At 47.3% G+C, this 142,919-nt stretch overlaps 3 protein-coding genes across 8 annotated transcripts in view; 2 read left to right on the top strand and 1 right to left on the bottom strand.

Annotated features, from left to right (window-relative positions):
* NATD1 (N-acetyltransferase domain containing 1) overlaps positions 1-2,647 on the top strand; it is a 15,417-nt gene extending 12,770 nt beyond the window's left edge. The window contains exon 3 of the mRNA XM_033221972.1: positions 1-2,647. This exon is cut by the window's left edge and continues 1,897 nt beyond it. The gene's annotated coding sequence lies outside the window, so the exon portion shown is untranslated.
* A 25,178-nt stretch (positions 2,648-27,825) lies between these two features.
* On the top strand, positions 27,826-44,531 carry TMEM11 (transmembrane protein 11). 2 transcript variants are annotated; one of them, XM_033222177.1, is made up of 3 exons: positions 27,826-28,397; positions 31,235-31,526; positions 43,632-44,531. In XM_033222177.1, coding segments are annotated over exons 2-3 (519 nt in total). In that variant the 5' UTR covers positions 27,826-28,397; positions 31,235-31,524; the 3' UTR covers positions 44,149-44,531. The 2 variants fall into 2 exon arrangements, with proteins under 2 accessions (XP_033078068.1, XP_033077981.1); XM_033222090.1 differs by lacking the exon at positions 31,235-31,526.
* A 6,415-nt stretch (positions 44,532-50,946) lies between these two features.
* Positions 50,947-103,179, bottom strand: DHRS7B (dehydrogenase/reductase 7B). Of its 5 annotated transcripts, none has more exons than XM_033222301.1 (8): positions 102,472-102,520; positions 70,832-70,969; positions 67,547-67,725; positions 62,314-62,423; positions 57,926-58,142; positions 57,273-57,365; positions 53,492-53,644; positions 50,947-51,422 (listed from the first exon to the last, which is right to left on the bottom strand). In XM_033222301.1, the coding sequence occupies exons 1-8, from the start codon at positions 102,489-102,491 to the stop codon at positions 51,217-51,219; spliced, it is 1,116 nt and encodes a 371-aa protein (XP_033078192.1). In that variant the 5' UTR covers positions 102,492-102,520; the 3' UTR covers positions 50,947-51,216. The 5 variants fall into 5 exon arrangements, with proteins under 5 accessions (XP_033078192.1, XP_033078422.1, XP_033078339.1 ...); XM_033222531.1 differs by lacking the exon at positions 70,832-70,969 and adding an exon at positions 94,781-94,869 and having other exon boundaries at positions 102,472-102,503; XM_033222448.1 differs by lacking the exon at positions 70,832-70,969 and having other exon boundaries at positions 102,472-103,179.
* Between the last annotated feature and the right edge of the window lie 39,740 nt (positions 103,180-142,919).

The raw sequence follows: 142,919 nt of genomic DNA on the forward strand, positions 1-142,919 counted from the left end.
GGCCGAGCTGCTCCGGGTCCCCTCCAGGGCTAGGGGTGGCCCATTGCTGGCAGAATTTAAGAAAAGAGGAGGTTGTAGGCACAGAGGATGGGCAGCCAGGCCTGGGCCTTCCCGTTACTGTCCTGGGGCAGCAGGGCTAGGGGCCTCCTTTCCCCTCCCTAAGGTCACCCCCTTCCCATGCACACGTCCCTCCCTACGTTCGAGCACATAGTCCATCATGACCACCCAGGAGCTCAGTGAGCTGAGGCTGTGTCCCTGTGGCCTCCAGCCCACCCGCAGGAGGGTCCCTTGCAGTGGCAGTACAAGGAGCCCCCCACAGGAAGCCCTTGAGAACCAGGAGGGAATGGGCCTGGCCCCACCCTGTTCCCACTCTCACCTAAGATTCCTCCCCCTGTGTTCTAGCCGGTGACTCTCCATCCGACCAGCCCACAACCAATACTGGAACCAGGAGGCTTGGGGTGGTGGAGGCCTGCAGAGACCCTGGGCCCAGGAACCGAGACTAGGGCTTTCTCAGGAGGCCTGATCCAAGCTCCCGCTGGTATGACCTGGCCTCGCCTCGGGCTGCCTTACATCACCACTAACCCACGCCAGGGGGCTAGGCAGGGCTTCATGGGACCTGGCCCAAGGTCTCCAGCAGAGCAATAACCACATCTCCCCAGGTCGGGTCGCCACAGACACCCTGCCCTGGAGTCCCCAGCCCATCCCGTCTGGTGCTACCCTGTCTGCCTGGCAGCCTAACCTCACCCCTCCCATCGGGTCACCTGGGAGTCCTTGGTAAGGATGCCACCACATGGGGACGGTTTATGCATCTGGGTGAGAGCCAGAGTGGGGTAGGGGATGCTCGGGGGCCTGCAGGTCTCCCACAGAGCTGCTTTCCTGCCCGCCTCACCCTGTGGGTTTGTATTTCTTGCCCGGTCAAAATAGGCAGTGACTCGTGCCTTCCCTCCTCAGGGCCCGTGGCAGGGTGTGGACCCAGCTGGCCCTGGGACCGCCCCCTTCCTCATTCTCCAAGCTCCTCAACAGGTCTCAGAGGAACGTTTCCATAAAAGGTGTGGCCTGACTTGCAGTGCTGTCCCCACACGGTCGCCTCCCCAATAGCAACCTGCTGGTCAGCCCTGTCCTTAACTGGTGGGGAGGTTGAGGTGGGAAGGGGGAGGCGGGCTTCCCTCCCTGGTGTCTGGCCACTCTTCTCAGTCCTCAGCCCAGCCTTCAGTGTGGAGAGCGAGACCCTGAGTGGTACTGGGGCTTGGCTGAGGTCTCCCCGCAGGATAACAGTGACTTCAGGACCCCAGACCCCAGTCTGGGCAGCTCTGCCTTTCCAGCTGGCCCAGCCCCCACATCACAGTTCCCTGCCATCTCCAGGTGCAAAAGCCCCCGAGGCCACAGCCCAGCTATGAAGCAGAGTGACTTTGTGGGGTTTCCTAGGAAGGGGCAGCGATGCCATGTATGAGATCCGCTGTGCCATGAGAAGTTGCTCCTTTGGGATTTCTGGTCCACTGCAGGGAGGTGAGGCCCAGCCTCATGTCAACACATGCCCATCAAGGAAAGCTGTGGCTAATGCTTACAAAACAAGTGAAAATATTGCACCAGGCCCAGGGCCACATCTCATTCCATGCCAGCTACTGAGGGAGGGAACAGACTGCAGGACAATTTCTCCTAGTTCCCACTCAGAATGAAAGAGAAAGTGTCAGGCCCGTTGCAACCTTTTTTTTTTTTTTTTTTTTTTGGAGATGGAGTCTCGCTCTGTCGCCCAGGCTGGAGTGCAGTGGTGTCATCTCGGCTCACTGCAACCTCCACCTCCCAGGTTCAAGTGATTCTCCTGCCTCAGCTTCCCAGTAGATGGGATTACAGGTGCGTGCCATCACGCCCGGCTAATTTTTGTATATTTAGTAGAGACAGGGTTCCACCATGTTGGCCAGGCTGGTCTCGAACCCCTGACCTCAAATGATCCACCCGCCTTGGCCTCCCAAAGTGTTGGGATTACAGGTATGAGCCACCTCACACGGTCCCGTTGCAATCTTATTCCACTTTGTTTTCACAGCAGTCCCGTGACATGCCCATTATTAGGCCTATTTGATAGATGAGACTGAGACTCAGTAAGGGGTCACAAGCCAAAGCCCATGCTACTTGAAGGGCTTAGGATCCAGCCCAGCTCCCGTCCTCTTGGTGGCACCCAGCTTGTGTGATACGAGGTCTTATGTCTGCTTGTGGTGACAGATGGCCTTGAAAGCAATAAACATAAAACTTCCAGCAACTTCCCACTCAGCTGCAAGCCTGCTGTGGGTCCTGCCTCGAGCCGTAAGGTGAGCAGCTAACCAGTGCTGGGCTGGTATGGAGAAGGCTGAATGGCCTGTGAGGCTGGGGTTGTAGGCAGGAATATTCATGGAGCCCCTGACCATACACTCACACTGCTCTTCCTCAGTTCAGGGTTCTTGGATTTGCTCAAGTCCACCCAAATATCCCTTTATGATTCTCAGGGTCCCACTCCTTCCAGATCCAATGCCCTAAGTTTTACATAAGAGTTCCGGCGAGGCTGTGAATTCAACTTGTGTTGTAACTGCAACCTGCAGGATCAAATTTAGGGGTATGTTTTTCAGTTGTATCAGTCTTATGGCTACAAGATATTAAAGAGATTCTTTTCTGGTTATCAAAGATGCTGTTTTTCTATCCAAGTCTTGAGCTGGGTTTATCACTTCTGCTGACTCCAGTGTAGTCAGAAGCCAACAGTCTCTCCAGCTGTCCCCGTGACATGAAGGGCTTCAGCCATTTGGTCTCTCAAGCTTTGCCTTCAAGAGACACTTCACTCTAGGCACTTAAAATAGGTGATGTTGTAAGGACTAGTTTTGTCACTGAATGCTGTGACTTTCTAGGGTACCACATCCCCTCTGACAGTTAGGTCATTACTGTGTTCCAGCCCAATCCAGGCAGATAACCAATCCCCGATTTCCAGCATTAAGGGTCTATTTCTAGGAAGTCATTTCTGCTACCAAGGACATTATCAGTCAGTGAAGAGTCGGGAAAATGGAAATTGCCCAGGCGCTTCAGAGTGGATTTAATGCAGGGGACTGGTTATGAAAACTGTTGGAAAGATGAAAGGAGTGAGAGTGAAAAGGTGAGATTGCCCAAATATTGGTAAGTGCAGGAAAAGTGCAGGAAGCTGCTTTTACATGGAGGCTGGAGGAACAGGTGTCACCCAGAAGTGCCTGGGGATCACAGGGCTGCTGAGGGTGCTCCTGGTAGAACCTTGCTGACTGAACAAGACCGAGGTGTGCATGCCTGCTGATGACTGCTGCTGTTGCCAGCACTAAAAACACCCCCAGATCCAGGAAGTTTACTGCCTTCTGATTGATCAGTGCTTCCTACCAGTGGGAACAAATTGGAAGCCCACTGGTAAGAGCTCTAGCAAATGTAGTTTGCAGGCTTCCAGCCTCTCTGTGATCAGAGGAGGGAAGGGATCTGGCAACCAACAGACAATCAGGGCAAGCAGAAATATTCTTGCCTGCAGGGGGTGTGGCATATGACATAATGCCAGTCCATTGGTACCAAGGCTGAGACAAAGCATCTAGAGGATGACAGGCCCCAGAGCCAGGCAGACCAAGAATGGATGGATAGTGAGTAGATGGTTGGGTGATAGATGGAAAGGTAGATGAGTGGGTGGGTGGGTAAGTGGGTGGATGGATGTGTGGATGGGTGAGAGAATGGTTATTAGCAATACCAGCTCATCTGCCATCACTAATATCAGCACATCATGCTAAAATTAAAAGCTCCTTTGTCTTGGAAAGAGCTTGTCTGAGGGTCGAGGGAGATACTTGTAGACCATTACACATGGAGTCAGGTGGGAGATCTGGCTGGGTGAGATTCTATCATTTTCTGAATTAGGGAGAAGGTGGAACCCAGGAGTTGAAAGAGGGGACCCCTTGAGAGGTTTGTTCCTGAAAGTTGTCCTGATTCAGGAGGAAACTTGATGATGGGGTCGCACATTGGGTGTGGAGACGCTGAGACTGCAGGAATAAGCCTCTGCATGGCCACTCTGGAATCTAGGAAAGGAGAGCCAGGGCATACAAATGTATTGGTGTTTCATCTGCCAACTAAGATAAAAAGTCCAACTAGGTGCCCTGGACTAGGTCATCTCATTTAAACTTCCCAGCAAGCCATGAGGAGAGAACTGCATCCTGTTCACATGGAGCCACTGCCCTTTGGAGATACGATGTCATCCACACCGTCCTTAGTGAGGGTGACCCAGGCAGACGGGCCACTATCTTCACAGGACCCGAGTTCAGAGGAGGGGATGAGAAAGTGCACACGTAACAAGAAACTCTGTGGCCAGACTATTGGTGCACACACAGGCGACGCACCCAGCCCCAATGCGGAGAACCTGCAAGGCTCTCTTGAAGAAGGAGATGTGGACTGGGGCCTGAAAGATGAGGAGCTTTGCAAGGGGCACAGCCTGCAGGCCCCAAGGGATCGGGGCCTCATGGTCTCTGACCTCAGCTCCCACTACTCCTCCCCTTTCTCACTCCACTCCAGCCACATGGGCCTCCTGCTGGTCCTTGTATCTGCAAAGCTGCCCCCACCTCAGAGGCTATGCCCTCTGCCTAGAACACTTTTCCCCCAGATATGCTCATGGCTCCCTCCCTCACGTCCTTCAGGTCCGTGCCCAGTGATCACCTTCTGAATGAGGCCTTCCTTCCCAGTTCTCCCCTGCCCAACATTTAAATTATTACCTCCTCCACTTCTGGTCCCCTTACCTGCCCTATTTTTTCCAGCCATTGATTTCTTCTTACACGATGTATGATTTATTTATTTTATCTGGTTTATTATTAATTGTCTTTCCCAGCTAGAATACAAGCTGCATGAGGGCATGGGTTTATTTTGTTCATTGCAGAATCCCAGCATGTGTATCAGTGCCTGGCACACATTTAGTGCTCAAAACATTTGTTGGATGGGTGGGTGGATTAGTGGATGGGTGTGTGGATGGGTGGGTGGATGGATGGATAGGTAAATGGATGAATGAATGGATGAGTGAATTAGTGGATAGGTGGGTGGATGGATGGATGGATGGATGGGTGGGTGAATGGCTGGGTGGATGACTGGGTGGATGGGTGGGTGGATAGATGATTGAGTGGATAGATGGATGGGTAGATGAGTGGGTGGATGGGTGAGTGGGTGGATGGATGGGTGGGTGGATGGATGGGTGGATAGGTGAGTGGGTGGATGAGTGGGTGGATGGATGGATGGATGTGGTTGGATGAGTGAGTGGGTGGATGAGTGGGTGGATGGATGAATGGGTGGATGGATGGATTGGTGGACAGATGAGTGGGTGGATGGATGGATGGGTGGATGGATAGATGAATTGGTGGATGGATGAGTGGGTGGATGAATGGATGGGCAGATGAGTGGGTGAATCAGTGGATGGGTGTTGGTGGATGGATGGCTGGGTGGATGAGTGGGTGGATGGATGAATGAGAGGATGTGTGGGTGGATGGGTGAGTGGGTGGGTGAGTGAATGGGTGGATGGATGGGTAGGTGGGTGAGTGGGTGGATGGATGGATGGGTAGATGTGTGGGTGGATGGGTGGATGGGTGGATGGATGGATGGATGGATGGGTGTGGGTGGATGAATGGCTGGGTGGATGAGTGGGTGGATGGATGGATGAGTGGGTGGATGGATGAGTGGGTGGATGGGTAGATGAGTGGGTGGATGGATGGATGGGTGGGTGGATGAATGGGTGAATGGATGGCTGGGTGGATGATTGGATGAGTAGGTGGGTGGGTGGGTGGTTTGGTGGGTGAGTGGATGGCTGGCTGGCTGAGTGAACCGCTAGAGCAATGAGAGGGAGAGGGCTCCAGGTAGGCTAACCAGCATGAGCAAAAGCCTAGAGATGAGAGAGTCATGCCATCCTTGAGGAATCGAATGAAGATGAGTGAGGCTGGCAGGGGGAAGGTCAAGGGATGAGACTGGAGAGGTGGAATGGCTGGATGATGGAGGGCCCTGAAGTGTGGTAGAGATTGTTAGCAGTTCAATGGGTTTTCACTCATGGGCACACAGCTGCACCTCCTGCCACCCACACAGCAGGTGGGGCCTGAGGTCTGCATTCTGCAAGGACCAAGGATATGGGCTCTCTCCAGGCTCTCTCTTTCCCATTCCACTGTTGAATACCGTTGGTTACTAGGCCTTGGGAAGGGTGAATCTACTAACCGTAAAGAATACAGGTTTCCAAATTACTGCATTCAGCTTTTCAGGAGAAAAGCCTCATGCCACTAATGAGCTCTCACTCTGGCTTGTTATGTGAGAAATACATCTCTGTGGTTTTTTAATCATTCTGCATTTTGGGGTCTATTTGTTACAGCAGATAGTGTGCACTAATGAACACCTCAAAATAAAGTGCTGCCATAACTGGAAACCTCAAATATGTACCATTGGCTTAGTGGCCAGGCAGCAGGGAACATGGAAATAGATGTTGCAGAATGGAAAGTGGGAGACTCATGTCATGCAGAGGTAAAATGTTTGTTAGAGCTGTAGCCTACAATAGCTTGAAGGGCAGACTGGGAGAAGTAACCCTGTAGCTCCAGAGAAAGGAGGCCGAGTACAATAAAAATACATGTTAGGCTGGGCACGGTGGCTCATGTCTGTAATCCCAGTACTTTGGGAGGCTGAGGCAGGTAGGTGATGAGGTCAAGAGATCGAAACCATCCTGGCCAACATGGTGAAACCCCGTCTCTACCAAAAATACAAAAATTAGCTGGGCATGGTGGCGCATGCCTGTAGTCCCAGATACTCAGGAGGCTGAGGCAGGAGAATCGCTTGAAACCGGGAGGCGGAGGTTGCAGTGAGCCGAGATTGTGCCACTACACTCCAGCCTGAAGACAGAGCGAGACTCCGTCTCAAAAAAAAAGAAAAATGTGTTAGTCATTCCTTTGATGTACAGTAAGGTATTGTGAGATAGAGACGCACTCAAGCAAGATGTAAACAGTGTGGAAATAGAAGAAAAGGAAATACGAAGAGTTTGAGGCCTTGCGGTGTTGGAAAAGTGAACTGCGAACAGATCTGAAATAGCAGGAAATAAAAATGAAAAGGTTTTAAGTAGCAACGGCTTATTAAAACTCTCAGGTCTACACAGACGAAGGCCTTAATCCTGCAGCAAGAACCAAATGAAGTGGGTGGTCTTGCCCCACTAATTGTTGAGATGTTCTCAAGGTCAGTGTCAGTAAATAGAGAGACAGACAGCAGAGACAGAGACATGGGAGATGAGGAAGCTAAGAAATAAAGCTGCTGGAAGATGATAGTAGAAAAGTATCTCGGGTGTGGTCACATGGAACTTATTGGAAGGAAAACTCCCTAAAATCTGGAGGGAATTGTATTGCCAAAGCCACCACAAGCCTGTCATTGTAGAACAAGCCTTGGGCCTCCACCCTTGTACAGGCAGGAAAAGAGCTGCAAAAACCATGTGGTCCCCACCTCAGATGTCGCCATGGAGAAAACTGGATGAGGAGAGGCCTCCCAGAAAGCAGAGTTGGGAAATCCCTCCATGAGTAGGACAGCGAGCTTCACAACGTCGCCAGTCAGATTCTGCAATTAATTGTGGGGTGGGGGCTGCTGTGTGTCCCTGTTCCCGCTTCCCTAATGAGAGCTTTAACTGCCCCCAGCCAGTTCAGAGGGAGCAGGAACTGGATTTTACTTGGAGATCCCAGGATGGTCATAGCAGAGAGCATGGCATGTTCCAGGAGGTGCAGGGCCACAGGCAGAGACAGATGGGGTTTGGGTCATCCCTCTGGGGGAGGGTGTGATAGAAGAAAGAGCACACTGCTATCTCATTGCCAGAAAGACAGACTGTTGCTGAGACTCATAGTGAATCATTAAAAATCAATTTTCTAACCTCCCTGGATACACAGACTATTTTATAGTCTCCCCTTGCAGTCAGTTGTTAGCAGAGGTGGACTGAGGCTTCTAAGAGTGGGAGGGCCCCTCCCTGACCTCTGCTTCCCCTTAACTGGCTGGATACAGAAGGGGAACAAGACAGTTGGAGCCTGGGTCCCTGAGTCACTGCATGGAGGACAGCTGTCCACTGGCAAGAGACACCTACTTCCCACCACAGTGAGGAAGAACCAGACTGAACTGCATCTCAACTATGAAGCATTTCTCAGCCCGTTTGTTCCAGCAGCTGACAATGCCCTGACAAACACACAGGCCATGGCCAGGGATCTAGAGTTGATGCTGAGGCTCCACTAGAAGATTCTAAGCAGAGAAGCAGTATGGTTATATTTATTGTTTTAAAAGAATTATCGTGGCTGGGCCAGGCACAGTGGCTCACGCCTGTAATGCCAACACTTTGGGAGGCTGAGTTGGGAGGATTACTTGAGCCCAGGGATTGGAGACCAGCCTGGGTGACACAGTGAACCTCTCTCTGAAAAAAAGAAAAGAAAAAATTTATAACTGTGGCTGGGATGTGGAGAAAGGATGGGAGGGATGAAGGCTAGAGGTAGAAAGGCAGATTAGGAGGCCGTGGCAGATGCTAGGTGAGAGAGGATGACTCTCTCTTGCACTACAGTTGGGGCAGTAAGGAGAGAGAAAATGGGTAGGTTTGAGAGCTGACAAGTGGCAGGGTCAGGACTCGAACCTGGGTCTGCCTGGGCAGAAGGGAGTGTGTTGAGTTGTGTGTGGTGTATTATATGCATGGCCCCCAGACTCCATCTCTGCTGTGGCTGAGTCAGGCCAGAGTCCAGCACTCCTCACTTGACCTTTTGGCCTGACTGCTATCTTGCCCCCTGTAGGCTCCATGCAGCAGCCAGAAAGATCTTTCTAAAACCTCAATCACATCATGTCTCTCTCCTGCTCAAAAGTCCCCAATGCCCTCTTATTTACTACATGAAGGATAAAACCCAAGGGCCCCAATGCTGCTTCTGCTTACCCAAGTCCCTTCATCACACTTCAGCTGCACTGACTTTGTTTACGTTCATCAACTCTTTCAAGCTTATTCCTGCCTCAGGGCCTTTGCACATGTGTTCCCTCTACCTGAAATGTTCTTCTTCTACATATTCCCCTAGTTTGACCTTCCTTATCATTTATGTCTGTTTTAGTTAAAGACATGTTTAGCTGCTAGAAAAACCTAACTCACAAGGCATTTCATTTACCTCATGTATCATGAAGCCTGGAGGATGAAGGTCCAGAGTTTGTACAGTGGTGCAATGATGTCACCAAAGGCCTAGGCTCTTCTCATCTTTCCTCTGCAGCATCCTTGCTGTGTTGTTTTTTGTCCTCATGCTTCTTGCCTCATGGTCACAAAATGGCTGCTATGCCTCTAGGCATCACATCCATATTCCAGACACTGCCTTCCCTGGCCTCCCCATCTAAGGCTGGCTCCCTAGGCACTCTATCCCATTACCCCATTTTATTTTGATCCCATATGACTACTTGGAAGTTTCTTACTTGTTTCCTTGCTTGCTGACAACCTCCTATCACTTCAATAAAAGCCCCCCTAGGGCAGGGGCTTTGATTTCCATCTTGTTTTCCATCTTGTTCATTGCCAAATTGCCAGATTGCCAAATTGCCATAGCAATTTCATTTCCATCTTGTTTACTGCCAAAGCCCAGCCCTGGCACAGTATCTGGCACATAAGAAATGCTCAATAAATATTTGTAGACTGCATGAATAATAAAGTCCCCCAGCTGGCGTGGTGCCAGAAGCAGGACTCAAACCCCAGCCTCCCACCTCATGGGCCTGGGCATTTCCTAGTGTATCCTGGCGCCTCCTTGCCAACTCTCTGTGAGGAATCCAGGCAGTCCTGAGCAGCAGCCAAACCCTCGGCAGTCTCCAGCCACACGAACACGGAGCTTGTGTTTTGAGGTCCGGTGGAGAGAGGGAGAATCCCACCACCAGGGTTTAGGGAGTGCTTCCTGCTTACAGGTGAGCATGTCCTCAGAGGCACGCCGGCTGGCAGGCCTTCCTGTGTAGTGCAAAGCCCCAGGTTTAATGGCAGCCCTTGCCTGCTGGGAAAGACCCTCCCTCTTCAAGGATCTTCCAGTCACCTGTGTAGGTGAAGTAGGGCTCAGCTCCAGGCCAGCACGCCCCTAACTCCAACAAATGCAGAGCCCAGGCGCCGAGATGTAGGACGGCAGCCAAGTCTATCTAGAATTTTATTATCTGTTTTGGTTTTGGTCTTCATTGTATTTACTTTTGCAGTTACCTGCACATGATACAGGTGTTCCATTCAGGTGGCTGCATAGAACTTCCTTTTTAAAATTAACTATTTATTTTTTGAGATGGAGTTTCACTCTGTCTCCCAGGCTGGAGTACAGTGGCACAATCACAGCTCACTGCTGCCTCAACCTTTAGGGCTCCCGCAATCCTCCTGCCTCAGCCTCCTGAGTAGCTGGAACTACAGGCACGCACCACCACTCCCGGCTAATTTTTTGGTATTTTGTAGAGACAGGGTCTCCCTATGGTGCCTGGGTTTGTCTTCAACTCCTGGGCTCAAGCAATCCACCTGCCTCAGCCTCCCCAAGTGCTGGAATTACAGGCGTGAGCCACCACGCCCGGCCAGTTTCCCTTTTAAATAATATGTTTCAGTGTTCAAAGAGTGAACCCACTTAAGAACAATACTAGGAGTAGATGAAGGGTCCAGCATGATGGCAGGGCTCATTTCTAAGCAGAGAGAGGAGGTGCACAAGCAGGGGCGGCTATTCAGGACCACTGCAACCTCACGATGTCACTGGGGCCAGAGCCCAAACCACTTACACCTCGTCCAGTGCCTGTCAGCCCTAAGATCAGAGATGCCTGGGTCAGTCTTGGGCCAGATGACCTATGCAGCTGACCACCATCACGCCATCCATGGCAACATGTTACACGTGGACAGGCTGCCTTCCAGAAATGGCCTGTCCTGCTGAGGTCGTGTTAGTTTCCAGGGGTAGGGAGGAGGGTGGTGCTGCAACAAGTTCCACACCTGCCCCGCTGGGTGCCCTGGCACAAGCATACAAGTGACAAGGGGCAGCACTCATAGCCCTGGAAACAGGACCCTCTGCACTTTCCACAGGAGCTTCACCTGCACTGGAGAGTAAGGACAGCCAGGCCCCACAGCTGCACAGCCAGGAGGGAACCAGGCGCTGCTCACAAAATGCCTGCATTTCTGTATGAGGATTGCTTTTAGAATTTACTGCACAACGGCCGGGCGCAGTGGCTCACACCTGTAATCCCAGCACTTTGGGAGGCCGAGGTGGGTGGATCATGAGGTCAGGAGATCGAGACCATCCTGGCTAACACAGTGAAACCCCGTCTCTACTTAAAAAAAAAAAAAAATACAAAAAATTAGCCAGGCGCGGTGGCGGGCGCCTGTACTTGGGAGGTACAGCTACTTGGGAGGCTGAGGCAGGAGAACGGCATGAACCTGGGAGGCAGAGCTTACAGTGAGCCGAGATCGCACCACTGCACTCCAGCCTGGGCCACAGAGCAAGACTCCATCTCAAAAAAAAGAAAAAAAAAAAAAAGAGATAATCTGGAGTCTCGCCATAGCATGATCAACATATTGAGGTCCCCTGCCACTTTTTCCTAAGATGATGACGCTTTTTATTTTTCTTGAGATTTATGATGGGATCAAATGGAGATGGAAGGAAGGGTCATGACTGGGCCTTGGCCAGGGGTGACCAGTAAGACTAACAGTGCTCCTTTCTGCTGGGATTCCCCAGGATGGTATTCTGCTAATCCCAAAAGCAATGTGGTGAGGTCTCCAGATTGACAGTTCACTGAAGATTACATATTAGGGCTTCCTCACTCCAGCCTGGTTGACAGAACAAGACTCCATCAAAAAAAAAAAAAAAAAGAATTTACTGCACAAGTAAGCCTAGCACAAAGCAGTGCTCATAAGTATTAGCTGAAAGAAAGACTTCTGAATGAAAAAAATGGAGAAAATTACACTTTTTTTTTTCATTAAAAAATGGTTAGCTGGGTGTCGTGGGGCACACCTGTAGTCCAGCCACTCGGGAGGCTGAGGCAGGAGGATCGCTTGAGCCCAGGAGTTCTGGACTGTAGTGTGCTATGCCAATCAGGTGTTCACACTAAGTTCAGCATCAACATGGTGGCCTCCTGGGAGCAGGGGACCACCAGGTTGACTAAGGAGGGGTGAACCGGCCTCTGCTGGAAACGGAGGTCAAAACTCCCATGCTGATTAGTAGTATGATCGTGCCTGTAAAGAGCCACTGAATTCTAGCCTGAGCAACACAACGAGACCCCATCTCTAAAAAAAAGAGGGGGAAAAAAAAGAAAAATGAAAAATGAAAATTAAAAATAAAAATAATAAATGTATCACATCACATCCCTCCTAAACTCATTTTGGTCCCTGTAGCTGAAGGATGTCAGAGGACAGCTCAGTGCTTCTCCCTACAACACATACTACCCTGTCTCAGCTGACTCCAGGATGGGCAGAAACCCAATCTGAGCTTATACCTAGGAGAGCAATTCCACCAGACACCACCGAGAACATTCCAGAACAGATAAGGATGGGAGTTTGCTGGGAGGATACACTGACCTGACAGGCACTGGCCCACTCTATAGATAGCAGTCTCTGACTGGGCCTCCCCTGCTCTCTCTGGGGAACCCTGGGCTCCCCTCACAGTCTCTCAGGAAACCCCTACCCGCCATCACCTTCCTTTTTCTTTTCTTTTCTTTTTTCTTTTTTTTTTTTTGAGACAGAGTATGAAAAAGTCAGGCTGGAGTACAGTGGTACAATCTCAGCCCACTGCGAATCTCTGCCTCCTGGGTTCAAGCCATTCCCATGTCTCAGCCTCCTGAGTAGCTGGGATTACGGGCGCATGTCACCACGTCTGGCTAATTTTTGTATTTCTAGTAGAGTTTCACCATATTGGCTGGCTGGTCTCGAACTCCTGACCTCAAGTGATCTGCCCGCCTTGGCCTCAGAAAGTGTTGGGATTACAGGTGTGAGTCACTACACCCAGCCACCTTCCTCCTTAACTCTCACCCACCACCAGTGCCTGGCACAATCCCCTGTATAGAGGACCAAGCTGGAGGAAACCTTCATAATTCAACTTTTTTTTTTTTTTTTTGAGATGGAGTCTTGCTCTGTCGCCCAGGCTAGAGTGCAGTGGCACAATCTTGGCTCACTGCAAGCTCCGCCTCCCAGGTTATGCCATTCTCCTGCCTCAGCCTCCCGAGTAGCTGGGACTACAGGCTCCTGCCACCATGCCTGGCTAATTTATTATAATTATAATATTATTATTATTAATACTATTTTAGTAGAGACGGGGTTTCACCGTGTTAGCCAGGATAGTCTCCATCTCCTGACCTCATGATCTGCTGGCCTCGGCCTCCCAAAGTGCTGGGATTACAGGCGTGAGCCACCATGCCTGGCAATTCAACTCCTTTTTAAAGGAGAGAAACCGAGGCCCCAAGGTGGGGTGACAGGTTAGTTAGGGGGAGGTGGGACAGAGACCCAGGTGTTCTGAGCCTCAGTGCAGGACTCCTGGCTGCAATGAATGCATGTGTGCTAGACCTGGGAGGCCTCTAGCAGCAGGAAGGAAGCAGGAAGAGCCAGCAGCCTGGCAGGGCAGTACAGAGGCAGCCGCCCTGGCCTCACTGATGCACAGGCCCAAGGGGGTGCCTGACAGCAACTCCAGGTTGTGCCCAATCCAGGCTGCTGTAGACCGGTTCAAAAATGTGCAATGTCAACACAGCTCCGACTCCCACCACTCTGAGCTGCCAGGGAAAGTTCCAGAGTGATCTGGCTGGGAGCCTGTGTCTGGGTGAGGAGAAAGTGACTCCAGGCAGGAGCTGACAGAGGTGATGAATCTACTCCCTTCTACTGAACTTTCAGACAATAGAGACACAGGTGTGAGTGTGACAGGGTCCCACTGCTCCCCTCAAGATGGGGGTGCTGAGGTCTGGAAGACTCTTGGGGCCTGTTAGGAGGGCCTTTGTAACCTCCTAATCTCATCCACTCCCAAGCCAGGCATGCAGGCCCTGGACCCAAGGGCTCGCTACACTGAAACTCCCTGCTCCAAGTCACCTGCCTGAATGTCTCCACAGGATACACCGCCTCTGATGGCCACGGGGTTTCTCCTTACTTTTGGGCTGATGTTCTCACTCTGTCACTTTGCAGTGGGTTGAATGGTGACCGTCAAAGTGACATGCCCAAATCCTAATTCCTAGAACCCATGAGTGCCACTATATTTGGAAAAATATCTTTGTAAATATACTTGGGCTAAGAATCTTTCATTACGATGATGATTACTTTGAGACGGGATCTCACTCTGTTGCCCAGGCTGGAGTGCAGTGGTGTGATCTCAGCTCACCGCAGCCTCGACCTCCTGGGCTCGAGATCCTCCCACCTCAGCCTCCCAAAGCGCTGGGATTGCAGGTGTGAACCAGCACACCCGGTCAGGTTAAGGATCTTGAGATGAGGAGATCATTCTGGATTATCCGCATGGCCCCTAAATCCAACAAGTGTCTTTATACGAGGGAGGCAGAGGGAGAGTTGAGACCAAGAAGGCTGACGTGCGACCATGAGGCAGAGCTTGGTGTGCCGAGGCCACAGATCCAGGCAGGCCGCAACCAGAAGTGGGAAAGGGAGGGAACATCTCCCCAGAACCTCTTGGGGAACATGGCCAGCCCAGCACCCTGATTTCATTCTTCTGAACACATGCTTGCTGTCTGAAGTCACCCCATTTGTGGTCATTTGCGACAGTGGTCACAGAAGCTAAGACCTGTCGGCCCCCAATCCATGGAAGCAAATCCCCAGTCATTCCCATGCCCCAAGCTCTTCTCCCTCCCTGACATCTTTCTTGCCTCTCTCTTCCCGCATACCATCCTACTTCTTCTGACTCTGTCTTCTCAGGCCACATAAGTCCAGGAGGCCTGGGGACCTGTGTCCCCTCATCTCCACCAATTCCTATCTTCTCAGGCATTTTCTTTTCTGTTTTTTTTTTTTTTCTTTTCCCGAGATGGAGTCTTGCTCTGTCACCCAGGCTGGAGTGCAGTGGCATGATCTTGGCTCACTGCAACCTCGGCCTCCCGGGTTCAAGCGATTCTTCTGCCTCAGCCTCCCGAGTAGCTGGGACTACAGGCGCCTGCCACCACGCCCGGCTATTTTTTGTATTTTTAGTAGAGACGGAGTTTCACCATGTTGGCCATGCTGGTCTCGAACTCCTGACCTCATGATCTGCCCGCCTCGGCCTCCCAAAGTGCTGGGATTACAGGCGTGAGCCACAACACCCGACCTCTTCTTAAGCATTTTCTCCCAACTCCAACCCCAAACCACGAGATGAGATGCAGCCTCAAAAGGCAGCTTCTTACTCCATCCAGAAGAGCAGAGACGCCTTGTACACTGGCAGGGAGGCAAGGGCTGGTGGGACAGGCATTTGGTCCTGGCTCTGCTGCGAGCTTGCAGTGGGGCCCCGGGGTCATTTTAGGACCTCCCTGGGCTTCGCTGGGTTTCCTCTGTGGAAATGGGAAGCGTCGCACCAGATCCCCCTGAGGCCCCGCTGAGCTGCAGTGTTCTCTCTAAAGAATTGGAAGAAGTTTCTAGGAGTCCATGGGTTTCAGGATCTGTGAGATATGCTCCAAGTGCAAAACCCCACAGATAATTTGAAAGAGATAGTATGAAGAAAAAGAATGTTGGCTGGGCGCAGTGGCTCACGCCTGTAATCCTGGCACTTCGGGAGGCCAAGGCGGGCGGATCACGAGGTCAGGAGATTGAGACCATCCTGGTCAACACGGTGAAACCCCGTCTCTACTAAAATACAAAAAATTAGCCAGGCATGGTGGCGCGTGCTTGTAGTCCCAGCTACTCAGGAGGCTGAGGCAGGGGAATCGCTTGAAACCGGGAGGCAAAGGTTGCAGTGAGCTGAGATCGCACCACTGCACTCCAGCCTGGGGGACAGAGCAAGAGTCTGTCTCAAAAAGGAGAAGAGAAGGGGGAAGGGAGGAGAGGGGAGGGGAGGGGAGGGAAAGGGGAGGGGAGAGAAGGGAAGGGGCAGCAGAGGGGAGGGGAGGGGGAGCTGAGGTGAGGGGAGGGATGTTGGCTGGGTGCGGTGGCTCACGCCTATAATCCCAGCACTTTGGTAGGCCAAGGCAGGTGGATTACCTGAGGTCAGGAGTTTGACACCAGCCTGACCAATATGGTGAAACCCTGCCTCTACTAAAATCACAAAAACTAGCCAGGTGTGGTGGCGTGCACCTGTAGTCCCAGGTATTCAGGAGGCTGAGGCAATAGAATCACTTGAACCCGGGAGGCGGAGGTTGCAGTGAGCTGAGATCGCACTGCTGCATTCTAGCCTGGGTGACAGAGCAAGACTCCGTCTCACAGAAAAAAAAAAAAAAAAAAAGAATGTTAAAATATCTCACTCAAATTCCTTTTTTCATTATTATTATACTCTAAGTTCTAGGGTACATGTACACAACATGCAGGTTTGTGACATAGGTATACATGTGCCATGTTGGTTTGCTGCACCCTTCAACTCATCATTTACATTAGGTATTTCTTCTAATGCTATCCCTCCCCCAGCCTCCCACACTCCGACCAGCCCTGGGGTGTCATGCTCCCCGTCCTGTGTCCCTGTGTTCTCATTGTTCAACTCCCACCTATGTCTCACTCATAAATTCTAATTGACTACATGAAATGACACTTTTTGGATATATATTGGACTAAGTAAAATATATTATTAAAATTAACTTCAGACCAGGCGTGGTGGCTTATGCCTGTAATCCCAGAATTTTGGGAGGCTGAGGCAGGTGGATCACTTGAGGTCAGGAGTTTGAGACAAGCCTGGCAAACATGGCAAAACCCCATCTTTACTAAAAATACAAAAATTAGCCAGGTTTGGTGGCGCATGCTTGTAATCCCAGCTACCTGCAAGGCTGAGGCCCAAGAATCGCTTAAACCCGGGAGGCGGGGGTTGCAGTGAGCTGAGATTGCGCCACTGCACTCCAGCCTGGGCGACAGAGCAAGACTGTCTCAAAAAGAAAAAATAATAATTTCACCTCCTTTTAAAGTGTTGCTACTGGAAAACTGTGTTTGTTTGTTTTGAAGACAGAGTCTTGCTTTGTCGCCCAGGCTGGAGTGCAGTGGCACTATCTCAGCTTACTGCAACCTCTGCCTCCTGGGTTCAAGTGATTTTCCTGCCTCAGCCTCCCAAGTAGCTGGGATTACAGGCACACGCTGCCACTCCCGGCTAATTTTTTTGTGTTTTAGTAGAGACGGGGTTTCACCGTGTTGCCCAGGATGGTCTCGAACTCCTGACCTAAAGTGATCCACCTGCCTCAGCCTCCCAATGTGCTGGGATTACAGGTGTAAGCCACCATGCCCAGCCACTACTGGAAAATTTTAAAGGACCTTTGTGAGTGGCACAGGATCTATCCTGTGGCTCTCTGCGGCGGTCTCCCTCATCTCTGTCCTAGTCATGCCGGGGCCCCTGGCATGTGCTCTATGGAATGATGTGTGGATGCTGCCCAGATATCTCCAGGACCTGCTATTTGTCAGTCCGGGCTGGGGAGGGAGACCAGCAAGGGGCCAGAGAGTTCGGCTTAAGTGATACCCAGGTGAGCCTGGGGGTTCCCATGGTTGGGATGGATTTTGCTCTCATGGTCACTTTTTTCTTTAAATTTAGGTGAAATTCACACAATGCACAATTAACCATTTTAGACTACAATTCAGTGGCATTTGGTGCCTCCACAATGTTGCACAGCCATTGCCTCTATCTACTTCCAAAACATTCTCATCCTCCAAAAGAAACCTCATTCCCCCCAGAACCCATCCCCATTTTCCCTCCCACCCTCAGCCCCTGGCAGTCACACATCTGGTTTCTGTCTCTGTGGATGTGCTTGTTCTGGACATTTCTACATAGTTACACTCATACAATATTTTCTTTTGTGTCTGGCTTCTTTCACTTGGAACAATGCTCTCAAGGTGCCTCCGCAAGGTCCATGGACCAGAGCTCCACTCCCCTTTAGCTGAATCACACTGCATCATGTGGCTTCACCTCCTTGTGTATATCCATGTATTCACGGACGCCTGGGTGGATGCCCCTCCTGGCAATGGTGAGTGGGGTGCACAACCTCTGAGCAAAACCTACAAGACCGCCTGGGTGCTCTCAGTGATGGCTGGCCCTGCCCATTCCTTTTGCAACCTCTAGGAATCCATCATCCTACTGGGGTTCCCTTGTCCCTCCAGCCATCATCTAGGGCAGGACAGGATTGAACATAGCGTCAGACCTTCATTTCCATCGCCTTCCACTCAGAGTCAGCAATGTATCTGGCCCCAGCTCGGATCTGTGTGTCCTGCCCTCTGGGTCTTGGGCAAGACCTGCCTCAGGTTGCCAGGCAAGCTGCTCCCCTTCAGAACCCGTGAGCGTGGTCCTCCACCAGCCTGCTGCTCCCCAACCTGGGGACACAGAGCCATGTCCTCGCCCTGCACTGTCCTTGTCCCAAATCAACCTATTATCTCCAGCTCCCTCTCAGTCTTGCAGCTTCTCAGAAGAGGCACAGGTGAAGTGAGACAAGCCTGTCTTCATTTTGAGGCCTTGATCCAACTGGGAACAGGGGTGCTAGGGGCCGAATTGTGTCCCCTTAGAATTCCTATGTTAAGGACCTAACTCCCAGGACCTCAGAATGGGACTATATTTGGAAATGGGGCTTTTAGGAGGCAACGAAGGTGCAATGAGGCCATAGGATGGCATCTTAATCTGACAGAAAGGGTACGCTTATAAGGAGAGAACTCTCTGTGTCTGTCTGTCTCGGCCATATGGGGACACAAGAAGGCAGACATCCCTTCAGCAGGAACGGGATCTGCCAGCACCTTGATTTTGCACTTCAGCCTGCAGAACGGAGCAGGAATTGTGCTGTTTCAATCACCCAGTCTGTGGTATTTGGCTAGGGCAGACTCACACACCTCCTCCCAGGTAGACCACTTTCCCCACTCACTCCTAAGTATGTTCAGTGGTATCACCTGCCTAGGACTAACCTGAAAATATCTCATTCGTGACTGCCTGTCTCCCCAGACACGGGTTCCTTGTGGATGGGGCTGGCCCATGAGGCTGCCCTGGCTCCCAGCCTGGAGCACACATGCCGTAACTAGGAGTGAGCAGAAGGATGGACAGAAGGAGAGATGAAAAAGTGTCATGGGATGCATGGGCGCCTTCTAGAATCTGTTTTACACAACACATAAATGTTAACTACCAGATCAACTGCTGTCATCTGGCCAAGGGTTCCCTGGAAGTGTCTGGTGTGAGCAGGGGCCTTGCTGTGGAAATGCTGGACAAGAACACGGCACTGTTTGAGCAACAGGAGCCACAGCCTCTTGTGGCCACCATGAGACACTGGGCAGCGTGGGGAGGTGCCTTCACCCATGCATGTTTCCCAGTTCATGAAGTCAAAATGCTGCCAGATGTCTCACGTTCTGCATCGTTGTTGTCAGGATGACATAGGCTCTGCAGTGAGCTATAGGAAGTGAGGGGCTGCAATCATCAAACCATCTTTGCCTTGCTTGCCACACCCTCACGTGACCACCTTGGCCCAGTTTGCCCAAAACTCTCCCAATATTAAAACTAAAAATCCCATGCCCTGGGATTCCCCTCAGGCCTGGGCAAGCCAGGACGGCTGGTCACCCTTACACACGCCTGCTCTGTTTTGGCCCCTGCCTTAGATGAGGGGCTGGCCACATGAGCTATGGAAAGGAGAGGCCTTGTCCATTCATCCCTCCAACACCAGGTTTGCACAAGCACCCTCTACGGTTCTAGTGACAAACGCATCTCCAAGTCTGCACCACAAGCTCAGCACCCTTGCTGTTTCCATTCTCCACCAAGGTGGACACTAACATAAAATAGGGCCCAGACTCACATTGTAAAACTATGGGACCAGTGAGGAGTTCCATTTGCATCTTGGGGCAGTGGGCTGTACTTGGGGTTCCCTAGGAGTACTGCCTATGCTTGCACCTTGGTGCCTTTCCCAGGTCTGAGGTGGAGATGTTGATGTGGTGGGATAGATCAAGGCTCCCCAAGGACATCCTGGCTGCACGGTAGCCAGTGGCATTTTTGGCCAACAGCTGGGCTTCTCTGCTGCTGAGCCCTGTTAGGCTAGCTTTGGTCTCGCCAAGGGGAGAATGTCTGCAGAGAGTCCTTTAGAAGAGGGTTGTTTCAGCAATCTACTGTTGCATAACAAGTCACTTGGAAACCAGGGGCATCAAACCACAGCCACTTCATTCTGCCTGTGGAGTCTGTGTGGGGAATCTAGAGAGGGCACACAAAAAGCAGAGGGCCCCGTCTCTGCTCAGCTGTGATGCTCACTAGAGCCTCGACACCTGGCCTCTCCACGTGGCTTGGGCTTCTCCAGCACAAGACTTCAGACCTCCATCAGAGCACAGGGAGCTCCAGTGACAGAGCCTCTGTGGCCTTTTAGGAGCCAACTTTAAAAGTCATTCAGCATCACTTTCTCTATACCCTGCTGACTGAAGCAGTCATAGGCCCACTCAGATTCCCTGGGAGGGGACTTAGGCACCATCCTGAAGGAAGGAATGCTGAAGAGTTTGCTGCCGTGCTTTTAAACCACCAGAGGAGTGCTGGGGGAGAAAAGAGTCTTCGTGTGTGAAAAAGGTGGGACACAGGAGGCTGAGAGAGAGAGCAGAAGAAAGTGAACAGGTGAGAAACAGAGGGTGGCCACCGTGGTAAGTCCTGGGATTTTGGAGAAAAAGCCGTGCTGTGATGTCACCATCCTCATCCATCTCCCTGGGCAACTTCCACCAAGTCCACACCATTTGTCGCTGCTTCCAGCCTTGGATTTCTTTTTATCTCAATGATGGACCTATATATCTCAATGTATAGGACCAGCCTCCAAGATGCCTGCCAGGTAAAGACTACCTCCATGAGGGTGGGGCAGGGCCAGCCCAGAGAGGCCTGGGGATGCCCAGATGGCAATGTGGAGCCCTGAAATGAAGGAATAACGATTGGAACTTCGATTCACTGCACACACTGCCTCACTGTATGCTGAGGCTGAGGCTTCACTTGATTTTTTGAGACAGGGTGTCACTCTGCCACCCAGGCTGCAGTGGTGCAGTCATAGCTCACTGCATCCTCCAGTTCCTGGGCTCAAGTGATCCTCTCACCTTGGTCTCCCAAAGTGCTGGGATTATAGGTGTGAGCCACCTCCCCGGGCCCGAAGAATTTTTTAAATCCTACATGTTATGGGCTGAGTTGTGTGCCCCTACCCCTTACCCTCACCCCAATTCAAATGTCACTATCTTAACCTCCCAGTACCTCAAAATGAGACTACATTTGGACTTTGATTAAAGAGGAAATTAAGTTAAAATGAGGCCATGAGAGTGGGTCCTAACCCGATTTGACAAGTATCCATGTAAGAAGAACAGATCAGGGCTGGGCATGTTAGCTCATGTCTATAATCCCAGCACCGTGGGGGGCCAAGGCAGATGGATCACCTGAAGTCAGTTGTTCAAAACCAGCTTGGCATTTAGAATGAGGAAACATTTTAGAATGAGGAAAGGTAGCATCAACCTTTCAATATTGTAATGATCAACCTTTCAATATTGTAAGGATCACAGCAGTGCAGGGTGGCTTGTGGAATTATTAACTCTTATGACATGTCACTGAAGAACAAGATCCCGTAGAGTGAAACTGCTTATCTGGGGAGAAACATTTAAGTTGCACATTAATGGATGGGATGAGAACTACAGTCTCCAGTACAGAAATTTTAAATGCACTGTCAATGAATTTTTTATAAGTAAATAAACTGTGACTTTTTTCCTTAGTAAATACACGTTATCAAGGACACCTTTTAAAAAGAGCATCATATTCAAAATGTTCCATTTCACTCATGAGAAATTCAAATTTTGCATAAAACAAGATGTCATTTTTTTTTTTTTTTTTGAGACAGAGTCTCGCTCTGTCGCCCAGGCTGGAGTGCAGTGGCCGGATCTCGGCTCACTGCAAGCTCCGCCTCCTGGGTTTACGCCATTCTCCTGCCTCAGCCTCCCGAGTAGCTGGGACTACAGGCGCCCGCCACCTCGCCCGGCTAGTTTTTTTTTTTTTTGTATTTTTTAGTAGAGACGGGGTTTCACTGTGTTAGCCAGGATGGTCTTGATCTCCTGACCTAGTGATCCGCCCGTCTCGGCCTCCCAAAGTGCTGGGATTACAGGCTTGAGCCACTGTGCCCGGCCAAGATGTCATTTTTTAAAGAAACCTTGCCAAGGATAATTTTAGATGTACAGGAAACTTGCAAAAATAATACAGTTCTGTATAGCTTTCACCCTGGTTCCCTTGACATTAACATCTCACATAGTCATAGTACATGTCAAAACTAAGAACCAACATTGGCAGTTACTATTAACTGAACTCAAGACCCCATTCAGATTTCACCTTTTTTTTTTTCTTTTTTTTATGTGTGTGGTTTTTTTTCTTTTCTTTTTTCTTTTTTTTTTTTTTTTTTCTTTTTTTTATGTGTGTGGTTTTTTTTCTTTTCTTTTTTCTTTTTTTTTTTCTTTTTTGAGACAGAGTTTCATTCCATCACTCAGGCTGGAGTGTAGTGGCACGATCTTGGCTCACTGCAAACTCCACCTCCCATGTCCAGGCGATTCTCCTGCCTCAGCTTCCTAAGCAGCTGAGATTACAGGTGTGCACCTCCACGCCCAGCTAACTTTTTTCGGTATTTTTAGTAGAGATGGGGGTTTCACCATATTGGCCAAGCTGGTCTCGAACTTGAGACCTTGTGATCCACCCGCCTCGGCCTCCCAAAATGCTGGGATTACAGGCATGAGCCACCGCACCCGGCCCAGATTTCACCTGTTTTTCCACAAATGTCCTCTGCTAGCATATATTGCACTTAGCGAGATACCACTTTTAAATTTATCAGATTTACAAAAAGAAAACATTTGCTAACAGACCATGCTGGCACAGCTGTGGGAATATAGGCGGTGTCATGTACTACTGGAGGGAGTGGAGAGCAGTCTGGCAACATTTATCAAAATAACAAGTGCCTACACTCTTTGACCCAGCAAGTTCTCGTCAGGAAATTATCCCAGTTTTATTTGCAATGGGTACCAGGAAATGGCGCAAACATGTTTATTGCAGCACTCTTTGAAAGAGTAAAACACTGTCCAGAGACTGGCTGATACAACTATGGCATATCCAAACAATGCATTATCATGTACTGCTAAAACAAATCAGATATGCACTGATGCAGTCATCTTCAAGATACAATAAAGTGCAAAAACAAACAAACGAACAAGAAGTGGAGCAATGTGTATAATATGCATCCTCTAGGCCAAAGAAAACATTTGTTAATATATGTCTACTTTATATCTGCAGAGGATCCATAACAAAGGTACCAGAGATAGCCTGCAGAGGGTTTTGGACAGAGATGGAAAGAGCTAGGTCACAAGATGGGCAAAAAATCCCCTTATTTTTCACTGTATATTGTTTTGTAATTTGAATTTTATACCATGTGAATATACTGCCCATTCAGACTTAAAATTCTACTTTTAAAATGCTCATTTTGATGCTTTTAATGGTAAATTCAAACCTTTACGTAGAACTATTATACCTAAGACATTGTTTTGGAAGATTTGCCTTTCCCTGAATGCTACTACATGCTATAAGGAATAAAAATAGGCTGAGTTTTTACTCCTCAAAACAGCCCTGCAAGACACGTGCTGTGTGAACGGCATCTGTTTTCTCCCCTACACCTGCCTTTCTATATGCTCCATGGTCAGGGCTGGAAGCCAGAGAACTACATTTCCCAGACTCCCTTGTCATCTGACTCAGCCAGTGGGAGGCACTGCTGGGAGTTTGGAAGATATGAGATGGGGAAAGCAATTCCAATCTCTGGCTTCTGGTTGCACCCCAGGCCACATTGGTGGTTCCAGTTGTGTGTCAGTAGCACCAGGCAGCAAGTGCAGCTCCAGCCTCCTGCTCAGCAGCTGAGGAATCAGTTTCGGGAAACGAATTTTCCTTTTGCTCCTCCAGCCTTGCAGGAGTCATAGTAGCTACCTCCAGTTACTAGGCTTTGGGTGCCCTTGTCCTCCCCTTGGTTCTCATGCCCTTTCAACACCTTTATAAACAATGCTCTGTATTAAATGGTTTTTCCTCTAATTACACACTGGCTAATATAGATAAAATTATTCATATTTTACAGGTGAGAAACTGAAATTCAAATAGAGAAAGTGACTTAACCAAAGGCAAGCTAAGTATCACCCTTGTCTCATCATGCTCCAGCCACCTTGGTCCTAACTTTATTGGAACACCCCAAGCCCATCTGCACTGCAAAGCCATTGCATTAATTCACTCTGCACAGAACATTCTGTCTACATTTTTTTTTTTTTTTTTTGAGAGAGAGATTCTTGCTCTGTCGCCTAGGCTAGAGACTAGTACCACGATCTCGGCTCACTGCAACTCTGCCTCCCGAGTTCACACCATTCTCCTGCCTCAGCCTCCCGAGTAGCTGGGACTACAGGTGCCCGCCACCACACCTGGCTAATTTTTTGTATTTTTAGTGGAGACGGGGTTTCACTGTGTTAGCCAGGATGGTCTCAATCTCCTGACCTCGTGATCCACCCACCTTGGCCTCCTAAAGTGCTGGGATTACAGGCGTGAGCCACCGAGCCCAGCCAGAACATTCTGTGTTCAGTCCTTCACATGTATCCCACTCAAATGTTACCTTTCGATGCAGTCTTTTTTTTTTTTTTTTTTTTAAGAGAGGGTCTCACTCTGTCTCTCAGGCTGCAGTGTAGTAATACAATCATAGCTCCCTGCAATCTCAAACTCCTGGGCTCAAGAGATCCTCTCACCTCAGCCTCTCCAGTAGCTAAGACTATAGACACGTGCCACCATACTTAATGTTTACATTTTTTGTAGAGTCAAGGTCTCCCTATGTTGCCCAGGCTGGCCTCAAACTCCTGGCCTCAAGCTGTCCTCCTTCCTCAGCCTCCTAAAGTGCTGTGGTTACAGGTGTGAACCATTGTGCTCAGCCTTCAAATGTTATCTTTTTAGCGTGACCTTCTCTTACCACCTGAGATCTCCAAGCCACTGCATTTGATCATCCTGTTCCTTTTCTTCTTGGTACTCTGAGAATATTTACTTAGTTGCTTATCCCATTGGAACGTAAAGCCCATAAGACCCAGGAACAGGGTTTGTCTTACTAACACTGTATCTCTGTGCCCAAAAGAGTACCTGCAGGGTATGCCTTCAACAACGATTTAAGAATCAATGAATGAAAAGTGTAGTAAGAGAAGTGGCAGATTACTTTGAGCACCAGCGAGGACACGCCCTTCCACTGGCTGCCTTCCTACAGGACAGAGGGCTCACAGGAGTCTCCACTGCATGACAGCCCACAGGATCTAATTCCCAACACTCAGGCTGTGCCCTCCGTAGGTGCTCAGCTAATATATACTGAGTCAATCGGCCTGCCTATGAACCTTCTAGACAACCTCCGTGCATTAACAGTAATCCAGAGGCAACGTTGTGAGGATCTTAGCCCAAGTTGGCAGATTGGAAGCAGACGGCCATTCAGAAGTTAAGGGGAGAGTAAAAGCCAGAGAAACAGGAAGGTCATTAGGGCCACAGTTGTTTTGAGCATTTACATTTACTCTGTGTACTAGACCTACCTCCAGTGCTTCTGGAGAGGCACAATGGCAGGGTGTAATCTCTGGACAGTCTGGGCTCAGACCCTAGCACTTTCCTGCCTGGCAGTGTGAGCAAGTCACTCAGGTCCTCTGTAAGTTGATTTCCTCATTTGCAAAATGAGATTGTTGATAATATCACTTTTTTTTTTTTTTTTAAGGCAGAGTCTTGCTCTGTGGTCTGGTCTGGAGTACAGTGGCATAATCTCAGATCACTGTAACCTCCACCTCCTGGTTCAAGTGATTCTCCTGCCTCAGCCTCCTGAGTAGCTTGGATTAACCATGCCTGGTTAATTTTTGTATTTTTAGTAGAGACGGGGTTTCACCATGCTGGCCAGGCTGGTCTTGAACTCCTGACCTCAGGTGATCCACCCGCCTCAGCCTCCCAAAGTGCTGGGATTACAGGCATGAACTACTGCGCCTGGCCAACAGTATCACTTTTATAGGGTTGCTGTGAAGATCAAGATGTAGATCACTTAAAATACGGAACAGCACTTGGCATTACATAATAATCACTTGTTACTGTTACCTTGTGCTGTTTTTCTAAGTTCCATACATGTATCACCTCATGAAACACAGCAATCCTCTGAGGGGAAGTACTATCATCCATGATACAAACCAGGCAGCTGAGAAAGAGAAGTTACACAAGCAGCCCCTGAGCCAGAAGTGTGTTCTAGAATCCCTAGTATACCCTCTGAACCACCACACTGATCCAAAGAAAAGACAGCCATATCCGCAGACAGTGTCATGCCACGGAATTGTTCAGAGGTCTCCAGCATGGGCTACGCTGTCACTTGGAGGCAGGGCCGTATGACCCAACTGAAAGACCGGGTACTTTTTAGAGACCAGACAGGTACAAGGTCTTGAAGGATAAAAGTTGGCTGGGAGGGCTGGGCACGGTGGCTTACACCTGTAAATCCCAGCACTTTGGGAGGCCGAGGCGGACTGATTAAGACTCAGGAGTTAGAAAGCAGCCTGACTAACATGGTGAAACCCCGTCTCTACTAAAAACACAAAAATTAGCCAGGTGTGGTGGCGTGCGCCTGTAATCTCAGCTACTCAGGAGGCTGAGGCAGAATTGCTTGAACCTGGGAGGCGGAGGTTGCAGTGACGTTGCAGTGAGCCAAGATCGCGCCACTGCATTCAAGCCTGGGAGACAGAACGAGACTCTGTCTCGAAAAAACAAAGTTAGCTGGGTGGCAAAAGCATTTAAGCAAAGCATAGAACATCTGCGTACCTACAAACCCTCTGAATTTACTAGCTTGTTAAGTTCCAGACGGGAAAGGTAGGCAGTTGAATTTGGAGAGCTAGGCAACTTTCAAACTACGGGGGTGCTTCTCGACTGTGCTAAGGAGTTTGAATCACACACTATAAGTGATGAGGGACGGTGAGAGGATTGTAAGCAGCTAAAACTGTGGTAGAATGTGAGCTGGAAGGAAACCGAAAGGAATCCTCAACAATGAGAGGGTCGTCTTTCCTTCTGCTGGCCTTCCTGCTGTGGCCTGCGGTGGGTGGGGACGGGGGGTTCCACTACACGGAAGTGTGACGCGCCGGGCTGGACTTCTTCTAGGCTGAATTTGGGGCAGATTTTCGCATTTCTTTTGCTCAAGTATTTATGCGGCCAACTAATATGTTTAGCAACGTTGTGTGTGGGAGCAGTAGAGGAACTGAGAAGTTTACAAACTGTAAGAGATCCCCCAAAGAGTCCACAGGTCTGAGGCAGCAGCACCTGGGAATCTCTGGGTTCCAGTTAGTCCTTCCTGACTGACTCGTTACAGCAGTCCAGACAAGGAGATGTCAGGTCCTGGGGCAGGGTTCCCGTCAGGTGGGATGGTTTAGCCCCGCATCTGCCTTCAAAGATCCCGAGATTATGCCGTCTCAGCGGACAGAACAAGAGTGGGTGCGTGGCAGGGACTGAGTCTAAGAGGCCTGAAACAGGGTCTGAAAGAGGTCTGAAACAGGGCTGTCGCTGTCGCAGGGCCCTCTCTCCTTCAAGCAGTTATCATACAGCTATTCCCCTTCCTGGCGTTCAGACCCTCTCCTCTAACAGCCTGCACCTGCAAGCAGGGATCTCCGTGGCAGCCGGGTCAGCGTGTCTGTCTCCGCCTCCAAAGTACCCCGGAGTCTGAATTGGGCGGGGGATGGTGCGGGAGCAGCGCCTGACTCCGAGGAGGGCCCGGGCGGCATCTCCCGCCCCTCGGTGACCTTATGTGCCAAGGCTGTGAAGGGCAGGCGGGGCGACGCGGGGGGCCGGGCGCTAGAGGCCCGCAAACAGCGCGGCGGCCCCCGGCAGGAGACGCGGCCTGGCGGGCCGGGACGGCGGGGCCGGGCGCCTACGCGCGGTGCTCTGGGAGTTGTAGGCACTTTCCTCTTCTCTCTCCTTCAGCTGCTGGGTCTCGAAACCCAAGGACCTACCGGTGGGTGGGCGCCTGTGACTCCCAGGCTGCGAACGCCGGGAACTCAATTTCTTCAAAAATGTCTGAACCACGACTGCTCCTAGGGGTCCTCGCGCCCTCGCAGGAGGACTACGGGCCCCGGCGACCCCGGGGGCGGGGCTTCCGGCGCGCTGCCTTGTGGGCGCGGTAGTTCCGCCAGGCCCGGCTTCCACCTGCCGAGCGTCCCGGGACAGCGGGCCGGACTACACTTCCCGTCGGCCCGCCTGCTCTCCCGATGCCGCCTTGGCGCGAGACGTTGGCAAGCGGAGTGTCTCCAAGATGGCCGCTTGGGGAAGGAGGCGTCTTGGCCCGGGCAGCAGTGGCGGCAGCGCCCGAGAGAGGTAAGCTCCAAGGGCTTGTTGCCCACGGTGCAGGCCGCTCAGGGGCCGGAGAGCCCAGCGCGGCCTCCGGGGGCTGCAGCAGCTTTCCTGCCCTGGTATCCCCGGGCTCCCCCGACCCCCGCCTGGCATACGGGGTTCCAGTTCCGGAGGATCCGGGATCTGGGTAGGAGCGAGGTCGAAGGCTTCGGCGGAGAGCTTAGGGGAAGGGGCGTTAGCCGGGCTGGGTAAGGTGGGCAGCGGCCATGCGGGGCTGGGCTCGAGGCCGGGCCGTGCGGAGAGGAACTGGCGCCCAGCGCAGGCCTCAGGGACCCGCCTAGCCGCGGGCTGATCGGCGGCCGAAGCACCCTTCCCGCTTGGCCGCGCGCGTGGCCATCTCGGCCGCGGCCCCCGACGTGGCGAGGAAGGCAGGGCCCCCAGAGAGAGGAAGAAGGTGAAGCCTTCACAGAGCAGGCCGGCCGCGGCAGGGGTAGTTTGATCTGCACGTTTACTAGGGAGCTTTAGCTCTCGCCACATGTGTCTCTTCCGGGCCCAGAGCGGCCACTTCCTCGAGGGGCGATTCTGGAGACTTTTGGATGGTTCTGTGCAAGCTCTCCTGCCGTGGAAGTCAATTAAAGTGACCTTTCCTAATGAATGGTGTGTGGGTAGGGAGCTAGGAGCGTTTCTTCCAACAGGGACCTCCATTTGAATAACTGGTTTCTAGAAGATGAGATTGGAGTAGTTTCCGTGTTACATGTTCAAGTTGCAGTTTTTGCTTCTGGGAAGCAGTTTCAGCTAGTGGAAGCCACTAGAAGCTGTTCAGCCACTAGAAGTTTGGGAGAGGATTTATATTGGTGGAGCCACCTGGATTAACTATCCGCTAAAGCTTGATTGTTACAGCAGCGGTCAGCAAAAAAGGAAAGTTTTGGTTTTGCTGTTGTTGTTTTTTTCCCCGTCTCTTTGGTGAGGATTGTCTAACCAGAAAATTTCTCTGCCTCTCAACTACTCTGCATTATTCTTTTTCTATGACTGATTCCATCCCGTGTTCATTGCTATTGCTTGCAGATGGCTTTCCCAGCTGGGAAGATTCTTCCTGTTTGGCAGTTGTGATAGAGTCCTTTAGCTTGCTTGCAGTTTATTCTTGAGCCCAGTTATCCAACGTTGCCCATTCTGCACTTCCTCTTCCTTGGAAAAGCAGTGGTAAACACACTTTTGTTTTTCTAACTCCCGCCTGGTATTTCTTAGATTGGACTATTTAAGTAAGTTACCTCAATGGTTTTCAGATGCCCTTAAAAACTAGCAAACATTTTCAAGATATTCAATGCAAACAGTAATAGGAAATAACCTGTTTAGAAAACAAAGTTTTAGAAACGTCCGCCCTCTTGTTGGACTGAAAGCAACTGAAAAGAGCCGAATAGGGATGCCTCAGGCAGGGAACAGGAGCCTTGCCAGCACAGGTTAAGCTTTTATTGATCTGAGAAAATAGATCCTGAGAATTGTTTTTGCTTTGGCTTGAGACAAGTATTTATTCAAAATGGAGTCGGCAAATTAGCAGTGCATCCGCTGGAGCCAGTGCTTGACTGTTGAACCTCAACAGTTTTTAAGAGAATTTAAATTAGTTGCCAACAGATTTCACATAAAACGCTCCCTGAAAAGCTGGGTAGTGGCTGACTCTTTTTGGTTAGGACAGTGTTCTCCACTTCTTGGTTCCTCACCTGACAGCTTGACTCAATCACCTGACAGCTTGACTCAATGCATTTACCTGCTTGGTCTCTGTAGGTGTTCAGGTTGCACCTTTGGCCTGGAACTGAAGGCTCCACTCATACACGCAGATGTTGTGTGTCAGCAGGAATGTGGCATTTGGTTTTGTAGTTTGGATGTCACCATAAACTCTCCTAGATAACGTGGTGTGGGTGGAGACTGCCTCTCTGTTTGCTTTTGCTGTAAACCCCTAGCCAGGTTCTGTTGGAAAAGTCATTTGCCCGAGCCCAGCTTCCCCAAGCTCTTTCCATGCTGAGCAGCGGATGGAAACATAACCCGCTGTGGGGCTAGCGAGCTGACATCTGGGCATCCTTCCATTCCTGCTCAGTTGGTGATGACTGTTCAGGTGGAGCAGGGCGGATTAGCTGATGGCCCAGCACCCTAGATTGTGAGATCTGAGTGTATTATTGGCTCTTATGACTGAAGTAGGCTGTTTATGGCTCTCTTAAATGACTTTGTTCCATGTCACATTTGTGCTGACTCAAATCTCAGCTCCATATTATACGAGTGCTCTCTCCCGTTGCTGCTCACACCTGGTTAGCATCTGCTTTTGCTGAAGCTGAGGGAAACTGTCTGGTTTGGACAAGGGGCTAGAACAGAGCGACACATTGGGCAAACTTGCCAGATTTGCCAGCGGCTACCAACTCTGAAGCATGCACTGTACTTAAAGGCCTCGCCCAGTACCAGATTGCCCCACAGTATTACTGCCAGCGCTGTGTGTTGGATGGTCCAGCTTAGCGCATGTAGCGTGTGGGTTCCTGCTTTACCTTGTTGAGTCTAGAACCACAGCTCTAGAATTAGTGCTGAATTAACACAGCAGTTCAGTAGTCACCAGCCACATGTGGCAATTACATTTAAATTCATTAAAATTAAATAAAATGAAGAATTCAGCTCCTCAGTCTCACTAGCCACATTTCAAAGGCTGAATAGCCACTTCTGGCTCGTGGCTACCATATTGGGCAGCATAGGTGGAGGACATTTCCATCACTGCAGAAAGTTACGACATGGACAGTGCTGGTTTCGACTAAAATAGGAGGGGTGGAAATAGCAAAATGGTAGTGCTTGCATGTTGATTTTTCTCTCCACTCCATTAAATCTAGGGAACCAACAGTGTTTATAATGAAGAACATCAGACTCTGAGCTGTAACCTGAATTCTTGTCCAAAATTCAGCACACTGGCAACGAGCACATCAAACAGATTGCCACTTGTCCTGTCGGCGTCTTTGAGACACACTTGCCCATCTAGGAAAGCACAGTGCAGGTATCTGTGTTCTGCCACCGTGTGCCAGCCCGGACCAGCTCACAGACAGCCCCGCCTGTCTTACTTGAGTTGCTTGACTTCACTCTCTCAGGGCCCCTGAACCTCCCTGAGCCCTCCGTGATTGTTGGAATGTGAGTATAGCTGTGTGCTCTGAGTTCCTGTTTTTATAATCATGTGAAGATGTACTTGATCTGCTTCTGAGCATGATATGAGGCAACCTGGGGAGTGCAGAGGGCCAGATGCACTGGGCTAATGGTTCAGGTTTAGGGTGAAGTTATTTGTTGCGGCCTGCCCCTCCCCTGACTTGCGTGGCCATCTGCTCCAGCATTTTATAAGCAGCCAGTTCCCTGGGCTGACTTCCATAGTGTTCCATGCCACGCTTTATTCCCCAGGACCTGTCCTCTTCTTTGTGAACTCAGGTGTGCCTGGTACCAGGTGGCCCTTGCAGGTTCATCCAGCGAGCAGATGGAGCACAAGTCCCGGGGGCAGGTTGGGCCATGGTCCCGGGGTGACAGCTTCCCTTTCTGATCTGATCCTTCCCTTTTACACTCTCAGGGTTTGGGAGTATTTAATCTCTCTTGAAAGACTCCCATGCTCGCTTTTGTGTGTGGTGGGAGTTTTTGTTTCCTTCTGACTGGGATGAGATGAGCAGATACGGGATCTGCACCCAAGTGTGTGGGGGTTTAGCCGCTGGTTGTGGGGTTCTGCTCAGCTGCTTAACAAAGGCAGAGCCACATGTTCTGGCCACAGAAGTTGGATTCGTAGGTAAGGATGGGGTTCATCCTCTTCAGCATTGATGTGCCTTCCAAGTTTTCAAGAATTTCTGTTTTCCTTGGTTCACTCAAGCAGCCTGGATTCCAAGTGCATGAATTTGTGCCTCAGTGGTTCAGTCCTTTAGGTCGTGTTCCAGGGAAGACCCCCTTTCTGAAGAGGGGAGGGCTGCGCCTGGGTCCACGGAGGTGGGGAGGTGGCTCCTGTGCTCCGGCTTGTGGGTGTGCACCTGTTCTTCAATGAGCGAGGTGCGGGGAGTAGAGTTGGGCAGTCCTCCATGAGCGAGCGCACGCGGGAACCTCCCAGCCGCCACTGTGTTCCTCCCTGGTACCAGCAGCCGCTTTATGGGCACAGTTCTCAGGAAAAGCTGACGACCATGTAGTAGTCATAACAGTTCTTCAGAGCAGGGCTGTCCAGTAGGAGTTTCTGGCATGACAGACTCCTGGTGTGTCCCTGCAGTCCATTAGGGCAGCCATTAGCCACGTATGGCTGATCAGGATTTGTAGTGTCTGAGAAACTGAGGTTTTATTTATTTATTTGTTTTATGAGACAGGTCTGGCTCTGTCACCCAGGCTGGAGTGCAGTGATGTGATCTCAGCTCTCTGCAACCTGCGTCTCCCTGGCTCAAAGCATTCTCCCACCCCAGCCTCTCGAGTAGCTGGGGCCACAGCCATGCACCACCACGCCCAGCTCATTTTTGTATTTTTTGTAGAGGCGGGCTTTCACCATGTTGTCCGGGCTGGTCTTAAATTTGTGGGCTCAAGGAATCCACCTGCCCTGGCCCTCCAAAGTGCTGGAATTACAGGTGTGAGCCACTGTGCCCGGCCAGGGAACTGAATTTTTTAATATTTCTAATTTTAATTTATTTAAATTTCAACAGCCACATGTGCCTTAGGCAGAGGGGCAGTGCTTGGCAACTGTTCCCTCTTCACTGCAGTCCTCTGGTAGAGCCAGGGCCTCTGGCCCCATTTGACAACACGGGAAACTGGCTCAGAGGGGCCGGGTGTTTTGCCCTAGGACACAAAGCCAGTAGGCAGCTGAGAGAGAACTTGAATCCACCCTCTCGGCTCCCACACTCAGTGCACCGTGTTCCTGACCCCCAGATAGAAGCGCTGCTCAGTTACCAGTGCGCAGAATAGGAAAGCGTCCTCTGAAGCAGATGAAAGGGCTGGGTACCCTGTGAAAGTTCCTTGGTCTGTGGGAGTCTTCCTCAGGCCACGGGGCCGCGTGCCTGTGCCTTTGAGTCTGAGGCACGGGCTTTCTCTGCTTCATTCCTCTGCTTCCTGTGGGTCGGGAAGAAGCAGGGCTTAATTAGGCAGAAGCGGGTGGAGGTCCAGCCCAGCCCCTCCCGTGTCATAGGTGATCAGGTGACCCTGTTCACTAAGCGAAAAGCAACCTGACGGATGGGTTGACTTTTTTCCGGTACCAGTTCTCTTAATAACCATCATTGTTTTTCCCCTCCTGTCACTCCTGTGGCTCATCCCTGTAATCATTAGAAATGTTCCTCCAACCTGTGTCTTTTGGGAACCTGTTACATTCAGGCCCAGTGCTGGGGAAACTATGATGGAAATGCAGCCTCTCCCCTGGCGGAGCTTCAGGCCTGCCTGTGAGCCTGGCCCACTCCAGGAAGGGGCCTAATGTGGGTGCTTCCACTCAGATCTGCCTCTGCTGGGTCTCTCAGAACCGGGAGGGTGATGGTGGCTGGCCTGGCAGCTTGGCCAGTGTTTGCTCAGGGGAAACGGAGCTGGAACCGTCCTTCTCTTTTTGGGCAGGACTGTGGGTAGACACCAGCATAACGCCTCAGCCACGAGAAGCTGCCCGTCCAGACTTCTGCCTTTCATGGACACCGAGAAGGTTCTGGAGCAGGAAGTGAGCCACCTCCTGCTCTTCTTGGCAGTGGAAGGAGGGCCCCCCCACCACGGGTGTCTGGTCCCTTAACCTCAAGGGATATAGGGTTGAACAGAATTTTTCTTTTTAAGAATAAGTTTATAATTATTTTTCCCATTATAAAAGAAATACTTTGGGCGCAGTGGCTCACGCCTGTAATCCCAACACTTTGGGAGGCTGAGGCGGGCGGATCAGGAGGTCAGGAGATCGAGACCATCCTGGCTAACACAGTGAAACCCCATCTCTACTAAAAATAGAAAAAATTAGCCAGGCGTGGTGGTGGGCGCCTGTAGTCCCAGCTACTTGGGAGGCTGAGGCAGGAGAATGGCATGAACCCGGGAGGTGGAGCTTGTGGTGAGCCAAGATTGCGCCACTGCACTCCAGCCTGGGAGACAGAGCAAGACTCCGTCTCAAAAAAAAGCAAAAAGAAACACTTTTTTTTTTTTTTTTTTAATACAGAAAAGCATGAAGAAATTGAAAAGTCACCTATTAGGCCACCATCCAAAGAAAACCACTGTTGATCTATTTTCTTTTTTTTTTCTTTTTTTCTTTTCTGTTTTTTTTTTAAATTTTTTTTTGAGATGATGGCTCGCTCTTGTCCCCCAGGGTGGAGTGTAATGGCTCGATCTTGGCTCACTGCAACCTCCTGGGTTTAAGCGATTCTCCTGCCTCAGCCTCCCAAGTAGCTGGGATTACAGGCACCTGCCACCACGCCCAGCTAATTTTTGTATTTTTAGTAGAGACAGGGTTTCACCATGTTGGCCAGGCTGGTCTCAAACTCCTGACCTTAGGTGATCTGCCCGCCTCAGCCTCCCAAAGCGCTGGGATTACAGGTGTGAGCCACCGCGCCTGGCCTGATCTATTTTAATGTATAGCACCTTTGATACTTGGTCTTATGTATCTTTTCTTAGGGGTTTTTAAAATTATTATTATTGAGGCAGAATCTCGCTTTGTTACCCAGTCTGGAGTGCAGTGGCGCAGTCTTGGCTTACTGCAGCCTCTGCCTTCCGGGTTCAAGTGATTCTGCTGCCTCAGTCTCTCAAGTAGCTGGGACCACAGACATGCGCCAATACGCCCAGCTAATTTTTGTATTTTTAGTAAGGACATGGTTTTACCATGTTTGCCGGGCTGGTCTTGAAGTCCTGACCTCATGATCTGCCTGCCTCAGCCTCCCAAAGTGCTGGGATTACAGGCGTGAGTCACCATGCCCAGCCTTATCTTAGATTTTTTTAAAGTTATATGTTAAACACATCAAAAGTTATGTTTACAATAATGTGAAAAGTAATAAACATGCCCCAGCATGATGGCCCTTAAAAACATAATGCAAAATGAAAGAAGCCAGTTGCTGCAGACCACATGTTACAGGATTCCATTTAAATGAAGTGCCCAGAATTGGCATATCCAGAGAGTCGGGAAGCAGACTGGTGGTTGTGGAGGGCTGGGAAGGGCTGGGGAGATGTGAAGGGACCGCTAATTGGTACAGGGTTTCTTTCTGAGATGATGAAAATGCACCAGGATCAGTTGTGCTATTGGTTGCACAACTGTGGGAAAGTGCTGAACCACCTCATCGTTCACCTCAGATGGGGGAGATGCTCTGTGAATTCTATCTCAATAAAGCTGCCATTAAAAAATACAAATCAGGCCAGGCGTGGTGGCTCATGCCTGTAATTCCAGCACTTTGGGAGGCCAGGCGGGTGGATCACCTGAGATTAGGAATTTGAGACTAGCCTGGTCAACATGGAGAAACTCCATTTCTACTAAAAATACAAAATTAGCCGGGCGTTGTGGCACATGTCTATAATCTCAGCTACTCGGGAGGCTGAGGCAAGAGAATCGCTTGAACCCAGGAGGCGGAAGTTGCAGTGCACCAAGATTGTGCCACTCCACTCCAGTCTGGGCGACAAGAGTGAAACTCCATCTCCACAAAATAAATAAATAAATAAATAAATAAAAATAAAAAGCCAGGTACAGTGGCTCTTGCCTGTAATCCCAATGCTTTGGGAAGCTGAGGCAGGCAGATCACTTAGGAGTTCGAGACCAGCCTGGCCAACATGGTGAAAACCCTCTCTCTACTAAAAATACAAAAATTAGCTGGGCATGGTGGTGCATGCCTGTAGTCCCAGCTATTTGGGAGGCTGAGGCAGGAGACTCGCTTAAGCCCGGGATGCAGAGGTTGCAGTGAGTCGAGATGGTGCCATTGCACTCCAGCCTGGGCGATGGAGCGAGACTCTGTCTCAAAAGAAAGAAAACGGAAAATAAGTGTTGGTGAGGATATGGAGAAATGGGAACTGCTGTGCACTGCTGGTGGGAATGTACAATGGTGCAGCTGCTCTGGAAAACGGTATGGAGTTTCCTCAAAAAAACTATGAAGTTGAATTACTACATGATCCAGCAGTTCCACTTCTGGGTATATACACCCCCTGAAAAAAGCAAGGAATCAAAGAGATGTTTGTGCACCCGTGTTCGTAGCAGCTTTATTCACAGTAGCCAGTGGTGGAAACCAAAGTATCCATCACAGATGAATGGATTAACAAAATGTGGTTTATGCATACAGTGGAACATTATTCAGCCTTAAAAAGGAAGAAAATTCGGATACATGCTACAATATGGATGAACCTTGAAGACTAATTATGCTCAGTGGACTAAGCCAGACACAAAAGGGCAAATACTATATATGCTCCCACTTGTAGGAAGTACTTGTGTAGTCAGATTCCTTGGGGTAGAGAGTGGAATGGTAGTCTGCAGGGCTTGGCGTTGGTGGGGAATGGGGGTGTCGTTTCACGGGTAGAGTTTCAGTTTGGGAAGATAAAGGAATCCTGGAGGTGGATGGTGGTGATGGTTGTACATCAGTGTGCATGTGCTTAGTGCCACTGAACTGTACGCTTAAAAGTGCTTACGGTGGAATATTTTGTGTATTTTACCACACTTGAAAAAAGACAAAGTGATAGACGTGTGTGCTCCCCACCCAGCGTGACAGAGAACTAGTGTTACCCTGGCCCGCCGCCTCCTGCAGCAGAGACCCTGTGGCCCAGGTACGCCACAGCACCCTCGCTGTCTTTATAGTTGGCTCTCAGTGGCACGTCCCTGACCTCTGCCACCTTAGAGTGTGTGAGAGTTGTATCCCTGGCTCAGGCCACTGGAACTCGTTCATGTCACTCATGGAGGAGGCGCGATTCTGCTCTCCCTTCTCCTGTCAGTCATCTTTTGCTCTCACCGAACAGTCCTGCTCTAACTTTCTTGCGCAGCTCTTGCCTTTTGGGGAGATGCCTCCAGATTATGGCTGCTGGCACAGGCTGGCCACATCCCAGAGGGGTCATGGAGTTGCCCTGCTGAGTTTTCACTGTGGCCGCCTTTTAACTGGCATGCTAGTGTTCCCAGGGGATTCCTTTGCTGACTGCGAGAGCTGATTGAGTTGGGCTCTAAAGTGGAGAGATGAGGGCCTGAAGCCTGACTCTGGTTGAAGGCTGAGGGAGGGAAGTTCAAGACGCCCACTTTACAAGTGCCTACAAGCTGTCCTGAGGCCGCAGAGGGCGGTCCCCTTCAGTGTCTGCAGCAGTCACCCTGAGGTGCTGGAACTGGCTGACCCCTGCTTCCATCGCTAAAGGCTCAGAGAATCCAAAGCTACCTCAGTGCTGGCATGGTGTGTTTAGGATAGCGACACTGATCCTTTTACTTTTCTTCTTCCATATGTTAAGACCCATTTTCGACAGTGATCTTTAAGTACCAGAGATCGTGCCAGATTCAAAAGGATCGAAAGTCATTTACTAGAAAGAGCCCTCTCTCCCTTTTCTTTCCTGAACCCCTTAGTTCCTTCCCTAGTGACCAGTCATAAAAATCTTGTCTTTGTGTATCCTTTCAGAAATGTTCTGTGTATATAAAAGCAAATCGACTTTTAAAAATCACTACAGCTAGCATACTGTACACACTCTTCTGAACCTTGCCTTTTCCCCTGAACTTACTTTCACTTGGAGACTTTGCTGTTACTGCTGCTACCTTTTTCTTTCTTTCTTCTTTCTTTTTTTTTTTCTTTTTTTTTTTTTTTTTTTTGAGACAGAGTTTTACTCGTTGCCCAGGCTGGAGTGCAGTGGCGTGATCTCAGCTCACTGCAACCTCCGCCTCCTGGGTTCAAGCAATTCTTCTGCCTCAGGCTCCCGAGTAGCTGGGATTACAAGCACATGCCACCAAACCCGGCTAATTCTTGTGTTTTTAGTAGAGACAGGGTTTCACCATGTTAAGCCAGGCTGGTCTCAAACTCCTGACCTCAGGTGATCCACCCGCCTTGGCCTCCTAAAGTGCTGGGATTACAGGCGTGAGCCACTGCGCCTGGCCGCTTTTTCTTTTTCTTTCTGTCTTTCTGTTTTTTTTTTTTTTTTTTTAACATAGACTCTATTAATTGCTCTCGTGTTGGTCATCTCACACCTGCAATGAAAAGCAAAAATACAGTCCCTTAGGAAGCCCAGGGCTCAAAAGATTCCAACTAGCTCTTACTTAAAAAAAAAAAAAATCTTCATATAATAATAAAAAAAAAAGGAAAAAAAAAATAATCTCCCGTGCACCAGGGTTCAGGTTGCCCAGGTCTTTAGGCCCATGACCTTACAAGTTGGAGGGCAGCTGGTGATGATCTGCAGTGGTTTGAGACAACCTTCCGACTGGGTTCTTTCCTTCATTAGGTTTCGTTTGACCCGTAAGCAGAAGCAAGCCATATATGGGTGGCTGCTGGGTGCTCAGGTGCTGGCTGGACGTGGCTGTCTCCTGGGAGTACTCGGCAGTTTCTTTTTTTTTTTCTTTCTATCACCCAGGCTGGAGTGCAGTGGCACACTCTTGGCTCACTGCAACCTCTGCCTCCCGGGTTCAAGTGATTCTTGTGCCTCAGCCTCCTAAGTAGCTAGAATTACAGGCGCGCACCACCACGCCTGGCTAATTTTTGGTAAAGACGGTTGCACCGTGTTGGCCAGCCTGGTCTCAAACTCCTGACATCAAGTGATCTGCACACCTTGGCCTCTCAAAGTGCTGGGATTATAGGTGTGAGCCACCGCACCTGGTCATGGCCACGAGTTTCTGAAGTAAGAGAAGTCAAGCAGTCCGTGTCAGCAGTGCAGACCTGAACCCAGGGGCCCAGCAGCGACAGCTTAAAAACCTGTGTCTGCACTGACAGCACCCCGCTCCCACCAGTGTACCGGGAAGTTGGGGTGCTGATGGCCTGGTCGTGGTCGTGTGATCTCCAACAGAGGGATCCTGCAGCTTTGTGTGCGTCTGTGTGTGTTTTGGTTTGAACCCTGCCATGTCTGTATAGGGTCTGTTGCCTTATGGAACCCTAGAAATCCATTTCCCTAGACTTCACGTGTTGTCCTTTCCCAGTGGAAACCGAGATTCTCTTTGCCTAACTGACTTTAAAAGCAGAATTGGCGAGCCTCTGGCGGCGGCACAGTTGTACAGGACCCTGCCTTTGTTTGGAGGCAGCATGGCTTATGCTCTTTGTGTTTCTGCTGTGGATAGGTGTCTTAGACAGTGGGCAGCAACAGTGCCCGGCCCACATGAAGATGCCGAGGCTGCAGGTGGCCAGGGCCGTGGTTTGACAGGCGGGTGGGGGCAGACCCATGCCACCATCTCAGAATGTGTGCTGGCGAGTGCCCCCATGTCCACGTGCTTGCTCACGGCTGTGTCATTCATAGGACTGCCCACAGCCGAAGGCAGAGGATGCCCAGTCTCCTCACTCCCTGTGCTGGGGGGTGGGCCACACCTGGCACTGGCAGTGAGGTGGGAGACAGCCTGGAGGGCCTTGGCTTCTCGCTGCTTCTAGGCTGGTTTGGATACGTGGATGTACCCACCCATCCGTCCCAGCAAGCGATGGAGCCTGCAGATAGGTCTGGGTAGATGTGGGTGCCAGCTGGGCTTGCAGGGGGGCCGGAGGGGGTGAGGGAGTGGCATCTGCCCGCTGCTGTGTTTCCAGATGGGGCAGTCTGTTCCGGGGCTGGGGTTTCTGGAATTTCCTCTGTGGGACCAACAGTGGTTTTCAGTACATTCAGGATGGCGCTGACCTGCTGGGCAGAGAAGGGCACCGGACTAGGGTGGATTTGGGTGTTGGCCAGAGCATTGTGTAAGCCCAACGTAACACCTCCCTTTTGCTTTGAGTGTTACTGAGGGAGGAAGCCTGCCTCTGGGGTCCGCCCTGAGGTGTCCCTGGCCTGGCTTTGACAGTCAGTAGGATGCACAGCTGACTTGGAAGCATCTCCATTTCGGTCTCAAGATGGGGACTCGATTTGGCCCTCCACCCTGACCTTGTTATCTGGCCTCTCTGCTCCTCTTGGCTGATGGACTTGAGACTAGAAGGGAGTTCTCTTGGCCAGGAGTGCTCCCACCTGAGAGTGGAGGCCCCGCCCCTCCCCCTACACCCAGGGCCACAGCCAGCCCATTGCACCGCTGCCACTCATTTCTCATATGAGCATGTGGGAGCACTGCTCGGCCTTCAGCCCCTCAATGCCAGTGAAGACCCTGCCTCAGGTGTGCTTGTTTGCTGTAGGTGCTTTTAAAATGCTGAATCTGGCTGGATGCGGTAGCTCATGCCTGTTAATCCCAGGACTTTGGGAGGCGAAGGCAAGCGGAACACTTGAGCCCAGATGATCGAGACCAGCCGGAGCAACATGGCAAAACCCCATCTGTACAAAACAATTTTTTAAAATTAGCCATGCAGCCAGGCGTGGTGGCACACACCTATAGTCCCAGCTACTCAGGAGGCAGAAGTGGGAAGATCGCTTGAACCCGGGAGGTCGAGGCTGCAATGAGCAGAGATCACACCACTGCACTCCTACCTGGGTGACCGAGCAGGAACCTGTCTCAGAAATAAAAACTGTTGAATCCTGCCTGGGAGTAACAGCTGGCCTCTCCCTCACCTCTCCTCTAAGACCAAATGGAAAAACTCCACCGAGGACTTTAGAAGGAGACCCCTCCTTTCCCCACAGAAGCTGCTCGTGCAGTCTTACAGTAACAGCTCATCAATTCACCCCTGGCAAGGCAGCCACGACATTGGCACACAGTCACAGGCAGCTTGGCAGCAACCCAGGTTGAGGAGGCTCTTGTCCCACCCTCAGCGAACTGATTTCTCCCCAGTGCATGCAGTTTAATTAGGGCCTATGATTGAATTAGGAGGCTTTGCCTTAGCCCAGCTTCGTTACAGTGACTTTTTCAGGATAAAGAGTTCCCTTTGCTCAGGTCCAAGCCAGTGCCTTTTACGAAAGTGGTTCCCACCCAGGGGGTAGGGCCCCCATGTTTGGGGGCACAGTCAGCCCCTTACTAATGACTTTCATCTTTAATGTGGCCACATAAGATCGTTAACCAGTTGTTTATCCAGCTGGCATGAAACCCTGCCTGTTAGGCTTGCTTATTTGTTTGCTGAAAGCTTTGTGCTGGGAGTAGTCTCAGTAGTAGGAAGGACTGTGATTGCCTGTTCTTTTTCCTTAAAGTTTGCCCTGACAGTCCGATTTCCACCATCCTTCACTTGGAATTGCTCCCATCTTTGAAGGAGGCTGGAGGGAGTTACCTTCATGCTGGGCTGAGGTTCTGGGGTAGCTTGTTATGCATGTCTTCACTCGTCGCTCCCATGTTATGGCAAGCGGCCAGGTGGCTCAGCTCCCCGTGACTTTCCTCTGCACGGCAGCCAGGTGTGCGTGCCAGGACAGGCCGGGCGGACGGGACCTTCGCGTCTGTGCACACTGAGGGCTGTGCTTCTTGTTGGCCCCTAAAGGAAGCTAGTTCCTGCCAGAGCCTCAGGTAGATAGGCCACATTGACCCTTGTGTGGCCTAGTACACTGTGCCAGAGCCTCCCAGTTGGAGGGGCATGGACTCCGGCAGGGGAGCAGTGACCAGCAGGTCCCTAGAGCCTCGTGTCCTTTAGTCAGATAAGTTTGACCATCCTGGGGACCAGGGTGTGCTGAGGGAAGGGGCAGCTTTGCACTGAGGCATGTGACAGAACATGGCTCTGCACAGCCGTGGGAGCCATGGGTTGGAAAACTTGATCCAGCCTCAAGAGCTGTGTCTAGCAGTGTCCCTGTCAGGGCTCAGATAAAGACTTCTCGCAGATGAGCAGATAATGGAAAAGTAGGATGCGGAGTGGCGTTGTGGAGATGCAGAAAGATCTGTCTCAGCTGAAACCAGCCAAGGAAAAATGACAAGGCGTGGATAGCCCTGTATTCAGGCCTGCCCACCACAGGTGAAGAAGATTCTGCTTTGGGTGGGAAATTGGGACCGCAAGGCCTGAAACCACCAAGAAAAGCCAGACTGCCTAAAATGCAGCTTGGCCCACGGCCACTGCTGGGGCTGCTGTCTGGCCTTGCTGCAGAGCTGAGCCTTCCATGTGGTGGATCTCCTGCTGGTTGGGGCCATGGCATGCACCCCAGTCCCGGGGGGAAAGCCCCTTGTGTGGTCTCTGTGGCTGTGCTTCTGATGCAAATGAGTGGGATTTGCCGGTGCGGCAGGGGCCTGGGCCTACAGGGCCGGAATCGGTGGCATTGCTGCCTGGATGTTTTGAAGCCCCTCAATTGACCCTCCTGCCCACTACATTTGGGGGCTACTACTGTCCTTGAAGTGTCGTCTTTTCCTCATTCAGGGAAAGGGTCACTTTTCCTATGCAGTGGGCTAGTGTCCTGGGTCACCTGTTCTCCCCTCCGTGGTGGGGAGCAGCGGGAGGCTGCTGCCATCCGGGAAGGGCACCCAGGGCTTGTGCAGCCCAGCCTCCCAGGAGAGCCAGAGGAGTTTGGATTTCGCCCAAGGCAGAGCTCTTCCATTGTGCCTCTGTTCTGCGGGCCCAGGATGACCACTTAGGAACCGTGTGGAGGGCAAGGGCTTTGCATGATCTGTCCTGAGGCCTGTGGTTTCCAGTAAGAATCCTCCTGCAGTTGCCCTGATTAAGAACGGCTCTCAGGCTGTTGGCCTCATGCTGCCATGTGTGATCATGTGACTGTGCCAATCGTTCTTTCCCCTTTAGGCTCCTTTGCTGACTCAGATCAGTTGGTCCACAGCCTTAGGCTAACCACCAGGCCTGCATTTGTTCTTTTAAACACTGAGGTACTCCTCTTCCTGCCTTTTTATATCTAAATTTTTTTTTTTTTTTTTGAGACAGAGTCTCATCCTGTCACCCAGGCAATGGCGCGATCTCGGCTCACTGCAACCTTTGCTTCCCAGGTTCAAGTGATTCTCCTGCCTCACCCTCCCGAGTAGATAACAGGGATTATAGGCATGCGCCACCACACCTGGCTAGTTTTTTGTATCTTTAGTAGACATAGGGTTTCACCATGTTGGCCAGGCTGGTCTTGAACTCCTGACCTCATGTTTCACCCACCCCAGCCTCCCAAAGTGCTAGGATTACAGGTGTGAGCCACTGCGCCCAGGCTTATTTCACTATTTCAGGAAAAATACTTTTTACTTATTGTCTTGTGTTGGGATCTAAAGGAGATAAGGACCTAAGTGAGATGTGCTCTCCGCAGTGCAGGCTCAGACCTCCCCCAGCACTGAAACACAGTTCAGTGCTCCTCAGCCTAATCATCCTGTCTCTCTCTCTCCCTCTCCTGCCCCTCCATCAAAAGGGTGAGCTTGTCGGCCACAGACTGCTACATTGTGCACGAGATCTACAATGGGGAGAATGCCCAAGACCAGTTTGAGTACGAGCTGGAGCAGGCCCTGGAAGCCCAGTACAAGTATATTGTGATTGAGCCCACGCGCATCGGCGACGAGACGGCCCGCTGGATCACCGTGGGCAACTGTCTGCACAAGACGGCTGTGCTGGCGGGCACCGCCTGCCTCTTCACCCCATTGGCGCTGCCCTTAGATTATTCCCACTACATCTCCCTGCCCGCTGGTGTGCTGAGCCTGGCCTGCTGCACCCTCTACGGGATATCCTGGCAGTTTGACCCTTGCTGCAAGTACCAGGTGGAGTACGACGCCTATAAACTGTCGCGCCTGCCTCTGCACACACTCACCTCCTCCACCCCAGTGGTGCTGGTCCGGAAGGACGACCTGCACAGAAAGAGACTGCACAACACGATAGCACTGGCCGCCCTGGTGTACTGTGTAAAGAAGATTTACGAACTCTATGCCGTATGATTTCAGTAGAACAGGGAGCGAAGCAAAACCACCTGGCCCACAAGAGACAACAGAGTATTCAGATCGCCACAGTCACGTTTCTTACTCTGTGAGGCAGCAGAGCCTGGGAAGGTGTTTGGCTTAATATTTGTTATTTTAAAAAAATAACAGATCACGGGTGTACCCAGGGTTTTTCAGCTCATTACACTAAGATGTGGATTTCCATAACCCAAGAGGGGGTTCTGAGGCTGTGGAAGTCCGATTGGGCAGTGAAACGCTGATGGAGGCAGACGCTGCTGAGGGGGTGTGGACGTGCTTTGGGGGAGGTCTTTAAGTCTATTGTTTAACTATACCATCCAGAGCCCACCAGAAGCTATTGACCATTAAAATTATGAGAATTTCAACTCCTGCTGTTCTGTCTTTCCATGTCTGCCTGCAGCTGCTGCTGCACATCCGCTCTGGGTGGCGGCTTGTACGTGGAAGCAGCAGGTGCTGTGGTAGCCACCCTGCCCTGCTCTTAGCTGCGGCCCAGTGTTACCAGTTACAGCGACGACAAGCCTAGATCCGAGGTAGTCCTGGGGCCAACCCCCACCCAGGAGCAGTCTCCTGGCTCACGTTGGCCTCATCATTCCAAAGGCCAGCACTGCTACCACGCCGTTCAGGAACATGGTAGGATAAGGAGGCTTATCCTTGGAGGCCTTTGGGTCTCCATTTGGGTTCACGTGGGGAACTCTGGGCTCTAGGATCCCTCTTCGGAGATCTGAACACTGTGTTTTCTTTGAAGCACTGACACTCCTGCTGTGGACCCTGAGTTTATCAACCCATTGCCCTTGGCTGACAGAAAAGCCCTCAGAGCCATCTTGGAAACACCCTCTGGCCTCAGTGCTCCCTGTTCCACAGGAGCCAAGCCAGTGCTCCTTCCTCACACCGAAAGGTAGACTGCATCACCTGCCACGTTTCCTCTAAGGCAGGGGTGGCCAATCTTGACTTCCCTGTGCCACACTGGAAAGAGAATTGTCTTGAACCGCACATAAAATACACTAACACTAATGATAGCTGATGAGCTAAAAACAAAAAAAAAACTTGCAAAAAAATAATGTTTTAAGAAAGTTTACAAATTTGTGTTGGGCCACATTCAAAGCCGTCCTGGGCTGCATGAGGCCCGTGGGCTGCTGGTTGGTGATGGGACAAGCTTGCTCTAAGGCCTTGGGTAAATGGGAAATTACCACTTCCACAAAAAGGCTAGGGCCCCTGTCTTCACCTGCCTTCTTAAAGCCCATTCATCCCTGAAGAGCCACGTGGCACCTCCTTCTGAAAGCCAATCATTTTTTTCTTTTTTCTTTTTTTTTTTTTTGAGACAGAGTCTTGCTCTGTCATCCAGGATGGAGTGCAGTGGCGTGATCTCTCTCGGCTCACTGCAACCTCTACCTCCTGAGTTCAAGTGATTCTCTTGCCTCAGGCCCGAGTAGCTGAGACCACAGGTGTGTGCTACCATGCCTGGATAATTTTTGTTATTTTTAGTATAGACGGGATTTCGCCGTGCTGGCCAGGCTAGTCTCTAACTCCTGGCCTCAAGTGATCTGCCCGCCTCGGCCTCCCAAAGTGTTGGGATTACAGGCGTGACCTGCCGTGCCCAGCCAGGCCAATCTTTAAGAGATAGCCAAAGTGGTTTCTCACCTAGTTTTAAAAGCTCCATCAGGAAGACCTAATGTGACAGAGTCATGGAGGGGTGCATGGGAAGGCTTCACAAGGGGTGATTGGGCCATTTTTTGTAGGGGAGATTCAGAGCTTTTAAAGATTTTAAAAGGGACCCATGGCCCACAGGAAGTTTAAGAAACTTTGATTTAATTCCAAGAGATTTAGAAATACTTATCACTCAGTTGAGTGCTGGGGGCATGACGGTGTTGTGTGTGCAGCACTGTTTATGCGGCAGTCTCTAGGCACCTGGAATAATGGTAAAGAGGGAACTGCCTTAGCCACACAACTGGTCCCGGAAAAACATGCCTCATCTCGACAGCAGGGTGAGTTGAAATGCCCATGACCCCTCAGGTGTCAGTGCTGGCATCTGAGCCTGCTGGGCAGGTTTTTTTGTTTTTTGTTTTTTTTTTAAATAATGCCCAGATTTGGAAAGGGAGCCCCATGCCTGGCCTGGAAGTGCTCTGCCAACAAGTTAGATTTCATGGGGGAGTTGACTAGAAGGCACAAGCTGGACAAGCCAGACAAGTTGAGGCAACCTCAAGTCAGCTAAGCAGAAGTCCTCGCCCGAAGTAGAAACCAGGCGCAGACAGGTAGCTCTTCCACCGTTTCCCAAGCTGCACTGAGCCAAGTGATTCTTGTTGGATGTATTAACCCAGGTTCTGAAATGCCATCTTAGTTACATGACCCCTGACCAGGGAGATGGGGATGAGGTGCTGGTGTGGACAGCAGGCAGTGGTTTCATGTGCCTGAGGCTGGCAGCGAGGAGAAGCAGAAGTGCGCCTCCCTCCCCACTGTCAGTGCTGACTTCTCTGTTCCTGCCATTGTCCTGCCTAGAGGATCAGTCATGGCAGAGCTGCTGACAAGTCGCTTATGGTCATCTGTGATATGCGACAGTACTTCTGAAGAAATAGCATTCGAAGGCTGAGTGCAGTAGCTCATGCCTGTAATCCCAGCACATTGGGAGGCTGAGGGAGGAGGACCGTTAAATACTTGAGTCCAGGAGTTCAAGACCAATCTGGGCAACATAGCAAGACCTGTCTCTACAAAAAAAAAGACGAAAATTAGCCAGATGTGGTGCTACGCAAATGTGGTCCCAGCTACTCAGGAGTCTGAGGAGGGAGGATCGCTCAAGCCTCAAAGGTTGAGGATGCAGTGAGCTGTGATCTTGCCACTGCACTCCAGCCTGGGCGACAGAGTGTGACCCTTTCTCCAAAAAATAATTTTTTTTTTCTTGAGATGGAGTCTCTCTGTCGCCCAGGCTAGAGTGCAATGGCGCGATCTCGGCTCACTGCAGCCTCTGTCTCCTGGGTTCAAGCAATTCTCCTGTCTCAGCCTCCCGAGTGAGCTGAGATTACAGGTTGCCACGACTGGCTAATTTTTTGTCTTTTTAGTAGAGACAGGGTTTCACCATGCTGGCCAGGCTGGTCTTGAACACCTGGCCTCAGGTGATCCATCTGCCTCGGCCTCCCAAAGTGCTGGGATTACAGACATGAGCTGCCGTGCCTGGCCAATTTTTTTTTTTTTTCTTTTTTTTAAACAGCATTCAGTAACTGCTGAGGAAAGCAAAGGCCAAGTTACCGGGGCCCTCCTCTGCAAAATCCACTTAAATGAGTCCTACATGGACCACTTTAGGGGATAGATTGTGTCATTAATCTAGTAAATTAGTTTTAGCTACCCATCCCCACCCAATTTCAGAGAAGAGTGAAGAGCCATTATGTAAAAGGACAACTGATGGATCTCCTCGTTCTGGTCTGTTAGCTCCCTCCAGAGTTTTCACATCTGGTGCAGCAGCTGCTGGGCCCTGAGGGAAGGAAGGGAGACTTGCTGGGAGATGGGCAGGGAGCCCAGGGCTGTACACTATTTTTTCGATTCACTAATCAGCTACGGCCCCTCTGCACTGCATGGAGGTGCTGCTGTTTGGAAAAGCTAATTGGTTTTATTTTTCCGTCTCTGGTTTTGGCATGATGTGAAACACCAAGGGGCTTAAAGAGCAAAGTGGAAAGTGTCTTTGAACTTCATCAGATATCTGAAGGCAGAACCAATTAAAAATCATGCTTTTCAGACCTCCCCAGCAGAATTTAAGGATGAAAGAGAAGGGGGCAAAAACCCTCTAAAGACAGAAAAGAGAAAGTGGAACGGCAGCATCGCTAACCCTGCTGGCAACGTCCATGTTCAAACACTGATTTGAAAATCCAAGAGCAATGAAGGTTGCTCAAAGGCCATCAGCTGAACCTGGGCTGTGGCTGGGCTTCTTGCTTTGGAGCAGTGCACATGGGGCCCACCCACAGGAAGGTGCTTCAGCTGCTAAGTTGGGAGAATTCTAAAGGCTCGGTAAGTCCCACATTATCCAAACCACTGCTGTCTCCAGGAAGGGACACTGAACTCCAGCGACCCAAGACAACATGGACATGAAAGAACACAGCTGCAGGCCCTTTTAGTCCTCAGCCTCTGAGGCCAAGAAGAGCGTCTGTCTGGTGTTGGTGCGACTTCAACAGGTCCCCTCTGGGACTCGCCAACCTCCTCCTCAAGAACAGTGGGCCTCAGACTCCGCCTTTGGCAAACAGCTTTATTTAGCTAGATTTTAACAATTCTTCAGTTTGTGTTATAGTTTATATGGCAAAATATAAAGTTTATAAAGTTAAGTTTTAGAAAGTGATTTGAGGTTTTTAGAGTGTTGGATAAGTAAACAATCAATAATATTGAGATCTGGCTCGTCTAGCATGTCAGTCTCCAGTTGCTAACCACTTTAATTGGGAGGAAATGAACTTTAGAAATGAACTGGACCTACTCAGTAAGCCTCAACCATGTATTTTTAATAAATTAGAAAGGTGGTAGCTGGGCATGGTGGCACACACCTATAATCCCAGCTACCCGGGAGGCTGGGGCAGGAGAATCACTTGAAGGTGAGTCACAGGAGGTGGTGGTTGCAGGGAGCTGAGATCGTGCCGTTGTACTCCAGCCTGGGCAACAAGAGCAAAACTCCATTTCAGAAAAGAGGCCGGGCGCGGTGGCTCACGCCTGTAATCCCAGCACTTTGGGAGGCCAAGGTGGGTGGATCATGAGGTCAGGAGATTGAGACCATCCTGGCTAATATGGTGAGACCCTGTCTCTACTAAAAATACAAAAAAATTAGCCGGGCGAGGTGGCGGGCGCCTGTAGTCCCAGCTACTCAGGAGGCTGAGGCGGGAGAATGGTGTGAACCCGGGAGGTGGAGCTTGCAGTGAGCAGAGATCCGGCCACTGCACTCCAGCCTGGGCAACAGAGCGAGACTCTGTCTCAAAAAAGAAAGAAAAAGAGGCCAGGCACGGTGGCTCACGCCTGTAATCCCAGCACTTTGGGAGGCCGAGGCCATCTCAAAAAAAAAAAAATCAAAAAAGAAAAAACAACAAAAAGCAGGTGTTCGTTCTGGCTGCAATCCAACCACTTACAACTAACAGGTGGTATGTAGGTTAAGAAATATTTAATGCCAGCCCAAGCTCCATGCACCCCAGCTGTGAGTCAGGTCACAAAGGCCCCAAAACCAACAACCTCCACAACATATGTGACGTTCCTGTCTTCTGATGATGGAGTACACGGTTGCTAAACTTGCATTCCTTTGAGGGCAGCCTATCACAACCTCCAGTTGCTGACCATGTTATATAATGGAGAGGAAAGGACAGCACCTGGACACCAGGTGCCTCTGAGTGTGGCAGCCAACAGCGTCCAAGGAGAAACGTCCTCTCGTCTCCATCTAGAGGGACAGCACCCTTCATTGCTGCCATTTCCTGGAAACCTGCTGTGTGCTCGACACTTTCATTCAAGCTTAGGTTCGGGCTGAGCTTTAGACAGGTGCTGCTGCTGTCTCAGTTCCAGCTCTTGCCTGGGTCTACTGTCTCACACTGGAACACTAAGGAGACCCTTCTCTTCCATGTCAGGAGGGAGGTTGACAATTTACCTGGAAAATGAAGAAAGACCCATCATGTCTCTGTCCACATTTTACCCAGAGGCTCCTGGAACGTCCAGGAGCTCAGGCCAGGCGCGGTGGCTCACGCCTGTCATCCCAGAGCTTTGGGAAGCCGAGGCAGGCGGATCATGAGGTCAAGAGATCGAGACCAGCCTGGCCAATGTGGTGAAACCCCGCCTCTACTAAAAATACAAAAATTAGCTGGGTGTGGTGGCGTGTGCCTGTAATCCCAGCTACTCGGGAGGCCGAGGTAGAAGAATTGCTTGAACCCGGGAGGCGGAGGTTGCAGTGAGCCGAGATTGTGCCACTGCACTCCAGCCTGGGCGACTGAGTGAGACTCCGTCTCAAAACAAAAAAAAAAACCATGTTGCTGCCAATGTTATATAATGGTCATAAAATATAGGCTCAACAAGGCCAGAGTAGGGACATGGTACAAGATGTCAGTATGATATGATAGGAGATTTGTAATCCAATTTGGGGAAGTCTACAGTGGACCTACATTTCAATTTTCAGTTTCAATAACAGGAAAAGTTTCTTCCTTAACACTAGAAATGAACTTGACCTACTCAGTGAGCCTCAACCATGTATTTTTACTAAATCAGAAAGGCAGAAACAGGCATTCTTTCTGGCTATGATCCAACTAGTCACAGCTAACAAAGGCTCACTTCTACCAGACCAGGGGCTGCTGTAGAACCTGCCCAGCTGGCCAACTTGATGGTTTCACTTCTAGAGGGATGCACGGGGCCATGCAGCATCCTCCTCTCCCTTTTGGCTGCTCTCTCTTTAGTAAGTTCACCTTCTGCTTGAAGTGGTGCCTGGCATCCTACAGGGATGCAGTGAGAGTTAAGAGAGAAACAGGAATCCCTATGAGGTGCTAAAGCCGGTATCCCTTGGGATACGCCAATAAGCCATTACATACTGGCCCACTTTTTATGTTGGATGAGATATCACAGGGCCCTGGAAATGGATGTGACTACTGACTTCTTGAAACTACAGCTTTCTCCCTTGAGTACTGGAGGTGGTCTTTCTGCCGAAACAATGAGGTTTAAGTCAAATGCAAAAACAACTGGGTCAGGTGACATAACATCTTTTGATTCCAAGGTTGAAACAAATTTCTAGGAGCTGGCAGGGCCAGAATTCAAAGGACACAAGGTTCTAGTCCTTGAAGACTACAACTCTTACTGTTTGAGATGTTTATTTCTTATTTTTAGGGTTAAATCCCAGCTCCATGTTTATTCCTGAAGTGTTTCCCCTCACCCTGGGAAGAAGCTTGTTGCTGTATTTGGTTCTCTTCCTCTGCCAGCAGATCTGCATGAGACGTGTTTCTTCAGTCTTTCCCATTTGTGAGACAAATCTCCATTACAGTCTCAACAAATACAACTGTCCCTTGTAGCATAACCAAGCGTAAGAGTGCTGCTTCTCTGCCCTGGCTCTGGCTGGTCGGAGTACTAGGAGTTCTTGGATTTCCGCTCTTTTCTGGCCCTGGAGGCCATGAGGCTGAAGAAGAGCCCAGGAGCCAGAGTTCGAAGATAAATGGCCAAGGAAGGCAGTAAGTCAGCCAGGATCACATCTTTCTTCTTCTTCCCCACAGCAGCAAGAACATCATGGGCCACATCCACAGGGCTTCGGCCCTGGGCTGTGGTGGTGTCTATAACTAAAATAAATAAAACAAAAGAAACACATGAACTAACTTGGAAGCAGAGGTCCCTCTTGAGGAGTGGAGCTGATGTGAGCCGTCAGGTCAGCCTGCTGCCTTTCCCACCGCGAAGCTCTTCCCAGGACCAGGAAGCTGGTGGTGTGCCACCACCCCTGATGATTCCATGCTCCAAGGAAAGGAGGAACCATTTTGCAGCTGGATGTGGGTCAGTAGGGGAAGCGAGAACGGGGTAGGATGTGGAAACAAGGTAGACTGAGGATCCCAGTTAGGGCTTGGAACCAAAGTGAGTCTGTCTGCCTGGTGGTCCACAGCAGAGGCACAGAGTGAGCCCCTCACACTGCATCTGAAAAGCAGCTTCCTGACCTGGGAAACATGTGCCTGTTAGAACAACTAAAGACTAATGGATGTTGTGCCACCTCATTTGTCTTGGGTAGCCTGGCTTCAGGGTGGCCAGACAAAGGTGGCTGGGGACTACTGACGCCCATATGCACAAGCTCACTGAGTCAGGAGCAGACACATGTCCCTGTTCTCGATGTCAAGTATTAACTGGATGAGAAACAGGAAGAAATCCTTAGTTTGTTTTAGGCGTTAGAAGGGACAGCTGGAAGAGATTAGAAGGAGGTGTTAGGTTAACAGCAACTGATGTTCCTTCTACCCTAGTAATTTGACAATTTTGCCAGCAAAGTAGGACCAGCTGGCAGGCACACAGGAGCGGCCACTAGCACAGACCATGTGAAACCACTTTTTTTTTTTTTTTTGAGACAGGGTTTCGCTCTGTTGCCCAGGCTGGAGTGCAGTGGCACAATCATGGCTTACTGCAGCCTCGACCTCCTGGGCTCAAGCAATCCTCCTGCCTGACTCAGCCTCCTGAGTAGCTGGACTACAGGCAGTGCCACCATGGTTGGCTAATTTTCATATTTTTTGTGGAGGCAAGGTCTTGCACTATTGCCCAGACTGGTCTCAAACTCCTAGGCTGAAGTGATCCTCTTGACTTGACTTCCCAAAGTGTTGAGATTACAGGTGTGTGTGGGCCATAGTGCCTAGCCATATGAAACCACTATTAAGTTGTCCAGATTGCCTGAGCTCCCTCACCAATGTCTGTTCTCATTGTGTTTTTGTTAATGCAGAAAAGTAGGAAGTTTTGGATTACAGCTTATTTTTAAATGCCACAGAGTGAATTTTTTAAGTGGCATCTTCTAGGTTTAAACAGGTGTAAAGCTGTATGAAGCCCCATGCCTCTGTAGTGTCTACTGTGGGAAAACAGGACTCGCTGTGTGAGAGCAGCTGCTGCCAGGACATGGGCAGTCTTGGTTCAGACCTGCCTGGGCTGGGTGCACGACCATGAGGCCCCTGGCAGACATCACAGCACAAACCCCAAGAGATCACTTCAGGGAGGAAGACATGGCAGGACAGCACTGGAGGGGTAAGCAGGCCCTGTTCCAAGCAAGGGGAGGCAGCCCCAGCTCCAAGGGCTCCAGTGATCATGGGCACACTGGTCTCTGCTTGGCCTGAGCCTGCATGCTGGGGCCGGCTGCTCTGCCCGCGAGTGGTGACTGCAGGTCAGCTCTGCACTGTCTCCAAATGAGACAAGATGAAGGTGCTGAGACTGCTGCACTCGGCCTCACCCAGAAGACTGGCCCGGAATCAGTCATTTCTCAAGCCTACGGGACAGAGACAGACCATCAAACACCCTACACTTGCCATGAGGTCAGTTCACTCAATCCCGATGCTGATAATACTCCGTGGACTCAGGATCTGCGAACGGGTTAGTTGGGAGTCTGGTGGCATCCCAGCTTGGCAACTTCCTTTTAGCCCTTGAGTCCTGTCCACAGAAGTCCTGTTCTGAACACTGCAGTGGTGGCGTTCACACTAAGGGTAGACCATGGTAGGGTAAACGAAGATTATTCAATAGTCCATATCTAGAACCAACACCTCTGTCAAGTCTTTTCATTTTAAAAGTTCTATTCCAAATGAAAATGACCAAAGAATCCCTGAGGTAAGAGCCGCATGTCTCACTGTGGCTGACGGACAGATTTTCATAGGAGAAAAGAGAAACCGGGCCTCACCTCCATACCTAGATCCATCCGCGGTGATGGCATTGACGGAGAGGTTGGTGTGGATGTAGCCGGGGCTGATGACGGTCACCTCAATTTCATACTGTTCCATCTCGGCCCGCAGACAGTCAAAGAAAGCCTGGGTTGCGTGCTTGGAGGCTGCGTCTACACGTGTGGACGGAGAGGCAGGGGAGTGAGTGCTCCGGGGTGGGCATGGCCTGGTACCCAACTATTCACCACCATTCACGTTCTCTGTTTTCAAAACCTGGTTTTACTTGTGATCAGGTCTTGCTATGTTGCCTAGGCTGGACTCCAACTCCTGAGCTCATGTGATCCTCCCGCCTCAGCTGGGACTGCAGCTTTAAAACCTGGTTTTATAATTTAAGATTACGGTATTATACCAATGTTCATTTCCTGACTTTGAGAAGTGTACTGTGCCCTTGTTCTTAGGAAACACACTGAAATAGGAATAAATGAGCATCATGTCTCCAGTTTCCTTTCAAATGGTTCAGGAAAAAAATTATAAGCTATATATACATATAGTTTTATATATATTATAAACGGTATATATGCATATACACAGAGAGGGAGTATGATAAAGGAAATAAGGTAAAACGGTTATTAGGGAATCTGCATGAAGCATGCATGGGAGTGATTTGTGCTGTTCCTGCAACTTTAAGTCTGAAGTTATTCCAAGTTAAAAGTTAAAAAAACCCACAAAACTGAATGCCTACTGGGTAAAACATTCAAATAGTACATAAAAGGACAGAAAGTAAAAAAAAAAAAAAGAAAAAGAAAAAGACAGTCCTCCTGTCTTCCAAATTCCATTCCTAGAGATAATCAGTGCTAACAGTTTCCCAGGATTTTTGTTTAATTCTGTTTTGCTTTTTTAGAGAAGACATCTTCTCTGTCACCCAGGCTGGAGAAGAGCTATGATCATAGGATTATAGCTCTTTGCAGCCTCGACCTCCTGGCCTCAAGCAATCCTCCCACCTAACCCTCCCAAAGCGGTGGGATTATAGGAGTAAGCAGCCATGCCCAGTGATTTGTTTTTTTAATATATCCTACATATAGCCATGTGATTTTACACATTTTACATAAAAAATATATATACATATTTTAATACAGAAATGAACTCTTACCTATTCTACTGTTCCTGCAAGTAGCTTTCTTCACCTGGTGGCAGGCTGGACAGCTCCCATGCTGGCCCTGCAGACCTGCCATGTAGCTCTGGCTGCCTAGTCTTCCCCCAATGAGTTACCAGGTGACAGAATTGGCCCCATCAGTGGGCCTTCATGGGTGTAAAAAATCCAGGCCTGCCTTCTTATGTATCTCATTTTGCCAAATATCCAGGCAGTGGCTTTTCATCTAGAAGAGCTACAGAGCTTACTCCACCTGCAAGAAATAGCTGTGTCTGCTCTCGAGCAAGGGCTTCACAACCCAGTAAAAGGTGCTCTGAATGGGAACACAGTGACCCTATAAGGACATTCCTGGGAAACATACCAGTGTCTCCACAGTAAATCAGTTTCCTCCAATTCAGAATTGTAAATGTTTTAGCCTTAGGAAAGAAGGGGCATCCGTCAGCTAAGGAAACAGGAAGGGAGAAAGCAAGGAAGTGTGGCAGCAAGTCACATGAGGCAGTTCAGTAGCGTCTGAGCTTGCTGCAGTGCCTGGCTGGGCCTGCTCCGTTGGTTTGGGGCGCAGTTGCTGGGGGCTGGATGGGTTGGCTGTGGGTGGATGGAGAGGACTGCTCCTATCAGCCAGGATTCCAAGAGTACAGCCCAGGCTTGGGGACAGGGGAGAGTGGGTTATCCTGTAAGTCCCCAAAATAGAAGGCTACACTCTGACAGCTGGTTCTCCCCAGAGCTCTCAGGCTGTGAGTTCTCAGCCAGGCTGTGCTGACCTCGCCACTGTCCACATCACTTACCCTGCCAGTGTGTGGCCCAGGACTAAGCACACTGCGTGGATCACGTGACTTCGTCTTCACTGTAGCAGTGTGAGAGACAGAATGCCGTTCTCCCCATTTTATAGGTGAGAAGGCTGCTACTTATCTGGGTTAACCAACTTGCCCAAGAGGCACTCCATATTCAGCCTGGTCATTATAAAGCTGAATATGGAGACCAACCATTGTATGCCTTACTGCAGTCAGCAGGCCAAACAGACAACAAAAATCAGTGGTATTATTATAAATCAAAGTAAAACTTAAAAATAATTTAGTATAAAGAACTCCAGCTGGGCGCAGTGGCTCACGCCTGTAATCCCAGCACTTTGGGAGGCTGAGGTGGGCGGATCACTTGAGGTCAGGAATTTGAGATCAGCCTGACCAACATGGTGAAACCCTGTCCCTACCAAAAATACAAAAGTTAGCCAGGTGTGGTGGCACGTGCCTATAATCCCAGCTACTCAGGAGGCTGAGGCAGGAGAATCGCTTGAACCCGGGAGGCGGAGGTTGCAGTGAGCCGAGATTGCACCACTGCATTCCAGCCTGGGCAACAAGAGCGAAACTCTGTCTCAAAAACAAAACAAAACAAAACAAACAAACAAACAAACAAACTCTTTACCCTGATTTACCTATTCTTAACATTTTAACTCATTTGCTTTATTAGTTATGATTCTATATATAGTATTTTTTTTCCTGCACCATTTGAGAAGCCTTAGATGGTATCCTATCCAAAGTTGAAAGAGAACATTAATAAACAGGGAAAGCATGTAGGTACAAGCATGTATGATGATTGTAAATCTCACTAATATGTAAGGAAACAGGATCAGAATAGTTAAGTAATGTGTCCAAGAAAATACAACCAGATTTTCTGATTGTATACCAGAGCCAAAAGGTACAGCTGGGATCCAGATCTTGGAAGAAAGAATAAATTATCTTACACTCCCAGTTCACAGGTGGCCATATAGTGTCATGGAACTGGATGTTTGTGGCTGCCCTTGCAAAGTGCTGCAGCAGCTCAGATTTCCCTGCCTTTGCTGACCAGGCTGTGGCTGGGTCTAGCTTTTGGGTGGCTGAGAGGAGATGAGGCAGTATTTCCTTTTAGGAGGTGATGCAAAGAAAGGACAGTTTGTGAAATTACCTTACAACCCTTTTTATTGAAACCTTCCCATTGAGGGCCCCAAGATATAAATGTTTGAGAGTGTTCTACATAGCACACTGCTGCTAATGGTCAAAGAGTGGGGGGAAAAAAAATCCTCAAGTGTCCAGGAAAATGGCTAAATCAATTATGTCACATGCATTCAGTGGATTACTATATTGAAAGGATGAGGTAAATCCATACGTGCTGATGTAGAAAGATACATTGTTAAGTGGGATTAGCAAGCTACAAAGCAATATGAATAATGCCATCCCATTTTTGCATGTTTGAATTACACGTAGAAAACATTGTGGAGGCATATGCCCCAAAGTGATGGCATGGTTACATCTGCGGGACAAGCTAATAATCATAACAGTAGGAGTGGCTAGCACATGCCTAGTGCTTAGTGCCTGAGGCAGCTCCAAGCACTGTGCTCACAGCAGTCCTCTGGGTTAAGACAGAGGCTGTCTCCATTTACACTTGAGGGCAGGGCACAGAGAAGTGGGGATACTTGCCCAAGGTCACACAGGGGACAAAAAGTAGAGTTGGGATTTGATCCCAGACATGTGGCTCTGGAGAACACATTCTAAAGTGCCTTCGCATTCTGGATAGTTTATTTCTACAGTGTCTAAATTCTAGATAGTAAATGTATTATTTTTATAATCAGGAAGAAACAATAAAGCAGAGCATAATTTGTGGGAGAGAGCAGTACTCACATGCTGATCGAAAAGGAATGCTGATCTTGCCCTGGATGCTGCTGATGGCGACAATGTGGCCTTGCCTCCTCTTGATCATGGAGGGCAGGAGTGCTGAGGACAGAGGCAGAGGCTTAGACAAGCACCCTACTTCCAGTCATTGCGTGTGATGCTGATGGAAGGCGGCCTTGCTTTTGATATTTAGTCAGAGTAAGGGAGAATGGTGAAAACCTCTTAGGGTAGAGGACTGTGTTGGAACTCCTAGCCTCCTATGCCCAGCAGAGTGCCAGCAGGCTGGCAGGAGACAGGAGAGAAGCAAGGAAACAGGGGCGGAGGTCACTGCAAATGGTTAGCTCAGTTCCCTTTTCCTGCTGGAGCCTCTCCCCTGGACTGAAATCCGTGGTGGAACATAAAAATATCCCCACCCTGTAGGGGTTTGCAGATACCATGAAAAAGACATGTAGGTAATGCTGCACAAATGTGGCTGTCACTAAAGAGAACATCTTGATTGGAAGCTATAAAGCAAATACCCAAACTGTGACAATAACACCTAACACCCACTCCAGGGCAATAGAGAGGATGGAGATGGGGAACGTTTAGCTGAAAAGGATCCAAGTGAAGTAAAAAGAATGCCAACATATCACTTATCACTGCTCTTTTCTCAAGACTGTTACCTTTCGTTAGAGCAACTGGGCCAAAATAGTTTGTCTCCATGACCCTCTTGTCCACATCCACTGTGGTGTCCATGATGGTACCACGGTAGCTGATCCCAGCATTGTTGACAAGTATGTCCACATAGCCAAAGCACTGCAGGATCTCAGCTGCTGCTGCAACTATGGCCCCAGGGTCTGTGAGGTCAAAGGTCACCAAGTAAGGCTTGTGTGTCTGCACCTGGTCAAATACAACAGACACCAAATTCACTTTCTGAATGGCAGGCCATCCGAGCTATGTGTCCCACAGATCACTTAGGCTCAAAACAATAACATAACTTTATACTTTAAGGAACTAGAAAAAGAATAGCAAACTAAACCCAAAACCAGCAGAGGAAGGAAATATTATAGTAAAGATTAGAACAGAGACAAACAAACAGAATACAGAAAAACAATAAAAATCAATGAAACCAAAAGTTGGTTCTTTGAAAAGATCAACGAAGTTCAGAAAGCATTAACTAGAATGACAAGGAAAAATCAGAAGACACAAATAACTAAAATCAGAAATGAAAGTGGGACCACCAACTTTACAGAAATGATAACAGATGATAAAAAAGATTATAAAGATTACAAAAAATGATATAAAAGAATATTATGAACAATTATTTGCCGACAAGTTAGAAAAACTAGAATAAATGGATAAATTCCTTAAAAAACACAAATTACCTAAACTGACTCAAAAAGAAATAAAAAATCTCAGGAGACATAACAGATAAAGAGATTAGATCAGCAATCAAAAACCTCCCAACAAAGAAAAGTCCTGGACCGGATGGCTTCACTGGTGAATTTTGCCAAACATTGAAAGGAGAATTAACACCAGTTCTTCTCGTACTCTTCTAGAAAACTGAACAGGAGAAAACACTTCCTAATTCAGTCTGAGGCCAACATTACTTTGATACTAAAGCCAGATTAAAGATACCACAAGAAAATTATAGACCAATATCTCTTATGAATATAGATGCAAAAGTCTTCAACAAAATACCAGCAAATTGAATTTAACAGCATATTAAAAGGATTATTCACCACGACCAAGTGGGATTTATCCTAGGAATTCAAGCAAGATTGGTTCAACATAGGAAAATCAATCATGGCCAGGTACAGTGGCTCATGCCTGTAATCCCCAGCACTTTGGATGGCTGAGGAGGGAGGCTCACTTGAGCCCAGGAGTTCCAGGCCAGCCTGGGCAACGTGGCAAGACCCTGTCTCTTTAAATTAAAAAAAAAGAAAATTGGCCAGGGGTGGTGGCTCATGCCTATAATCCTAGCACTTTGGGAGGCCGAGGAGGGTGGATCACCTAAGGTCGGGAGTTCGAGACCAGCCTGACCAACATGGAGAAACCCCGTCTCTACTAAAAATACAAAATTAGCTGGGCATGGAGGCATATGCCTGTAATCCCAGCTACTCGGGAGGCTGAGGCAGGAGAATCACTTGAACCTGGGAGGCGGAGGTTGTGGTGAGCTGAAATCGTGCCATTGCACTCCAACCTGGGCAACAAGAGCAAAAACTCCTTCTCAATAAAAGAAAGAAAAAAAAAGAAAATTGAACGTTATATCACATTAATAGAATGAAGGAAAAAACCCCACCTGATCATCTCAATTGATGCAGAAAAGAGATCTGACAAAATTTAACACCCTTTCATGGTAAACATACTCAATAAACTAGGAATACACCAGAAATTCCTCAATACAGCAAAGGGTGTTTGTGAAAAACCCACAGATAACATACTCAGTGGAAAAAAATGGAAAGCCTTCCTCTAAGATCAGGAACAAGACAGGATGCCTGCTTTTGCAACAGCTACTCAACACTGTACTGGAAGTGCTAACCAGAACAATTAGACAAGAAAAAAATGACCCAATTTGGAAAGGAAAAAGTAAAACTATCTCTGTTTGCAGATGGCATGATTCTATATATAGGAAATTCCAATACATCCACAAAAAGCTACTAAGAGTTAACTAACAAATTGAGCAAAGTGGCAAGGTACAAGAGCAACATCCGGCCGGGCCCGGTGGCTCAAGCCTGTAATCCCAGCACTTTGGGAGGCCGAGACGGGCGGATCACAAGGTCAGGAGATCGAGATCATCCTGGCTAACACAGTGAAACCCCGTCTCTACTAAAAAAATACAAAAAACTAGCCGGGCATGGTGGTGGGCGCCTGTAGTCCCAGCTGCTCAGGAGGCTGAGGCAGGAGAATGGCGTGAACCCGGGAGGCGGAGCTTGCAGTGAGCTGAGATCCGGCCACTGCACTCCAGCCTGGGCGACAGAGCGAGACTCCGTCTCAAAAAAAAAAAAAAGAGCAACATCCAAAAATCAGCTGTGTTTCTATATACAAACAATGAATAATCTGAAAAGGGAATCAGGAAAGCAATTCTATTTACAATAGCAGTTTAAAAAATTAAATATGCTATGGTTTGAATATGTCTCCCAAAACCTGTGTGTTAGAAACTTAATCCCCAATGCAACAGTGTTGACAGCTGGGAACTTCATGAATGGATTAATGCTGTTATTGTGGGAGCTTCCTTCTCAAAGGATAAATTCAGCCCTTTTCCCTCTTTCTCGCCCACGTGATGCCTTCCTACCTGTTATGACGTGGCAAGAAGGCCCCTGCCAGACACCAGAGCCTTGCCAGATGCCGGCTCCTCAAACTTGGATTTCTCTGCCTCCAGACTTTGAAAACTAGATTTCTTTAAAAATTACTCAGTCTGGCTAGGCGCAGTGGCTCACGCCTATAATCCTGGCACTTTGGGAGGGCAAAGTGGGCAGATCAGTTGAGGCCTGGAGTTTGAGACCAGCCTGGGTAACATAGCAGGACCCTGTCCCTACAAAAAATGAAAAAATTAACCCTGTACAGTGGCATGTGCCTGTAGTCCCAGCTACTCAGGAGGCTGAGGCAGAGGATTGCTTGAGTCTGGGATTTTCAGGCCGCAGTGAGCCATGATTGCACTAGTGAACTCTAGCCTAGATGACAGAGCAAGACTATGTCTCTAAAAATAATAATAAAATAAAAATAAAAATCACCCAGTCTCTGCTATTGTTACAGCAACATAAAACAGACTAAGATAAACACTTGGCAATAATCTAAGGAGGTGAAAGACTGTACACTAAAGACTGTAAAACACTGCTGACAGAAATTAAAGAAGATGTAAGTTCACAGAAAGACATCCTATATTCACGGATTGGAAGACCATGTTGTTAATGTGAGAGTACTACCCAAAGTGACCAATAGACTCGATGTTATTCCTATCAAAATTTCACTGGCAGTTTTGGCAGAAATAGAAAAAAATAATCCTAAAATTCATATGGGATTACAATGGGCCCTGAATAGCCAAAACACTCCTGAAAAAGGACAGTTGGAGGACTCACACTTCCTCACTCCAAAACTTGTACAAAGCTACAGCAATTAAAACCATATGGGTCCTTCCCCTCCTCCTCCCCCTTGCCTCCCCCTTCCTACCCTCATGCTCCATCCCTCCCCCTAAGGGGGAGAAAAACCCGTGCGGTACTGACATAAGACAGACATATAGACTGACTGAATAGAACAAGGAACCGAGAAATATACACTTCAAATATGTAATCAATTGATTTTTGTAAGGATGCCCATTCAATGAGGAAAGACGGTCTTCAACAAATGGTGCTGGGAAAAGTAGATAACCACATGCAAAAGAATGAAATTGGATTCTTATCTAATACCATTTATAAAAATTAACTCAAATGGATCAGTCACCTAAATGTAAGATTTAAAACTATAAAACTTGGCTGGGCAAGGTGGCTCATGCCTGCAATCTCAGCACTGTGGGAGGGTGAGGCAGGCGGATTATGAGGTCAAGAGATTGAGATCATTCTGGCCAACATGGTGAAACCCCATCCCTACTAAAAATACAAAAATTAGCTGGGTGTGGTGGTGCACACCTGTAGTCCCAGCTATTTGGGAGGCTGAGGCAAGAGAATCACTTGAACCCAGGGGGTGGAGATTGCAGTGAGCTAAGATTGGGACATTACACTCCAGCCTGGGTGACAGAGCAAGACTCTGTCTCCAAAAAAACCTTTTAAAGTTATCACCATCCCCTACTCCCACCCAATGAGTAGAGCTTAGCCAGGTAAAAGGGAAGGGAGAAAAGAGAACTTTCTAAACTCATAGTGCTAGCCAGTAGGGGCATCGGGATGTAAACCACTGGACAGTTCTCCCTCCCCATGCAGCGGACCCGATTCGCTATGGAGACCTGCTGCCTTCCCTGGGACAGTGTGACACATGGATGTCCTGTAACTCAGCAGTCCAGGAGTGGGCCTCTATCTCCTCAGTGTCTACAGAAGACGGCCTACACTCCTTCCCCATGGAAAGCATGCCCGTGGCTCACCTTGGTGGCATGAGAAGCAGTGAGTTCTCTGATGAGCTCTTCGAGGGCCCCACCATTCCGGCCACAGAGCACCAGCTTAGCACCAGCGGCATAGAAGACTTTTGCACATTCTAAGGGAAGAGAAAAGAGCCCTGACAGCCATTCTTCCCCAGTGCCATTCAGTTTAAATTCACCCAGTGTTGCTGTTTGCTGCTTCACACCCTTGACATGTCTGTATTGGTCCCTGCTTGTGGTCCAGCATGAAGCTGGGAGCTAGGGTTCAATGCAGGGCTCACACCCAGTGCTACAGACATCCACAGGGCAAAAAGAAAGGCAGGCCAAGGTGGACAGATGTGTTAAGGATCGTGCTCAGAATGCCCCATGATACTCCTGTTCACCTGGATCAGCTGTGAGCATCACCTATCTTCACAGCTGAGGGAGCTCAGCAAGGTCACTCAGGCAGAGGCTTGTCCTGATTGACAAGGACAGTCAGGGCCAGCTATGATGGTGCTGTGCCCTGCCAAGGCTGTGTGGTGGCACTACCCAGGCACAGCTCTCCTGGAACTACTTACACAGTCCTGTAGAAAAGCTGGAGCAGAGGACCGAGGCCCTTCCCAGGTCTGATGGGCTGTTTCCGAGGGAGTGCTTGAGGCAGAGGGAGCAGAGTGCCTGAGGGGCCATAGGCAGATGGAGCTGGGACAGAATGTGGAGGGTCTAATAGCCTCACTGGCTGGGGAGGGGTCAAGGCAGTGCACGCAAGTACCTACCACACGCAGGACTATTAAGGATGCCTACCTTTGAAAAGGTTCAGTCCTGCCGGGTGGGAGGGAGTGGGGACACTGGAGGAAAGCAGACTCCACCAAGCCCGCTGCACTATTTCAGGTGACAACCTGTGAGGACTTCAACTAAGACCACAGCAGGGACAGTCCAAAGCTAGTCAGACACACGGTCTATATTCTTTTGGTGGCAAGAAACAGAAACTAAACTCACACTGGGGCAAAGCAAAAAGAGAATTTGCCAGAGGGATTGTGGGGAAGTTCAAGAATGGAGAGGAGAGCCGGATGGCCGAAACCTAGGAAGGACCCAAGCGCTGGCTGCCCGGGTGCTCTCACACATGGGCAGGCCCCAGAGCTCACATGCACGGTTTTGTCTTGTCTCTTCCCAGCTCCGATCAAATCCCAGGGAAGGCCATGATCAGCCTTGAGTGGGGGGCCCAGCAAGGGTCACAGGTAATTCTCCTGTGGCTAAGCAGGAGGGCCCAACAAAAAATCCCCTGGACACAGGAGGGTAAACCATCAGAACTGGGGGTGGAGGACTAGTCTGTGGGGAGTCAGAAAGGAAACGGAGTGATGGCAGGAGAGGAGGCAGACGGTGCTGTCGTTGCTTCTTGCTTACCCTCCCCTGCAACATATCCTATATAAATGTTCAGTGCCCCGAAAACGTCCATACAGCTTATGAAAAGCAGGACAGCTCAGCAGCCAAGAGAATGGACTTGAGCTAGACTTCCAACTCCGGTTAGAACTTCTTTGTTTCTGACTTTCCTCTTATTTAGGACGCTTTTTATCTATCAAGCACAGTAGTAAGAGATTACCTACCTTAACTCATTCAGCCCCTGGGGGTGTGACTATGAGACTGAATGAGTTAAGGTAGGAATCTCTTACCACAGTGTTAGATAAACAGCACCTGCAGTGTCAATTGTCATTTTTGTATTTCTATTTATTAAAAAAAAATTTTTTTTTTTAGAGACAGGGTCTTACTCTGTTGCTCAGGCTGGAGTGCAGTGGCACAATGATAGTTTACCGCAGCCTCGAACTCCTGTCCTCACCTGAGGCGTCTCCCTCAAGTGCTCACCAGCAGATCTGCACAGGACACCTTGGCCCCTGGCTGACCCTAACCTGACACCAGTGAGCCACTGACTTGGTTCTAGATGGAATCTTAAGAGGCCCAGGTGATTAGGTGGCGCCCTAGCTCCTGGTTCATGGAAGAGAATGGCCTTTGCAGGCTAGTTCCATCTCCAGGAGCCATGTGGTGAGGGGCCAATGCTGCAGGCTTGGAGGATCAGGGCTGCCATCTCCTCCGCTGGAAAGGAAAGGTCAGAGAGGCAGGCGGTGTGTACTGGTCTGAACAGGCCTGCCCTCAGAGAAGGATCAAATTTCCTTAAAGCTAGATGGGTTCCAAACAGAGGAGGAGAAGAAACTCCAGCATCCTTCAGGACCAGGGGTCCTGAGAGGTCTGAGGGAAGGCTCCCTGATGTCTCTCATGGTGTGAAGCCTCCCTGTGCTCCACAGCTTCTTGTTCAGCTCCCTACACAGCATTTGCTCACCCCCCAGGCGCCTCTCCATACATCCGACAGTCTTCGGGAAGGTGTTAAGTAGACTCAATCTAGACACACCATCTTCTTTGAAGGAGATGAGGTTGGTGTGTTCCTTGGCTCATCCCGACAAAGGGTGGAAGCCCAGAGAGAGCACCCACCGTGGGTAGTGAGGCCTGGTCCCAGCGCCCCAACCCTGCCTGCCCTGGTCCTCTTCTCAGCAGAGCAGCAAAACCCCTACAGGAATGAGGCGGGTGGTGGCTGCACTCCCAGCCAGACGCCAGCATTCCTGAGGCTGGAACTGTTCATCCGGTTTATAAATCATTCCCAAAGACTAGGAACCTTGGGTCCTGCTGGCTGCCTCACCCCATTTTGTCTTGTCCTGACCAATACCTAGGACATTTGTGAGGTGCCACCAAAGGGTGCAGACACAGAACCCTTCAAAGGTGGGAGTCCCGCTGGAGTCTAAACTGCTTTGGGGAATTGACTGCCTCAATTTTGTTTGAGTTTTGCTTCCGAGCAAAGCTAAAAAGAGAGGAAATGAAAGTTTGTGTAGGGAGTGACAGAAATGAAAACAACAGATTGGAAGGATTCCATTTTCATTTATTGAAAAGCTGATACTGGAAGGTTGGAGGGTCCAAGGAAAACAACTCCAAGGTACATACGTGAAGGGCTGCAGATGACTGTCCAGTGCCGCTGGCATGCCTAGCTGGAAATCAAGAGAGCTGTGCACAGCCCTGTGGCTAAAGCTGGAGGAAGCTGATATTCAGAATGTTCTGTTCCTTTAGTCAGTGGTCCCACACTATTCTACAAGGACAAGCTCAAGAGGCTTAAATACACAAAACAAGAGACAAGATAGGAGAAATATGAAAAACTGAAGACTCATTGCATAACTCCAAACCTTCCGGGTGGCTGACACGGCAGGCAGAGCCACTGAGGACAACATAGCTCTGCCTCCTCACAGAAGCAAGGCAACAGCAGCACGTCCTTGGTGGCATCAACAGTGGCTGTACTTGACATGGCCAGTTAAGAATCTGCTCTACTTTATCTGGATGGAGGAACTCCTGTTCCCAAAAAGTAAAATGGGGCAGAATATAAGCAGTGACTGGAATCCAGGAAGGGCCTGACATCTTATAATACACAGACAGGTCTGGTGACCTCCGTGACATTTTCTGTTCCCTTCATAGTCTTGGTGTCAGGAGAGGAGATGCAGAATGAAGATGACAGCATGTTTCTCAAACATCCACGGATGGGAGCACCTGCGACTCAGAGCTCCACCTCTGCCAGCCCTCAAATGCTCTTCAAGGACTTTCACAAAATGCTTCTCTTTAAGCTCAAGAGAAGTGGCTGCTGACCACCCTATATATAGCAACTGAGTAAGGTCAGAGGACTGACGATGGCAAAGGGCCTGCAGACAGCTGTCCCTGCAAAGGTCTGGATATCCAATGACAGACACGGTATTTACCCCTGGAGACCTCACCTAACATCCACAGTGGTGCATAAATGAATCCATACTCCCTAAAGCCTTCCCAGGCCACCCCTGGCCAACTGCAAGCCACTTCCACCACAAAGACCCATCTGCTTCTCTGTGTTCATGCAACACCCAACTGTTTATAAGTCCCTGCGGGACCGTGCTTCTCCCACCTCTGGGCCTGTCTGGAATGTTCTGTCTACCAGCCCACCTATTCCTTTTACCTGGCCATCTCCCCTGCTGCAGCTTTGAGACTTGAGTTCTAGAGACAGAGAGATGTGGGTTTGACTCTTGGTTTTGTACTTTCCAGCTGGAAGTCCTAGTTATTCTTTCTCTGAATCTTAGCTGTGAGAAGTCAGTGAGATAATGCGTGTAAAAATGCTTAGCACAAGCCAGCACATATACATGTGCTTTGTCGCCACCAGGCTGGTTTGGGAGCATATGCTACTGCAATGGCAATATACTGAGATAAGTCCTTGCCTTTCTCCTTACAGCAGTCAACTGTGACCTCCTTCAAGGAAGGGACCCTGTCTTTCATCTGTTTGTTCTAGAACCTGACCCAGAGCCTCCCACTTAGCAGGCGCTCCATCAGCTCCAGCTGAGCTATCACCAACCAGAAGATGTAGCAGCGGGTGGGTCACCACAATTCAGGGAACTCCTCAGCCTTCTTCCATGGAACTCAGCATGAGTGTGGATGGCAGATGGTATGGTGTGTGCATGTGCAACGTGCCAAGTCAATATACGTGTGTGGCAAGAAAACAACGGAGCCCTGTAACTCAGAGGCTTCCAGAAATGGGAGAAGGGGGAACCCAGGTTTTGACACTCCAGGCCAGGGTCCCGGTACACCATTCTTGAGACTTAGAAGCTCATGGTGTTCACTGGGTTGGAATGGACCTAGACCAGAGACCCTGGAACAGCTGAGGCACCACTTATCCTGTCTTTGACCTTGCCGAGACCATGCTGAGGGGACAGCTGGGGGCCTGGCCTGGGAAGGCAAGGCCCAGAGAAAGCTGCATCAAAGCTGTGAACCGGAGGTCCCGGCTGAATCTAGGAAAGGACATGTTTCATTTGGTCCTCATAGAGGTAAAAACACGTTTTAAGTTAGCTGTCCATATTTGGAAATCGGGAGATTTCACATAAAATTCCTACCTCAGCAAGCAGCTGGGGCTGAGCAAGGCTTCCCTGTGAGGGGCAGGCATCCCATCCCATCCCCTCCCAACCCACCCCACTCCCGGGGCCAGGCTGCTTCTCTCGCGCTTGCCTCCCACCCTGACGCTGAGTCATTTCTTACTGTGCCTTGGCTCCTGCTTTTTCCACTTGGACCAAGGACAGTGCCATCCGGCCCACTTCCCTTATCTGGACTTCTGCTGCCGCTTTGGGCATTTGCGCTGGTGATTCCTGTGCAGCTGGGCCGCTCCCCATCACTGGCTGACTTCCCCCCGCCCCCTGGCAGCACTGCCTCCAGCACCCACCTTTGCCCAGCCCTGAGGTGGCGCCTGTGATCACCACCACAGCATTCCGCAGGTAGGCCTTCCCGCGTACCCACTGCAGCAGCCGGAAGAGGCCGAAGACGCCCAGGCAGCCGAAAAGCAGGGGCAGGATGGCTGTGGAGGTGATGAAGTCCATGGCCCTCGCCTTTGGCAGATTCTTCCTGGAAGAACCAAAACCAAACACACCAGTGACAAAGTAGCAGAGCTCAGGGGACTTTCCTAGGCTCTTCCTCTCATCTGATACGAATCCTAGATCTCCTTCTGTGGACTTCAGCTCTAAGCCCCAGAAAGTATTGACCCGGGCCCTGCACCCTCAGCTGACTGTCGAGCATTGTAGAACTTTCTCCCTCTTACTCAGTACTGACATGAGCGGACAGAAAAGCCACAGGCCTCATGCTGCCCCTCAGGGAACAAGCGGAGAATGCCATTCAGCCTAGGATGTAGTCACCCACAGTGTTACAGGAAGAGGTGGCATGTCAGTACTCACCTGCCTCTCCTTCAGAAACCTGTGTTGGCCTTACCTCGAGTAACGCCTGTTTTCATTTTCAATCCCTGAATACTTGTGAAACTAGAAAGGCGTTTTTTTTGAGGAAAGGAAAAAGGAAATCGTACCAATTCTTACCCTCTTCAGAGCAGACACTCAGAGGATGGACGTTTCTGGGTGGAGCAGCCCCTAGATTGTTACAGTGAGGGCCACAGATGGACTTCTGACCACAGGCCTCACAGACACCCAAAGGGGATTCAGTGCAGGGCCCTGCCCCAGGCACCAACGTGGGCTCTGGCTGGTGAGCGTGTTGCCCTGCTGTGCCTGTGGCACGTTCCTGCCCAGCATTCCCCAGTGAGCCGTGAAATCCGGAGGCTGTATGAGTGTCTGTGCAACAGTGTGCAGTTGATTCTTGGGAAATGTGTGGTTTTCCCCACCTGCCCTTATTTCCCCTGAACCTCCCCCTTTCTTCCACATTCACCTGTCCCCCTGTGCCCAAAGCAGGAGATAAGAGGGGGACACAGGGTTAAAGGAAGGCCAAGGAGGAGCTGGTGAGGACCATGGTGAGCACCACGTGCTGTCGCTGGGAAGCAATGCCCTGGAAGGCCACTGGATGAGCGAGCCAGCGTCTATGAGACAAAAGGCCCCCAGCAGTCCACCTCCAGGACTGTGGTTTACAAGCACAGAATCCTTCTCAGGAAGGAAGAGGCTGGAATCCAAGAAGAGAGTTCTGGCAAACCAGCCTGTAGCTCTAAATTATTCATCAGCTTGGATCAATGATGTAAAACCCTCACTTACCTACTTAATATCCCATCTCAAGCCCCCCACACATTAAAAAAAAAGAAATTCTGCTTCCTTTCCTAAGAGGACATCAACTCTGGATGCCAGAGTGAGGCCAGGAATACTGTGGACTCCCAACACGCATCCATCTATGCACCAAGTCGCTTTGATCCTGAAGTTCATGTTCAGGGTGGCTGCCCTGATCTATACTAAACCACCCCCTACAAGAGGATTCTACTGCAACTGGAACTGTCAAGTCAACTAGTTTAGCATTTACTTTTTCACCTGCTTTTCCAGATACGCCTGAATTCTTAACCACCGTAAAAAACAGCCACATTCTCGGACTGTAAAAATGACAGTTTCCCACCAACTGCCACTCAATCCACTTCTGAAAACACCTCAGCTATTATCTGCTGTGTGGATAAAGCTCCCTCTTGCCCTACACTATGCCAAGCCTCCGCTGGATAAACTGGGGATTAAAGTGGTATCTAAAGCACCAAGCTCTTCACCCAGGCACTACTGGTAGCATCCCTGCCCCAAGAGGAAGCTCTGGCCAGGTGTTCTTGCCTGCAGGCTATGCTGGGTCCCAAGGACCCTTTGTCTGGAATCTGAGAAGTGCTCAGGAAAGGCGTAGGGTAGGCACCGAGGCCTGTGCCACTCCAGGGTTCTGTGGGTGCTGCCTGAAGTCCTGCACAGGACCAAGATCCTGAAAACAGGGAATGTGGGAGGGTTTCCCAGGGGAAGGAGGGATAGACAGTGGGAGGCAGGAATGGTTGCCAGTTTGTTGATATAGCTTTACCAGAAAATTATAGCAATTGACAAAAGGCAAGAGAAGGCTCGAGGTAAGGGTAGCTTAAAACTTGCATATAATAAGTTGGTTGAGGGGTGGGGACGTAGGAAGAGTTAACTCGGCTGGATGGCTATTTGGTAAAAGCTTTTTTCCCACTGCAATCACAGGTCTTTGTACCAGGTAGGTCTCAGGGTAGGACCACTCTGCCTTGTCCAGAATGGCCCAGGGCGCAGCCACTGCCCAGGATGAGCTTGAGGTACAAAAGGGGTAGGGGCCTCAGCTCAGGGAAGGATAGTAGGCCAGCCTCTGGGGCCGGGACCCAGAGCCCCACTAGGCATGTGGGGTGGAAACCCCTCTGAACACTCCTCCATGGGCCCCTGGAGGCCAGAGCCTGTGAAGTCCACCCCATTTCAAACCGACGACCTGGGGCTGAGGCAGAACGCCACTGAGGTCATGGGGGTCAAGAGCCAAGTATGCAGTCTGTCGCTTCCCAAAACCCAGAGGCCACCTGAAAAACACTAACTGCAGCACAACAGTGGCAGTGCAGGGGTCATAAGGATGAACTCTCAAGCCAGCCTGGCTTGGGTGACACTCTGGCCCAGTCACTTGGCAGCCTGGCAAAGGGGCCTCACTGCCCTGGGCCTCAGTGTCCTTGCCTCTGAGCTGAAGTTATGAGAGGGCCTCCCTCCTGGGTTTATTACGATGTTGGATGAATTCATCTGTGTGCACAGAGGGAACACAGCTGCCACCAGCATCATCATGATCACGACTATCTCAAAGTTCCTGGACCAGGACCTCACCTCCCAGCAATCAGGCTCCCAAGGCTGTCGAACCCCTGGCTCATTAAAGGAAGCTCATTAAATGTATTAAGTGTCCAATGTTGTTTAACTTCTATATCTTCATCAACCCTTCAGTTTAATCAAATTAACAAATAGGAAAAAGCTCCATCCACAACATTGGCAGAAGTCAGTCCCAAGTTTTGTGTTAGAAAATGTGGTTATCAAGGCCAGCAAAGCAGGAGAGAGCAGACAGGTACCAAAATGTCCCTCAACCCCGTTTTCACACCCAGGGAGGAGTAGGATGAAAATAAACCAGCCCAGCAAGGCTCCCCAGTGGAAGATGATTAAAGCTCCCAACGAATTGTACTTTCATGCAACCTAATTAAAACTCAAGCCAGCAATCTATGACATGAAGAAAAGAGAAAACTACACACCGTCTTGTACACTTCTGGGATTCCTTGAGCACCTGACACATCATAGGCCAGCCTTGGTCTCCTGGCCCTGGGGACCACTTTGCCTGAGGCAAACATGGCGCCGGGCGAATGGGATCCATCCTTGGCCCAGGCCGCTTTCTGTGGGGAGAGCGTATGTCTGCATTCAGTCTGGTAGGCTGCTATTGAATCAGAATGCAAAGTAAATTAAAAGCCAGTGCCAAGGCCAAACGCAGTGCCTCGCGCCTGTAATTCCAGCACTTTGGGAGGCTGAGGTAGGGGGATCACTTGAGCCTGGGAATTCAAGACCAGCCTGGGCAACATGGTGAAATCCCATCTCTACAAAACATACAAAAAGGGAGGCTGAGGTGGGAGGATTGCTTGAGCCTAGGAGGTTGAGGCTGCAGTGAGCCAAGATTGCACCACTGCACTCCAGTCTGGGTGACAGAGTGAGTCCCTGTCTCAAAAACAAACAGAAAACAAAATCCAGTGCCAACTCTCCTCTGCTAACAAAGAATGACCATGGTGGGAAAAGATACCCCAGAGCGAGCCATTTATCTGAGAATCAGTTTCAATTCCAGCGTAACTTTCCTGACCAGATGAAGTTGTTCATATTGATAATCCTGACTCTTTCCAGAGTTTTTCAAATTCTGAAAGCCCTTCTAACTGTTCTTCCACTCTGCAGGGCATGTGGCCACACTGCTGGGCCTTCTTGGGCTCTTAGAGACAGCTGCGCCAACACTTTCCTAGCTTGACTTTGGAAGTGGGATGGCCAGGACAGCTAGCCACGGAAAGCCCCACCACCTTGCTGTGGTGTCTAGGCCTTTCTACTAGCTAAAAGGACAGCTTCACAGTGGAAGAAAGGAACAGTGTTCTAGCTGGCCACATTTCCAGATTAGGAAATACATCTACATAAAACAAGGTCAAAGGGAGGCCTGTTTTCTTTGAAAATGGCATACAAGAAGGATTTATATATATGTATAAACTTTAATATATTTATCAATCATGCATTTTATACCAAAATCCTTATTAACTGCTAGTTTCAGATATATAGTCAGATCATGGACTGAGAAGGCAAGACTGATGGTATAAAAAGGGACTGGGAAACAATATCTGGCTCACGATCTTCAGCATTTGGAGATTAGCTTGTAGAAAGAAGGGGTAGAGTCTGTCCCGCACCACTGTGAGCCATGGCGGAAAGCAGGACAGAGACATGGGGAGAGAGAGTGAGGCCAGAAGAAGAAGGTGAGAGCCCCTCAAATAGAAACCACAGTGCACACGGCATCTGGAATCAGACGGCACCACCTACACATGGAATGTGCACACTCACAGTCACACTCTCAGTCCTTGGGCAAGAGACCTGAAGCATGGTCTTGCACTGATGATGAGACTCACGAACTGGCGTGAGGAAGGGAGAGATCTCAGGGGCTCACATATTAATGCTGTCTGCTTGTATTTTTATCCCTTGCCAGATCCATGAGCTCTAGACCCAGGTTAAAAGAATGCAAAGGGGCCGGGGGCGGTGGCTCACGCCTCTAATCCCAGCACTTTGGGAGGCCGAGGCGGGTGGATCACAAGGTCAGGAGATTGAGACCATCCTGGCAAACACGGTGAAACCTCGTCTCTATTAAAAATACAAAAAATTAGCCGGGCGAGGTGGCGGGCACCTGTAGTCCCAGCTACTCGGGAGGCTGAGGTAGGAGAATGGCGTGAACCTGGGAGGCAGAGCTTGCAGTGAGCCGTGATCGCGCCACTGCACTCCAGGCTGGGCAATAGAGTGAGACTCCGTCTCAAAAAAAAAAAAAAAAAAAAAGAGTGCAAAGGTAGCAAAGTCCCTCTAAGGGTGAGTGTTCCTTGGGCCCGGGCAGCCAGAGTTCGGTGTTTCTCCCTGTGATTCTGCTGCTCCTTTACTTTCTGCTGAACCCACCACTGTCTAACTCCCTCACATCCGTTCATGTAGCTCATCCACCCTTTAAAGGGCTTCTGGAACCTCAAATTAGACATGAGACTATCACCAAGAAATCAACTCTGAGCACAAATGTCACCCTTTATGTCATCCATTCCATTCCTTCTACTTTGGCCAAAATTCTCCATTGCATTTCACAGACGGAATCCGTTCCTAAGATTCCTTTCTCTCAAGCATTTTTTTTTTTAAAGAACTGTTAATAAAAATAGGTTGTTGGAATCTACTCAGAAACCACACATAGAAATTAAACTACTAACAGCCACATCTGAGAATCAAGGAGGGGATCTCAAAACCCACCAAAGATTTTTCAAAAAGAACAATTTCAGGTCTGTAAGAAGGATTAGCCATGAAATAATTTGCCATGTTACACACAAGAAAATTGGGCTAAAGGGCAGAGAGGAGTTCCAACTGGAAGGCAAAACACTGAAATCACACGGCAAGGATTGGCTTAGTACCGCTAAAGCAGTTAGGATCCTGCTCCCACAAACCTACACCTACTCTTTTATTTTATAACCAATGGCCAGTTCTAATCAGCTGCTCTATTTAAGGTGACATAAACTATGGGTCATGTTTATGACCCATATCTTGAAATATATCTGAAAGCTTCTGTCATTTTCAGAAAGTAAAGGCAGGGTCAAACTGCTTTTGCTTTTTTTTTTTTTTGGTCTCAAATGTCTGAGAAGCCACATTAAGGGTGCCTTCGACTGAAGAAAAAAAAAAAAGAACAATATCCTACCTCAGATGGCAGCTACTTTGCCAGTGGCGGGTCCTAGTGCCAGTGTCTTCTCTGGTCTTTTGACCTGGGCCAGAGGACACCTTCAGGTCAGCAAGCCCTCCCTGGAATGCCTGAACAAGCCACAGCAGAGTGGCCCGTGGGGTGTATTTTCAGAAGCCAGCCTTCAGCCCCTTGGTTTAAAAGAGTACAGGCTGGCTTTAGTAAAAATAAAACCAGAAGGAAGATTTCAGACCAGGCTCCTGAGTGTTCAATCCTGGGAAGAGCAGCCACATTGAAGTGAGCTCTGCTCTCCAGTAAGACGCCGAGCACATGCTTCCCAGCAATCCCATGTGGGGCGGGGGGGCGGGGAAAGGTGCCAAAGCCCAGCCTGGGCCCTGTAATGTGATGGCACAGGAGTGCGGTGACAACGAGCAGGAGGCAGAGTCCATGCCAAGTCTGCCTGTTCATTTTGGCCTAAAGCCCTGCTTATCAATTATAGCACTTACTACGGCTACCTAGGAACTTGGACACACACAATTTTGTTTTCTAATGTGTTTTTCTGTTTTTGTTTTTTTTTTTTTTTTGAGACAGAGTCTCACTCTGTTGCCCAGGCTGGAGAGCAGTGGTGTGATATTGGCTCACTGCAACCTCCACCTCCTGGGTTCAAGTGATTCTTCTGCCTCAGCCTCCTGAGCAGCTGGGACTACAGGTGCATGCCACCACGCCAGGCTAATTTTTGTATTTTTAGTAGAGACGAGGTTTCACCATATTGGCCAGGCTGGTCTCGAACTCCTAACCTCGTGATCTGCCTACCTTAGCCTCCCAAAGTGCTGGGATTATAGGCGTGAGCCACCATGTCCGGCCTTAATGTGCTTTTTAAAGTGAATTAGATCAGGCGCAGTGACTCACACCTGTAATCTCACCACTTTGGGAGGCCAGGGTGGGTGGACTGCTTGAGCTCACAAGTTTGGGACCAGTCTGGGCAACATAGAGAAACCCCGTCTTTACCAAAAATTAAAAATTAGCCAGGCGTGGTGGCACGCATCTGTAGTCCCAGCTACTTGGGAGGCTGAAGTGGGAGGACGGCTTGGACGCAGGAGGTGGAGATCATGCCATTGCACTCCAGCCTGGGTGACAGAGTGAGACCCTGTCTCAAAAAAAAAAGAAAAAAAAAAGTGAATATAGTGTTGCTGGAAGACATTGGAATAATGTCACTCTCTTTCCTAGAAAACACACCAGAGGCCCAGGCCCCCCGCACCCACCTCTGACAGAAACTGGACAAGGCACTGACTGTGGTGGTGAAGAAGAGAAAGCACCAAGTCAGCACGAGGGAGGGGGCAAGACCACCGTGCTGCATGCTTGCTGTTCTACACAGGTAGGTTCATTCACTACTTGAAACTAAGCACACTCAGGCCGGGCGCGGTGGCTCAAGCCTGTAATCCCAGCACTTTGGGAGGCCGAGATGGGTGGATCACGAGGTCAGGAGATCGAGACCATCCTGGCTAACACTGTGAAACCCCGTCTCTACTAAAAAATACAAAAAACTAGCCGGGCGAGGTGGCGGGCGCCTGTAGTCCCAGCTACTTGGGAGGCTGAGGCAGGAGAATGGCGTGAACCCGGAAGGCGGAGCTTGCAGTGAGCTGAGATCCGGCCACTGCACTCCAGCCTGGGCGATAGAGCGAGACTCCGTCTCAAAAAAAAAAAAGAAACTAAGCACACTCACATCAGAATGGGGATGGTCGCTCCAATGGGAAAATGCATGGGAAAGCACTTTGTAAATGTGAAAATCTTGAACAACTGTGCTGTTGAATCATAAACTGACTGAAAAAAGGCAATTCCCCAGAAAGAATTTCAGATACGTTCCAAAAAATAGCAGCCAAGCTGGCAGCTTTAAGAGCTTGTCATGTTTGAGTATGTTTGGTAGAAAGACCAACCTTATTCTTCCACACCCACACCGGGGATCACCTCAGATCCTGGATGTCGTGCACTCATCCTCTCAACTATACTTCTCGAGTGCCCTCTGGTACCAGGCACCGGTCTAGGGCTGGGGTGGAGGGCAATGAAAGAAGGAAAAAAGCTGTCTGACCTCATGGAGGCAGCCCCTATGGGAGACTGACAATACACAAAGAAACACAAAAATTAAGTAATTGTGATAATGAAAGAAACAATCAATGTAAAACAACACAGAGTAGTGGGCTGTCCGAAGTACAAGCCTTGCCTGAAGACTTCATTCAAAGTCAAAACAATTCAAACTGCTGTGCTGGCCGAACACCGCACCTGGCCGAGGCCACTGCTGGTTTGTGACTCCTAAATCAGATTATTGTCTTTAAAAATTACATATAACAACAGCAACAAGACAGATAAGATGCCAACATAAATATGAGGTCAGAAATCTAGTTTAAAAGGAGATGCTAGAGCGTCAACTAGAGTATCTAAGAGGAACTATATACAGGCATCAGTTTCAGAAACTTAATTAAGCAAGGCTGGCCCAGTGGCTCATGCCTGTAATCCCAGCTACTCAGGAGGCTGAGGCGGGAGGACTGCTTGAGCCCAGGAGTTTGAGATCAGCCTGAGCAACACAGTGAGACCCTGTCTGTATAAAAAAAGTGAAAAAAGTAGCCAGGTGTGGTGGCATGCACCTGTAGTCCCAGCTACTCAGGAGGCTGAGGTGGGAGGATTGCCTGAGTCCAGGAGTTTGAGGTTATAGTGAGCTATGATGATGCCACTGCACTCCAGCCTAGGAGACAGAATGAGACCCTGTCTAAAAAACAAAAAACCGAAAAACAAAATGAAGCACAACAAATGACAGTATCTACACTCACGATTGAGCACAGGCAGGTGCGGTGGCTCATACCTGTAATTTCAGCCCTTTAGGAGGCCAAGACGGGAGGATCATTTGAGCTCAGGAGCTTCAGACCAGCCTGGGCAACATGGTAAAACCCCGTCTCTACCAAAAATACAAAAATTAGCAGGGGGTGGTGGCGCACATCTGTGGTCCTAGCTACTAGCTACTTGGGAGGATGAGGTGGGAGGATCACTTGAGCCCCAGAAGTAGAGGCTGCAGTGAGCTGTGATCATGCCCTAAGGATGTGAAGCTTGGATATCAGTGAATCAACAAGACCCAGCCCCTGATGCCACCGTGTGTGTGGACTAAGGCAGTGAGGAGAACAATCAGTAACACACATTTAATTACCATGTGGCAAGGGCTACAAGGAGGCTACCTGATGCAATTTTAAGCACCTAGGTAATCTGGTCATTTGTATTGCTTTTCCATCCCCTAAAATGCCTTGTAACATTTCATGGGATTTTCTTCATGGGGGCAACGAAGTGCGGACAGAAGAGACCGCATTATTAACACTTCACTGCAAGCAGACTCTGGGAGATTTGTAGCAGGAAAAGAAACACAACAAAAGCAGCTTTACTTTCTGATATGCTTTTTAAAGTGAACTCAATTCACTGAAATAGAGTGGTCAGCATGAAGACTCAAGAAGTAAAATACACAGAACTGACAAAAACTCCAGAAGTAAACGTCCTCCTAGTGTCCTGACAATGTACCAAAGCCATTTCTTTCTAATTTAACTTGATTATTTAGATTATACCTAGTTTTTTTTTTTTTTTTTTTTAAACAGTCTTGCTCTGTCACCCATGCTGTAGAGCAGTGGCGCGATCTCGGTTCACTGCAACCTCTGCCTCCCAGGTTCAAGCGATTCTCCTGCCTCAGTCTTCTGAGTAGCTGGGATTACAAGCACCCGCCACCACACCCAGCTAATTTTTGTGTCTTTAGCAGAGATGGGGTTTCTCCATGCTGGCCAGGCTGGTCTCGAAGTCCTGACCTCAGGTGATCCACCCACCTCGGCCTCCCAAAGTGCTGAGATTACAGGTGTGGGCCACTGTGCCTGGCTTAAACCTGTATTTTAAATGGTACCAAGGATGCTCAAGAAATATTAAATAATAATTTTAAGAGCCTTCATTATAGAAAACACTCTCAATGCTAAATACTTTTTGATAAGTAGAAAGTATAAGAAAAATTGGGTCTCTAGAAGTTCGTTCTTGCCTGCTATCCTCCTTCATAACTCTATCCAGTCTTCAAGTCCTGCTTGGGCACCATCTCCTCCCTGAAACCTTTCAAGCCACCCAGCAGCGCTGCCCTCCATACCTGGACAGCGTTAATCACTTCCTTTTCAGTGTAGCCTCCATGGCATCTCACAAAGCATCACAATGATTACCCTTCACTGCCATGTGCCTCCCTAGACGGCAGTTCTCTGAGGGTCTGGCCTGTCATTCTGACTCCCACACCATCTATGTGGTGAGAACTTCATAAATGTTTGTTGAGTAAGATTGTATTATGGAAATAATCTAATTCAATATCCTCAGATTACAGAAAAAACAAGAGCCCTGATGTGTTGTTTTATTTGCCTACACTCAGTATTATGCAGAATCCTGAATAACAAAAGTTCTCACAGTCCATTTCAACTATTCGCCAGTTGCCATAAGGAAAGCAAACATTCCTGCAGCTTTATCTCAGCAAAATATCACTAAAACAAATTACAGCAACCAAATCACATCCCGGGGCAAAAGTATGTCATTCACTAGGGATTAAACATTAAATGTTGCTTAATTTCATGTAGTCTCATGGTTGAAATCAGAATATTTTGAATTCTAACAAATTGTTGTCTTGGTTTCCTCACAGAGTTAGATAAATCATTATGTCTCTGTTCGCTCTCTTTCTCTCAGATAAATGTGCCTTACTGTAATTTATCTAGGATGATGGCTCACCCTGAATTCCAAGTTATTTTTAGAGCTGTGTGAAAACATTTTTGTGAAATTTAACTAGAAAATGACCTTTATTCTGAAGGAGGTTTTGAAAGTTTCTATAACAACTCTCCTGAAAACATTTGGTACACTGACTTTTAATGCCAGCAAACACACAGGAGGAAGGACACATGCTGGAAGGACTGACTGGGAAGGCAAGTATCATGAGCTGAGAAGGCCGTGCCACTCCCAACATCTATGATTTCACTTAAAAATAGCCTAAGCAGGTGCCCTATCACTTTCTTTTACCAAGCGTCCTAGCAAATATTTCCTGAGGACATGGCTGTGTCTCTTTAGGACAGTCATACAGTAAGTAATCAATCTATTTCACCCACTATTAGACTTCCCACTTTTCTTCATAGATAGATTTTTCTCTCTCCTTATTTCTCTCACAGGGCCTTCTTCCTGGGGATTCAAGATAATGTCTGGAGTTATTTCCTTTTAGCCTAAAGGACTTCCTTTAATATAGCATTTCTTGAAGGATAAATCTGCAATCTACCAATTATCTGTCTTTGTTTATATGGGAATGTCTTTATTTTACCTTCAGTTTTGAAGGACAGTTTTAGATACAGAATTTCGTGTATATTCTTTTTTTTTTTTTTTTTTTTTCCGAGATGAAGTCTCGCTCTGTTGCCCAGGCTGGAGTGCAATGGCATGATCTCAGCTCACTGCAACCTCTGCCTTCTGGGTTCAAGCGATTCTCCTGCCCCAGTCTCCCAAGTAGCTGGGATTACAGGTGCGCGCCACCATGCCCAGCTAATTTTTGTATTTTTAGTAGAGACGGGGTTTCACCATGTTGGTCAGGCTGATCTCGAACTCCTGACCTCATGATCCACCCGCCCTGGCCTCCCAAAGTGCTGGGATTAACACGTGTGAGCCACTGTGCCCGGCCCATGTATATTCTTTGAATATACAGTTCTACTGCCTCATAGCTGCCATTTTTTAAATTAATGAAATTTCTGAGATGAATTTTAGGTTCACAGCAAAACTGAGCAGAAAGTACAGAGTTCCCATATACCCTTGCATCCACATAAGTACAGCCTCCTCCATTATCCACATCCCCCACCGGTGTTACACTGTTATAACCCATGTGCCTATGCTGTCACATCATTTTTACCCAGAGGGCAAAGTTTACATTAGTGCCCGCTTGGTGCTATGCATTCTCTTGGTTTGGACAAATGTATACTGACATATATCTACCATTGTAATACCATACAGAATAGTTACACTGCCCTAAAAGTCCTCTGTGCTCCACCTATTCATCTCTCCCTCCTCCCCAACCCATGAACCTTTACCTCTACAGTTTTGCCTTTTCCAGAATGTCATATAGTTGGAACCATATAGTATGTGGCCTTTCCAGATTGACTACTTTCACTTAGTAATATACATTTCAGTTTCCTCCATGTCTTTTCATAGCTTCATAGCTCATTTTTTTTTTTTTAGTACTGAATAATACTCAGTTGTCTGGATGTACCACAGTTTACCCATTCAAAGACATCTTGGTGGCTTCGAAGTTTCGGCAATTATGAATAAAGCTGCTATAAACATCTGTGTGCAGGTTTTTGAGTAGATGTAAGTTTTCAGTTTATCTGGGTAAATATCAAGGAGTGTGATTACTGTGTTGTATGGTAAGAGTACATTTCAGTTTGTAAGAAACTACCAACTGTCTTCCAAAGTGGCTGTAGCATTTTGCATTCCCACCAGTAATGAATAAGAGTTTCTATTGCTCCACTTTCATGCTAGCATTTGGTGATGTCAATGTTCTGGATTTTGGCCACCCTATTCGGTGTGCAGTGGTATCTGTCATTTTAATTTGCATTTCCCTTATGAAATATGATGCAGAGCATCTTTTCATATGCTTATTTGCCACTTGTATATTTTCTTCACTCAGGTCTCTTCAGATCTTTCGTCCATTTTTTTATTGTGCTGTTCATTGTTAATTTTTAAAATTTTTTTATTTTTGAGACAGTCTCACTTTGTCGCCCAGGCTGGAGTGCACTGGCGTGATCTTGGCTTATTAAAACCTCCGCCTCCCAGGCTCAAGTGATTCTCCTGCCTCAGCCTCCCGAGTGGCTAGGATTACAGGCACATTGCCACTACCATCCAGATAATTTTTTTTTTTTTATGCGAAGTCTTGCTCTGTTGCCCAGGCTGGAGTGCAGTGGCACGATTTTGGCTCACTCACTGCAACCTCCGTCTCCTGGGTTCAAGCGATTCTCCTGCCTCAGCCTTCCGAGTAGCTGGGATTACAGGCCCACACCACCATGCCTGGCTAATTTTTGTATTTTAGTACAGATGGGGTTTCACCATGTTGGTGCAGCTGGTCTCGAACTCATGACCTTGTGATCCAACCACCTTGGCCGCCCAAAGTGCTGGGATTACAGGCGTGAACCACCACGCCTGGCCTAATTTTTGTATTTTTAGTAGAGACAGGGTTTCACCATGTTGGCCAGGCTGGTCTTGAACTCCTGACCTCAAGCGATCCACCACGTCAGCCTCCCAAAGTGCTGGGATTACAGGCATGAACCACCACGCCTGGCCCTATTTTTCACTGATGAGTTTTAACAGTTCTTTGTATAATTTAGATAACAGTCCTTTTTTTTTTTTTTGTGAGACAGGGTCTCGCTCTGTGGCCCAGGCTGGAGTCCAGTGGCTCACTGCCACCTCAACTTCCTGGTCTCAAGGGATTCTCCTGCCTCAGCTTCCCAAGTACCTACGACTATAGTCACACCACACTGTGCCCAGCTAACTTAAAAAAAAAAAAAATTGCAGAGACAAGGGCTTGCCATCTTGCCCAGGCTGGTCTCAAACTCCTGAGCTCAGTGATCCTCTCATCTTGGCCTCCCAAAGTGCTGGGATTATAGACATGAGCCACCATTCCAGCTAACAGGCCTTTAAAATGTGTCTTTTGAAAATATTGGCCAGGTGCGGTGGCTCACGCCTGTAATCCCAACACTTTGGGAGGCCAAGGCAGGAGGATCATGAGGTCAGGAGTTTGAGACCAGCCTGACCAACATAGTGAAACCCCATCTCTACTAAAAATAAAAAATTAAAAAAAAATTAGCCAAGCATGGTGGCGCATGCCTATAATCCCAGCTACTTAGGAGGCTGAGGCAGGAGAATCACTTGAACCCGGGAGGCAGAGGTTGCAATGAGCCAAGATCACACCACTGCACTCTAGCCTGGGCGACAGAGCGAGACTCCGTCTTTAAAAAAAAAAAAAAGAATGAAAATATTTTCTACTAGTCTGTGGTTTGTCTTCTCATTCTCTTGACATCATCTTTCTTAGACTAGACGTTTGTAATTTTAATGAAGTCCAGTTTATCACTTAGTTCTTTCATGGATCATGCCCAGAAGTCACCACCATACCCGAGGTCATCAAATTTGCTCTTGTGTTATCCTCTAGGAGTTTCATAGTTTTGCATTTTACATTTAGGTGTACGATCCATTTTGAATTAACTTTTGTGAAAGTTGTAAAGTCTGTGTTTAGATTTTTTTTTTTTTTTTTGCATGCAGGTAGTGTTTCAATACTATCTGCTGAAAAGACTATCTTTTCTCCACTGTCAAAGATCAGTCGGCTCTATTTATGTGAGTCTATTTCTGGGCTCTCTATTCTGTTCCATTGATCTACTTGTTGTTTCACCAGTATTGCTGTCCTGATTAATGTAGCTTTATACTAAGTCTTGGAGTCAGGTAGTGTCGGTCCTCTAACTTGTTTCTCCTACAATATTGAGCTGGTTATTCTTGGTCTTTTGCCTTTCCGTATAAACTTTAGAATCAGTTTGTCAATATCCATAAAATAACTTGCTGGGATTTGGATTGGGATTGCATTGACTCTACAGATAAATTAGGAAGAAATTATATCTTGCCATTATTGAGTTGTTCTGTGAACATGGAATATCTATTTAGTTATCTGTTACATTTCATCAGTTTTATAGTCTGCCTCACTAAAAAACTTGTTCATACTGTAATGTCTTAATTTCAAATTCTACTTGTTCACCGCTGGTATACAGAAAAGTGATTAACGTTTATATATTCACCTTGTATCCTGCAACTTTGCTTAATCACTTATTAGTTCCAGGAGTTTCTTGTTCTTTCAGATTTTTTACATAAATGATTGCCATCTGTGAACAAATACATTTTTATTTCTTCCTTCCCAGTCTCTACAATTTTTATTTCATTTTCTTGCCTTACTGCACTATATAGGACTTCCAGTATGATGTTAAAAAACAGTAATGATTCAATATGAGATTTGGGTGGGAAAATTTTTTTTTAAAGCACTGATGAGAGGGAACATCCTTGCCTTGTTCCTGATCTTAGTGGGCAAGCTCTGAATTCTTCACCATTGAGTATGATGTTGGCTGTAGTTTTCTTGTAAGTATTTATCAAGTTGAGGGAGTTCCCCTCTACTCCTATTTGCTAAGAGTTTTAATCATGAATCCGAGATAGATACTGTCAAATACTTTCTCTGCATCTACTGATATGATCGTGTGACTTTTTTTTTCCTCTTTAGTTTGTTGATGTGATGGATTATTATTATTTTTTTCAGACAGGGTCTTACTCCGTCAACCAAGCTGGAGCACAGTGGCGCAATCTCAGCTCGCTGCAGCCCTTACCTCCCAGGCTTAATTTTTTCCCCTCAGCCTTCCGAGTAGCTGGCACTACAGGAGTGTGCCACCACACCTGGGTCATTTTTGTAGAGACAGGGTTTCACCATTTTGCCTAGGCTGGTCTTGAACTCCCAGGCTTAAGTGATCCACTGGCCTCGGCCTCCCAAAGTACTGGGATTACAGAAATAAGCCACTGCACCCAGCCAGATTACATTAGTTTTTGGTTTTGTTTTGAGACAGGGTCTCACTTTCTTGCCCAGACTGGAGTGCAGTGGTGTGATCACTACTCACTGCACCCTCAACTGTACAAGCTCAAGCAATTCTCCCACCTCAGCCTCCTAAGTAGCTGAGACCACAGATGTATACTACCTCACCTGGCTGATTTTATTATTTGTAGAGATGAGGTCTTGCTCTGTTGCCCAAGCTGGTCTTGAATTTCTGGGCTCAATCAATTCTCCCACCTCGCCCTCCCAAAGTGCTGGGATTACAAGCATGAGCACTTTGCCTAGCCTGATTTGAATATTGAACCAGACTTGCATATCTTGGATAAATCCCACTTGGTCATGGTCTTGGTCATTTTCATACATTATTGCATTCATTTTGTTAATATTTTGTTGAGGATATTTGCATCTATGTTCATGAGAGATACTGGTACATATTTTTATTTTTTTGTAATATCCTTGGTTTTGGTATTAGGGTAATGGAGGTCTCATAGGTTGAGTTAGAAAGTCTCTCTGCTTCTATCTTCTGGGAGAGATTGTAGAGAATTGGTATAATTCTTTCTTAATTGTTTGGTAGAATTCATCAGTGAATCCATCTGGGCTTGGTGCTTTCTGTTTGGAAAGTCATTATTATTGATTCCATTTCTCTAATAAATATAGGCCCATTCAGAGTGTCTATTTCTTATTGCGTGAGTTTTGGCAGATTGTCTTTTGATGGAATTGGTCTATTTCATCTAGGTTATCAAGTAATGGGTACAGAGTTATTCATAGCATTTTTTTTTTTTTTTTTTTTGAGATGGAATTTTGCTTGTCGCCCTGGCTGGGGTGCAATGGCACGATCTCAGCTCACTGCAACCTCCACCTCCCAGGTTCAAGCGATTCTCCTGCCTCAGCTCCCCAGGTAGCTGGGACAATAGGTGCATGCCTCCACGCCTGGCTAATTTTTGTATTTTCAGTAGAGATGGTTTCACCATGTTGGCCAGGCTTGTCTCGAACTCCTGACCTCAGGTGATCTACCTACCTCAGCTTCCCAAAGTGCTGGGATTACAGGCTGGAGCTGCCACGCCCAGCTTGTTTGTCTGTTTGTTTGTTTGTTTATTTATTTTGAGATGGAGTCTCGCTCTGTTACCCAGGATAGAGTGCAGTGGTGCGATATTGGCTCAATGCAACCTCCACCTCCCAGGTTCAAGTGATTTTCCTGCCTCAGCCTCCCGAGTAGCTGGGACTACAGGTGCACAACACCATGCCTGGCTAACTTCTGTATTTTTTGTAGAGATGTGGTTTCATCATGTTGGCCAGGCTGGTCTCGATCTCCTGATCTTAGGTAATCCGCCTGCCTCGGCCACCCAAAGTGCAAGGATTACAGGCGTAAACCACCATGCCCCACTACATTTATTATTCTTTTGATGTTCATGGGCTCTGTAGTGATGTCCTTGCTTTCATTTCTGATATTAGTCATTTGTGCCTTAGTTTTTTGGTTATCTTTCTTAGCCGGACTAGACGCTTATTGATTTTATTTATTATCTTTTCAGAGAACCAGCTTTTAGTTTTGTTTGGTTTTCTCTACTGATTTCCTATTCTCAATTTCATTGATTTCTGCTTTAATTTTTATTATTTTTCTTCTGCTTACTTTGGCTTTAATTTTCTCTTCTTTTTCTAGTTGCCTAAAGTATAAGCTTAGATTGTTGATTTTAGATCTTTCTTCTTTTCTAATACATACATTCAATGCTATAAATTTCCCTCTAAGCACTGCTTTTGCTGCATTCTACAAATTTGGTAAGGTGTGTTTTCATTTTCTTTTACTTCAAGATATTTTCAGTTTTCTCTTGAGATTTCTTCTTTAACCCATGCGTTATTTACAAGTATGTTGTTTAATCACTAACTATTTGAGGGATTTCCAGTTATCTTTCTGTTACTGATTTCTAGTTCAACTCCATGGTGGTCTGGAAGCAGACAATGTATTTCTGTTCCTTTATATTTATTAAGGTGTGTTTTGTGGCCTAGAATGTGGTCTAAGTGAATGTTTCATTCACTTCGGAAGAATGTATAATCTGCTGTTGTTGGACAAAGTAGCTTCTACATTTTAACTATATTCAGCTGACTGCTGTTGTTGAGTTGAACTATGTTCTAATTTTCTGCATGCCAAATCTGTCTTTCTGATAAAGCAGCACTGAAGTCTCCAAATATAATAGTGGATTCATCTCTTTCTCTGTGCAGTTCTATCAGTTTTTGCCTCACATATTTTGATGCTCTATTACATGTATATACATTAAAGATTATTGTCTTATTGGAGTATTGATCTGTGGTCATAATGTAATGCTCTTTATCCCTGATAACTTTCCGTGCTCTGTAGTCTGCTCTGTATAGAAATATAGCTACTCCCACTTTATTTAGTGTTAGTATGGTGGATCTTTCTTCATCTCTTTACTTATAATCTATATGTGTCTTTATACTTAAAGTTGGTTTCTTGTAGACAACATAAATTTGGGTCTTATTCTTTGATTAAACTCTCACAATCTCTGCCTTTTAATTGATGTAACTGACAAAACCACTGACATTTAAAGTGATTATTGACATAGCTGGATTAACAGCTACCATATTTGTTAATTTTTTTTGTTACCCTTGTTCTTTGCTCCTCTTTTTGTCTTCCACAGTTCTTCTGCTCATTGTGGTTAACTGAGCATTTTATATGATTCCATTTCCTCTCCCTTCATAGCTTATCAATTATGCTTTTTTTTAAAAAAAAACAAACTTTTTTTTTTTTTTTTGAGACAGAGTCTCGCTCTGTCGCCCGGGCTGGAGTGCAATGGCTGGATCTCAGCTCACTGCAAGCTCCGCCTCCTGGGTTTACGCCATTCTCCTGCCTCAGCCTCCCGAGTAGCTGGGACTACAGGCTACCTCGCCCGGCTAGTTTTTTGTATTTTTTAGTAGAGACGGGGGTTTCACCGTGTTATCCAGGATGGTCTCGATCTCCTGACCTTGTGATCCGCCCGTCTCGGCCTCCCAAAGTGCTGGGATTACAGGCTTGAGCCACCGCGCCCGGCCCAAACAAACTTTTTTTAGTGGTTGCCCTAGAGTTTACAGTATACATTTCCAATGAATCCAAGTCCACTTTCAAATAACATTATACCATACTGTAGTGCTATGCAATATACACTATGCAAATACTATAAGGTATTGCAAGTGCCTTATAATAACAAAATAATCCTGATTCTTCCCTCTCTTCCCTTGTACTGTTACTGTCATTCATTTCACTTATAACTATCTCGGCTCACTGCAACCTCCACCTCCTGGATTCAAGTGATTCTCCTGCCTCAGCCTCCAGAGTAGCTGGGATTACAGGCGCATGCCACCATACCCAGCTAATTTTTGTATTATTAGTAGAGACAGGGTTTCACCATATTGGCCAGGTTGGTCTCAAACTCCTGATCTCAGGTAATCCACCCACCTCAGCCTCCCAAAGTGCTGGGATTTAGAGGCATGAGCCACCGTGCCCAGCCCAGATGTAATTCTTATCTTTGCTCCTCTATAGGTAGTAATTTTCCTCTCTGGCTTTTTTCTAGATTTTTTTTCTTTATCGTTGATTATTTGTAGTTTGACTATGATATGTCTGTATAGGCTTTTTTCCCTTTATCCTGTGCTATGGTTTGAATGTTTTTGTCCCTTTCAAAATTCATGTTGAAACTCTATCCCCAATGCAATAGTATTGAGTTGTGACCTTTTGTAGGTGATTGAGTCATGAGTGCTCTGCCCTCATGAATGGGATTACATGCCATTGTCCTTTTTTTCCACCCATTCTATCCCTTCTGCCATGTGAGGACACTTAGATGGCACCTTCTATAAGGAACAGGCCCTCACCAGACAGTGAACCTGCCAGTGCATTGATCTTCTACTTCCTAGCCTCTGGAACTGTAAGAAACACGTTTCTGTCTTTTTATAAATTACCTAGTCTACAGGACTAAGATATCCTGCTTGGTGTTCTCTGAGGGGGAAATTCTCAATCATTATTCCTTAAAATATTGCTTCTAGGCTGGGCGCGGTGGCTCAAGCCTGTAATCCCAGCACTTTGGGAGGCTGAGACGGGCGGATCACGAGGTCAGGAGATCGAGACCATCCTGGCTAACACGGTGAAACCCCATCTCTACTAAAAAAATACAAAAAACTAGCCGGGCGAGGTGGCGGAAGCCTGTAGTCCCAGCTACTCGGGAGGCTGAGGCAGGAGAATGGCGTGAACCCGGGAGGCGGAGCTTGCAGTGAGCTGAGATCCGGCCACTGCATTCCAGCCTGGGCGACAGAGCGAGACTCCATCTCAAATATATATATATATCTATATATATATAGCTTCTATTCCTTTCACTCTTTCCTCTTTCCGGCATTCCCGTTATGTGTATGTTGCATCTTTTGTAGTTATCTCACATTTCTTGGATATTCTGTTTCTGTTTTTTTCAGTCTTTTTTCTCTTTGCTTTTAAGTTTTGGAAGTTTCTATTGTCATATCTTCAAAGCTCCCAGATTCTCTCCTCTGCCATGTCCAGTCTACTGAGCCCATCAGAGACATTCTTCATTTCTGTTATATCACTTTTGATTTCTAGCATTTTGTTTTTCTTCTTAGCTTTTTCATCTTTCTGTTTACATTACCCATTAATTCTTGCATGTTGTCTACTTTTCCATTAAAGCCCTTAGCATACTAACCATGATTTTTAAAAATTCTTGGTCTGATAAATCCAACATTCCCGCCATATCAAACTCTGGTTCTGATGCTTCTTCAGTCTCTTCTGTGTATTTTCCCTTTTAGTATGCCTTGTAATTTTTTATCAAAAGGTGGACAGGATGCACTGGGTAAAAAGAACTGTGGCAAGCAGGCCTTTAGTAATGTAGAGGTAAGGTGCTGGAGGGAGGGGAAGTGTTCTACAGTCCTATGATTAGGTCTCAGTTTTTTGGTGAGCCTGTGAACTACAAATTTCACCAGTGCCTCTCAGTTTTCCCCCTTTAGGTGGGACAGGATGGCTAGAGAGGGCTGGAGTTGGGTATTAATTTCCCCCACATGAAAGAACAGAGTGAGCTGAAGTTGAGTATTATCCTTCCCCAAAGTAAGTTAGGCTCTGGTAAAATAGTTTCTCCTGAGAGTAGGCCTTGTTAAGATGAGCAGAATGCTCTGGCATATTTCAAAGTGATGATTTTTTTTTTTTCCTTCCCTCTGCTGGAAGCACAAGGGGATTTCTCTCTAATATTCATTGTGAGGGGCTGGTAGAACTCTTGGAGGTAAAACTTACGAAAGCATGAGCACCCCCCATGACTGGGTCCCACTGAAGTTTTTAACTCTCTGTGTTACACTGTTCTTGCACTGCTATAAAGAAACACCTGGGCTGGGTGTGGTGGTTCACACCTGTAATCCCAACACTTTGGAAGCTGAGGCAGGCATATTGCTTGAGTCCAGGAGTTCAACACTAGCCTGGGCAACATGGTGAAATCCTGTCTCTTCAAAAAAGTACAAAAATAAGGCAGGTGTCATGGCATGTGCCTGTGGTCTCAGGTACTCAGGGAGGCTGAGGCAGGAGGATCACTTGAGCCCAGGAGGCTGAGGCTACAGTGAGCTGAGATTGGGGCAGTGTACTCTCACCTGGGTGACACAGTAAGACCCCTTCTCAAAAAATAAAAATAACAAAACACCACCTGAGGCAAGGTAATTTATAAAGAGGTTTAATTGGCTCATGGTTCTGCAGGTTTTGCAGCAAGCATCATGCCAGCATCTGCTCAGCTTCTGGGGAGGCCTCAAGAAGTTTACAATCATGGTGGATGGTGAACAGGGAGCAGTTGAGAGTGGGGGTGAGACAGAACAAGAGGGAAGATGCCACAAACTTTTACACAGTCAGATCTTGTGAAAACTCACTCACTGTTGCAAGGACACCACCAGGAGGATGGCATGAAACCATTTCATAAGATTCCTCATGATCCAATCACCTTCCACCAGACCCCATCTCCAACACTGGGGATTACAATTGAACATGGGATTTTAGTGGGAACAACATTCAACTAAATTACTCTCAGACTTGTTCACAGGAGTCTCCAGCAATTTGTCAATTACACTTCATGTTTTCCTACCACAGGACTGGTTCCCACATAGGTTTCTGCTCCAGTAAATGTGATTCCATGTATCCACCTATCTGTCTCTTATTTTGGGGGCAACAGTGTGCGGTATGATTTCATGTCTCTGATGTATCTATGAAGAGTCGATTTTTTGGTTTGTTAAGCTTTTTACTTGTTAGGAACAAGTGGCAACTTTTGTTTTTTGAGACAGAGTCTCACTCTGTCACCCAGGCTGGAGTGCAGTGGTGTGATCTCGGCTCACTGCAAACTCTGCCTCCCAGGTTCAAGCAATTCTCTGCTTCAGCCTTCCGAATAGCTGGGATTACAGGTGCCTGCCAACACGCCCAGCTAATTTTTTTTTTTAATTTTAATTTTTAGTAGAGACAGGGTTTCACCATCTTGGCCAGGCTGGTCTTGAACTCCTGACCTCATGATCCACCTGCCTAGGCCTCCCAAAGTGCTAGGATTACAGGCGTGAGCCACCACACTCAGCCTACAAGTGGCACCTTCTAAGCTACCTACCTGCTGGACTGAAAGCTAAAAGCCCTGCTGCTTATAATGAGAAGCCAGACACTAATCATATAACTGTTGTTCCCTTGCATGTGATGAGTAATTTTTCTTTTGCTGTTTTTGAGCTTATGCCTTTGGCTTTCAACAGTTTGACTAGGATGTATCTAGATGTGGTGGATCTCTTTGTGACTGTCCTACTTGGAGCTCACAAAGTTTCTTGGATATGTATATTAATGTTTGCGGTAGCCTAAATAATATCTTTCAAAGATGTCTACATTCTAATCCTAATCTCTAGAATCAGTGGGCATATTACTTCACTTATATGGTAAAAAGAAACTTTGCAGCTGTGATTAAATTAAGAATCTTGAGATAGGGGGATTATTCTAGACCCTCCAGAAGAAATCAAGCACTGCTGATGGCTTAATTTTAGGACTTCCAACTTTTAGAACTGTAAGATAATAAATATGTGGTTTATTAAGCCACTAAATTTGTGGTAATTTTATTATAGCTCTCGGCAAGTATGTCACAGACTCCTACTGCTCTCACTCAAAGTTCCATGTTTTTTCATGAATAAATGCTTCTTTTTTTAAAAACGGAGTTTTGCTCTTTTGCCCAGGCTGGAGTGCAATGGTGCGATCTTGGCTCATTGCAACCTCTGCCTCTTGGGTTCAAGAGATTCTCCTGCCCCATCCTCTCAAGTAGCTGGGATTACAGGCATGCACCACCACGCACGGATAATTTTTGTATTTGTAGGTTTCACCATGTTGGCCAGGCTGGTCTTGAACTCCTGACCTCAGGTGATCCACCTACCTCAGCCTCCCAAAGTGCTTGGATTATAGGCATAAGCCATCATGCCTGGCCAAAGAAATGCTTCTTGATTTATTGCATGTCTTAGGTCAATTTCCACACCCATGAAATGGTTGTTTTTGACAATTTCGTCCTGTTTCATACTTTTTTAATAGGTTGGTTTTCTAGATTTCCCAGCCTCCTCGTCTGCCATACCAGATACCTTGCCCCTTTGCCAAGGACTTTTTATTCATTCAGACACTCTGTGCCTTATTTATTTATTTATTTTTTTAAATAGAGATGGAGTCTTGTTATGTTGCCCAGGCTGGTCTTGAACTCCTGGACTCACGTGATCCAGTGATCCTCCTACCTTGGCCTCCCGAAGTGCTGGAATTACAAGTATGAGCCACCATGCCTGGCTAAAGAAAATTCTATGCTATTTAACTGGAGAACTGAGTCCATTAACATTCAGTGTTATTATTGATAAGAACTTAATACTGCCATTTTGTTCCTTATTTTCTGGTTGTTTTGTAACTCCTCTCTTCCTTTCTTCTGGTCTTCCTTTGTGGTTAAGTGATTTTCTCTGGTAGAATGTTTTGTTGCTTTATATTTTTAGTAAACCTATTATAAGTGTTTTGTATTGTGGTTCCCATGAACCTTACCAAAAAAATCTCACAGATGTAACAAGTCATTTTAAAGAGATAACAACTTATCTTAAATAACAAAGAAACAAATAGAAACAAAGAAAAATATGTTAAAAAAAAAACCCTTCTACACTTTATCCTCATCCCCCACATTTTGACTTTTAGTTGTCTCAATTTACATAATTTTATATTATCTACCTCTTAACAGGTTGCTACACCTATTATTGTTTTGATAGATTTGTCTTTTGGGCTCCACACTAGAGTTATAAGTGAATTGTATACCACAATTACAGTATTAGAGTATTCTGGGTTTGTCCATGTACTTACCTTTATCAGTGGGTTTTATACCTTCAAATGTTTTCCTATTTCCCACATTGAGTGTTTTCTTTCTGTTTGAAGAACTCCCTTTAGCATTTCTTGTAAGATGGGTTTAGTGGTGGTAAATTCTCTCAACTTTGGTTTGTCTGGGAAATACTTTCTCTCTTTCATATTTGAAGGACAATTTTGCTGGATACAGTATTTTTGACTGGCAGTTATTTTTTTCTTTCAGCACTTTGAAAATGTTGTTCCACACCTCCCTGGCCTGTATGGTTTCCTGTATGCTTTTTTGCATCGTGGTTCCCATGAGGCTTCTTCATGGAGAAGTCTGTTGCCAGACAAATTGGAGCTCCTTTATGTTATTTGCTTATTTTTTCTTACTGCTCTTAGGATTCTCTCTTTGTTGACCTTTAAGAGTCTGATTATTGGCCGGGCGCGGTGGCTCAAGCCTGTAATCCCAGCACTTTGGGAGGCCGAGACGGGTGGATCACGAGGTCAGGAGATCGAGACTATCCTGGCTAACATGGTGAAACCCCGTCTCTACTAAAAAATACAAAAAAACTAGCCGGGCGAGGTGGCGGGCACCTGTAGTCCCAGCTACTCGAGAAGCTGAGGCAGGAGAATGGCATGAACCCGGAAGGCGGAGCTTGCAATGAGCTGAGATCCGGCCACTGCATTCCAGCCCGGGGGACAGAGCGAGACTCCGTCTCAAAAAAAGCAAACAAACAAACAAACCAAAAAAAAGAGTCTGATTATTATATGCCTTGGGGTCTTATTTGGGTCAAATTTGATGTTCTCTGATTTTCCTGTTCCTGAATATTTGTATCTTTCTTAAGTTGTGTCAAGTTTTCTGTTATTTCTCAGACTAAGGTTTCTACCCTTTGCTCTTGCTCAACTCTCTCCTGAACACCAATAATTCCTAGTTTGGGCCTTTTCAGGTAGTTTTCTATATCTTATGGGCAATCTTCATGGCTTTTCATTACTTTTTTTTCACCTTTGTGTATTTTCTGGTTTTGTTTGTTGGTTTGTTTGTTTGTTTTTTACCGTCTTGCTCTGTCGCCTAGGCTGGAGTGCAGTGGCATGATCCTGGCTCACTGCAACTTCCACTTCCTAGGTTCAAGCGATTCTCCTGCCTCAGCCTCTCAAGTAGCTAGGATTTCAGGTGCACACCACCACACTCGGCTAATTTTTTATACTTTTTGGTAGAGACGGGGTTTCACCACATTGGCCAGACTGGTCTCCAACTCCTGTATCTCAAGTGATCCACCCTTGGCCTCCAAAAATGCTGGGATTACAGGCATGAGCCTCCGCGCCCAGCCGTGTATTTTCAAATCGTCTTTCAGCTCACTGATTCTTTCCTCTGCTTGATCCATTCTGCTGCTGAAAGCCATTAATGAATTTTTCAGTTTAGCAACTGTATTTCTCAGTTCTGAGATTTCTGTTTTTTATTTCAATATCTTTGTTAAGTTTCTCTGATAAATTTCTGAATTGTGTGTGTGTGTGTGTGTGTGTGTGTCACCTTGGAGATCATTGAGTTTCCTTGAAACTACTATTTTGAATTCTTTATTAAAAAATTATTTTTCAGGGCTGGGCATAGTGGCTTCTCCCTGTAATCCCAGTGTTTTGAGAGGCTTAGGTTGGAGGATTGCTTGAGCCCAGGAGTTTGACACCAGTCTGAGCAACATGGTGAGAACTTGTCTCTACAAAAAATATAAAATAAATTTCAAAAATTATTTTATTTTTTAAAATAGACACACTAGGCCGGGCGCGGTGGCTCAAGCTTGTAATCCCAGCACTTTGGGAGGCCGAGACGGGCGGATCATGAGGTCAGAAGATCGAGGCCATCCTGGCTAACACGGTGAAACCCTGTCTCTACTAAAAAATACAAAAAAAAAAAAAAAATTAGCCGGGCGAGGTGGCGGCGCCTGTAGTCCCAGCTACTCGGGAGGCTGAGGCGGAAGAATGGCGTGAACCTGGGAGGCGGAGCTTGCAGTGAGCTGAGATCTGGCCACTGCACTCCAGCCTGGGCGACAGAGCGAGACTCCGTCTCAAAAAAAAATAAAAATAAAAATAAAAATAAATAAATAAAAATAAAATAGACACACTATCTCACCATGTTGCCCAGGCTGGTCTCAAACTCCTGGGCTCATGTAGTCCTCTTGTCTTAGCCTCCCTGATGCCTGGGATTACATGCCTGAGCCACTGTGCTGGCCTATTTTGAATTCTTGATCCTCCCACACTGTGCCCAGAGGACCTGTAGGTAAAAACCTCCTACAGTGTTGTGTTGCTGAGTAGCCATTATGATTTGCCATCTCCTTTGAATTACAGAGCAGAGTTTCCAGGGTTGGAGATGGCAGTCCTGCCTCCCACCTTTGTCTCTGCCTGTCCTCAGGATTTCCCCCTTCAGGCACTTGAGATGCTTCCTGTGGGTTAAGGCAGGGACAAGTCTCCTGCTAGGGAATCTAAGATGATGAGGATGTTAGTTGTTCATCTCAGTCTTACTTTTTCCAGTGCAAAAATGGTGACTTGCAGGGAAATTTTCCTCACACTTGGTGCCAGGCAGAATGCATGTGGAAGTCCAATTCTCTTACCATCTGCTGGGAGCTTTTTCATTTCTCCATGGCCTCGAGAATTGTCTCATCTTCATGTTTGAGTTCTGGGACATTTCTGGTGATACTCTCAGTACTATACATTTGTTTTTGGTTTTCTGTGGAAGTGAGTGAAGTCAGCTTATTTCTATGTTGCTACTTTGGAACCAGAAGTAGTCCAAATATATATTCTCATTTCTGTACTCTTTTCGTCAACCCCATGTTCAGTGGGCTGACTTCCATGTGTACTTCAGGGCCCCAAGTTCTCCATAGCCCAAGGCTTCATTCAGAGCCTTCACTGATATAAGGCACACTGGTTTTGGTCTACAACAGTGGCAGCATTTAAAATGTCCTGAGATCACTGGCTACAGCAAGACCCCCAGCTCTGTTCAACAACTCAACAGATTCTAAGCGCCGCAAATTTCCCAAGGACTTATTAATATAATTATCCCACTGCTAGAAATTAAAATCTTGATAAAACAGACAAAAAACCCTAATCACATAGAAATTATGTCTCTGAAATAATCCTATCCAAATGCCTTCATAGTAATGCATGTCAATTAGAAACTTTCAAGAAGAGATGCCTTTTAAGACATTACATATGCCAAGTTAAATAAAAAATGTTTGGGGAAAAAGGCAATATCCTTAATTCCAAGTTTATAAGCAAAAAAGATAGTAGATCATTGCAAAACTTACCTCTTGTTGTAAGAATTAACGTTTCCTCACTTTAACCAGTACCCTTGGCCTGGGGTCAATTGCTATAGTTGTCCAACCACATCTTCCTTCTGATTCAGTAAGAAACCACATTTTGTTTCTTGCAATTCATTGTTTTTTCCACAAAATAAATTCTCTTTCAATTCAAGTCTGACTTGCTTTTTGCTAAGATCAAATTGCTAGCTGCCATTTTTCTATTGAGATATAAATAAATTGAGGTGTGAATGACCACTTCACATGGTTGATACAGCAAACTATTGTTGGAACCAGGCAGATCTTGGACCAAATACCAACATCATACTGACTAAGTGAGTACCTTTGAACAAGTTACTTAATGGTTTAGCCAGTTTCCTCATCTGCAAAATGTATCTAATATCTGCCTTATAAGATTGCAGAAAGGATTAAATACATATATGCATGTTTTTTGTTTTCCGTTTTTTGTTTTTGTTTTCTGAGACAAGGTCTCACTCTGTCACCTAGGCTGGAGTGCAGTAGCGTGATCTCAGCTCACTGCAGCCTTGACCTCTGGGGCTCAAACAATCCTCCCACCACAGCCTCCCAAGTAGCTGGGACTACAGGCGCATGCCACCATGCCCAGATAATTTTTTGTACAGATTCGGTTTTGCCACGTTGCCCAGGTTTGTCTCGAGCTCCTGAGTTCAGGCAATCTGCCTGCCTCAGTCTCCCAAAGTGCTGGGATTACAAACATGTGCTATGCTACAGCACCCAGGCTTATATGTAGATTAGGAGGCGTTTTATTTGGTTTAGCTAAATGATATTATTACGACAACTACTGGATTATCTATCTGGAGTGGGTGTTAGGTAATATAAGAAACAGTAAAGAGAAGGAACGAAGAAAATGGATAAATTATTATTCTTCCTTGTGCCCAACACTTATTGGCAACAAAATTAACTACAGATGCTCTTCAATTTACATAGGGTTATATCTCAATAAACCCATCATAAGTTGAAAATACCATAAATAAAAATGCATTTAATACACCTAACCTACTAAACATCATAGCTTAGCCTAACCTACCTTAAACATGCTCAGAATGCTTACATTAGCCTACAGTTAGGCAAAATCATCTCAGATAAACCTATTTTATAATAAAGTGTTGACTATTTCATGTAATTTATTAATGCTGTACTGAAAATGAAAAACAGAATGGGTGTATAGGTACTTGAGTATAGTTTCTACATGCATATGACTGTTGCACCATCATAAAGTTGAAAAATGGTTGAGTAAAAACATCATAAGCTGGGAATCATCTGTAGTTTAAATTTCCTTATCTCTCCTTATCCAGCAATGGAAAATTTTTAAAATTTTTAAAATTCCCCTTTTCATTAATTGAGATGCATCTGCAAGTACAATATTCTACCACATGCAACATACTAAGAAATGTAACATTTTTCCGTAAACCTGCATTTAAATGTTTTTAAACACATTTTCTGAAGAGTTACTGAGAAACATTCCATTAAGTACCACAATTTAAAAATTGACAGGTTGATTTTTTTTTTTTTGAGATGGAGTCTTGCTCTGTCGCCCAGGCTAGAGTGCAGTGGCGTGATCTCAGCTTACTGCAAACTCTGCCTCCTGGGTTCATGCCATTCTCCTGCCTCAGCCTCCTGAGTAACTGGGACTACAAGCACCAGCACCATGCCTGGCTAATTTTTCGTATTTACTTTTAGTAGAGACGGGGTTTTACCATGTTAGCCAGGATGGTCTTGATCTCCTGACCTCGTGATCCACCCGCCTCGGCCTCCCAAAGTGCTGGGATAACAGGCATAAGCCACCGTGCCCACCGGCCTACAGGTTGATTTTTTTTTTTTTTAATCCACTAGAATGGTGGGGGTCTCTATCATTTCTCTGAATAGATTCCTTTGGAAATCTGATTTTTACTATGTCTGCTAAAAGGCAAGTATATAAAAAATTGTGTAAATGATTTCAGGAGACCTACAAAACCCTTGAAGCCCATCTGTATGCTCCAAGTTACAATACCTACTTTTACTGGAAAATCTTTTTTTTTTTTTGGAGACAGAGTCTCACTCTGTCACCCAGGCTGGAGTACAGTGGCATGATCTGGGCTCACTGCAACATCCGCCTCCTGGGTTTAAGTGGTTCCTCTGCCTCAGCCTTCCAACTAGCTGGGATTACAGGCATGCACCACTATGCCCAGCTAATTTTTGTAAATGTTAGTAGAGACAGCTTTTCACCATGTTGGCCAGGCTGGTCTCGAACTCCTGACCTCAAGTGATCCACCCACCTTGGCCTCCCAGAGTGCTGGGATTACAGTCATGAGTCACTGTGCCCAGCCTGGAAAATCCTTCTGCAATGCAAATATTCACCATTTAAACTTGGGTGAATTAGTAAACCTGGGTTTTTCTAAATCTAGATTCCTTAAACTAAGGCAGTCCAGCATGACAAATGAAATGCTTGTTAGACTTATAGTTCCTGCATGTCGGAGCAACTAATTTGGAATAAAAATGTTGCCACCATTTACTTCCTCTGTTTGATTTGGGAACTTATCCCGTTTGGATCCCAGTTTTCTCACCTCCAGAATGAGTAGATTCTCATTCTACCTGCATCTCAAGGCAGTTATAAGATAAGACCTAAAGAGGTAACAGTTCCTTATTCACCGTAAAGCATTACATGTTGAATGGAGTCTGCTGGAATGATCTGTCTTCAGACCTGTCCTCAGCTGCTACAAGCATCCTCTACTGCTGCATGTCTACATCAGGTGAGTGTTTCTCAGCCTGAGAGTAAGACATTAGATCACAAGAAAGCCCAGAATTGTCTAGAACCTCCTGCCAGAGCTCCTAGAACCCTTGGTTGCACTTGACCTGTCCACAGGTGGTCTCTCTCTGGTGGCCTAAGAAAGGCCACTGTTTCTAGTGCAAACATAGCTTACTTAATAAAATACTAGCTAAGTACAGCAAGGAAGCTCAAAACCACTGGTAAGCAATATTCAATCCATTTATCAGTCATCTGAACCAGAGCAACTCTATTTTGAATACAGGCTGGGTAAAATAAGGCTGAGACCTACTGGGCAGCATTCCCAGGTTAGGCATTCTAAGTCACAAGATGAGACAGAGATCGCATAAGATACAGGTCACAAAGACCTTGCTGATAAAGCAGTCTGAAGTAAAGAAGCCAGCCAAAACCCACCAAATGGAAAATGGCAATGAAAGTGACCTCTGGTCATCCTCACTGCTCATACATTCTAATTATAATGCATTAGCACACTAAACAACACTTCCACCAGCACAATACCAGTTTACAAATGCCATGGCAAGGTCAAGAAATTACCCTATATGGTCTATGAAGGGAAGGAACCCTCAGTTACGGAATTACCACCCCTTTCCTGGAAAATTCATGAATAATCCACCCCTTGTTTAGCATATAATTAGGAAATGACCATAAAAGTGGCCAGCCAACAGCCCTCAGGGCTGCTGTGCCTATGGAGTAGCCATTATCTTGTTTCTTTACTTCTCTAATAAACTTGCTTTCACTTTTCTCTATGGATTGGCCTCAAATTATTTCTTACACAAGATCCAAGAACCCTCTCTTGAGGTCTGGATCGAGACTCTTTTCCGCTAGCAAATTCAGTGGCCATCACAGACCTCTCCCTCCACTAAGCAGTTTAAGTGGCCAAGTCTCATGTTACTGGGAACTTTAGAAGATGGCAGGGAGAGTTCAGGTAAAATCCTAAGGAATTTGTTGTATTTCCTATCTGGGTGGGTGGCAAGAAGCTTTCAAACTGAATTTACACGCCATTCAATCCCAGTTTTCACCCTCATGCTTATGGCTTTCCAGAATAGAGAGTTAATTTCTGCATTAAAATAACATTGGCTACCAAAGAAAGGTTTCATATGTGTATAATGGGGTGGGAATGAATAATTCCTACACCAGCCAACATTATGGATGTTGCTCTAGTCCAACATTTTACCGTACTGTAAGTAAATTTTTTTTTAGTTGTCATGCAAACATATAGTAAAAATTTTAAAACTGAATTTTCCCTGTTGCCTAAAGGGAAGGAGATCTTTTCTCTCCTTCCTTTTCCTTACAGCATTTATTTGAAGAACCCAGTATTTATAAATTATTCCTCTTTCCCTTTGATATGTATGCAAATCTTTTTAAAGACTAAATAAACTAGCCCTATCTTAGCTTTTTTAAACCCAGTAAATACAGTAAAACACAGGACTGTTTTTCTGAAGGGCCTGGAACTCCCTCCTTTATATTTATTCATTTATTTAAAAATTTTTTTTTTAGATGAAGTCTCACTCTGTAGCCTAGGCTGGAGTGCAGAGGCACAATGTCGACTCATTGCAACCTCCGCCTCCCGGTTCAAGTGATTCTCCTGCCTCAGCCTCCCAAGTAGCTGGGATTACAGGTGCGTGCCACCACACCCAGCTAATTTTTGTATTTTTAATAGAGATGGGGTTCGACATGTTGGCTAGGCTGGTCTCGAACTCCTGACCTCAAGTGATCTGCTCTCCTCAGCCTCCCAAAGTACTGGAATTACAGGCGTGAGCCACCATGCTCAGCCAAACCCCCTGAACCCCCTATTTTAAATGGAAATATCCAGGAAGAAAACGACCCAGCCCTGTCACTGTGGGAGTTTAACCTAGGCACCTCAACTACTTGTTTTATCATAGAGCTGTTTTATGTTTTCCTTTGGAAAAAAGTCACTAGGTGGCACAGATGACCAACCCAATTACCAGATGAATTTAGAATGAACTATGAAAGCATGTACAGCAAATGGTGCTATCAAGTCTTCTTACAAGAGGACAAATTACCATTAATCTTGAGACTACATAATGGGTTGTATCTGCTCAGCTACATACAAATAAATGGTGGCATTTATTTGTATTTGGTATTTCTTTTCTGAAAGAAACTGCATTAGTATATTATCCATAATACATCCCAGTCTGGTTTAATGCTTATTATTCTTTTTCTTTTCTTTTCTTTTCTTTTTTTTTTTTGAGTCAGGGTCTTACTCTGTTGCCCAGGCTGGAATGCAGTTTACTGCAGCCTCAAACTCCTGGGCTCAAGCGATCCTCCTGACTCAGCCTTCAGAGTAACTGGGACGACAGGTGCACATCACCACACCTAGATAATTTTTTATTTTTTGTAGAGATGGGGTCTCCCTTTGTTGCCCAGGCCAGTCTCAAACTCCCGGCCTCACGTGATCCTCCCACCTCAGCCTCCCAAAGCACTGGAATTACAGGTGTGAGCCACCACATTCAGCCTCACACAGGTCTTTAGGTAACAAGATAGAAACTCCTCCTAGTCTCAAGACTTCACACATGCCCTTCCCTCCTTCTGTTAGCTCTTTGTCCATTTACCTCCAACTCAGTCCTTGAAGTCTCAGCTAAATATTATTTTCTTGGGAAAGCCTTCCCTGCCTCTCCTCATTCCCCCCCCAACACCCCCCCGCTGCCCCCAGCATGCCGGTGACTCCATTATGTATTCTCACAGCACCCTCTACTGTTCTCCACAGCATGCACCACAATCGTAATTAACATTTAGTTTTATGTATATATTTACTGTCTACCTCCCTTGCTAGATTTATAAGCAATTTAAAGACAGGGGTTTTATCTGTTTTGGTCATCACTGTATCCACAACACCCAGCACAATCCTGGTACACTGTAAGCGTTCAATAAGTATCTGAAGGAATTAATAAGATTTGTAGCTAAGCGCTAGGTTCTGAAGTGACGTGTATTGGATCTGCCTTTACCGGCTCTATGCCTTTGTTGTTGTTGTTTGAGACAGGGTCTCACTTTTTTTTTCCCCCAAGACGGAGTCTCGCTCTTGTCGCCCAGACTAGAGTGCAGTGGCGGGATCTCAGCTCACTGCAACCTCTGCCTCCCAGGTTCAAGCGATTCTCCTGCCAAAACCTCCTGAGTAGCTGGGATTACAGGTATCCACCACCACGCCCGGCTAATTTTTGTTTGTTTGTTTGTTTTGAGACGGAGTCTTGCTCTGTCGCCCAGGCTCGAGTGCAGTGGCAGGATCTCGGCTCACTGCAAGCTCCGCCTCCCGGGTTCACGCCATTCTCCTGCCTTAGCCTCCCGAGTAGCTGGGACTACAGGAGCCCTCCACCACGCCCGGCTAATTTTTTTGTATTTTTTTTAGTACAGACAGGGTTTCACCGTGTTAGCCAGGATGGTCTCGATCTCCTGACCTCGTGATCCGCCCACCACGGCCTCTCAAAGTGCTGAAATTACAGGCGTGAGCCACAGCGCCCGGCCAATTTTTGTATTTTTTACTAGAGACTGGTTTCACCATGTTGGCCAGGCTGGTCTCGAACTCCTTACCTCAGGTGATCCCCCCCCACCTCAGCCCCCAAAGGTGTGAGCCACCATACCTAGCTAAGACAGGGTCTCACTTTGTCACCCAGACTTGAATACAATGGCTTGATCTCGGCTCACTGCAGCCTCAATCTCCCAGCTTCAAGCAATCCACTTGCCTCGGTCCCAACAAGCCTGTGCCACCATGCCTGGCTAATAGCTCTATGCCTTCGGATAAATTTCTCAACATCTCTAAGCCCACTTCTCCCTCCATAAATGAAGATTATAGTTCCTATTATTAGGGTTATTACGGGATTGAGTAATTCAGTAAAGGGATTAGTACAATGCCTGGAACATAGTAAACACTCAAAAAATATCAACTATTATTAAGGAATGGAGAAAAGAGGACATGTACATGGTAGGGAAGGCATATTCCACACCTTTGATAAAGGCACAAACATAGCTTCCATTATGCAAACACACCGTTGCAATCGGCAACAATGTAAGCAAGTATTCTGCTTACTAAATGTATGAGTGTATGAAACCCAAACGTTACTTCAAAAGTAACTTCACGATTCTCAAATCATTACACCAAAGGTTTGGAAACTGAAAAAAGAGCATTACGTGGCTACCATTTGTAGAATACCTACTACGTGCCAGACACCAGCTGAGCACCTTGCAAGTGCAGTCTCATTTACGCTTCACAACAACCTTATGAGTGGGTTTGTTATTCCCAGTTACAGCTGAAGAAACAGACACTCCGAGTTTACAACATTTGCCCAAAGCCGCACAGCCAGGAAGCCACAGAGTAAGTATTCGAAGAGCAAGACGTCTCAAACAGCCATTCCCGTGGACGCTCGAGTCAGCACCCTCCTTCTGCCTTCTGAAAAACCGGAGTTCCTTTGGCTAGTCCTAACTCGCCATCACTGGCTAAGGTGCCACCGGCCCCCAGCGCTCAACCCTCGGTCCCGCCGCTGGCACACGATGCGGGGGCTCCCCTACGTCGCGCAGAAATGCGGGAATAAACAGGCTCGAGCCAGGAGCCCTCTGGGAGCAGAGGCCTTTCACACACAGCGCCCAGCGCGACACCCATTTCTAGCCGCGGAAACCGGACTGAAGAGACCTCGGCGACAGGCGGGGTTCCCAGCCAAGCATTCGCCGGAGCCAGAGCCCTGGTCCCAGCGCCTGGGCTGTCTTCCTTCAGAGTTCGGCGTCGCGGGGATCCGAAAGCCGCCCGGGATTCCGCGCGCTCCCCCAGGGCCCACGGCCTTCGCTCGACCACTACACCGCTTCCCCTCACCCAGGCCGGGGAGTCGCCTCAGCTCAAGGCCAGACCCTATCGCCTGATCTCGGAGGTTCCTTTTTCCCCAGCCCCTACCTGGTTGCCGGAGAGACCATAGTCAATCCATCCTCCCGCCTCGGAAATGACGTGTACGCAGCCGGCGAGGCTCCGTCCAATCCCAGCGTTGAGGCTGCGCATGCACGTTGGGCGGGCGTCCCTCAAGGTGTACGTAGGACCCGCTAGACCCGAGATCTGAACAGGGTCCACCTGCATAACTACAGTGCCTTCATCTTCCGGAGGGAAATTCTGAAGGTCGTGGTTGGTGTTCCGTGGACTTTCGGCGAAGAACATAGTTGGAGAATTCACGATACAGTTATCAAGATGATTATAATGTCACAGTAATCTGAACAGTCTGATAACTGGTACAAAGGTAAAAACAATGAATGAAAAAGAGAGAGGCCAGAAACAGACCCGCAGCTATGTAGTCACTTTTTCCTCCTACAAGTAGCCACGGTAATGCAATAAGGAAAGTTTTGTTCAATATATAGTGCTACGTCAATTGAATGTCGATTGGGGGAAAATGAACCTTGACTCCTATCTCAAGTAAAATAATTCTAGATGGATGGTAGACCTGAATGTGAACAGTACAACTCTAGACAATAAAATCGCAGAATATCATGACCATGAGAGAGGAAAATAACGTTTTAGCAGAACACAAAAAGTGCCAGTCCTAAAGGAAAAGGCTGATAAATTGGGCGTCAGTAACTATAAGACACCAAAAAGACCCCATTGAGAAAAGAGAAAGAAAATAGAACAGACAAGGTATTTGTAATACATATATCTGAAAATGAATTTCATTCAGAATATATACGTACTTCTTGCAAATAAATTTTTTGAAGGACCTGAAGTGATTTAAAAAAAAAAAAAAAAGCATGAAAAGAGGATATTGAGAGAGTAAAGGGCAGAGGAAGGAAGGGGCAGGGCAGAGGAAGGAAGGGGTGGGGGTACTCTCATCGTTCAAAATTCATAAGATGGCAAATATGTGTAAGGTGGAAAATCTCCCTCTCTGTTCTCCAGGAACCCACTTCACCTCCCCCTAGGTAACAATGCTATTAGCTATGTGTGTCCTTTCAGAGCCAGTTTATTGATAACCAAGCAATTATATATATATATATTCAACACCCCCTTGTTACACAAACAATAGCATTCTGAAACACCCTTCTGATTCTTGCTTTTATTCACTTTAACGAATTAATATATCATGGAAATTCTTACAGATATCCACAAACTCTGAAAATAGGAAATTTTATTTTTAACTAAATATTTATTTTTGATGTTTTCACACAAGTTTTTATACCCTTCTGGTCCTTCTCCAATGTTCTAGAAACTCTAGATTCCTGCTTGCCTATTCACAAAGTTTGAATATCCTTATAACAAACCCAATATGAACCTGTGAGGCAGGAAAGTAGGGTCTGGAGGCAGGGGAACCTAAGGCCAATTCACGCTGATTTCCTAGAACTAAATCAAAAGGAAAACCGGAACTTTCCATGCCCAAGTAACAGAAGGACCAGAAGCTACTCCCTTTGCAACCTGCCCCGCTTTTCTGCCTGGCAGATGAAAAATTGAAGGTACCTCTGACTGGTCCCCTCTTGCAACCAATCAGGCTGATCACAGGCCACTACCTCTTTTACATAGGGTGCACACCAAGAAACCAACGGGAAACCTCTAGAGGGTATTTAAACTCCAGAAAATTCTGTAACCGGGCTCTTGAGCCACATGCTAGGCAGGCTCCCACGCTGTGGAGTGTGCTTTTGTTGCATCATTCTTTCCTTGCTTTGTTTGTGCGTTTTGTCCAATTGTTTGTTCAAAACGCCAAGAACCTGGACACCCTCCACTGGGTGACGCCTGACTAAGTCAGTTTCCTGGGGTTCATTTCCTAGGCCTGCTACCCTCTTAGCCAACCCACTCTTCAATCCTGCATGGGATTTGTTTTAGAAGCAACTCAACACATTTTAATGTTTTGGTAACCAATTTGAATTGCGTCTCCCAAATGCAAATGTAAGAACTCTAACTTCACAGCCAGGGTATTATACAAATAGATTCCAGTAGGCTGGGTGCAGTGGCTCACACCTGTAATCCAGCACTTTGGGAGGCTGAGGCAGGCGGATCACCTGAGGTCGGGAGTTTGAGATCAGCCTGACCAACATGGGGAAACCCCATCTACTAAAAATTTTAAAAAATCAGCCAGGCATGGTGTCATGTACCTGTAGTCCCAGGTACTCAGGAGGCTGAGGCAGGAGAATCACTTGAACCCAAGAGGTGGAGGTTGCAGTGAGCAGAAATCACGCCACTGCGCTCCAGCCTGGGCAACACAGTGAGACTCCATCTCAAAAACAAACAAACAAAACAAATAGATTTTAGTGGTTAGCACAGTTCCATGGCCTTCTATGAAAACAAGATGGAAGATTTTTGTTTCCAAGAAGATGAACTAGACACAATTTTCCCTATTCCTTTTACTAAATACAACTAAAAATTGTGGGCATTATATATAAAACAATCTAAGACTCCGAAAGGTGGAGAGAAGGAAACCAGCTAGCCACCCTGAGACCCAAGGAACAACATGGTGGGTATTGCCTTATATATCCCAGACTGGGTGCTAGGAAGTAAGAAACCTGGAAATGCCGACAGGCAAAGACAGTGCCCTAAGAAAAGCCTTCTCTCTCTAGCCACAGGACCAGGAAAAGGGCAGCCTCAGAAGACAGAAAATGTTTAGATAATAATGACTCTAACCCAGCCCAAACCACAGAAAGAACCCCATCCCCATGCTTGCCTCTTGGAAAGCCCAGACTGCCACCCATGCTAGGCTGTAAAGAGGCACCACCGTCCCCTCCCTCTGGCATGGTGTCAGAGAAGGCCAAGTGCAGGGCTGGATTTTCATTCCCACTGAGCAGCAAGGAGGCTCTCCCCTAGCATGGTATCAGTGGAAACCACATGGAGAACCTGGACTTCCACCCAACTTGATCAGAAGAAAGCACTCATCCCCTTCTCTGGGGTAGTGTCAGAGAGAGTGTTCCATGAAAGGGCATATAGGCAAAGCCACCCCCAAATGCCCAAGGAGCTGAGAAAACATAGGAAGCAGACAAATCCAGTTTGTCAGTATAGGATAATTAATTAGAGGGAACTTACAGACAGAAGCATGGTCTTCGGTGTCGGCAAGGCAGGTGGATCTCCACACAGTAGCCTCCCAGAACCAGGGCTTATATCTTGGGGGAAAAAAAATATACTTACCCTGGAAGGAATGTGTAGATGGTTGAGAGAATGCTGTGGGTGTCACAACCTATGATTTCTGCAACAGCATCAAGGGTTGTTTCTGTAAAAAGGCAAAAGTTACAGTGAATAGGTGATCCTATATAAAGAGTAATACATCAACTAGACATTTTGGAGGCATTCCTGGAATTGGAGTTAGCAGATTCGCATTTAAAATAAAGTCAGTCTTGTGCCCATAGGGAGCCAAGTGGAGAGTCAGAACTTTCAACATTACTCAGTGGCAACAAAGCCACCTCCAACCCCACATATCAGTGGAGGTCCCCTCCCCATCCCAGCAAGGGTGGTATCCCTGGAGGCCAACTGGAGAGCCTGAACTCCCATTCGTGCCAAACAACCTCCCTCCACATGTCAACAAAGGCCAAGTGGAAAACCTGGACTTCTACCCCCACTTGGCAATAATGAAGAGGCATCCCCTTCCCCTGCCAAAGTGGGTCAGGAAGCCTGCTAAAACACAAGATTTAAATAAGGTCCAGAGTCTTATGACACCCCAAAGTCCAAGTTTACACCAAAAACCACTCATTATACTAAGAAATGGGAAAATCTAAACTTAAATGAGAAAACACATTCAACAGATGCCAACACAGCTGAGCACAGTGGCACACACCTGTAACTCCAGCACTTCGGGAGGCCAAGATGGATGGCCTTAAACCCAGGAGTTCAAGACCAGCCTGGGCAACATAGTGAGACCCCACCTCTACAAATAACTTTTTTTTTTTTAATTAGCAGGGCTTGGTGACATGTTCCTGTGGTCCCAGCTACCTGAGAGGCTGAGGCAGGAGGATCACTTGAGCCCAGGAGTTTGAGGCTGCAGTGAGCTATGATTGCACCACTGCACTCCAGCCTGGGTGACAAAGGGAGACCCTGTCTCAAAAAAAACAATTTTTTTAAAAGAAAAATCAATTGTATTTCCATATACTAGCAACAAACATGAAAACCAAAAATTTAAATGCAGTACCATTTATAATCACTCAAACAATCAAAATACTTAGGTGGAAGCTTAACAAAACATGTACAGGACTTATAAGCTGAAAACTACAATAGATTGTTGTAAGAAATCAAAGATCAGCTGGGCACAGTGGCTCATGCCTATAATCCTAGTACTTTGGGAGGCTGAGGCAGGCAGATGGCTTGAGTCCAGGAGTTCAAGACGGCCTGGGCAAGACCCCATCTCTACAAAAAAATACAAAAAATTAACTGGGCATGGTAACCTGTAGTCCTAGCTACTTGGGAGGCTGAGGTGGGAGGATCGCTTGAGTCCGGAAGGCAGAGGTTGTAGTGAGCCCAAGTCACACCACTGCACTCTAAAGAAAGAGACATTCCGGCTGGGCATGGTGGCTCATGCCTGTAATCCCAGCACTTTGGAAGGCCAAGGCAGGTGGATCATGAGGTCAGGAGATCGAGACCATCCTGGCTAACATGGTGAAACCCCGTCTCTACCAAAAATACAAAAAATTAGCCAGGCGTGGTGGCGGGCACCCTGTAGTCCCAGCTACTCAGGAGGCTGTGGCAGGAGAATGGCATGAACCCAGGAGGAGGAGGAGGAGGTTGCAGTGAGCCGAGATTGCGCCACTGCACTCCAGCCTGCGAGACAGAGTGAGACTCCTTCTCAAAAAAAAAGAGAAAGAGACGTTCCAGGCTCACGGACTGAAGACTCAACATAGTAATGGAACTAGAATAGCTAAAACAATTTTGGAAAACAATAATAAAATGGAAAGAATCATCTACCTGATTTCAATTTTTATTATTATTTTTTGAGACAGGCTCTTACTTTGTTGTCCAGGCTGGAGTGCAGTGGTGCAAACAAAGCACATTGCAGCGTCAACCTCCCAGGCTCAGGTGATCCTCCCACTTCAGCCTCCCAGGTAGCTGGGACTACAGGTGCATGCCACCACATCCAGCTAATTTTTTCTGTATGTTTTGTAGGGACAGGGTCTTGCTATGTTGACCGGGCTGGTCTCGAACTCCTGGGCTCAAGCAATCCTCCCACCATGGGCTCCCAAAGTTCTGGGATTACAGACGAGAGCAACCACACCCAGCTTCAAATCTTATTATATAGCTCAAGATTGTTTGGTATTATTGAAGGACAAATACATAGGTCAATGAGAAAGAATAGAGGACCCAGAAATAGCGCCACACAAGCATGTCCATCTGATTTTTAAGAAAGATTAAAAAACAATTCAATGAGATGATAGGCTTTTTCAACAAAATGGTGCTGGAGCAATTGAATGTTAATGGACAAAAATTTAAAAATAATAATAAAGGGCCGGGTGCGGTGGCTCAAGCCTGTAATCCCAGCACTTTGGGAGGCTGAGACGGGCGGATCACGAGGTCAGGAGATCAAGACCACCCTGGCTAACATGGTGAAACCCCGTCTCTACTAAACAATACAAAAAACTAGCCGGGCGAGGTGGCAGATGCCTGTAGTCCCAGCTACTTGGGAGGCTGAGGCAGGAGAATGGCGTGAACCCGGGAGGCGGAGCTTGCAGTGAGCTGAGATCCGGCCACTGCACTCCAGCCTGGGCGACAGAGCGAGACTCCGCCCCAAAAAAAAAAAAAAAAAAAGAACCTTGACCTAAACTTCACACCATTTATGAAAATTAACTCAAAATGAATAATAGATTTAAACATAAAGCATAAAAATTTTAGAAGGTAGTAGAGGAGAGAATGTGGAGGAACTAGGGGCTGGTAGAGATTTCTTCAAAATGACACTGAAAGTATGATTCATAAAAGAAAAAGTTCATAAAGTGGACTTGATCAAAATTAAAAATGTTTTGCTCTGCAAGACTCTGTTAATGGAATCAAAAGGCAAAGTACGCACTGGAAGAATAGATATGCAAACCATATACCTGAAAAAGGACTCATATCTAGAATATACAAAAAATTATCAGCCAGGCACGGTGGCTCACACCTGTAATTCTAAGACTTTGGGAGGCCAAGGTGGGAGAATTGCTTGAGCCCAGGAGTTTGAGACCACCCTGGGCAACATAGTGAGACCCTGTTTCTATTTTTTTTAATTTAAAAAACTCTCAAAACTCAACATGAAAAAATTGAGCAATTCAATTTAAAAAATGGACAAAGACATGAAGAAACATTTCACTGAAGAGAATATACAACCGGCAAATACGCACATAGAAAGATGATCAACATTACTAGCCACTAGGGAAATGCAAATCAAGACCATGTTGAGATATCACTACACACCTCTTAGAACAGCTAGACAGATGTTGGATTTCTTAACACCCCAAAACCTTAGCCTCTCATCCTTAAAATGAAGATAGCAAAGAAATTGTGAGGCCAGGCCGGGCGCGGTGGCTCAAGCCTGTAATCCCAGCACTTTGGGAGGCCGAGACGGGCGGATCACGAGGTCAGGAGATCGAGACCATCCTGGCTAACACGGTGAAACCCCGTCTCTACTAAAAAATACAAAAAAAAACTAGCCGGGCGAGGTAGCGGGCGCCTGTAGTCCCAGCTACTGGGGAGGCTGAGGCAGGAGAATGGCGTAAACCCGGGAGGCGGAGCTTCCAGTGAGCTGAGATCCGGCCACTGCACTCCAGCCCGGGCGACAGAGCGAGACTCCGTCTCAAAAAAAAAAAAAAAAAAAAAAAAAAGAAATTGTGAGGCCAAGATGATAACACTTGTGAAGTGCCACAGAAGTTAGTACTCAATAAATTGTAGCTGTTTTTATTGCTGTCGGTGGTGGAATTGTTGCAAAAATACTGGGATGCATAACTATAGTTTTCCTCTGATGAAGCCAGAAAAAACTGTTTCTGTAATAACTAAGTTTAGTATAGCTGTAGGAAGAATTTCCTTTAGTGACAGGAACTCTAATAAGTCCCTCCCCCGTCCCCTCCCCTCCCCCCGCCCGTGCTGCTGGGAATTTTAAAATAAAATCTGTTTCCTGCTGACCTGTCCTTTGAACGATGCTGCTTGGAGGCTGCGGAAACGTCTCCACCAAATTTGTTTTCTGAGATACCCGATGAGCTGCAGGGAAACAGCGCCACCTTTCTGAAGCAGACGGAATGGAATCAATAGTTTATAGTCCCGTGCATCACGCCATCTCCTCCGGGAGGTGTGCGGTGAACATAAACGGTGTACTGAAGCTATCAAATTATTAGAACAACTGAGAAGCGATAAGAGAAGAAAAACTGTACATTTTTAAGAACATTGTTGGTTTAAGACTAGGGTGCATGAAGCTGACACAGAGACAAAATGTTGTTATTTGTGGTTTCTGGAAAATGTCAGCTTCCTGCAGGAAATAGGGTTTCACTAAAACTCCCTGAAACTTAAAAGCTAATGTTGGTTGCTGCCTCATAGACATTGTGCCTCTCAGAGATAAGAAAGCTCAGACCGGGCGCAGTGGCTCAGCCTGTAATCCCAGCACTTTGGGAGGCTGAGGCAAGCAGCAGGCGGATCGCTTGAGCCCAGGAGTTCGAGACCAGCGTGAGCAACATGGTGAAACCCCCTCTCTAATAAAAATACAAAAATTAATCAGGCGTGGTGGTGCGCGCCTGCAATCCCAGCAACTCGAGAAACTAAGGTAGGAGAATCGTTCGAAGCAGGGAGGCAGAGTTTGCAGTGAGTCGAGATCGTGCCACTGTACTCCAGCCTGGGTGACAGAGTAAGGCCCTGTCTCAGAAAAAGAAAAGAAAGGAAAAAAAGAAAAGAAAAACAGATAAGAAGGCCATATTTCTTTCCTTAGAGAAAGGATTTATATTTTTTTTATTTTTTATTTTTATATTTATTTATTTATTTATTTTATTTATTTATTTTGCGACAGAATCTTGCTCTCTCATCCAAGCTGGAGTGCAGTGGTGCAATCTTGACTCACTGCAAGCTCCGCCTCCTGGGTTCAAGTGGTTTTTCTGCCTCAGCCTCCCGATTAGCTGGGATTACAGGGGCCCACCACCAGGCCTGGCTAATTATTTTGTATTTTTAGTAGAGATGGGGTTTCACCATGTTGGCAAGGCTGGTTTCTAATTCCTGACCTCAAGCAATCCACCTGCCTCGGCCTCCCAAAGTGCTAGGATTACAAGCAGGAGCCACTGCGCCCGGCCAGGATTTATCAAATTTTGTATAAAAATGTATTTTAGTTGGAGGCCGAGACGGGCGGATCATGAGGTCAGGAGATCGAGACCATCCTGGCTAACCTGGTGAAACCCCGTCTCTACTAAAAAATACAAAAAACTAGCCGGGCGAGGTGGCGGGCGCCTGTAGTCCCAGCTACTCCGGAGGCTGAGGCAGGAGAATGGCATAAACCTGGGAGGCAGAGCTTGCAGTGAGCTGAGATCCAGCCACTGCACTCCAGCCTGGGCGACAGAGTGAGACTCCGTCTCAAAAAAAAAAAAAAAATGTATTTTAGGGTCTTACGTCTATTCTAACAAACAATATCTATACTGTATTTTCTTCAAATCCTTACTCAGATATAATATTGAAGAGGGACATCCAGAAAGGCTGAGTGCAGGGTAGAACACATATTTTAATAAAATTAATTTGTCCACAAGAAGCTGTTGGCACTTGGGAGTTAGACCAGTGCTGTCCCCTGTGGTGGCTACTAGCTATATGTGGCTGTTTATGTTTAATTCAGTAAAATTTAAAATTCAGTTCTACAGTCCCACTAGCCACATTTCAGGTGTTCAACACAGTGACCAAGAGAGCAAATGTTCAATGTTCATTACAGATGTAGAGCATTTCCACCATGTATATGGGTTACAGAGAAGCCACATGTACTTTAAAAAACAGCCTTTCTGCGCTCGATTATTTCTACTAAATAGTTCTACTCCTGTTGAAGACATCTCTGTGTCAGACTATAAGCTGATGTCAAATGGGAAAAAACCTCAGACACTGACACTGAACCTGGAGAGTCTGGCTCCAGAGCACACTTGCAAACAGTTATACTGTCTGGATTTCTCAGACAGGAGTGGGGTTAGTGGGTGCAGCTCTGCAGCACAATGACACAGCTGGTTTGGTTCTAGTCCAAGGAGGAAATTCTCTGACAGTGGAGTCCCATGAACACAGAAGCAACCCACCTCCCCCCCCCCCCTCTCTCTTTCTCTCTCTCTCTCTCTCACACACACACACACACATACAATCTTCCCTCAGAGATTGTGCAGAATGTGTAGGAGACCTCCTAAGGAACCAGGTCTCACTCTGTCGCCCAGGCTGGAGTGCAGTGGCGTGATCTGCACTCCTGAGTTCAAGATTCAAGTTCAAATTCTGCCTCCTGAGTTCAAGATTCAAGTGATTCTCCTGCCTCAGCCTCATGAGTAGCTGGGATTACAGGCACACGACACCATGCCCTGCTAATTTTTGTTATGTTTACTACAGATGGGTTTTCACCATCTTGGCTGGGCTGGTCTTGAACTCCTGACCTCAGGTGATCCGCCCACCTTGGCATCCCAAATAAGAAACCAATTCTATTTTATGCTCACCAGGAGCTGTCTGGGTTTTGTTTGAATCAGCCTGTAAGTTTAACAGTTGCCACATCTTACCCTTGGCTTGATGAGAGAGAGTCTTACTTGCTTTTCTCATATATATTCAACCTCAGAGCTTCCACTTTTTGGGAAACACATTTAATAAATGGAAGGGGGGAAAAAGATCCAAAATGAGATTATGATAATTATGAAATATTTTTAAAGTACCCAATTTAATAAAAATGATTTTAACATCCAAATATACAATGTAATGCATTTGTGATTTTTATAAGACAGTTTCAGAATTCATGGAAAAGTCTACTAATTGGTAGTGCCTCAGAAACTGTGCAGTGATGCTAGAGAGAGTGCAAGTGACATTTTTCTCATCACTGTCTTCTCTGTGATGCTGCAGCCTCATACAGCAGTAAGGTCCAAAGCCTAAACTCTAGGGCCTTTTCAAATACAAAGCTGGGACCACTGCCTGGCCCACTGCTATCAACCTCCCTCCTCCAGCAGGCAGTGGGGCCTGGGCGCCTCTCCCAAGAGTCATCTTGTCCTGGCCCTTCCAGCGCCATTCTCTCCGTTTCCCAGCAGGCGTCTGTACTGATGTTCCCAAGGCAAGTGACCGACCTTCACTGTCCCTTTCCAGCCTTCCTGCCAGGAAGAATACTGGGATGCATGAGCTACCACGTACCCTACCGTTTAAGCTCCTCCTAGAATAGTGCATGGCCTACTGGCCATGAGGTGGGTCTCTTCCATCTGTTCCAGTCCCTTAGGGAAGCAGCTCCTTAACCCCTCACCGTTAACACAGTGATGTTAACACAGGACATTTCAGGAGTTACTCAGTTCAGTGTTTATTCCGTTAGCATGGATTTACCCACACAGGAGGCTATGGGTTCTAAGCATCTTTGTATGCCAGAGGTGACCGCAGCCCTCCTCGAGGCCAGGAAAATCTGCCTCTGAGCCAAAGGTTGTGTGTGTGTGTTGCTTTTTTTGTTTTTTGGGGCCAGGGTCTCTCTCTGTCACCCAGGCTGGAGTACAGTGGCCCAGTCACAGGCTCACTGCAGCCTTGACCTTCTGGACGCAAGCAATTCTCCTACCTCCGACTCCTGAGTTGCTGGGACTACAGAGCACACCACGACATCTGGCTAATTTTTGTACTTTTTTTTTTTTTTTGTAGAGATGAGGTCTCACCATGTGGCCCAGGCTGGTCTTGAACTCTTGGGCTCAAGCAATCCATCCACTTTGTCTTCCCAAAGTGCTGGGATTACAGGTGTAAGCTACTGCACCCAGCCTCCAAATAAGGTTTGATCTTAAGATTTCTCCCAGCAAATAATTAAATTGTCCAGGCTCAAAAGGTGCTAAAAAGATGCTAAACATTAGCATCTGCATTCTGTGTTGGCATTTCTCCCTTGGCATTTCTGTGTTAGTTTAAACTGTCTGACCTGGGCCGGGCACAGTGGCTCATGCCTGTAATCTCAGAACTTTGTGAGGCCAAGGCAGGTGGATCACTTGAGGCCAGGAGTTTGAGACCAGCCTGGTCAACATGGCAAAACCCTGTCTCTATGAAAAAATACAAAAATTAGCTGGGCGTGCTGACATATACCTGTAATCCCAGCTACTTGGGAGGCCGAGGCAGGAGAATTGCTTGAACCTGGGAGGCAGAGGTTGCAGTGAGCTGAGATGGCACCACTGCACTCTGGCCTGGGTGACAGAGTGAGACTCTGTCTCAAAAAAATAATAAACTGTCTGATCTGTAAGACGAAAACGGGAAGCAAAGGCTCTCACCCTTAGTGACTGCAGAGAGAGTGGAGAGTCATAAAATGAGATCCAGGGAGTCTAAGCGTTTAGCTATTTGCAGTCAAGGACTTCAGGCCTGGGCTTAGTATACTCCAAGTGCTCAGAAGAGTACTGGCAAGGCATTCTTTTAGATCTGTGGTTCAGGTGTCTTACAGGGAAACACTCCCTCCCCTCCCCTCCCCTCCCCTCCCCTCCCCTTCCTTTAAGATGGAGTTTCGCTCTTGTTGCCCAGACTAGACTGCAATGCAATGACATGTTCTCAGCTCACTGCAAACTCCACCTCCTGGGTTCAAGCGATTCTCCTGCCTCACCTCAGCCTCCTGTGTAGCTGAAATTACAGGCATGCGCCACTATGCCTGGCTAATTTTTTTGTATTTTTAGTAGAGATGGGGGTTTCTCCATGTTGGTCAGGCTGGTCTCGAACTTCCGACCTCAGGTGATACGCCCGTCTCGGCCTCCCAAAGTGCTGGGATTACAGGCATCAGCCACTGCGCCTGGCCCAATGCACTTCATTTTCTTACTTCTTCTTGCCTATAACAAATTCATTCATTCAACAAATGCTTCTAGAGCATTTACACCATTCAGGGTGCTATGGGAAGACAAGGATTAAGCAGGCACAGCTCCAGCTCACAAGAAGCTCATGAGCTGGGGGAAGAGAACATATGTACACACTTAGCTGTCACAGGAAAACGTGGCAAGTGGAGTTTCAAATACACAGCTGTGGAAATTTAAGTGGGGATGGAGTAAGGTGAGCATCCAGGAAGGTTTCATCAAAGAGTAGATATTTATGTGGGACCTTGAAGGAGGGGAGAATTTGGACATGTCCAATTCACCCTTTGAGACATTAGCAAGGATGTAAAGAACACTCAGATAATGGTTAGTCCTTTTATTTGGCTGCTGTGCAGGTAGGATGAAGATGAGAATTGGGAAAGAAGATAGGGTCAGATTGGGGAGGGGTTGGACTCTATTCAGGCAGCAGAGGAGAGCCACGATGGGCTTTGTAGCAGGAAATCCACCAGATCATCCTGTTGCATGAGAAAAACTCCCTCAGCTGCTCCTCTGAAAGGTGGATGGAAGAAGAGAGAGGGTCAAGGCAGACAGTCCAGGTAGGAGGCTGCGGTAATACTGTTGGCAGAAGCTTGGGTTTGCAGATGTATCCCTAGCATCTTGCTTGTTGCAAGTTCTCCCAAAATACTTGTTGGAGATTAGTGTTTTTTTTGTTTTTTTTTTGTTTGTTTACTTTTTGAGACGGAGTCTCGCTCTGTCGCTCTGTTGCCCTGTTGCCCAGGCTGGAGTGCAGTGGCCCAATCTCGGCCTATTGCAAGCTCCGCCTCCCAGATTCACGCCATTCTCCTGCCTCAACCTCCTGAGTAGCAGGGACTACAGGTGCCCACCACCACACCTGGCTAAATTTTTGTATTTTTAGTAGAGACAGGGTTTCACCATATTAGCCAGGATGTCTCGATCTCCTGACCTTGTGATCCTCCCACCTCGGCCTCCCAAGGTGCTGGGATTACAGGCGTTAGCCACCATGCCTGGCCCCACAGATTTTTAAATATTTGTATTTCTTGCATATCTACTGTGTGCTGGGTAGTTTGGGATGAATAAAGGAAATGAATTCCAAAATTAAGGTCCTGAGTGCGCAAATGGAGATGAGAGAGGCTGAAATCGAGACACATGGTAGGCATAGGATCAACAGGACTTGGCAATGGACTGGAAGCTAAGGGAAGGGGAAAGAGGAGCAAGGACTTGGGGAGGATGCAGGGTGATGAAGGTCTCACAGAAGCAGCGGTTTAGGGGGAAATGGGATGAACTCCTTTTTGGATATGTTGGGTTTGACATTCTGGCAAGAGAGCTTAACAGGGCAGTCCAGCAAGCTTAGCTCTTGAGTTTGTCAGGCCTGAAGATGGAGCAGAGACCACAGGGGTCCATGAGATTTCCCTAGGGTATGGGTGTGGGCCGCACGTCTACATTGTGGGGTAAGAAGAGAATAGGGCTGCGGCAGGTTGAATTTTTATTCACCCAGATGTGGCACCCCCACATCTGGATTAAACACATTCCTGCTGAGAACCCAGGAGCAGCCACAAGACCTGCATAATCAGTCACATGTAAGCAGAAGCGACATGGGTCACCTCTGAGCAGAAACTGCAGGAATCAGTGTGTGATTTACCATGTCTCTTTCTCTTCTTTCTGCCATAAGACCATCAATGTCCCAAACAGAGACTTTTCCAACAGCCTGGGTCCTAGAGTGAAAAAAGTGTTGTGTAGGGCTGTAGCAGGCCCATGACGGACACGTAACATGAGCAAGAAACGAACTGTTGTCGCTGTAAGCCACGGAGATGGGGGGCAGGGGGTCATTTTTCACACAGCATAACCTAACCTATACTGGCTGATACAAGGTCAAGGACAGATCCTTGGTGATTACTTGGGGCAAAGAAAAAGGAAAAGAAGATGTAGAAGATGACCCTCAGAGAAGAGGATGAGAACAGGAATGCAAGTGACAGAAATACTAAAGCGTTTTCTTCATTTAATGCAGCATTAATTGATGATTAGTGTCATTGTTCTAAATACAGTCCCTAAGTGGGGCCACTGAGGAACATCTTCCAATATTTCAAATGTCATGTATCCCCCCCATCTGAGCACTTCCATGATTCTGTAGATATATTTACATATGTGCTGTAATGGTTAATATTGAGTGTCAACTTGATTGGATTGAAGGATGCCAAGTATTGTTGCTGGGTGTGTCCGTCAGGGTGCTGTCAAAGGAGATTAACATTTGAGTCAGTGGACTAGGAGAGGCTGATCCACCCTCAATCTGGGTGAGCACCATCTAATTAGCTGCCAGCACAGCTAGGATAAAAGCAGGCACAGGAACACAGAAGGACTAGACTGGCTGAGTCTTCCAGCCTTCATCTTTCTCCTGTGCTGGATGTTTCCTGCCCTCGAACATCGGACTCCAAGTTCTTCAGCTTTTGGACTCCTGGACCTACACCAGTGGTTTGCCAGGGGCTTTTGGGCCTTTGGCCACAGACTGAAGGTTGTACTGTCCGCTTCCCTATTTTTGAGGTTTTGGGACTCAGACTGGCTTCCTTGCTCCTCAGCTTGCAGATGGCCTATTGTGGGACTTCACCTTGTGATCATGTGAGTCAATACTCCTTAATAAACTCCCTTTCATAGATACATCTATCCTATTAGTCCTGTCTCTCTAGATAACCCTGATGAATACATAGGCAAAATGATGTCTGTATAAGACTATGCAATACATCCTTATTTTTGATAGCAAAAGATTGAACCAACTCAAATATCCATTAATGGAAGCCTGGTTAATCTATCAGAGTATAGCCACGCACTGTAATGCCATGAAACTCAAAGAAGTAACTCTATGCACCAACAGAAGTCACTACGTATCTTAGCGACACATATAAAGTTTAAAAAAGCAAAGTGAGACTTGATTTTGCTGCAATAATATTAACAAATACTGCCCCCACCACTGTTAAACTAGTTTGTGACCAACATTTTCTTGCTCAGAGATCTGTAGGTCAGGTGCTTTGGGCTGCTGATTAGGTTCACATGTGTTCCATATGCCTCTTATTTTGGGACCCAGTCTGAAGGTAGAGGCTACCCGGGGCAAGTCCTTGTCATGGCAGATGGCAGGAGTGCAAGAGGTGCAGTGGGAACTTGTTAGTCCTCCTAAAGCCTCTGATTGGATATGACACACTTTCACTTGTGCCCAAAGGAAGTACACTATATGGCAAAGCCCAAAGTCAGCCAAAAAGAGACGTGAACTCTACCACAATGGGGAGAGGTGATGGGAGTGAATATTTGCAGCCCAATCAAAACACAGATCCATAAGGAGCTAGGCTCAGAAACCACACAAAGGATGGGGCATGGAAACTGGGATGGGGGGATAAGGATGAAGGAACAGGTCACTAAATGAATTTTATACTTTTTATTTATTGTTATTTTAACGTAGTAATGCTTTTGAACCATGTGAATAAAATTTAAGTAACTGAGAAAAAATTAACAATGTGCATTATACTTTGTAAACTCCATCAATGTAAAATAATCAAAAGGGTCACAATCTAATTTAAAGAGTTTATTCAATCACAAAGTGTGAGGCTAGACAACCAACACCAACTCCAAAGGAAAGGGGTCAGCATTTGAAAATAGGGAAGTTTAGCGATTTCATTTGTACAGGCAGAGATAGAGGAGTTTTGCAAGATTACAACATTATTCATACAAGGATAGCACATGGTTACAGCAAATTAATTATAGGTAGTACTTCTTTTGGAAAGGGTACATTAAACCTTTTTTTTTTTTTTTGCAGAGGGTATAATAATCATGATGTTTCTGTCATCTAGTCTAAGCACAGGAGGACAAAAAAGAGAAGTTTTTCCGTTTTTCTTTTTTTTTGAGACAGGGTTTTGCTCTGTCACCCAGCCTGGAGTACAGTGGCACAATCTCGGCTCACTGCAGCCTCTGCCTCTTGTGCTCAAGTGATCCTCCTGTCTTAGCCTTCTGAGTAGCTGGGACTACAGGCACATGCCAGCATGCCCAGCAAATTTTTGTATTTTTTGTAGAGACAGGGTTTTGCCATGTTGCCCATGCTGGTCTTGAACCCCTGGGCTCAAATGATCTGCCTGCCTCAGACTCTCCAAGTGCTGGGATTACAGGTGTGAGCCACTGCACCTGGCCAGGAAGTTAATCTTTTTTTTTTTTTTTTTTTTTTTTTTTTTTTTTTTCAGACGGAGTCTGGCTCTGTCTCCCAGGCTGGAGTGCAGTGGCCGGATCTCTGCTCACTGCAAGCTCCACCTCCCGGTTTACGCCATTCTCCTGCCTCAGCCTCCTAAGTAGCTGGGACTACAGGCGCCCGCCACCTCGCCCGGCTAGTTTTTGTATTTTTAGTAGAGATGGGGTTTCACCGTGTTAGCCAGGATGGTCTCGATCTCCTGACCTTGTGATCCGCCCGTCTCGGCCTCCCAAAGTGCTGGGATTACAGGCTTGAGCCACCGCGCCCGGCCGGAAGTTAATCTTTAACAAGGGTCATTAATTAAGAAGACAGGGCCAGATGTGTTGGCTTATGCCTGTAATCCCAGCACTTTGGGAGGCCAAGGCAGGCAGATCACCTGAGGTCGGGAGTTCGAGACCAGCCTGACCAACATGGAGAAACCCCGTCTCTACTAAAAATACAAAAATTAGCAGGTGTGGTAGCACATGCCTGTAATCCCAGCGATTTGGGAGGCTGAGGCAGGAGAATCGCTTGAACCCAGGAGGCAGAGGTTGCAGTGAGCCAAGATCACGCCATTGCACTCCAGCTGGGCAACAAGAGCAAAACTCTGTCTCAAAAAAAAAAAAAAAAGAAGTGGGCGGGAGGGTTTTGTCCCTAATGTCCTTTAGTTCTCTCTAGTCATTGTACAGGACAAGAAAACTAAAAAAGCGAGTTAATCTATAATCTGAGAACAGACATTGTAACCACATGTGACTCAAATCACGGTCACATCTCTCTCGAGTCTTCACGTGTTTTTTGGGTGTTCCAACAGCTTTTTACATTTTCACATTTTCCCCTTTCCATCAAGATCTTTTGAAGAAAGCATTGTAGATGAACTCAATAGTTTTAACTCCTTTTTAAATTTTAAAAAATATTTATTTATTTATTTTAGAGACAGGGTCTTACTCTGTCACCCAGGCTGGAGTGCAGTGGCTCAGTCACAGCTCACTGCAGCCTTAAGCTCCTAGGTTCAAGTGATCCTCCTGCTTCAGCCTCTCAAGTAGCTGGGATTTCAGGCACACACCACTGTGCCTGGCTCTGACCCCTTTTTTTTCTTTCTTTCTTTTTTTTTTTTTGAGACGGAGTCTCGCTCTGTCGCCCAGGCTGGAGTGCAGTGGCCGGATCTCAGCTCACTGCAAGCTCCGCCTCCCGGGTTTACGCCATTCTCCTGCCTCAGCCTCCCGAGTAGCTGGGACTACAGGCGCCCGCCATCTCGCCCGGCTAGTTTTTTTGTATTTTTTAGTAGAGACGGGGTTTCACTGTGTTAGCCAGGATGGTCTCGATCTCCTGACCTCGTGATCCGCCCATCTCGGCCTCCCAAAGTGCTGGGATTACAGGCTTGAGCCACCGCGCCCGGCCTACTTTTTTTTTTTTTTGAGACGGAGTCTCGCTCTGCCGCCCAGGCTGGAGTGCAGTGGCCGGATCTCGGCTTGCTGCAAGCTCCGCCTCCTGGGTTTACGCCATTCTCCTGCCTCAGCCTCCAAGTAGCTGGGACTACAGGCCCCCGCCACCTCACCCGGCTAGTTTTTTGTATTTTTTAGTAGAGACGGGGTTTCACTGGGTTAGCCAGGATGGTCTCGATCTCCTGACCTTGTGATCCACCCGTCTTGGCCTCCTAAAGTGCTGGGATTACAGGCTTGAGCCACCGCGCCCGGCCCCATGCTCGGACTCTTTTTATGTCCAGGAGTTTAGTCCCATGTCACTAGGAAGACTCATTCCTAAGATATCACGTCTTATGGCGAAAGTGGGATTGGACGAACTATAAGGCTCATGAAGTATAGGCCAAATTTAAAAAACATGAAGGAAGTGACTTTGTGACCTGAGCCAGGTTACTTGGTTACATTTTTAATTAATGTGATTTTTTCAAGTGATCATTATTTTCCTGTTTTGAGTCACACTGACTCAATTATTTATTTATCTTTTGTCGAGACAGAGTCTCGCTCTGTCACCCAGGCTGGAGTGCGATCTCAGCTCACTGCAACCTCCGCCTCCCAGGTTTGAACAATTCTCCTGCCTCAGCCTCCCGAGTAGCTGGGATTACAGGGACACGTCACCACGCCCAGCTAATTTTTGTATTTTTAGTAGAGACAGGGTTTCCCCACGTTGGCCAGGCTAGTCTCAAACTCCTGACCTCAGGTATCTGCCTGCCTCGGCCTCCCAAAGTGCTGGGATTATAGACATGAGCCACCACACCCGGCTGCTTTTTTATTTTCTGTGGTTTTTTTTTTTTGAAACAGAGTCTTGCTCTGTTGCCCAGGCTGGAATGCAGTGACATGATCTTGGCTCACTGCAACCTCTGCCTCCTGGGTTTAAGCGATTCTCCTGCCTCAGCCTCCCAAGTAACTGGAATTACAGGTGTGTGCCACACCAGGCTAATTTTTGTATTTTTAGTAAAGACGGGATTTCGTCATGTTGGCCAGGTTGGTCTTGAACTCCTGTCCTCAAGTGATCCACCCACCTCAGCTTCCCAAAGTGCTGGGATTACAGGTGTGAGCCTCTATGCCAAGCCACACTGACTCAATTGTAAACAAATGTTATAACAGCAATATAGACAAAAACCAGATAGAACACAACAAATGTTTATAATTTCTAGAATAAGTCATGATTTTTACCAGGTTTCCCAAGAGCCAAACCAGCTATTTAGCCAGTTGCTTAGAGAATGTTTTGGATATGAAAGACTTGGGTTTTCATATTAGCCATTAACTTAGTGATATTATTTGATTTATCTGGAATATAGACACAGCATTTAGTTTCAAAATAACACAGCATTAATGGAAAAACAAAACTCTGTAAACAATTTAAAGAAGTTTATTCTGAGCCAGTATGAATAACCTTGGCCCAGGGAAGAGTCTCAAGGGTTCTTGAGAAAGTATGCCCAAGGTAGTTGAATTACAGTTTGGTTTTATATATTTTAGGGAGACAGGAGTTAAAAGCAAAGACATAAATCAATACATGGAAGGTATACTTTGGGTGAGATCAAAATGGCAGGACTTCTTAAAGGGGCATGGGCTTCCAGATTGTAAGCAGATTCAAAGATTTTCTGATTGGCAACTGGTTGAAAGAGTTAAGCTTTGTCTAAAGACTTGAAGTCAGTAGAAAGAAATGCTTTAGTCAAGATAAGGGGGATTGTGGAGGCCAAGATCTTTGTTACATAGATGAAGCCTCACAGGTAGCAGCCTTTAGAGAGAATAGATGATAGCTGGGCGCGGTGGCTCACGCCTGTAATCCCAGCACTTTGGGAGGCTGAGATGGGCGGATCATGAGGTCAGGAGATCAAGACCATCATGGCTGACATGGTGAAACCCCGTCTCTACTAAAAATACAAAAAATTAGCCAGGCGTAGTGGTGCATGCCTGTAATCCCAGCTACTCAGGAGGCTGAGGCAGGAGAATGGTGTGAACCTGGGAGGCAGAGCTTGCAGTGAGCCGAGATTGCGCCACTGCACTCCAGCCTGGGCAATAGAGTGAGACTCCGTCCCCCACCCCACCCCCAAAAAAAAAAAAGAGAATAGATGATAAATGTCTCTTTTCAGGTCTTAAAAGATGGCAGACACTTAGTTAATCTCTCCTATGTCTGGGAAATGCCTGGAAAGGGAAGCCCTGGCTGCATTAATGGAGATTCTCTACAGATAGAAATTTCTCCCACAAAAGATGGCTTTGCAGGGCCTTTTTTTTTTTTTTTTTTTTTTTTTTTCCGAGACGGAGTCTCGCTCTGTAGCCCAGGCTGGAGTGCAGTGGCCGGATCTCAGCTCACTGCAAGCTCCGCCTCCCGGGTTTACGCCATTCTCCTGCCTCAGCCTCCCGAGTAGCTGGGACTACAGGCGCCTGCCACCTCGCCCGGCTAGTTTTTTTGTATTTTTTTTTAGTAGAGACGGGGTTTCACCGCGTAGACCAGGATGGTCTCGATCTCCTGACCTCGTGATCCGCCCGTCTCAGCCTCCCAAAGTGCTGGGATTACAGGCTTGAGCCACCGCGCCCGGCCTTGCAGGGCCATTTTAAAACATGTTAAAGAAATATATTTTGCGGTAAAATATTTTGATTTCCTTAAGGGTCTGCTATCTGTCATGTGATGTTGTATCAGAACCACGTTGGAATTTGATGTCCTTTTGCCACAGAGTCTGTTTGTCAGACTTATGATCCCTATTTTAATGTTTTATTTATTTATTTATTTATTTTTGAGACAGAGTCTCGCTCTGCCGCCCAGGCTGGAGTGCAGTGACCGGATCTCAGCTCACTGCAAGCTCCACCTCCCGGGTTTACGCCATTCTCCTGCCTCAGCCTCCCGAGTAGCTGGGACTACAGGCGCCCGCCACCTCGTCCGGCTAGTTTTTGTATTTTTTAGTAGAGACGGGGTTTCACCGTGTTAGCCAGGATGGTCTCGATCTTCTGACTTCGTGATCTGCCCGTCTCGGCCTCCCAAAGTGCTGGGATTACAGGCTTCAGCCACCATGCCCGGCCTATTTTAATGTTAATGTTGGTCAGTGGTGCTTAAACTCCAAAAAGGGAGGAGGTATAATGAGGTGTGTCTGACCTCCCTTCCCATCATGGGCAGGAATTCAGTTTTTCAGGTTTCTCTTGGGCTTCCCTGGCCATTAATTCAGTTAGGGGTGCTTAGGATTTTGTTTCTGGTTTGCAACCATTTCTTCTTGGACCGTGGTGAGTATGGCTAAAGCCATATGGTTTTGCAATACAGCTTTTTTCATGAGAGTAACTTTATTACTCAATAATGAGATAACCATGCAGGTATTATTTAGGACCTTCTTTGTATAATTGCTTACGGCCTCTACATGTCAAATAACATCATTAGTACCCCGTTGCGGTACAAAGATAGAAGCTAAAAGATCATACGGTCAACAAAAAGAGTTAAGCTCTGTAAAAATATTTGAAGATATTTATTCTGAGCCAAATATGAGTGACCATGGCCTGTAACTTAGGAGGTCCTGAGACCATGTGCCCAAAGTAGTCAGGGTGCAGCTTGGTTTTATGCATTTTAGGAAGACATGAGATATCAATCAAATATATTTAAGAAATACATTGGTTTGGCCCAGAAAGGTAGGACAACTCAAAGCTAGAGTTTCCAGGTTATAGGTAAATTTTAATATTTTTCTGGTTGACAATTGGTTGAGTTTGTCTAAAGACCTGGGATCATAGAAAGGAAATGTTCAGGTTAAGATAAAAGATTGTGGAGACCAAGGTTCTTTTATTTTTATTTATTTATTTTTTTTTGTTGAGACGGAGTCTCGCTCTGTCGCCCAGGCTGGAGTGTAGTGGCCCGATCTCAGCTCACTGCAAGCTCCGCCTCCCGGGTTTACGCCATTCTCCTGCCTCAGCCTCCTGAGTAGCTGGGACTACAGGCGCCCGCCACCTTGCCCGGCTAGTTTTTTGTATTTTTTAGTAGAGACGGGGTTTCACCGTGTTAGCCAGGATGGTCTCGATCTCCTGACCTCATGATCCTCCCGTCTCAGCCTCCCAAAGTGCTGGGATTACAGGCTTGAGCCACCGCGCCCGGCCAAGGTTCTTTTAAAGTCTTATAGTGGCTGCCCTGAGAGACAACAGATGACAAATGTTCCCTATTCAGATCTTTAAAAGGTGCTAGACTCTTAATCTCTTTAGGATTGGGAGGGCCTGGAAGAAAAAGATCTAGCTATGTTAATAGATTCTTTATAAATGCAAATTTTCCCAAAGGACAGCTTTGCAGGGCCATTTCAAGATATGGTAAAGAAACATGTTTTGGGGTAAAATATTTTGATTTTCTTTCTTGTCTCATAATGTTATGCCAGAGGCAGGTTGGAAAGTAAGTCACAATATACAGGGTTAAATCAAACCCATCTGATGGGATATATAGTTTGTAGGGCAGGACTCCCCAGACCCCTGAGATAGGAATTTGGGCAAGATAAGAAAAAATCAGAGCTTAGTCCTCAGTGCCAATGGAATAAGAAGGAATCCAACCAGATTGTAAATGAGGGAGATCTTTTTTTTTTTTTTTTTTTTTTTGAGACGGAGTCTTGTTCTGCCGCCCAGGCTGGAGTGCAGTGGCCGGGTCTCAGCTCACTGCAAGCTCCGCCTCCTGGGTTTACGCCATTCTCCTGCCTCAGCCTCCCAAGCAGCTGGGACTACAGGCGCCCGCCATGTCGCCCGGCTAGTTTTTTGTATTTTTTTTTAGTAGAGACGGGGTTTCACCATGTTAGCCAGGATGGTCTCGATCTCCTGACCTCGTGATCCGCCCGTCTCGGCCTCCCAAAGTGCTGGGATTACAGGCTTGAGCCACCGCGCCCGGCAATGAGGGAGATCTGTAGAAAATTCTAAGCCCCTCAGCCATCTGAATGGACCCCTCCTCTTGGCCAAGGGCATTCTAAGATTAACCTGAAAAACTAGTTCAGGCCATGATGGGAAGGGAGGGTCAGACATGCCTCATTATACCCTCCTCCCTTTTGGAATTCAGGCCCAGCTGACCAGCATTAATATTAAAACAGATCTTTTTTTTTTTTTTTTTTTTTTTTTGAGACGGTCTCGCTGTGTCACCCAGGCTGGAGCGCAGTGGCCGGATCTCAGCTCACTGCAAGCTCCGCCTCCCGGGTTCCTGCCATTCTCCTGCCTCAGCCTCCCGAGTAGCTGGGACTACAGGCGCCGCCACCTCGCCTGGCTAGTTTTTTGTATTTTTTTTTTTAGTAGGGACGGGGTTTCACCGTGTTAGCCAGGATGGTCTTGATCTCCTGACCTCGTGATCCGCCCGTCTCAGCCTCCCAAAGTGCTGGGATTACAGGCTTGAGCCACCGCGCCCGGCCTAAAACAGATCTTAAGGCTGACAAAGCAGACTCTTTCAAAGCAGACTCTTTCTAGCGATCAGATGCCAAATTCCAGCCTGACTCTAGTATGGCATCACATGACAGATAGCAGGCCCTGAAAGAAAGCAATGTATTTTGCCGGGCATAGTGGCTCACATGGGTAATCCCAGCACTTTGGGAGGCTGTGGCGGGCAGATCACATGAGGTCAGGAGTTCAACATGGTGAAACCCTGTTCCCTACTAAAAATACAAAAATTAGCTGGGTGTGGAGGCATGTCCTTATATTCCGAGTTACTGAAGAAGCTGAGGCAGGAGAATCACTTGAACCCAGGAGGGGGAGGTTGCAGTGAGCCGAGATCGCACCACTGCACTCCAGCCTGGATGGCAGAGCCAAGACTCTGTCTCAAAAACAAACAAACAAACAAAATCAAAGTGTTTTACCCCAAATTACGCTTCTTTGCCATATCTTGAAATACTCCTGCAAAGCTGCCTCTTGTGGGTAAAATCTACATTCTGAAGAGAATCCCTTTCCTTTTCTAGGCATTCTTCCTGATCCAGGAAAGAATTAACTTTAATAAGAAACGTTTATAATCTATTCTCTCTGAAGCCTGCTACCTAGAGATTTCCTCTACATAATGGGATTCTTGGTCTTCACAACTGCTTACCTTAAACCCAGACATTCCCTATTGAGCCTAGGTCTTCAGATAATAACTTAACTCTCTCAACCATTTGCCAATCCAGAAATCTTTGAATCTGCCTATGACCTGGAAGCATCCCAGCTCCACCTCCACTTCAGGTTGTCCTGACTTTGAACCAATGTACATCTTATATTGATTAGTGTCTTCTGTCTCCCTAAAATGTGTAAACCTGATCACCTTGGGCATATGTTCTCAGGATCTCCTGGGGCTCTGTCATGGAACATTGGTCACTCATATATGGCTTAGAATAAATCTCTTAAAATATTTTACAGAGTTTGACTCTTTTTGTTGACAGTTTGAAAGGGTATGAACTATTTGACCTTGTGCCCAGGTATAACCCAAAGAACCATCCTAGGGGTATCACCTGGTGAAACATTCTGCATTTAGTCAACTCAGTCTTCTGAGACAATGAATCCAAGGGTCTCTGTCTTCTAATTTTGCGGTATAAGGTATGAAAGGAAAATAAGTCTTGGGATGCCAAAATCACTAAGCTAAAGGGAAAAGTCAAGCTGGCAACTGCTTAGGGCAAACCTGCCTCCCATTCTACCCATTCAACCCCTCTGAGGTTCACCTGAGACAAATGCATATCTGATTGCTTCCTCTGCCCCACTGCTTATGTGAAAATGCATATTCACTAAGCCATTCTCAATTGTGTATTCAGTGGAAGGCTGATCAAGGACTCGAATGCAACCTTTTGTGTCTTATCTACTTCTATCCTGGAAGCCCCCACTTCGAGTTGTCCTCCCCTACGGGATGGAATCCATGTACATCTTACATGTTATTCATGTCTCCTGTCTCCCTATAATGTGTAAAAGCAAACTATACCCCTGACCACCTTGGGCACATGTCTCAGGACTTTCTGAGGCTGTGTCATAGGCTCATCCTTAACCTTGGCAAAATAAACTTTCTAAATTGACTGAGAACTGTCTCAGATATTTTGCATTCACAAATGACGCAGGATTTTTCTCAGTCACTTTGCCAACTGGAGACCTCCACGGGCAGCAACACCCCCCAGCCTGGGCCTCGCTTGGCCCTGGGCCAGCCACTGGAGGTGCCCCACCCACTCGGCCTGCCTGTGCTATAGCTTGTACCCATGTTTGGCAGTTCCCAAGCTCTTGTCGGGCACCCAAGAAGAATGAGGATATGCTGACAATTGAAGGGTGAGAATGGGTAAAGAAGTTTATTGAGTGATGGAACAGCTGTCAGTGGAGAGGAGATGCAGGGGGTGGTTCCCCTCTCAGTGTGGCTGAGTCTAGGGCTTTTACGGGTTCAGAATAGGGGAGTACTGATTGGTTTGTGAGTATGCAAAGAAAGGCTAAAGCAAAGGCACCACTAAAGTATGAGCATGGCAGTGTAAAAAAATCAATTAAGGGCCAGGCGCAGTGGCTCATGCCTGTAATCCCAGCACTTTGGGAGGCCAAGGCGGGCAGATCATGAGGTCAGGAGATTGAGACCATCATGGCTAACACGGTGAAACTCTGTCTCTACTAAAAATACAAAAAATTAGCCAGGCGTGGTGGCAGGCACCTGTAGTCCCAGCTACACAGGAGGCTGAGGCAGGAGAATGACGTGAACCCGGGAAGCAGAGCTTGCAGTGAGCCGAGACTGCACCACTGCACTCCAGCCTGGGCGACAGAGCGAGACTCTGTCTCCAAAAAAAAAAAAAAAACCCAATTAGGAAAGGGTAGGTATATGTAAAATAGGTGAAGAGTGGGGATCAATCAGAGGAAAGCACACCAAACAGGAAGACAGGTTCTCAATCCTGTCCAAGGATTTACCTAGCACTGTCTTCAGTTCAAAGGTTGGGTTTCACCAGTGACCCACCCTTATCTGCCTAGGCATTTGACTGCCTCCTGTCACTATCACAAAGGGCTACTAAGGAATACCTGATAAGGTCCATACCATTTTGGTTGAAGAGAGTTTTCTTGTTTGTGTTTGTTTTTAATTTAATTTAATTAATTTATTTTTAAGATGGAGTCCCACTCTGTTGCCCAGGCTGGAGTACAGTGGTGCGATCTCGGCTCACTGCAACCTCTGCCTCCCGGGTTCAAGCCATTCTCCGGCCTCAGCCTCTTGAGTAGCTGGGATTACAGGCATGTGCCACCACGCCCAGCTAATTTTGTATTTTTAGTAGAGATGCGGTTTCACCATGTTGGTCAGGCTGGTCTTGAACTCCTGACCTTGTGATCTGCCCACCTTGGCATACCAAAGTACTGGGATTATAGGCGTGAGCCACCGAGCCCCACTGAGTTTTGTTTTTAATGTTATTTCCAGTAGACGAAACCTGCTGGCTGAAGTCTGTGGTCCTTGCACTTTTAGTTTCCTAGGCGCTCACTGTGAAAAGCTTCTTTCACTAATATGTAATTTATAATTGTTTCATAAGACCATTGTAATATCTGAATCTGTCTCCCTTTACTGTTACAGATGTAGGTTTTTGGAGACAATTTCATAGGTCTGCCATTGTGATTTTGAATGGAGATTCAAAATTCCCAGGTGGTGCTTACCAAAAGGGGTCAATGTCAGATGAAGCAGAACCAGTGGAAGGAACAGCTTTTGGCTAAGGAATTTTAAAAGCCTCAGTTAATTTTCCCAGTTGAGTTTCTGTGTGGGTGTTTTTTTCTTTTTTCTTTTTTTTTTGAGATGGAGTCTCACTCTTCGCTCAAGCTGAAGTGCAGTGGCACGATCTCGGCTCACTGCAAGCTCCGCCTCCTGGGTTCACACAATTCTGCTGCCTCAGCCTCCCGAGTAGCTGGGACTACAGGCGCCCGCCATCACACCCAGCTAATTTTTTTTGTGTATTTTTAGTAGAGATGGGGTTTCACCGTGTTAGCCAGGATGGTCTCGATCTCCTGACTTCGTGATCCGCCCGCCTCGGCCTCCCAAAGTGCTGGGATTACAGGCATGAGCCATCCCACCTGGCCTTTTTTTTTTTTTTTTTTTTAAAGACACAGGGTCTTACTTTGTTGCCTAGGCTGGAGCGCAGTGGCATGATCATGGCTCACTACAGTGCTGACCTCCTGGGCTCAAGCAATCCTCCCACCTCAGCCTCCCAAGTAGCTGGGACCACAGGTGTATGCCACCTTGCCTGGCTAATTTTTTCTATTATTTGTAGAGATGGGGGTCTCATTATGTTGCCTGGTCTGGTCTCACACTCCTGGGCTCAAGTGATCTTTTGCCTTAGCCTCCCAAAGTGCTGGGATTACAGGCGTGTGCCACCTTGCTCAGCCTTGAGTTTTGATCATTCCATTTATGCGTTATTTTGTTTTGTTTTGTCTTGAGACAGGGTCTCACTCTGTCGCCCAAACAGGAGCAAAGTGGCATGATCTCGGCTCACTGCAACCTCTGCTTCCTGGGTTCAAGCTATCCTCCCGCCTCAGCCTACCAAGCAGTTGGGACTACAGGCATGCACCACCACTCCCAGCTAATTTTTGTATTTTTAGTAGAGATGGGGTTTCACCATGTTGGCCAGGGTGGTCTCAAACTCCTGACCTCAAGTGATCTGCCTGCCTTGGCCTCCCAAAGTGCTGGGATTACAGGCATGCGCCACCACAATGGGCTGCATTTATGTGTTTTATTAACCCAGGTAACTATAGATGATGAACACATTGTAAATGTTGGAGAATGGGCCACGTTGTAAAATGTGGGTAAGGGATTGGTTAAGGGAATTTTACTTACTCCTAAGGCTGTTGCTTTTCTGCATGGAAATGCCTTTACCCTGTGAGAAAACATGCAAATCATTACGAGAACATATTTGTATATTTGCAAATGTTAAATCAAGTTTAGACTAAAGCTGCCTCCTTACGTATTTTAAGTTTGGCCTAAATATTTCTCCGTACATTGTGAACTCTAACCTGAATGAAGCTGTAAGCAAACTGTAGACTACTCTTGTGTCAGTCACTATATTTTGGCCAATGCAAAGGTGGCTTACTGTTCAAACTCTGTTCAAATAAGGTAAATGCTGAGCTGTAACCAATCCACTGTTTCTGTACCTCACTTTCCTCTTTCTGTCTGTAAATCTTCTTCCACCACGTGGCTGTACTGGAGTCCCTGAGCCTGCTCTGGCTGAGGAGACTACCTGATTTGCCAATAGTACTTGTACAATGAAACTCTGCTAAATTTAATTTAGCTGAGTTTTTCCTTTAAGACAAGGGTGGCAACTGGAGTAATCCAATAGCCATACCTCAAAAGGGGCCTCAGGTAAAGGAAAATGTCCTTGGGAACTGTAAGACAGTTTCCCTAGATTATGTTCCGGACAAATGTGACAATTTTACACCTTATGAGTTATCGCTGGAGAAGTTTTCCAAAAATAGCTTTCCCCAAGCAACCATTTTGTCAGGGCTCTAGTGAGTGAGGTTATATACACAGGTTAAAAATGATAACTGACCCAGCACTTTGGAAGGCTGAGGTGGGTGGATCATGAGGTCAGGAGATAGAGACCATCCTGGTTAACATGGTGAAACCACGTCTCTACTAAAAATACAAAAAATTAGCTGGGTGGTGGCGGGTGCTTGTAGTCCCAGCTACTCAGGAGGCTGAGGCAGGAGAACAGTGTGAACCTGGGAGGCAGAGCTTGCAGTGAGCCGAAACTGCGCCACTGCACTCCCGCCTGGGTGACAGAGCAAGACTCCATCTCAAAAAAATCAATCAATCAATAAAGAACTGAGCTGGGCATGGTGGCTCACACCTGTAATCCTAGCACTTTCGGAGGCCAAGGCGGGCAGATCGCCTGAAAACAGCCTGGGCAACACGGTGAAACCCACCTCTACTAAAAAATACAAAAAATTAGCCAGGCGTGGTAGCATGCGCCTGTAGTCCCAGCTACTCGGGAGGCTGAGGCAGGAGAACTGCTTGAACCCGGGAGGTGGAGGCTGTAGTGAGCTGAGATCACGCCACTGCACTCCACCTTGGGCAACACAGTGAGACTCTGTCTCAAAAAAAAAAAACAAAAAAAAAAACAAAAAGCAGCTGGGCGCAGTGGGTCACGCCTGTAATCCCAGCACTTTGGGAGGCTGAGGCGAGAGGATCACCTGAGGTCGGGAGTTCGAGACCAGCTTGGCCAGCATGGTGAAACTCCATCTCTACTAAAAATACAAAAATTAGCCGGGCAAGGTCGCACATGCCTGTAGTTCCAGCTACTCAGGAAGGTGAGGCAGGAGAATCGCTTGAACTTGGGAGGCAGAGGTTACGGTAAGCGGAGACTGCACCATTGCACTCCAGCCTGGGCAAAAGAGACATTCTCCGTCTCAAAAAAAACCAAAAAACAAAAAAAACAAGATAACCGTAGGCCAGGCGCGGTGGCTCACACCTGTAATCCCAGCACTCTAGGAGGACGAGGTGGACAGATCACCTGAGGTTGGCAGTTCGAGACCAGCCTAACCAACATAGAGAAACCACATCTCTACTAAAAATACAAAATTAGCCGGGCGTGGTGGCACAAGCCTATAATCCCAGCTACTCGGGAGGCTGAGGCAGGAGAATTGCTTGAACCTGGGAGGCAAAGGTTGCAGTGAGCCAAGATCGTGCTACTGCACTCCAGCCTGGGCAACAAGAGCGAAACATCATCTCAAAAAGAAAAAAAAAAAAAGGTAACTGTACTTCAGCAGGAAGTATAGGCACATTGTTTGGCGCACACCGTACCTTATCTTTGGCAGAGTATGTTCCCTCCTTTTCTAGAGGGCAAGAGCTATATCTAGTTTGTTGCCATGGTGCTACGTACTTTTCATACAGGCATTTATTGATTTATTGAATGCAATACAGAAATGCTGAGGATGTGACAATGTTGTCACACCACCACCTGCATGAAGCCTTCCCTAACCCTGCCCCCTTTCCCAGACTGAAAGTAATTTCCACATTCTCAGAATGTGGAATATTCTTTTTTTTTTTTTTTTTTTTTTTTTTTTTTTTTTTTTGAGGCGGAGTCTCGCTCTGTCGCCTGGACTGGAGTGCAGTGGCCGGATCTCAGCTCACTGCAAGCTCCATCTCCCAGGTTTACGCCATTCTCCTGCCTCAGCCTCCCGAGTAGCTGGGACTACAGGCGCCGCCACCTCGCCCGGCTAGTTTTTGTATTTTTAGTAGAGGCGGGGTTTCACCGTGTTAGCCAGGATGGTCTTGATCTCCTGACCTCGTGATCCGCCCGTCTCGGCCTCCCAAAGTGCTGGGATTACAGGCTTGAGCCACCGCGCCCGGCCGGAATATTCTTATAGTTCCAAACACATGGAGCCTTGAGGCACAATTACTCACATATTCGTCTTAATTTTCTAAACCACCCTGAATCTTGCTACAAAGAACAGAAATTCTATGTATATTCAATGTGACTTTGTGGCATAGATTTTTTTTTTTTTTTTTTGAGATGGAGTCTCGCTCTGTCACCCAGGCTGGAGTGCAGTGGCCAGATCTCAGCTCACTGCAAGCTCCGCCTCCCAGGTTCACGCCATTCTCCTGCCTCAGCCTCCGAGTAGCTGGGACTACAGGCGCCGCCACCTCGCCCGGCTAGTTTTTGTATTTTTAGTAGAGACGGGGTTTCACCGTGTTAGCCAGGATGGTCTCGATCTCCTGACCTTGTGATCCGCCCGTCTCGGCCTCCCAAAGTGCTGGGATTACAGGCTTGAGCCACCGCGCCCGGCCTTTGTGGCATAGATTAAGCATTAATAACCTTCTGCTGAAGAAAGGTTATGGTTACATGGAACTTTAAAGCACATTTTAATCTGTTTATGAAGACTTAATTTCCCCTTGTAATTTAGGTACTGATCTTTGAAGTTATAGGGTTTTTTTATCTATAAAGTGACTCTGGGCCTGGCGGCGCAGTGGCTCAGGCTTGTAATTCCAGCACTTCAGGAGGCCAAGGGGGGCGGCTCACCTGAGGAGTTGGAGACCAGCCTGGCCAACATGGTGAAACCCTGTCTCTACTGAAAATAAAAAAAATTAGACCGGACGCAGTGGCTTACGCCTGTAATCCTAGCACTTTAGGAGGCCGAGGAGGGCGGATCACGAGTTCGAGACCAGCCTAACCAACATGGTGAAACCCCGTCTCTACTAAAAATACAAAAATTAGCCGGGAGTGGTGGCTCGCGCCTGTGATCCCAGCTACTTGGGAGGTTGAGGCAGGAACATCGCTTGAACCCAGGAGGTGGAGCTTGCAGTGAGCCGAGATCCCGAGATCACGTCACTGCACTCCAGCCTGGGCAACAGAGCAAGACTCTGCCTCAAAAAAAAAAAAAAAAAATAATGACTCTGGAAAACAATAGTCATTTTGAGGTTGGGCAGTGCTCAAAGCTATTATCAATGTCGTTGATATTGGGGTCTCAAAAAACGTCAACCAGTGTGTTACTGAAGACGGACAGGTGGTGGCAGGGCTCTTAACTGAGGGACAGAAAAATGCTACGTGCCTAGAATTCACTTACATTCTTTGTTTCCTCTCTCCAGGTTTCTGGCTCTGTGTGGGATAGGTATTGTCCTCCTGGTAGTTGTTGGGGAATCAGATGTTGCATTTTGATCGTGATAAGTTACTTGCTTTTCTCCTTTGTTCACCTTAAATTGAAATTGGAGAGGTGCAAATTCTGCCCCATCCTGGGAGGCAGCTCCTCCTTCTTAGCCAGCTCTGCAGCAGGTTCTGGTGTCTGCGACTTTAAAATTGCCTCGGGGGTCTTTCGGGAAGCACGTCGCAGGGGACAAGCGCGTGGTTATGGTTTGGGTACAGGCAGCTTTTTCCCCAAGGACTTGCTGGCGCCCGCTTGGGCACTGCGCGTAAGCTCCCGGAGCGGTCTTCCGGTCCCTAGCACGCTGCGGAAATTGAAAGATTGTTAATCAAGAGGTCTCCACCAATGGAGACCTCCACCAATGGAGGTCGTGGCTGGGCCAATCAGGCTCTATCTCTAGGGCTTTGGCGCGAAAAAGACACAAGGTCCAAAAAGAAACAGAGGAAAAAAAAGAAAAAGGAAACGGGAGTGTGAGATTGATAGACTCTAGCAGCCCTCCTATGAGCCTGCCCATAATTTCTCTTCTCTAAATGTCTGCCTTTTTTCTTCGTGTACAATTCCTTTTTGTCATTGTAGCAGGAATAAACATCGATCTCTACCAACGTTGGTGTAAAAGGACCCTGCCTTTTAGCAGATCATTCCGCCCCCAATAAAAGACTACACTTCCCAGCGACCCCTGCAGACCTGAAAAGCTGCGACACTCTAAAGCGGAGCCGCGACAACTTCCGGCGCCCTAGTGGTTGGGCTAGCCGCGTGGTGCCACACCGTCGGCTGTGCCTGAAATCTTGTTGACTTCAGCCTCCTTCAACTCCGCGTTTTATGAAATACTGATACAGAGGGATCATTGTGGTTAAAAAGTTACCCGCGATCTGGAGGTGTTTGGCCAGGGCTTGGTTGCAGAAGCAGCAGCTAAACTGGATAGTGGCTAAATGAAGGCGTAGAGCATCTGAGACCCAGCGATTCTCCTCCTAGGTGTATTGTGGATGGAATGTGCCAGGACATGCGTGACACTTCATAATTGTCAAAACACAGAAATGACCCAAGTCGTTTATCAACAGATGAATTGTGGTATAATTATACAATGGATTGTTTTTTTTTTTTTTTTTGAGACGGAGTCTTGCTCTGCCACCCAGGCTGGAGTGCAGTGGCCGGATCTCAGCTCACTGCAAGCTCCGCCTCCCGGGTTTACGCCATTCTCCTGCCTCAGCCTCCCGAGTAGCTGGGACTACAGGCGCCCGCCTCGTCGCCCGGCTAGTTTTTTGTATTTTTTAAGTAGAGACAGGGTTTCACCGTATTAGCCAGGATGGTCTCGATCTCCTGACCTCGTGATCCGCCCGTCTCGGCCTCCCAAAGTGCTGGGATTACAGGCTTGAGCCACCGTGCCCGGCCTATACAATGGATTGTTAACAAAACAATGAAGAAGATAATTACAACTACATGGAATAGCATGGATGACTGTCACAGACATGATGTTGGGTGAAAGAAGCCAGATACAAGGCGTACCCCTTCATGAAGTCCAGGAACAGGTGATGGAGGTGCTAGAGGCCAAAAGAGTAGTTACCTGGGGCTTGGAATAGTGACTGGGAGAGGGACATAAGAAGCCTCGGGGTGTGGAAACCGGTCTATGAGTGATGATTATATGGGTGTGCACATGTGTAAAACTCGTACGTTTGTACTCTTATGATTGATGTTTTGTTGTTGTTTTTTGAGATGGAGTTTCGCTCCGTCGCCCAGGCTGGAGTGCAGTGGTGCGATCTCGGCTCACTGCAACCTCTGCCTCCCCGGTTCAAGCGATTCTCCTGCCTCAGCCTCCTGAGTAGCTGGGACCACAGGCGTAAGCCATCACGCCCGACTTATTTTTGTATTTTTAGTGGAGACTGGGTTTCGCTATGTTGGCCTGGCTGGTCTCAAACTCATGGCCTCAAGTGATCCTCCCACCTCGGCCTCCCAAAGTGTTGGGACTACAGGCGTGAGCCACCACGCTTGGCCAGTACACCTTATCTTTTGTATATTATAATCATATGTATAGTATACCTAAAAAAAAAAGGATGTAACATTCCATTCTTGAGTTTGTATTTCCCAAAGTATCTAAAATCAGGCCAGAAGGTTTTAGTGAAATTCTCTACTTTTGTTTTAATCAAATGTCATGTTCTAGGAAATCAGTCAATTTCTCCTTCGGGCTGAAGTGCACACTCCTTTGATTAGTAATAGGCAGTTAAGGGAGCAGGTTCTGGGGCTAGACTTCCTGGGCAGAAATCACATTTCTGCCTCTTACTAGCAGTGTGAGCCTGAAGAAAGTATTTAACCAGTTTAACTCATCGGTAAAATGAAATAATCGCAGCCTGGCCAACATGGCAAAACCCCATCTCTACGAAAAAAAACAAAAATTAGCTGGGAGTGGTGATGCACGCCTGTAATCCCAGCTACTCGGGAGGCTGAGATCTGAGAATCGCTTGAACCCAGGAGAGGTTGCAGTGAGCCAAGATCATGCCACTGCACTCCAGTCTGGGCGATAGAGCAAGACTGTCTCAAAAAAAAAAAAAAAAATCATATTACCTATGTCCCAGGGTTGTTGAGTGGTTAAACGTGTGTTTATGAAAAGCGCTTAGAATACTAAGAACAAAATAATGCATGCTATTGTTATTGGTGCTCAATATTATGATTGGTCCACAAGGCTCTTCCTGATCTGTTTCTTTTTTTTTTTTTTTTTTTTTTGAGACGGAGTTTCGCTCTGTCGCCCAGGCTGGAGTGCAGTGGCCGGATCTCAGCTCACTGCAAGCTCCGCCTCCCGGGTTTACGCCATTCTCCTGCCTCAGCCTCCTGAGTAGCTGGGACTACAGGTGCCCGCCACCTCGCCCGGCTAGTTTTCTGTATTTTTTAGTAGAGACGGGGTTTCACCGTGTTAGCCAGGATGGTCTCGATCTCCTGACCTCGTGATCCGCCCGTCTCGGCCTCCCAAAGTGCTGGGATTACAGGCTTGAGCCACCGCGCCCGGACCTGATCTGTTTCTTATCAGCCTTTCAGCATCATGTCTCACCATTCTCCCTCTGGTTTCTCCCCATCCGAGCGTACCTAACCATGCTGCTTAACTTATTTTCATGTGCTGCTCCCTCTGCCCAAAATACCCTTCCCCCAGGCTGCAGCACCCACCATATAGTTTGAGCACATACTTAGGGCATCAGCAAAGCAGAGGCAACCCCCTAAAAAAAAAGAGAGTGAGGAAAAATAATATATCTCTACAGTATTGGATGGTTGACACCCTGTCTCCTCCACCACCAGCAGAAAAAGCATGGAAGGAGTTATGGGGAAGTTGATACTTTATTGGGCTGCATTGCCCCTATTTTATGGTCTAGAGTTGTTTGTATTTGAAATACGTTTGGATGGTGGGAGGAGTGTCATCTCTTCAGTACTTAGGCCCTTGTAGGTCTCTGTGGCAGATGATGTTTTCCGGAATGGCCACAATATTTCCCATCCCACATCCTCTTCCTGCAAGGTGACTTTGACACTCCTGGTGAGAGGTAGAACCTCTCCGCTTCAATCTGGGAGGGCTTGTGACTATGGTGAAAGTGAGGCCGTGTCACTTCCAAGTCTGGGTGAGATAGTTTCTTCCTTGTTCCCAGGAAGTGTAGCCCCAGACTTGCTGTTGGAACCCAGCTTCTGTGCTATCAGGAACTCTGGGCTACATGAAGAGACAACATGGATTGTTCTGGTCAACAGCCCCAGCTGAGGGCCCAGCCAACAACTAGTGTCAACAGGTGGATACCAGTGAAGCCTTTAAGATGAATCAAGTACCAGCCCCTATCTCCCTGCAACTGTATCAGAGATCCTGAGAGAATCATACCAGCCAATTTCCAAAACCATGAAAAAGTAAAGTAAAATGTCGTTGTGCTAAGCCACTATATTTTGGAGTAATTAACAGTTATAATGGGGTCCTGTCCTTCCCCACCCAACTCATCCTATTTTTCTTTTTCTTTTTCTTTTTTTTTTTGAGACAGAGCCTTGCTCTGTCACCCAGGCTGGAGTGCAGTGGTGCAGTCATGGTTCACTGCAACCTCTGCCTCCCAGGTTCAAGTGATTCTCACGCTCAGCCTCTGGAGTAGCTGGGACTACAGGCATGTGCCACCACGCCCAGCTAATTTTTATATTTTTAGTAGATTCAGGGTTTTACCATGTTGGCCAGGCTGGTCTCAAACTCCTGGTCTCAAGTGATTCTCCTGCCTTAACCTCCCAAAGTGCTGGGATTACAGGCATGAGCCACCACACCCAGCCTTTTCTTTTTCTTTTCTTTTCTTTCTTGAGACAGTTGACCAGGCTACAGTGCAGTAGTAGTGGCACAGTCATGGTTCATTGCAACCACTGCCTCCTGGGCTCAAGTCATCCTCCTGCTTTGGCTTCCCAAGTAGCTAGGACCGTAGCCACAAGCCACCACGCCTGGCCGATTTTTGTATTTTTAATTTTATTTTTGTAGAGACAGAGTTTCGCTGTGTTGCCCACGTTGCTCTTGAACTCCTGAGCTCAAGCAGTCTGCCTGCCTCAGCCTCTGAAAGAGCTGGTATTACAGGCATCAGCCACTGTGCTCAGGTCCCTACTTGATTTTCTTTCTTTTTGAGACAGAGTCTCTCTTATCCAGGCTGCCCCACTTGATGTTCAAGACTGCTCCAGTGTCCCACCTGTAGGTGGCCTTCCCTGACCTTTAGGACTGAGTGAGGCACTTCCTCCAGGCTCTTACAGTCCTTTGCATCCCTCTGTCATGGCTCCAACATGCCCTATCATCACTGCCTGTTTGCTTGTCTGACGCCCTCATTTAAAAGTTTAAACTCCCGTGAGCAGTGACTGCACTTTTAAAATAAATCTTCTGTATTCTCAGTAGCTAGGACAGAGCTAGAAAAAAAAAAAGTAAGGGGTCGTAAAGTATACAGAGCGAACAACTTCAGCAAAGCGGGTGCTTACAAGTGAAGTACAGGCTGGGCAAGTCAGAGCAGAGCTTAGGGGAACAGGCTGCCTGGTTCCCCATCCCAGCTGCACTCCAGCCTGGGCAACACAATGAGACTCGAACATTCTCTCTGACCTCTTCTATCCTTATCCTTAGACAAGTTACCGAACTTCTCTGTGTCCCAGTTTCTGAAATAATGGGAATGAGAATGGTACTCCCAAAGTGAAAAGTCTAATGTACAAATTTCATAACAAAGGAGTCTAGCTCTCAGAACAACCAACTAACAACTAACAGATAAAAAGAGAAGGTGGTGGCCGGGCGCGGTGGCTCATGCCTGTAATCCCAGCACTTTGGGAGACTGAGGCGGGCAGATCACAAGGTCAGGAGATTGAGACCATCCTGGCTAACATGGTGAAACCCCGTCTCTACTAAAAATACAAAAACAAAATTAGCTGGACGTGGTGGTGGGCACCTGTAGTCCCAGCTACTCAGGAGGCTGAGGCAGGAGAATGGCGTGAATCTGGAAGGCGGAGCTTGCAGTGAGCCGAGATCACGCCACTGCACTCCAGCCTGGGCAACAGAGCGAGACTCCGTCTCAAAAAAAAATAAAATAAAATAAAAAATAAGGTGGTGCTTATTGTTCAATTTATTAAATAGATGTCATCAATTCTCATTGGAGGATGCTTGTCTTCTTTTGATAAAAACCAGAAATTTCTGTCTTTGGTTAATTAAAAACAATATATGGTTTATATAAGATGCCAAGCTTTTGGTGTATTTCAAGACTTCCTGGAAGATTTTATATTCATGGCCTGTCTCAGAATGCAAGGTTTTTAGAAATTGAAAGCTTTTTGTTTTTATTTTATTTTGAGAGACAGGCTTTCACTCTTTCACCCGTGCCAGAGTGCAGTGGTGTGATCATAGCTCATTGTAGCCTCAGACTCCTGAGTTGAAGGGTTCCCCCTGCCACAGCCTCCCAAGTAGCTGGGTCTACCAGCGCACACCACCATGCCTGGCTAATTTTTTTTTTTTTTTGGTGGTGACAGGGTCTTGCTATGTTGCCCAGGCTGATGTTGAATTCCTAGCCTCAAGCAATCCCCCCACCTTGGCCTCCCAAAGCACTGGGATTACAGGTGTAAGCCACCACCGCTAGCCTTCCTTTTTACTTTTTGAAGTGTAAATGTGTTCTGGGTTGAAGAGTCTAATGAGTCAACATCAGACGAGCCAGTCTCAACTACTTCATTGGGTTGTTATGAGGTTTAAATTATACATACGGCTGACCCTTGAACAATACAGGTTTGAACTGGATGAGTCTATAAATGGATTTTAAAAGATAAAATGTGCCTGCCTCTTCTGTCTGCCCTTCCATCTCCTCCACCACTTCTTTGCCACTCCTAAGACAGCAAGACGAACCTCTCCTCCCCCTCTCCTTCCCCCTCTTTCTCCCCCTCCTCCTCTTCTGCCTTAGCCCACTCAACATGAAGATGATGAGGATGAAGACTTTTATGATGATCCACTAAATATATTTTCTTCCTTATGATCTTCTCTTTTTTTCTGAGACAGTGTCTTGCTCTGTCACCCATGCTGGAGTGCAGTGGCACAATCTCGGCTCACTGCAGCCTTGACCTCCAGGCTCAAGTGATCCTCCCAACTCGGCTTCCTGAGTATCTGGGACCACAGGTGTGCACCACTACTCCTGTCTAATTTTTGTATTTTCTGTAGAGACAGGAATTCACCATGTTGCCCAGGCTTGTTTCAAACTCATGGACTCAAGGGATCCTCCTGCCTTGGCCTCCCAAAGTGCTAGGATTACAGGTGTGAGCCACTGCACCCGACCTGATTTTCTTTCCTTCTTTCCTTTTCCTTTCCTTTTTTTTTTTCTTTTTTGAGATAGGGTCTCTGTCACCTCGGTTGGAGTGCAGTGATGGGATCTCAGCTCACTGCAACCTTAACCTCCTAGGCTCAAGTGATCATCCTGCTTCAGCTTCCCAAGTAGCTGGAACTACAGGTGTGCGCCACCATGCCCAGCCTGGTTTTCTAAACAATGGTTTCTTTTCTCTAGCTTACTTTATTAAGAATACAGAGTAGAATATGTATAACTTTAAAAAAATGTGTTGATCAACTTTATGTTATCAGTAAGGCTTCCCGTCAACAGTAAGCTGTTGGTAGTTAAGCTTTGGGGAAATCAAATGTTATATGCAGTTTTTCAACTGTGTGAGGGGTTGGTGTTCCTAACACTCCCTCCTCCCCCTTGTTCAAGGGTCAGCTGTATATGTATGTATGGATGGATGGATCTATGTATCATGATAGAACAGGTCTTAGTACATAGTAACTACTCAAGTATCAGTCAGCCTTGTTATTGCTGCGGCTTATCAAGGCCTCAGAAAGCCAGCTTCACATCCTCAGCTGCCACTAAAGCTGTGTGAGTTTGGACATCTGAGCCGCAGTCTCTTGTGGGTGAAATGGAGATTGATGCCTGCTTCATGGGGCAGTTGTAAAGATCACACAAACATATTTGAAAAAGGGATGGCAGTGGCTCATGCCTGTAATTCCAGCACTTTGGGAGGCCAAGGTGGGCAGATCGTATGAGGTCAGGAGTCTGAAGCCAGCCTGGCCAACATGGTGAAACCCCATCTCTACTAAAAAAAAAAAACAAAAAAAGGCCAGACGCAGTGACTCACGCTTGTAATCCCAGCACTTTAAGAGGCTAAGGTGGGCGGATCACCTGGGTCAGGAGTTCGAGACCAGCCTGGCCAGCATGGTGAAACCCCGTCTCTAATAAAAATACAAAAATTAGCCGGGCATGGTGGTGGGCACCTGTAATCGCAGCTACTCAGGATGCTGAGGCAGGAGAATAGCTTGAACCTGGGAGGCAGAGGTTGCAGTGAGCCAAGATCATGCCACTGCATTCCAGCCTGGGTGACAAGAGCAAGACTCCGTCTCAAAAAAAAAAATTAGCTGGGCATGGTGACACACGCCTGTAATCACAGCTACTCAGGAGGCTGAGGGAGGAGAATTACATGAACCTGGGAGGTGGAGGTTGCAGTGAGCCAAGATCGTGCCACTGCACCCCAGCCTGGGTGACAGAGAGAGACTCTGTCTCAAAAAAAAAAAAAAAAAAAAAGCAGCAGCAGCGGGGTGGCTTCAAGAAACATAAGAGACATTAATATTGAATGTTTTCCCCAAAACCGCTAAATACAGGATAGCCTAATTCGTTTCAGAGAAGAACATTTCCATGTGCACTTCATTTTCATTTCACTTTTATTACGTGAAATCTGTACTCAGCCCCTTCTCCATTTCTGCCAGCGAAACGTCACTTTGAAGGTCTGTCCTTTGTAAGTAATACTAAGTAGTTCACTTCAGAACCAGGCCTCAAAAACTGCAAGTCTTAAAACTTAACAAGGGGGTCTCAGAAAGAACAGGGGAGGTCAGAAAAAAATGTTACTTATTTATTTTGTTTTTGAGACAGTCTCACTCTGTCACTCAGGCTGGAGTGCAGTGGTGTGATCTTGTCTCACTGCAACCTCTGCCTCTGGTTTAAGCAATCCTCCCACCTCAGCCTCCCAAGTATCTGGGATCATGGGCACGTGCCACCACAGCCAGCTAATTTTTGTATTTTTTGGTAGAGATGGGGTTTCACATGTTGGCCAGGCTGGTCTTGAATTCCTGACCTCACGTGATCTGCTCCTTCAGCCTCCTAAAGGGCTGGGATTACAGGTGTGAGCCACTACGCCTGGCTTTTTTTTTTTTTTTTTTTCTTTTATTGACAGTCTCACTCTGTCACCCAGGCTAGAATGCAGTAGTGTGATCACAGCCCTGCAGCCTCAACCTCCTGGGCTCGAGTGATCCTCCCACCTCAGCCTCCTGAGTAGCTGGGGCTACAGATGCAAGCTACTATACCTAGCTCATTTATGTGTTTTTAATAGAGATGGGGTCTCACTATGTTGTGTAGGCTGGTCTCAACCTCCTGGGCTCCAGTGATCCTCCCACCTCAGCCTCCTGAGTAGCTGGGGCTACAGATGCAAGCTACTACACCCAGCTCATTTATGTGTTTTTAATAGAGATGGGGTCTCACTATGTTGTGTAGGCTGGTCTCAAACTCCTGGGCTCAAGCAATCCTCCTGTCTTGGCCTCCCAAAGTGCTGGGATTACAGGCGTGAACCACCACACCTGACCAGAGAGAATGTTCTACATCACAAAGTATTTAAAATAATTGATTCTAAATAATCTATTTTAAATAAAATATTTTAGATTATTTATAATCATAATACACTGTTTTAAATAAGCTGATTCGTGATGATGGTAACTTGAGAGTGGTCACCACAATCCTGCCCTCTGCTGTGAAATGGAAA

The sequence above is a fragment of the Trachypithecus francoisi genome, unplaced genomic scaffold (assembly GCF_009764315.1).
Source record: "Trachypithecus francoisi isolate TF-2019V2 unplaced genomic scaffold, Tfra_2.0 Contig00073, whole genome shotgun sequence".
Lineage (NCBI taxonomy): Eukaryota > Metazoa > Chordata > Mammalia > Primates > Cercopithecidae > Trachypithecus > Trachypithecus francoisi.

What these genes read in the sequence shown, in the direction of transcription:
- TMEM11 (XM_033222090.1), top strand. Translation starts at nt 28,336, where the DNA reads ATGGCCGCTTGGGGAAGGAGGCGTCTTGGCCCGGGCAGCAGTGGCGGC. An exon ending in GGCGGCAGCGCCCGAGAGAG is followed by an intron (nt 28,398 to 43,631) that starts GTAAGCTCCAAG and finishes CTCCATCAAAAG; the next exon opens with GGTGAGCTTGTCGGCCACAG.
- DHRS7B (XM_033222301.1), bottom strand. Translation starts at nt 102,491, where the DNA reads ATGGTCTCTCCGGCAACCAG. An exon ending in CACCTCAGGGCTGGGCAAAG is followed by an intron (nt 62,424 to 67,546) that starts GTGGGTGCTGGA and finishes CTCTTCCCTTAG; the next exon opens with AATGTGCAAAAGTCTTCTAT. An exon ending in CCCAGTTGCTCTAACGAAAG is followed by an intron (nt 57,366 to 57,925) that starts GTAACAGTCTTG and finishes CTCTGTCCTCAG; the next exon opens with CACTCCTGCCCTCCATGATC.